Below are 144,179 nucleotides of genomic sequence, written 5' to 3' on the forward strand. Positions count from 1 at the left end.
CACAACCAGTTCTCCACCTTCTTGAATGCAGTGAAAGGTCTGGTTCTCTATCTCCATTTTGCACATAAGTTCAGGAGCTCTTGGAACCCCTGTAGTTCATTCAGTGAATTCCTTGCATTAGAAGTTTGCTCTGAAGAGCAGCCAGCAAATCCCAGACTTTAAATTCTGTAATCAGTACAATCTCCTTGTCTTAAGAAACATGTTGTTGTTGTTGTTGTTGTTGTCATCGTCATTGTTACTATTCATTTCCAATTGGTCATAAAAACTGGATCTTTCTAGTTCATTTTTTGCAAAGATATTTCCTTTTTCACTTACTGTCTGAGCTCTTAACCAAGAACAATGACCCAAATGGCATTTAGGTGCACAAGTTAGGATAAGATCAGCTGCATAACAAATAAAGCCCATAATCTCAAAGGCTTAACCAGAGCCATCTCTACACTGCTTATGTGTCAGTCCAATGCAAGTGTTTCTGGTCAGCAGATGAGGCTTCCAGTGTGATCCAGGAATCCAGGTTCTTTCTAAGTCAACACCCAATGTAACTGTACTCATCTGAAATGATCTAGCATGAAGAGAAAGAGCATGGAGGACTAAATGCAGGCGTGTACATCACTTCTACTTACCTTCTATTGCTAGAACTGTTACAGCCATCCCTAACTTCAAGGGAGGATAGAAATGTCATCCCTGTGCCCAAGAAGAAAAGGAAGATTGTTTGGTGAACAGGTATCCTACCTCTGCCACAGTAAGTGGTGCAGTTCCTCTCAAAGAGCTTGGGGTTCTCCTGTAGCCATTTTTCTTTCTTCCTTTTGTAGATTTGGCCTATAAGGAGTTTTATCACCAAGAAGGCTGTTTTGTTTTAACTTCAGACAGATGAGACTTCAAGTCCAAGCACTACCAATAAAAGTAGTAAATGTGTTCTTGGGAGTTCCTTCCTCTCATTGCCTCAGTTTTCTTATCTGTAAGATGGGCTACAACCATAGCCTCATGACATTGGATTAGGTGAGAAGGTACAAGTACAGCTCTCAGCACAACGGCTGGCAAGTTGTAAACACTTGAATATTAAGATACTAATGCTAACTGCTCATAATGATGGTAAATAATACTATCATCAGTATAGACTAGTCCATATTTTTTAAAAGAAGATTCTAAAAGATAATCACTGAAGGTCCATTAAAATTGAGATAAAATGTGGGAAGGGCCTAGACTGGATGGAGTAAAATGAAAAGTAATACTAGTTAAACAAACACTTTTCCAACCATTATCTTAGGTCTGAAAGAAATCAAGAATAAATAATTTAAGGATTTAATGCTACCTTAGAAAAGGAGAGTCCATTACTTGCAGAGGTATAGTGGCCCAGATTTCTAGTGAAGGTCTTGCAAGGACACCAATATTCCTAGATAAAATTAAGGCCTCCCATTTGTTCTCATCTTCAGGTCTCTGTGCTGCATTTTGGTGGTGAGCACTCCTTCCTTTCTGATTTCCTTCTTGATGCGAGGGTCATTCCAGTTACCCTCTTTTCTCGGATTCACCATGGCCCTCCCTATGTTCTGCTCACCCGCCTACCTTCCTTCCATGTTCTAAGCCCCATCTTCAGCTCAGCTTCCTTCCCTTCCATCCATCTCCATAACTGGGCTGTCCGAGGTCATTCTACTGAGGTCCTGCCATACCTCTTACATGAGTTCCTTTTTGCCAAATGGTCTGCCTGTCTCAACTATCCTGTTTTCACCAACAGACTGCCACAGGAGCCATGTAGTGAAGAAAGAGCCCAAGAGTCCCAGTCTCACTCATCTAACCAGAGAAGACTTCAAGGCAGCACAAAAACAATCTCTACTTCCAAAGTCAAGACAAGTATCATAAAAATGGTTGGTAGGGGCTGGGGAGATAGTGCAGTTGGTAAAGTGCTTGCCTTACAAGCACAGGGTCCTGGGTTCTGATCCCCAGCACCACCAATAAAAAAAAAAAAAAAAAAAAAAATGGTTGGTAGGGCTATAGGGCTATAGGATACCTCTCAGTCCATCTTCCAAAGTTGTAAAGCCTATGCCTTTGCTGGAACAAAGTCAATAACAGAGAATTCCAGCACTGCTTTTTTGGGGGGGAATAATGTAAGTCTGGTCTGCTCAAATAAATCAACATTCCCAGGCATGGGGAAAGGTTGATCGATGGGTACTTAGGAGCAAGCAGTTCTGGTGCACTAGTGCACAGCATAGTGACTACAGATAATTATGCATTGTACATTTCAAAAAGCTAGAGGAATTTGAAAGTTTCACCACCAAGAAATGGTAAATGTTTGAGGAGACAAACATGTTAACCTGATTTAAACAGTACCTGATGTATACATGTGTAGAACATTACATGGTACCCCATTAATATATACACTTTTGTTTTTGTGTACAAGTTAAAAAAGACAAAAAATAATTTTTAAAAATTAACATTCCCTTCTTAGCTGACTCATTAACTGGAACACAAAAAAGCGGCACTAGAATTTTCTGTAGTGACTGCCAATTTGAATAAAGACAGGAGAGAGGACATCAAAAGAAAGGAAGAGATATGCACAATTAAGCTGTGTAACAGCACCTCTTTAAAAAAAAAAAAAAAAGCAGAACACTGCAGAAGATTAATATTCCACTTGTATAGTCTAAGCGTCTTCAGGTTGTGATGTAATAAACCAAATTAATCATCTCCCACATGCCTTTGATATTTGATCACTCAACTTAGAAGGTGCACTTTAAAGTGTAAGAATCTTCAGGTGGAAGTTGCAACACCTTGAGGGCAGCACACTTGGTAAAAATGGCACACTGAAGTTGAGGAGAGGCTGGTTTCATGCCAAGCAGTTCCTTGTCACTATTCTTTGCAATTGTCTTCTACATTTTAAACAGATCTGAAGATGCAGTGATGAATCCAGCTATTTTTACATTACAATTTGTCTCTGCAGCACAAAGTCATAGCTAGGGGTTATAGAGATGAGATCCTAAAAGAAAAACAAGTGCCCATGGAAGGGCAATGTAATGCAGTCTTTTCTTTTGTAAAACTCGCTCTCTCAAACCCATATGTGAAATAATTTCAACAAACCTCAATTAGGGCAAGGGAAGAAAATGGTGAAAGGATATATTTTAATTCAAATATGTGGCATTTCCTTCCATGGGAGTCTTTAAGGGCACACACATCCACAACAGATGGCTTAAGGAGCAAGAAGTTCTGCCTGCTATATAGGAATATGTATAGAGCTATCTTCCTAAAGCCTCTAACTCATAATTTATAAAGCAAATGATATTATGATCATCATCCCTATCCAATCCTTTCTTTCAAAATGTTACAAATTGCTCCACTCCCAATAAAATGACTCATACCAGTTCTGAATATTATCTCAGGGGAAATAAATTCAGAAATTCTTTGAATCTCTAAGTTAGGTGTGCAGTTGGGTTGGTCAAAATCAACTTTCAGAACAGAGCAAATAAGTCAGAAAGTCAGCAGTATGTTTATGTAATACAACACCGCCACCTAGAGGCCAAATGCTAAGAAAATGGACACAGCCAAACTGAAAAGCTAAAGGAGCTACTCACTGCCTTTTCTGTGGAATAACAATGTAGTAGCTATCCTACAAAGTGCTGTGAAGATTATGTGAGGTAATACATATAAACACCTAAAAACTCATGCCCTTCTTGGATGTTATGTCTAGAGTGTCCTAACAGGTGATGCAGCCCAGGGAAACCACTACAAACAGAAATAGATTACAGATATGCCTATCTGCTGCCCACATTCCCTTTAGACCCTATTTTCCTTCCAGGCCCCTGGCAGGAAAGGAACAATATTCAAAAGTTCCTTCACTAACTCAGAAAACAGCAATGGGCACTAATAATCTCCTTTTAAATCACTGAAGAATATTCAGCATTTGCAAAAAAAAAAAGACAGCCTTATGGAAGTCCACAAAATACAGTGCTCTCCCCAGCAAAATTTGCAACAGTCATTTCTCTCTACAAGCACAGAACTCAAGCACAGAAGGTGAATTAACACAAATAACTACAGCATTCTATAGTGGGACATCATTATGTTATATGCATCTACGTGCACACAGGTACGTGTATGTATATGAATGTGTGTGAATGAACAGGTAGTGAAATAGCTAAAATATCTTGCTGCAAAAGTCTTTACATAAAGTTTTTGGGTTTTGCCATCCTTCCTAGCTCTTAGGGGCTGGTACAAACATCCACTGGGATGCAAAACACTTCATCTAAACCCCTTTTAACAAGTTTATATTATTCTCTTTTCTACATTCAATTAAATCTATTTCACCATTCTCAATCACTCCGTGAATTTATAATTTTTAATTGCCATAAGAAAAAGTAACATTTACTGGGCACCTAATGCAACAATTTTTTTGCAGAGGGTCTGTAATGCCCACACTGGTCTTAGCAAGCTCCTGAGTAGCTGGAAGTACAGGCTTACACCACCACACACAGATGTACCATATTCATCTTGAAGTAGTATTTCTATTTAATCAACGAGGATCTTAGGCAGGAAGTAAAGACAGGCAGCGTGGGACTGCCAACCCTGGAGTACAAGCCCTGCTTTGCCACTACTTCGGTGACTAGTTTGGCCACCCTTGGTTTATCTGGGACAGTGCCAGTTTACACCTGTTGTCAGGCCTAATTATGAACAGTATCTCTTCCACTCTCAACAGTGTCTTGGTTTGGGGTTTAAATTATATAACCATCCTATTTATAACCCTCAACAAGGCTCTTTATCCCTCTGGGTCTCAGTTTCCCTCATCTAAAAAATTATGTAGGCTTAGTATTGTAAAAGGTTTTTGCAAACTTTTTGATTTCCATTTCAGCTTTAAAACTTAAGTAGTCCAAATATGAAAGTATGAAAGTAAAAGTTCTTTTAACCTCTATCTCCCTCCTGTTAATAAACTAATATATACTTTTCTCTCATCGGTTTACCTATGTTAAGCTCTAGGTTTATGTAGATAAACAATGACCTAAAAGATGCTTAAAGGTCAATGAGTATCTTTGGAACGGGGGGGGGGGGGGGGGGGGGGGGGCTGAAATTGGTACCATCTTCCTAACAGTATTCTACTTCACTCATCTCGTGACTCCTTAGCTTGGATACAATGCATCCCTGGACATTCCCCACGAGTAACGTTTGCTGATATCAAACACCCAACCAAAACACATTTCACCTGGGCCTACACCAACTACCCTAAAGCAGAAGTGGGTTAGGGAAGATGTCTGCTCACAAGGTCATGGAATTCCCACATCAAGACAGAACTCTAAGTCCTGAAACAGAAGAAACATTAACCATATAAGGCAGCCAAAGAAATGAAAATGAATAATGGATGAGAAGAGGACAGAGCAGGACAACCCAAGGTTCCATCCACCCACCCTCTCATACCTTAGGCAAGTAGGAAAACTGATTTTGGAGTAAATACATTTATTGATACCCATTTTATATATAGTTCAATGAAATCTATAAATATAAAAGCATTTTTCTTCTGGATATCACCATGGTCCATGTAAATACTCAACAGTCAGAATTACCTGCAGGAAGCACTCCAAGTCACACTGTTAGGTTTACAGACCTGAATATATATATTTCATTAAACAGTGGCACTTAAGTACTCAAGTGGTCCAGTGGCTTTGGGACATATGACTACTGGGCATGTGAAGTAAAAATAATGTGTAAATTTAAATCAATAGAAAGGTATCAACCACTGACAAAAAGAAACAATTACAAATTAATATCCTAGGTGAAGAAAGTACCACAGTTGACACTTGGTGTCAGAATACTGGAAACAAGGTATGTTAAACAACACATGTGGCACGGCATGCTCTCTCTGACCCCCAGTGGAGTTCACCCAGTGCCTTAGAGTCATTCGTGATCAACAAACATCAATTCTTAAAGAATCTAGATAGCTTAGAATAAAAGGTTATGGGGAGGCTGATATCAAGATTAAAGAAAAGTGGATTAAATATTTCAGTGACATAATGAGTTTCTCCCCTAGAAGGGAACTGTGGGGAAAAAGGTATTTAAACTCCCTTTGTTACATTGAGCATGATCATTTATCAAACACAGGAGAAAAAACTTATACATCTGGTACTCAAAACACAGGTGTAAAAATTTTCTTCTGCTTCAAAGTTTTTTTCCTCAATACATCCCAGGAAATGGGTGCAGCCACTGTCGAGCCTTGCTCTCCACCTGATGCAGCACAAAATTTTCTCTCATTTCTTCAGTAACAATCATAGGAATGTCTAGCTGCAGTCAGACGATGCGTCCTTGAGTTAGCAAGCGAGTGCATTTCAAAGGTCTTAGAGGTGCAATGTCCAAAACTGAGATCGGAGAGGCAGTGTTAGAACTTAAGCAAAGCAGGGTTTTAGAGACTACTCAAACAAAAGCCTAAAGGAAGCATATAAAAATTCAGTTTTTCTATTATTCTCAGCTGGAACTGATGGCAACATTCCCTGGTATGATGGATAAATGGTGTGATCTCCAGGTCCAAAATATCCCAACTATTTAAAGTAGGACCCAAAAGAGGAGAAAGACACACTTGAGTTCTGTGGTGTCTAGAATTCTTTTTTGCCATGTTTTTAAAAAGAAATAGTAGCTTCAGTTGTATACCGCTGGTTGAAGGGGTTTTCATCCAAATGAGAAACTCTACCCCTCGTCTCTAGTGGGACAGGCACCAGATTCCCACAAAGCAGCAGCTCCCATGTCCTGCAGCGCGTGGCATCTGACCCTGGACTGAAGAGTAAGCTGGCATCGAGCCCCAGTGCTGGAATTCAGACTAGATGGCATTTCGCGGCGTGCCATTGTGTGCCAATGCTTTCAGGCTAGGAGCACTGGTCTGGTGACTACAGCTCCTATGAGAAGTCACACCCACCTCAAAAACCTCATGAATAGCTTTTCGGAAACAGTGGAAGTTGTAGTCTATTAAACCTGCAAGAGAAAAAAGATCACACTTCTTGAATGTCAAGTGTGAAATTATCCACTATGAAACATGCATGACAGAAAAAAAAATGATGTATATTAAAAAACACACACACCAACTGGGGACACATGATAAAGCACAGGTCCAAAAATGATAACAATGGTTACTTCTAGGGCCTAGGAGTAGACATGAGAGCAATTAATCTAGCAATTAAGGAAGGCAAACTTGCTGGAAAAAAATTTTTACAATGAAATCTAAAAGTAAAATACATTTTGAATTACCTAGCTTTTCACAAGTCTTTCATGCAGCCAATGAAAGGCTTAAGGAAACTTCAAATGTGAAAAAATGGTATGGAGGAAAATTGCTCAATGGATTTCTGGAGTCTGGGAAGGGCCCAAGGTCCATCAGGTAGAGCTCCAGGCAGCCTGCACCCCCCTCTGCAGGCAGGGCAGCTTCCTCTATAACCTGTTTCAGGAACTGGGCTTTCACATAGGAGTTTAGTTGAACAAAGGCTTCTATTTTGTGCCTGACGACTAACCATTTTTCCCCTTCTTCCCTTAGAAGAACTCTTCTTCTAAGTCCTCTGTTGTTGAGCTAAAACATCACATTTCCCAGTCTTCTTTGCAATCAGATATGGCTACATAACCAATTCTGGTCACTGAGATAAATGAAGTGTGTGGGACTCTTGTGAACTCTCCTTAAAACAAGGACAATGTATTATTCCTCTATCCTTGCTGTTCCTTCTTAATGTATGGAATATGGATAAGATGGCTAGACTATAAAGCAACCCTGAGAAGAGAAGCAAGACCTAAGAATGGCAGAGCAGGTAAAGAAGCACATAGGAGGTCATCAGGAACTGTCTTAACTGTATAAGACAGTCTACCTTCAAACTTTTTTTAAATGTGAAAGGGACACAAACTTCCATCTTGTGTATCTGGGTTCCATCTGTTATCTGGATTTGCAGCCATGCCTAACCCTGACCCATAAACACTGCTTGAAATTCTTAACCCTCCAAGCCAGAGAGCAACCTCTCAATTTTAAGAACCAGCTGGTCATCGTATGTATTCACTGTCACAAAATTCTCTTGTGAACACAACAAACATGCAATTTGACCATCACCATAGTCAAATTAACATCTTCAGCACCGAAGTTTCAACTCATATTCATGAAAAGTAAAATATTAAAATACACTGTATAAAACCTTTTAATAGTTTATATTTGACTTGATGAAAATCATTAAACACTCACTGAACAGCATCAAAAGCAGCAGAAGATATGGCCCATGTCTTCAAGGAATGCTAGTTGAGGCATAAAGCCAACACCCAAGAAACAGGACAAATCAATTTGATGTCAACTGACTACAAATGTGAAAGAATCCAAGGAAGGCGGAGCTAAAGTGCAGGGCAATGTAGTCAATGAAAGTTTTAGGGCTGAGGCAGAACTTTGGGCAAACGGGAGAGATTTAATTACACAGGAAAGGGGAGAAAAATTAGAAGAAAATTACAGGGAGTTGGCAATGAGAACACAATACAAGTGGAAGACAGGATAGAAACCGGGCTGACTAGAGAGAGGGGCATCAGGGAACTCTTGGCAGAAAGTGCTGAGAATCAGGTCTGAATGAGTAGATTAGAGCCAAATCACTCTTAATTTTTTGTGTTTATTAATGCTAACACTGTTGTTTTTTAAAGTGCACTACCTTCTGAAATCTATGTAGACAAAATTATTTAATATCAGGGATTTGCTTCAAAATAATCCAGTGGTAAAAGAGATATACATATGAAATAAGATGAGCTGATTTTGATAACTGATGAATGTGGGTGATAAGTTTTTGTAAAAGAGCCTTATTATACTATTTTCTTTACTTCTGTATGTTTGATAGTTTCTACAACAAGAGTGAAAAACAATAATAATCAAATGGGGGAGGGGAACATACAGAGGAAACTGGACTGAATACATCTGCATGAATGCTGAAGCAGGGAGCTGAGTGTAGAAAGATGTGTTGTGCTTCTGTACTTTTGTGCACACCTGAAAATTTCCACAAGTTAAAAAAAAAAAAATTAAGAGTAGAATGGGTAGAAATAAAGACTAAGAATCAGTATAAAAAATAACAAAGAAGGGGCAGGGAATACAGTTAGTGGTAGAGTGCTTGCCTAGCTAGCATATACAACGAGGCCCTGGGTTCAATACTCGGCACCACAAAACAAAAAATAATAAAACTTTAAAAATTAAGGTATATGAACTAGAAAGTTACCAAAGAAACCTGAACAGCCATGAAAAGACACTTGCCCTTCCAGTAATTAAGTAAAGGTGAGAACCAAATGAGATACCATTTCATATCTACCAGATTGAAAATAATTACAACAGCCTGACAATACCAAACGTTATCAAGGATAAGAAGTGATGAGAACTCCCACATGGTACTGCCAGCGATGAAAATGTCTAAGTCATTTGGAGAGTAATTTGGTAATGACTAGAAAGTTGAAAATGGATTTGCTCCTCAAATACCCTCCTAAATACATACTGTAGAGAAATTCTCCACATGTACAAAAAGGCAAACCTGTTCATGAGCATTTGTCACAAAACTACTCATAATTTTTAAAATAATCCAAGTGTCCAACAAGAAGATGTGTTGTCTATTCAACCTGTAGAGTGCTAGATGGCAGTGAAAATGAACTAGTGCTATGTGTTGTCAGTATCTGGATAAATTCCAAAAACAAACTTGAATGTGGAGAAAGCAGTTTCAGAAAGCAACTTATATTCAGAAGTCATTTATATAAAGATACACAATATATTGTTTTGGGATCAATATGAAGTAAACGACTAAATCATGAATAGGAAAAATAAAATGCACATAGCATAAAGGGACCTCAATTGAAAGAAATACACAAGACTTCAACTGTGTCACATTTGTCTTAATGAAGCTCAAAAGTGAATACTCATTTTTGCTTTATCGAAAATTTCATGTGTATCTGAAATATTTCTTTAAGAGCTCAGGCAAAAGAGTGGGATTTTGTTGCAGAAAATGATACAGAGCTACTGTAGATCCTTGAGTACTTAACATGACAAAGCATTTTCTGGCTGGTGGTACAGCTCTATGATAGAACACCTACTTAGCAAACTTAGTGCATGAGGTCCTGGGTTTGATTCCTAGTATCAAAAAAAAAAAAAAAAAAAAAATGTAAAAACTAGTCTACCTTTAGATAAAACATGACATGCATGAGACCCTCACAATACATGTCAAATGCTTATTATCCAGTAGAAGGTCACTGTAGTACCACAGGCCTGGAAGGATGAGGACCGTACAATTTGGTGAAAATTCAGTGCAAACGACATAGAAAAATGGAAAAAAGGAGAACATGAAATTCTCTTTGTGAACCAACCTGCAAAGGTCCCTTCAGCAAAACACCACATGATGACTTGACTACAAAATATCTAGGGTTAGATTTATGAAAAATGGCCTAACTGGTGACAGAAGGAAGGCAGCCAAAAGAATCATGAAACACAGGGTAAAATAAACATCAATGGCCAAGAAACCCATCAAATATTCAAGTGATGATACCTTACTAATAGTTCCAAACACAGGATTGGAACATGAGCCTAAGAAGAGTTGGAGATATGAAACTGAATCAGCCACATACAGAAGATCAACCAATGCCATGGACTAGAGGAGTTCATCCGGAGATGAGTGAAGCAGCAAGCAGAAAATTTTGAAGAACACAGAATTGAGAAAAGCAGGCAGAGGAAACAGGATAGGCAGTCAGAGAATACACACACACACACACACACACACAAAATGACCTAAAGCATGAAGCTTATTAGGGAGAAGAAAGTTCCAAAAGAGCAACTGACAGGGTCACATCATTCAGAAGGTTGAAGAGGCTACAGAATGAGAAAATGCCACTGAATGCAGCAAGAAGGTAACCTGTTTAATTTCCAAGGAATAGTTTCAGTAGACTGTTCTGATGGAAGCAAACTGAGGGAAGCTGAACAGATAAAGTATCCAAAGTAAGAGAAGCTGGAATAAAAAACCTGACTTGTAAGATCAGAGGAAGGAAAGCGAGTATGGGTTATGTATAGAAGGGAAGCAACAAGAGTAGTTTGAGCTGATTACACACACACACACACACACACATATTGTTTAAGATAACCGGTTTTCTAACACTCAATACATTTTCTCTTATTTTCAAGAACCTAAAAAATTATGACATGTAACATAAAAACAGCTTTTTAAAATGTCATTACCTTTTCGTTCAAAGCTCTCTTCCCTAAGAATGCAGACCAGTGCCAAAAATTTAGTCACCTCCTTTAAATAAAGGACCGTTGTATTATTCAGCTTGATAATTGCCATAGATTCTTTGTCATAAGCACTTCCACTTCCATCTTCTTTTAACCTATTTTAAAAGAAAGTACTACTCACTACGGTTTTCCAGCTTATTTTATCACAATTAATTTATACAATGACAAGTCTACCCATCCGGGTTCCTGAATGTTTTGATAAAGAGTAACAGTGGTTTAAATATACTGGAACAGAGCTGTCATTTAGGTATAGAGTTCTCAAACATGGAGCTTCAGGGATTCCAATCAACAACAGCAACAAAAAGCTCGATATAGATCCACACTATTACAAATAATCAAGTATTTATTTGGAGGAAGAAGTGAAGATACAGGTAGATCTTAACCAGGGAATGACAACACCTCCACCTCTGTGCTCCAGGAGCTACTTACCTGCTCAGATTGTATACTGCAGGTACACCTAAGAGGTCTCCTCTCCTGACTTCCCTCAGGCCATAGGGCCCCTGTGGGACCTGCCACCACCTCAGCAAACTTCTTCAAGGCACATTCTATATGCCAGGACAATCACATCTTTTCTCAGAAAGCCCTTTTTTTTTTTTTTTGCTTCTCACAAAAACAAGAAAATAAGAACAGTTCCAGCTAAAGACCAGGAAGAATTATGTTGAAAGCGACAACTTTTAGAGATGGGTTCTGTCAGTATTTTGATGTACTTGCTTAGTTGAAATCTAAAGGTTGTCTAGCAATTGCTAGGAATTAAGAGTTTTCAAAATTGCCTTTTTTAAAAAGAACTATTTTTCCTAAAAAAAAAAACTGAAGGAAATGTACTAAATAGAAAATGTTAATAGTTGTCACTGAGAGAACACTGATTTTTTTTCTTTTTCTTGTTTTGGAGAGGAGGTCTCACTATGTTGCCCATGTTCACTTCAAACCTGTGGTCCTAAGTAATCCTCCTGCCTCAGCTATCCGGGAGCTGGGGCTACATGTATCTTCAAGTTTTTCATGAATGAGGCCTTCTTTTTTTAATCTCTTCTGAACCTTACAACTTATCTTCTTATCTGTTAATTTGATCTTCATAACACCCAGAGAACAAGAATTACTATACCTATATTTAATCACACCAAGTCTGTTCTGGAACAAGTCAAAATAAGCTAAACAAATAAAAGTAAGAAGACTGTGCCCATTTTAAAGATGTAGAAACTGAAGTTCATTAAAAGTAAAGTGACCTCTTGGCAATGGCAGGATTCAAACTTAGAGAGTTTTTAACTCAATTCCATGTGATTTCCAGTATCTTTCCTAGCTAGTATAAAGAAAGTTGCTTTGGGAAGGCAGACCAATGAGGAAGTTAAGTGTCCTTTGTAAGAACATAAAAGAAATCTACTTCCTTCTGATGGAAAAGAGGAAGTTATAAAATCTATGTGTTCTCAGCTTATAGTTAAGACACTGCGTAGATCCTTCTCTGTGCTGCACGGAAAATGAGAACAGGAGCTAACTCTGACAACAGGCTCTGATACAGACAACCCTGACAATGACTCCTTAAACCATATGTACCCACAGTCAGCAGCTGAAAGAAGCTACAAAGCTTGTCATGTTCAGCCAGTATACAATCTTGAATTTAATACTACTATGAAAAGAAAAGGCACATTCTGGATTTGGGATGTAGCTCAGTAATGGAGCATTTGCCTATGATATGGAGGCCCCGAGTTCAATTCCTAGCATGGCAAAAAAAGAGGCATATTCTACTCAAAGTCTGGGGATTATTCAGATTTGACTTTGGTAATTAATAAAATTAAGAATAAAAACATGCTAATGACCTTAGACAAAGTTTGCTTTAAAAGAGTGTTTAAAGCACAGTATTTACTTTCTATGTTTTTCTATTTTGATAGTTTTTAAAACCTTTAGGTAAATATAATTACCTGAAGCTTAGTCAGAATTTACCAAAGCAAAAGCTGAAAGGTCATAGCCATGAGGAACAAAACAAAAGCAGCAAACCCAAAGGGCTACAAATGAAAGGGGAGGGAAAAGGAACCTGATTAGTACTCAACCATAAGGTGAGAAGTCTGCAGAAGATATCAAGAAATAAAATGCATACCAAGTGTCAACAACAGACACTTTCCCTTTGTGACCAGCAGTGTTCCATGCATGCATTCACACCTTCCCCTATTCACAGAGGATGCATGGAATACAGCAGGCTTTAAATCTTCCCTTATATTAATCTGTACTGACAACATCTATAAAGAAGATTCTAAAATATGAAAACTGCTATTAGTAAAAAGTGATTAAATATAAAAACTAAAAGAAATATGGTCTATTAAATGTGCTATGGCATGCTGATACTTGCAAAATGAGACCTACAGGGGCTAAAAGTTACTTCATTTTTTAAGCTAGCATTGCCAGAATTATATACATATAGTCTCCCTTCAAAAACTGTAAATCAAGAGTCAAGTAAGAAACAAATTAACTACAATAAAGCACATCAACTTGCATACACGGATCATGTTGAGAATAGCTGAGATAATGAACTTTTTTCTTCTATTTTACAGTTACATTATAACGTCTGTACTTCATTATGTACCTTATAAAAATAAATTTTAAAACTAAATTTGATTTTTAAATTGCAAAATAATTGGTTTATGAAATTTTGATTTGTTTGTCTTAAAGAAAAACCAACCATACTACTCATCCATTTTTAAAATTAGGAGTGGGGAACATATAACTTTACTGAGAAATATAACAGAAAACATAGCTCATTTTTGTTATAGAAATAAAACAAAGGAGAACATGTACTCACAAAAGTGAAAAAGGAATAAGAAATGGAAACAGTAATAGGTCAAGAATGGATAAGACAGGGTTGGAGGTGTATGTAGTTCACACAAGGTCTTGAGTTCTAACCTCAGCACTGGAAAAAAAAAAAAAAGACAAATGCATTCTCCTACCCAGAGGTAGCTAGAGAAAAACACTGACAAATCAGACAGACCAAAAGATGTGGTCAGAGCTGAAGCAGATGAGACACAGGTATTAGAAGATAAAGAGCAGTTGAAATCATCTTGGGAATTCAGATGTTAATATAACTAAGGGATCAGGGCTATCAGAGGATATATAGAATGTTATTGGTTTTTGAAACGCCAATAATTCCCCCAAATTTTCATTCTTCCTGGTACCTATTCAATAAAAATCACTGTTTGCTATCTTTCATAAATTTCTATATGTAGTTTTGTGAATTTACATATGGGAAAAGCTCATATCCTAGAGATTTATTTTGAAAACTCAAATGTGTAGGTTAAATTTTTATATGCATAAGGCCTTCTAACATCCAAAATTCTGATTACCTTATTTCCTTGCTCTAAGATTAAGAATCTATCATTTCAGAAAGCCTGAGGTTAAATTAGGACCAGCACTCTGTCACTCAGAAATTTAAATAAATTAAGTTTTTTGATCCAGCTAAAGTTCCAGTAGTGAGAAAACAGTGCAAATTCCTCAAATGATGGCAGAAGAAACTTTCAGAGATAAGTAAGTCAGCACTCATCAAGTTTTCCAACTGCTCTTTGCTATACTCTCTGAAAGAGAAAGATCCAGCAGCCTGCTTTAAGAGAAGTTTTGCTCCAAGTTGAAGCATTACCATTAAAACAATCTCATTTCATACAGTACTTGCCAGAGGCCTCAGAAATTCCCTCAACAAACAGTTTTGTTAGTTTTTCACCTGTCTGAGGTCTTGCAGAATTATGTATATAACTTACCCATATATACAAGACACATCAATTACAACATCAATCATGTCACAGCAAAGTTCATAAGACTGCATATCCACTGGGGAACTGTCTGTTGCAATGTAGATTTTGCTGACAACATCAAAGAGAAAAGCTTTTTCAATACCTGAATTCTTGGAAAAACAAAATTGGGGAAGTGTTCAGTTTCTTTCAAGAATCACAATTTGCAACTGAACAAAGACCTTAAATTATTAAATAACATACAAGGTCATTTCTAATTCTAACCTAATATCAAAACGCAAATAGTACTTTTTGAGAAACACTTCTATTATCAAAAAATAAGTTGAATTATATCTCTGCTTTGATTTACTGACACAATTATATACATCGAATGTTTTTCTTATTCTTCTTTATTTAAATAAATTATTTTCTAAGAGATCACCAAAAAAATTAACAAAAAAATTCTCTAAAAATCAAGCTATGCTACATTTTCAATAATACTTTCTTATTATTATAATCCACCTCTGATTTGAAATGATCTTGCCACCAGAAAGTCCTTATGTGGGCAATCAGTAAAACACAAAAGAATTATAGTTTGATGTGAACATCTAACATAACCCAAAAGCCCAAGAGGCCACCATACACCGAATCCTTTCAAAATAATGTTTGGAAAATATAAGAGCTAAATGTTAAATTTATTGGGATAGGGGGAGCAATCCTTTTTTTAAAGCTGAATCCTCAAAATAAGAATACAAAAAATGAAACTAAAATTATAGTTGGCAAGCAGAGACAGTGGTGCATGCCTGTATCCCAGTGACTGGAGAGGCTGAGGCAGGAGCATCTCAAGTTCAAAGTCAACCTCAGCAACTTATCAAGGTCCTAAGCAATTCAGTGAGACCCTGTCTCTAAATAAAATTAAAAAAGGGTTGGGGATGTGGCTCAGTGGTTAAGTGTCCCTGGGTTCAATTCCCAGTACCAAAAAAAAAAAAAAAAAAGAAGATTACAGTAGGCAAGAAAATGATCAATTTCTTAATGTGACCTCCAATGAGGTAGAGAATAAAATTAAACTGAGTCACATTCCCAAGGTCCGGTCTTTTCCAGTTATTACTCTTACTTCAGGAAACAAGTATCACAAAGATATTTTTCAGAAAGTATGAAGAGGGGCTGGGATCATGGCTCAGTTGTAGATCACTTGCCCTGCAAGTGTGAGGCACTGGGTTCAATTCTTAGCATCACATAAAATGAGTAAAATAAAATTGTATTGTGTTCATCTACAACTAAAGAAAATAAAATTTTTAATCAAAAATAAAAAAGAATGTATGAAGAGCCAGGCAAGTGTACTTGCCTCTAATACCAGCAACGTGGAGGCTGAGGCAGGACAACTGCAAGTTCAAGGCCAGCCTCAGCAACTTGGTAAGGCCCTGTCTCAAAATAAAAAATAAAAAGCTGGGGACATGGCTCAGGGTAGAGTGTCCCTAGGATCAGTCCCCAATACAAAAAAAAAAAAAAGCAGTTGTTAATATTAAAGACAAAATGGGGAAGAAACTAAGAATTCAGAAAGTAACACCTCAACCCATATTTCTGCTCTTATTTTATATGTTAAGTGTGTCAGTAGTCTTTAAGCTAATTCCAGTTTCAATTTTTAGAGAATCTGAAAACAAATATATTTAACAAAAATGGAATCAGAAACTAAGGAAAATTAAATAGCTCACTTACTGATATAAAGATATTTAATAGGTTTTCCAAGGTCGGCAGTTGTGGAATGAGTTTCTGCACCACCTTACTAAAAGCTTCAAATATTGAGTGATCATAGATACTAGTCAAATAAAAGCTGAAAAACACAACATGATTATGATTAATTTGGAAAAATATCTTAAAATTTATTGACAACTTTCATAATAAAGTTTTAAGTTTCTAAGCATTTGATTTCAATAAGTTGTGTACCATCCAATAAATACCAATAAACTTGTCTATCATCCCCATCATTTCAGATGACAAATGCAGTCTCACCCCTGGGCTGTGGCTATTGCTCCCTTTATTGCATTTACAGAAGGCAACTGAGGAAGCAACCAGGAAAAGAGTTTTCAGATGCAGAAACTTGAATGTTCACCTAAGTCTTTGCAACCTGATTCGTAAAGCTTGGCCTCCTAAGCACATAACTGAAAGCCCAAGATTCAAATCCAAGAGAAAACTAGAAGAGATATGTGACATTTATTAAATAACAATCAAGTTTCTAATACAAAAACAAAAAGTTCTTTCTTTCTTGACCAGCCTACTGAAAACAATAATCCTGTATCTGATGCTTTCTATCCCTTTGCCTTAATTTATCTTCCAAGCATTAGTAAGTACTTAAAATTATACATTATTTATTTATAGGCATTTTTGAGCTGTGTCATTTGTCAGAACGTAAGCTCCATGAGAAGAAAGACAAACTTCCTCATAGCTACAAACCCACTAACTGAACAATATTCAGCAAATACAATTGGTGCTTGGAATTTAGGTAAATAGCACAGTAAGGAGGATGGAAACTGGGGTCATGTAGACGACAGAACAGGGATCTGCAGGCCTAAAGGGATGTAAAGTAGTAACATACTACACAAATTTAGCAAAACATCTAATTGAGAAAGGCCTTTAACAATGTAAACACTTTGGGCGATTCTACTTGCTTTTTCACACGGGAAGTATACTCTTCATTATATAATTGCATCCACATATTGCAGAGTCATTTTAAAGACAAAAAGAGTAAGAAGAAAAGAATTCAGGAAATAACACCTCAAAAGTCATATTTTATGCTCTTATCCTTTACTTTGACTCATGTTAAGTGTGTCAGTAGTTTTTAGGCTAATTCAAATCTTTTTTTTCTTTTAAAGAATCTGAAAACACAAATATATTTAACAAAAACAGAATCAGAAATATAAAATGTGGAGAATTATACAGCTTTAATAATAGTTTACCACTTTATAAATAATGTAAAGCTACTTTCAAGAAGCTGATATAAGAATCTAAGCCCATGTAAGGGACTAGACAGGAGAGCACTGGAGCACCAGAGCAAGTCAAGTCAAATGATCTCACAGACTAGAGGAAGAATGGAATATTTTAGGGTTTCCTCTCAGTAAAAAAAGTTAGCAAATAAGAGGGCCCTCTTTGAGGTGGATGGGAACAGGAGAACCTGCAAGACATATGGCATTTTAGTTAAGTTGAGCAGCTAGAAACTGGAAATCAAACAGAGCCTCATCCATAGATCTGCTAGTACTAAATAAAAGCTTGATGTGGGCTGAGGATGTAGTGCAGTGGTAGAATATTTGCCTAACATGCAAGAGACCCTGGGTTCAATCCCCAGCACCACAAAATAAACAAACAAATAAATAATAAAAACGTGATGCAAAATTCTAGTTAGGTTAACAAGGCCTAGGGCCCTACTAGATACTAGGGAAAGGGACAGTGTTATCATGGGGTGGGATGCCATTAAAAGGGACAAAGACATGGAGTAAAGACAATCAGAAAGATCCCCAGGAACACCTGAGAAGATAGGATAAGAACGTCTTAAAAATCAGGTAAAAATTATTAATAGTGGATTTCTAAAAACTAAGGTTGAGGGATTTTTTTTTTTTTTTTTTTACAGGAAACAGTTTTACTTTCTCTTACAAACACTGCTGAATTTTATATATATATATATATATATATATATATATATATTTTTTTTTTTTTTTTTAGTTGTCAATGGACCTTTTAAATTTTATTTATTTATATGTGGTGCTGAGTATCGAACCCAGTGCCTCACACATGCCAGGCAAGTGCTCTACCACTGAGCCACAACTCTAGCCCGAATTTTATATTTTTTAAGCATGAATAGCCTATAAAATGTTTTAAAATTTTAATCCAGGCAAACTAGAGGTCAATGACACTTTTCCACATGGGTTGCTAGGGGAGTAACTGAAAGATCTTGGACTCTGGGGCCCAGGGAATATTATGGGTAGCAGGAAGGTTGGCTTGAGCCTATGAGGAAATCACCGTAACAGACCTGGGATAGGGAAATTACTACACTTGTGCCTCTCCTCTGCTCCCCCTTTCAGCTGTTTCTATCATTAAGAGAACATTTTCTTGGTATTTTTAAATGTTCATTTCTACCTTATCACAAAAAATAAGATGTACAAAAATATTCCTTATATACTTATAGAATGCAAACACAAAATCATCAATCCTAAATAGTAGGTGTTCTTTAACAGTGGTTTCTTTTTTTTTTTAACAGTAGTTTCTTACTTATAAATCAGCAGTCCTTCAAACTATTTTACAGCAACAGTATGCAAACTTACAAAATAAATTCACCTAACCCAAACTTTAGAGTTTCATAAAAGTATAAAGTGTTTTAAAAACTAAGATACATTAGAGTCCGTCCAGACTTTAAAGCATACCCCATTTATAAAAGACTCTTCCATCCCCGGCGCCTAAGGGGGTGGGGGAAATTTATAGAAGACTCTTCCTACTGCGAAATATACTATGGAAACTCAGGCTAGACTTCGACAACAAATGTGATAAAAGATTCCATTCCCTGCCTGAGGCAACTGGAGGTTGGGGTGGAAACTGAAGAAACCAGGAGTGGGGAAATCCCTAAGCTGAGTCTCTTGAGATGAATTTGCAAAAGGACCAATGAAAACACTTCACATGAATTCAATCATCAGGAAAATGTAAAGAGTAACTTCCCGATAACATCAGGTTCCCAGGATAGCTTGGAATTCAACAAAGAAGAGGCCAAAAGAATTTCAGAACTGGAAATGGGCACACCAGTAACAGAAAGCTATGATGCTTATAATGACAGAGATGGGAATACATCTACAGGGCTCTCATATCAAACACACATGTTTTTTTTTCAGGGCTCTCATATCAAACACACATATTGTTACCTAAGATGGAGTTTTTCTAGCCCAGCATCTGCAAGGTCATCATTGGCCCTCTGATGAATGTCCCTCTGTGTTTCTATTTTGTGATCATCAGACAGACCATCAACTTTGTGAATAAAAACCTCAAAATTCATGTCTGGGTTAACTTTGTAGGCTTTAGAAACAGTAATGTGAAGTCTTGTTAAAGCCTCCATGTAGTCATCCTGTAAGTCAGAACAAAATATTTTTTTAAAAAGAATCTTACAAAAGGCAAGTAATGAGTTAAGAAAGCCTCACACCACCTCTTTCCCCAACACAGAAACTATATAACCCTAATTATTCATAAATATTCAAACATTCAAATATACTTCAATTTCTTAAGATAAAAAATTCAATTCTCAAATTAATGTCTGTAATTTTTAATGCTGAAAATACAAAGGAAAAGGGAAATGGACAATTCTTCCCAATAGTTTTTTAAAGTAATCCCAGCTCTGCCATTTATTAGGTGTGTGACTTTAAGCAAATTGCTCAAACTCTGTGATCTCAGTTTACTCATCTGTAAAACTGGATTTACAACACCAACCTCACAATGTTGTGAATATTAAATTAGATCATGATGTGAAAGCACCCATTATAGGGTCTATCACACAGAACTTGTTCCTAACTAATATTTAATATTATGACAAGTAAGCTTCTTAAGAATAGGGACATGTCCCATTCATCTGAATGACTGCCACACAGTAGGCCCTCAATAAATGCTTGTTGAACTAAATTCAGTTTGGACAATTAAGGAAACTAATCAATCTAATACATACTGACTCAGTTCTCATAGTCCATCTTATATTATGGGCACTGATAGGATCTTTTTGATGAGTTATAGCACTACTATAATAGCTAATAATAATGTGTAGCAAAATTTACTAGAAAGCCAATGTTAACTGCTCATTAACTAGAACTCGGAATGTAAACCATATCTCCTAACCATCTGATTCTTTCAAACTGCAATGACATGCCTGGTCCCAAAGCACCTCTGCAACTGCATCTCATACTGTTATGGAATCTACAGGCAAAGAAATGAACTACAAACAAATAAAAAAGATAAACAACTTTCTGTTGTTTCTACATCTTTTTGCCACCAGGGAAGAGAAGTAAACATCATTCTTTCTAACTACCTGTGCATCAATGACATATATTAATGCTCCTGTTCCCCTGAAGATCATCTCGTAGTCAAAGGTTGGGTCAAAAAAGTCCATTTGCCCAGGAAAATCCCAAATCTGGAAATTCACAAAGGAGCTATTGGAAATGTCGTCTTTATAAATCTTGTTGGTACTCTCCAAAAAGAGGGTCTCATTGGGCGACATCTTATGAAACACCACCTGTTAAGAGAAAGAAGACAATTTTATGGCTGTTCAACTTAAGAATTTAAATTTAAAACTCCATCCTGGATTAACATTTAAAAAAACTGATTTTGTGGCAAAAAAATAAGGTCATAGTAAATGTTAATAAATGCATTGGTACTATCCTTTTAATTATGACTAAAGAAAACACCAAACCAATTTCCATTCCATCTACTTTGAAGCTGAAACTTTTTTTGCTATTTTCTCTGCACCATACTCAGTACTAGCAGTAGCACTCTACTGTGCCTATATTGTTGTGGGGGTCTACTGGGGGGTGTTTTTTGTTTTTGTTTGTTTTTATGGGAATTTAAACTTGCCAAATCTACTTTATGATTATGAAAGTTTTATAGCTAAAATTTAAGAAGTTTTGTTCATTCAAAAATTACTCCAATGCCTACCCCAGAGGTTGAGTAATAATAAAAATGAAACAGAGGAGATCCTGCCCTGAGTTTGCAATCTTGTGGAAGAAATAAAACGGGGAGTAATTATACAGAAAATGTCCAAAAAAGCGAGGTGGGGCTTGTGGGAGGTGACAGGTTATAGGCAGATCCCATAAGAAAAGAAATGGAAATGCAATTAAGAATCACGATATTCACAATTTATACAATCAAAGTAAGTAAAACATAGTAATAAAGCAAATTCAGAAGGCTACTAAAAACATCACATCTACGAAATATCACACAGACATTTTTTTCAGATAGACCTTTGTAACAGAGCGGAAATGGGGAAAGACTAGGTGCGCCCAATTAGAATTTCACTTTGTGTGTACCGTGGATGGAAGAAGTCAATTCTGCCTCTATGTCCCCCTTTATCAAACATTATCAGTCCTCCATTCACTCTTGACAGACCCAAAGTGAAAACAAATGGACTGATGTCTATCCGCAAAACATTTTCAAAGTATCCAAAAGATTTTTCTAACTACACACCTGCAGGGGGAATACCACCAGTAACTACACTCACCAGGTCACAAGTTCTAAAGTAGGTGCAGTGGTAGCACCCAATTCCCAAAAATGTTACAGCCAAGACTCCTGCAGACTAGTAACAAAGTATTTAACTGCCCGATGCCTTAGTCACAACTCTTTTTGACGCTGCTCCCTGGGGCTCGGCTGGGAATCCCTGCACACTCGGGTCACCTGAAGTGAGACGCGGCACGAGAGGGAACCCCACAAGTTCTCCAACTGAGAGCTGGAGAGTACGCCGCGGCTTCGGCAATGCCACAGGGGCTGTGTCCCTGGGGCGGAGGTCTAGGGCGGTGCCACCCGGCACCTGCCTCTCTCCAGTTTCGCCTTCGGCGACCCACTCGACCTCAGCTGACTTGGGCGTGGACGCAGAGGTCGGGGTCCCGCCGCGCCTCCGGCTCCGCGCTCGCTCGCAAGGAGTGCGAGAGAAAGTGCGCTGGGACCGAGCGCTAGGCCAGCGCGGCCGCCGCCCTCCTCCGGGCCTCCACGCCGGCGACCACCTGAGCCCCTGGAGGGGCGCGGAGGTAGGGCGGGAGGACCCGGCGCGGTCCCACTCACCTTCTGGATGGAGGACTTGCCGCTGCGCCGCAGCCCCATGAGCAGAATCCTCGGCTTGGAGCTGTCAGCGCCCCCCGGGCCACAGCCGCCACCGGCCCCCGCCCCAACCCCGCCGCCCGCCGCCGCCGCCTCCTCTTCCTCCTCCTCCACGCCGTAGCCGAAGTCCTTTGGGAACGAATCCGCCGCGCCGTAACTACCGGCGAGGGGCGTCTCCTCCGCCCCGTACTGCAGGGACATGGTGCTGGACCGCCGCCGCCCGCGCCCTGACAGGCCAGGCCAGGCCGCCGCCTCCCCAGGCCGCCGCCGCCGCCGCCGCCGCTGCCGCCGCCCCCGCCCCCGGCTGCCGCCGCCGTCCGGCCCACCCCCCAGAGCCCGGCTCTCATAGGCCCCGATCCGGGGTCCAAGACCTCATTGGCTGCCCCAGCCGCCACTCGGGAGCAGCAAGGTAGGTGGTGCCCGTCACGTGCCCGGAATCACCTGACTCCCAGCAGCGGAGGGGGGAGGAGGAGTCACGAGGAGGACGGCCCGGCCGCGCCTCTCGCCAGGCTCGGTCCCTCTGCCCTGGGCCCAGCCGGCACGCACCTTGGTGCTGCCCTGCACGCACAGTGTTCCTCACAGTTTCTCTACCTTCTTCCGAGCTGTCGAGAGCACCGCATAGGGAGATGCTCTCTAGGCTTTGGGGGAAGAACTGATTGTCCTCCTCCAGTTGTGCTCGCCGAACCTACGCTTACTGATGCCTGTGACGTCCTGAGTATCTAACCACGGGCTTGAAACTGGAACCGACTTGGACCCTGCCTGCCCTCAAAACTGCTTGAAGATTAAGAGAGATCGGATCTCTGCGTAAGTAGCCTTCGCAAGAGATATTGTGCGGAAATGCCATAGGCACAGATGAAATGCTGCAGAATTGGCGTCTGAGCAGGTCTAGATGGATGGATGCAATTGGGGCATGTAGAGGTATGAAGGAGCCAGTTAGAAGGCAAAGTCTCAACCAAGGCAGTCATGGGTGGGTGTGATAGCTTGATTTAGCAGGTAGTTGGACCGTGAAAGGAAAGCAAATGCAACCAAGGTAGACTATCATTCTTCAGCAAATAGCTGATAGTGAATACTGCTACTCAAACTCAGCAGGACTCAAATTCCCTGTCCTTCCCACATGGTCAAACTTTATTTCTCCAGGAATTCCATGACCCTGTAAAATGTTGCATCTTCTCTGATCCCTTCAAATTAGAGACCAAAGGAAAAAATAATGGAAGCACACTAAAGTAAATGTTGGTTACCAAATATGTTTGAGAAAAATACAAGAATTTTTGCTTTTCAGTCTCTAGAAGGAAATTTGACAACAGAATCCTCTTAAAGTACAGCCATATACATTTTATAAACAGGTTAGGGTGGTGGTCCTGATCTTTCAAGGAGACTGATTTTTTTATTATGAAGGCAAAGTACACTTCATACAGGTCTAGGATTTGGTTATGTGTGAACCTAAGTTAAAGGTAGGACATCCTTAGAGGTCATTCTAACCCAACCTTTCACCTAAAAGAATCAACTCTATAGTGTGTCTGACTGATAAACGATGCAGAATGCACCTAACTATAGTCTTCTTTGGTATCCAGGAAGGATTGCTTCCAGCACTGCCCACCACAGGGATTCATGGATGCTCAAGTCCCTTACATAAAATGGCCTAGTTGTATATAACTTTCGCACATCCTCCTTCCATATACTCTGTAGCATCCCTACATACTTATAATACCTAACAATGCAAATACTACCCAAATAGTAGTTGTATTGTTTGGGAATAATGACAAGACACAAAAATGTGTACATATTCAGTACAGAAACCATTTTTTTCCCAAATATTCTCAGTCCACTGTTGGTTGAATCCATGGATGCAGAACCCATGGACTATATTCCAAAGGAGAGCTCACTTTCTCAAAAGGTAGCTATTCCATTATGGTAGAGTTTTGCTTAAAACTTGCTTATTCAAGTCAGTAATCACACCCTGAAGCTTATAATGGAACACAATAGAATCATGTTTTCCTAATAGCCCTTCAGATATTAAACTGTAGTCTTCATTACCCACCAAGAGGGTCTTTTCTATTCCATACTAAAAATCTTAAGTTCCCTCAACTATTCCTTCTATGGAACTGTTCCATAGAACTTTCTGTAATGATAGAAATGTTCTGAATTTGTTCTATATGGTAGCCACTGGCCACATGTGGATTGAGCATTAGAACCATTGCCAGTGACAATGGAACTGAATTATTTTTATTTAATTTTAATCGCCACATGCAGCTAGTAGCTACCATATTGAACAACAGACTCATATTTTCAAATCCCCTTTCCCTATGGTTGTTCTTCCTTTAAATGCATTCAAGCTTATCAACATCCTTCCAATGTCTGGCACCTACAGAGCAGTACTAACCAATACAACCTTCAGGATAACTATTTAGCACCTGGACAATATTCCTAATGCTTTCCAGAATGGAAATTTTTTTTAAAGTATCCGTGGAATATAAAGTCGTTCACACTGACAATCACTGGAACTAGTACTTTGTTAACAATCTTATTTTCTAAACTAGCATAACTGCATTTTTAACCTAAATATAAGACTTGATATTTCAGCTTTTGGTTTAGGTCCAGCAGTTTGGGTACTTCCAGATTGACAATCATTTTAAGATTTGTTCCAGTATTGTCTGCCCAACCAGCCCTTTCAATTCTGTGGCACTTACAGATTTAGCACTACTACCACCTGATCTGTATGTAACCCTTTTGCAGTTTTCAAGGCACTTGTTTTACATCCACAATATTTAATATGATCTTTACAGCAACCTTCTGAGGAAGGCAAGATGTGAAATCTATATTTTATAGATAAGCCAGCTGAAGCATAGCAGGACTGAAGAGATCCATTTTCTGATCCATTAAGTATCTTCTTATACACAGTCTTCACCCAAATCCTTGATAGAAATGTTGAAGAGGCTCTCCAGAAGCCAGGCTGACCCCATATTCTGAAACATCACTGGCTGGTACTGCAGTTTAATCAGGTCATTTCCACCTAAGGTGTGATTATCCAACCTCTATGTTGCCATTCTGTCCAAAGGGATGGTACAAGAGAGTGTCACTGATTTATTGACATAAATATTAATACTAAAAAAAAAAAAAAAATGAGGGTTTACTGCCAGAAGAAAAAAAAAAATTATACTTGTCTATATCCACAAAGGGACTGCCATATCAACTGCTTCAAGAAGCCAAGTCCTCCCTCTCTTCCAAAACCCCCTGGGGCCATGTTTTATTATTCTTACAGTTCTTAGCACATCCTAACCCACCTTGTAATTGTTTCTGTACATGTCTTATAAACTACTTCAAGGCATTCATCTTTATCTCATCCAGCACTTAGCCCACTGCTGTCCACATAGGAGGCACTCCAAATGGAAAAAGAGAAATCTATCCAAGTAAATATTCTTCCAGTAGTATCTGGCATGCCTCCAAAAACAAACTTGTGACTAGAAGAGACAGATCACTGCCACATTGCTGTCAACACGACTGATTAAAATGCCTGTATAATTGGCCTGGTCAGTTTTCAGCAGTTGCCAGTGTCTTTGCTAGTTAAACCAGCTTGCTTTGGATGTGTTTTGAACAAACAATAAAGACAGGTTCTCTAACAATAGGGATGGAATCCATGAAATAGGAACACTTCTTTAAAATGCCAGTCTATCAGTGAGGAAAATAAGCGATCAACAAAACATCTGATTATAAGTCTTCTAAAAGAAAGGGAAGGGGAAAGACAAACAAGAATATAGCAGTTTACCATTTACAAATCTTTCACATACATTCTCATTTGACCCTCACAACAACCCTGTGAGGTAGGCAGCACAGACATTCTTCTCATTTAACAGATGAGGAAAGTGAATCTTGGAGCAGTTAAGTGATGTGCCCAAAGGTTCTATAGTTAGCAAATAGTTTGTAGTAATATCAATCTTTGGCCTAAAAATACAGCGCCCAACCTCTCCTCATACTTGCCCTACCTACTTCACAGGGATAATGAAGATAAAATGAATTCAGAACTAGAAAAATACTTTGAGGGAAAAAAGCACTATATAATTATACCCATCATTGCCCATGATATATGGCTCATTCCTCTTCTCACTCCAGTTTGTACATGAACCGGAATTTTATATTACTTCTGTGCTCAACTAAGCAACTAAGTAAGGCAGGGTAATTGTGTGATCGTGTTTAAAGTTATATAAATTACAATCAGGGTAACTGCATTATTAAGCAAATTGAAAAACAGATGGGCTAAATGTGCAACTAGGACCCAATAAAGCACACAGCAAAGCAAGGCAACATTATCAGATAGGACATGATTGCATAGAAGGAAAACGTGGTGTCAGAGTTCAAACTGGCACACACACAGTTATCTAAGGCAAAGTGGTGGCAAAGAAGAGTTATTTGTTCTGCATTATATAAATGATTCATGGGAACCCATGCAAAAGCATCTTGTCACACAGATCTCTCCAGCTGCCTAAAGAGAATATAAACACTGTCATCTTCATTGTCAAGAATGATTCTATCTATGGTCATATCCTGAACTAAACCAAGGAATACCTGCATGCTAATCTTCCTTGGCTAAAATCCAACTAGTATCATTATTCCTAATCAGACTAATAAATAGATATCTTTTAAGGTAATGAATTAGATGGCTGTATAATTTTTTTTCAGAATTTACTTTGGATTCTTCTGCTTTAAGACCCAAAGCAAGTTATATTGAGTTTTTATTGGTGATTCTAAGTATATATGTGTTTATAACAGTTAAAGTGTGATAGGTGAATTCAACATATTAAAAGAGTTTTATAGCATCTGTTCAGAAAAGATTATATACTATACAAACTATTCAAGTCATACAAAACCATTTTTTCAGTGTCTTTTCAACTGAGAAGAATCCTATTCAGCACGCTTCTCCTCCTGAGGTGGTTCATACTGAGCAAGCTATGGGGCAAAGACAGAGGAGTTTAGGTGAATTTTATTCTAAATTGGGTAAAAACTTAGTAACAAAATAAAACGAGTTTATTATATTCAATTTAGTTTCTGAATCAGTTAAGTTTCTATGCTCTGCTTTCTAAGCCAGTGGTTTAAGATTTAATGCAATCAAACCTAATGAAAGCCCTTTTCACTTAAACATTTAATGTGACTTAGAAACTATAATTTCAGTTCATGACTGAACTGTTCAAATATTTGATATACAATCATCTAAACCTTCATTAAGTTACTATGCCTTATAATAAGGAACTTAATTCCTCTCCACCAAAAGTTTACTGAAATTTCCCCTAAAAACTAGAGGGAGCCAATGTGGTCATGCATGCCTGTAATCCCAGTGACCCAGGAGGCTGAGACAGGAGGATCTCAAGTTCGAGACCAGCCTCAGCAACCTAGCAAGGCACTGTCCCAATATAAAAACGGCTGGGGATGTGGCTTAGTGGTAAAGCATCTATCTCTAGGTTCAATCCCCAGCATCAAAAAAAAAAAAAAAGTAAAAGGGAAAAGGTTATGTAATGAGTATTAATATGGCTAATCAAAAAGTAACTGACTTAAAAGGTGCCAGAGTTTACTAGCACTTGCATATTGTAGAATATTAGGTAATTTAAGATACTGCATTTTCTTTTATACTAAGTTGTGCTTTCTTAACCTGGTTAAGTTTTTTCTTCCGATTCACTGTCATACTTGAAAAGCTAGTTAACTTCACTGTTCTTTAGTCTCCTTGCCTATAAAATGGCTGAAGTACCTGTTTTACTTATCTCAGAGTTGTTGAGATGATAAAACACATTATGAGAAATACCTAGAGTAACATAAACTGTATTATGTGATTCAGAATGTAGTAAAACCTCAAAGCTTAGAGTTGATGATTTGAAGTTTTTGCAAGTTCTTACAGGAGTTGAAACAAAGAAAAAAATATAAGCCTAGATAAAATTAAGTGCAATTTATTTCTGTAAATTTGTTAACACAGGGCCATCACATGATAGTGCAGATTATGCACTGCACAATTCTAGGAAACACCATTCACAAGCAGTGGCCCTAAATTGACTTAAACTAAGAATCTTAGAACTATCCCTTTACTTAAAAGCAGCATTAACCAATGTTTCTTTTTATTGATTCAGGTTCCCAAGAACCTCTTCTTGACCACACTTTGCTTTTTCTATTTACAGTTTGTCTTGTGATTTTTCTAGATGGGCGTAAGTTTGCCTTGCATTTGATTCAGATTGATATTCACCCTCCTCCTTCCCCAGTTGTCCATTTTAGTGAGGTTATGATCATATAATCACTAGAGGAAAACATATGTTTAACATGAATTCTTTTAAAAATTTACCTTTGCTTTCAGTTTTTTATTTTCTTCTACAGTAGCTTCATATTTCTCTTTCATTTCTGCCAATTCTAAGCGGAGCAACTCTATTTCCGGATTTTCTGGGGTAGCAGCTCCTAAGTGATGCTTTAAAAAACTAATATCATGTTAAGAATTTACTTCTTAGAGCTGAATGGAATTAGTGAACTAGACCAGAATAATCAATATCCCTGAGCAGAATCAACCACCCACCAATATTTACCCAGATATCATCATCAAAAAACAGAAAGGAACCTTTTCAATAAACAAAAGTATTTTAAAGGTTATTATGTATGGGAAAAAGTAAGAATTTAAATAATAAGGCCTTTTTCTGACTTCAAAGATGAAAAGGATACTCCAAAGCACTATTAGGTTTCTCTGGTTCTTCATATAAGGCTACCAACACTGCAAATCAAAAAGCAGAAAAAGCAACAATTAAAGTCTTAAATTTGAATGGCAGAAATTGTGTTCCATATCTCAGTAAATACTAAGTGCTAAGCACATTGCTAAGACTGTCCATACAGTGGTGAACAAGACAAAGATCCCTGCTCCCAACTAATTTACTGTTCAGTGCAAAAGGTAAGCAAGGAATTAGACAAGAGTATCAAGCAGCAATGCTGAGTAGTGGGTTTGGTAGCACACTGAAAGAATCAGGCATCAGACAAGGAACGCTCTCTAAGGGAAGGATAGACCTAAGACCTCGCAATGAGTGTTTCAGATAAAATGTGAAGACCCATGGACAAGAAATCAACATATTGAGGAACTGACATTTCAAGTACAGCTGGATGGAGTTACGGGTAATATGGCTGGAAAGGTGGTCAGGGGCTAGACTACATAGGGTCATGTAAGTTTAGTTGGACTTTAGTGACAGAATCCACTTCAGTGGAAGACTGAATAATCGCAGGAAAACAACAGTTAAGAGGCTGATGTGGTAATTCATTTAAAAAAGAGAGTGACCTGCACTAGATAGAAGTATAGGGAAAAAAGAAATGTAAGAAAAACTTAGGAGAGAGTAAGGCTATAGTAATTACTGGAAGAAGCTTTCATTTCAGAATGTTCAAGAATGAAGTATCATACACAACATGCTAATAACCACCAACCAAAAACTGCCAGTAATCAACATGCTCAAATCAGCATTAAAATATATACTACAGTGGTTTCATACCTAATAGCTCACATGAGTACTACCTTGATCATCTTGTATTGCATGAATACCTCCTGGAATTCTGTATTCAGAAAATAATCTCTGTAACCCAGTGGTTAACTGTTTTGTGAATGGAACCCTTTGAAAAATCCGATAAAAGTATAAAACCTAACTACATACAAAAAAAAAAAAAGTGCCTATCTAAACTCCATAAGTCCTGTTCTAAACCAATTTATATATGTCTCTTTTAATTTTTAGAGCCTTATTAATTTAAAATGACAGTATGAAAAATTCAATGTGCCACTACTTTTAACAACACTGAAATACACTCTATTTTTTGAGAAATTAGTATTTTTACACTACTGTCCTCTTGGCTTCTCTCTCTCCTTTCATTGTCTTTTACAATACTCCTAATTCCTCCATTTATTACCTTTTTCTTTAAATTACATGCTCAAACCTGTTTCTTCTTCCATTCATTTCCACTGATCTCTGTTGAATTCCTAATTTTACAAGACATGAATATCAGTGCTCCTACCCTTCCCCATTTCTTCTCTCACCCCATTTCCTTCAGTTTCTAAATTTCTGTCAGTGATATTTACAAGGTTGGTAAGTGCAAAATGTAATGTAAATGCTAAGTTCCCTGTATTTTCTGTGGATGAACACACAGCCTTCTAGTCAGACAAGTCTATACCAAATCATGATCCCCTTTTTGCCTTAGCAGCCAGGATTTTTTTAGAGATGAATATAGTGCTCAAAATATCTAAAATGCCTCTTCTTCTAAATGATTTTCTTATAGTGTTTTAATGTTATAAGCAGTTTCAAAACCTCTTGGAAATAGCTGGATAAAAAATATAAATTTGTGGAAAGCATGTATGTTTAAAGCTGAAAATAAATTTTTACATAAATCTTGTCAATAGATACTGTGTTTTCTGATGTTATGTAGAAGACTGGCTGTCTAAGGAGATTGAGAGGTTACATTTCTGTGGATGTGAACAAGGGAAAAGAAGCCTCCAGGGGTCTCTCTCATGAAGGAAAATCGTTGTATGGTCTAAGGCTGTGCATCTTCTCTCTAGTCGATTATCTTCTACAGCTGTCACTTTTCTGCCTTTTACCATCTGTCTTTCACTCACTTTAGCCACCCTGGCCTCCATGTACAGTTTCAATATTCTTTATCCAAAATGCTTGGGACCAAACATGTGATTTCAGATTTTGGAATATTTTCATATATATAGTAAGCTATTTGGGGGATAGGACCCAAGATTAAACACAAAATTCATTTATACTTCATGCACACCTTGTATACATAGCCTGAAAGTATGTATATACGTATCACATGCAGTCAGGTGTGGAATTTTCCATTTGCAGTATCAAGTCGGTGTTCATATATGTTTAAATCTTGTAACATTTTTAATTTTAGATATTCTGATTAGAGATGCTCCCTGTATTTCCTGGAACTCTTGACAACACACTTATGTCATTCACATCTCTGCTCTAGAGTTACTTCATAAGAAAGACCTTTCCCACACCACCTTGTGTAAAATGGCACACAAATCCTACCCATCACCTTACATCTTCTAACCTTGGTATCAGTTTTAAGTTATAATACCACCACTAGCTGACACTATGTATTTCTTGATTATCTGTCTCCCCAACTAGGATGCAAGCTCGTGAGGGCAGGGACTATTTTTTTTCCCACTGCTGTCTCCCCAGCGTCTAGAACAGATACGTATTGAATGGTTAAATGAAAAAAGGGACTGTATAGGGGTTTCTTGAGGAATGAAATTCCAAGCATCTATGATACAACATTGCACGATGTTTTCCAAGTATTTCCTTAGTATTGCAAGAAAGTAATTTGCAAAGACACAGGGAAACCACTATCTGAACCGAAGCAGGTAGCAATTCAAAACTGCCAACATATCCATGCATGGGAATGAAAAGGCTTGCTTTCTGCCAGACCTAGGAGTTCTCCCAGAATTTTCCCCTAACCTTTATTTCTGTGCAAAGTGCAGAAATTATTACCCAGTCATGTCTTATTTTCACATGAATCCATGCCTGCATCCCTGCCAGCAATTCCATTCAACATCTTTGAAAATCCCAATGAGTTGAGTAGTATATAGCAGGCAATTCAAATTACAGCTGAGCTAATGAAGTAAGCAATACTCTACTACCTTTTGGAATCCTGCGGTTTCAAGCACCTTCCTTGTCTACTTAGATCTTGAACCCAAGGAAGAAAGAGATGTAACAGTGTAACTGTAAACTTCCATTTTTAAAAGTGTAAACAATATAACCATTTATTAAGTGTCCTCAAGTTCTTTAAACTGCATTTCCACTTTAAATATGAAATTTACAGAAAGTAGAAATTGCTATAGACTAGGAAATGGGTTGAAAAACCACAGCCAAATTGTCTTATGAGTCGCTTACTTCGGGAGTAAGGCTCACTCAGCTACTTTATAGCCCACTTTCAAATCTGCTAACGCTTCCTGTTGCCCTTTGCACGGGGTAAAATGTTTCTTAAGATTCTGAGGACTCTGCAAACTCCATAAAGCGGAAGGAATTGAGATCTCAAGGTCTTTAATAAACATGCTCACTGCGGCTGCTCAAGGCAAAGCAACGGAAGTTGGAGAGACTTTGCAACAGCTGCAAGAGTTTCACTCCCGGCGCTGAGAGCGATAGCGTGAACTAGGTTATCCCACCGGGCAGCGTCTGGAAGCCAGCGTGAGCCGGTTCCCCTGATTATCAAGCCCACCTCGCTGGACCCTGGACAGGCCCCACCAGTTCCGCCTCCCTCCCCACCGCATGGCCCGTCAGGGGCGCCGAGGGCACGAGGAACCCTCTCCTAGCCATGCTTACCTTTGGTCAGCGTGTCCAGCACCCCCGACTTCTCCAAGTACCTCCGGAACTGCTCGCGCTTCGAGTCGGCGGCCTAAGGAGACACCGCGGGTCAGTGACCGGAGCCCGGGGGCCAGAGCAGGAAGAAGGCGCTTGGAGTCCGGCAACCCCACCTCCGCCTCGCTGCCTCAGACCCCCAAACCTGCGCGCGCCCCCATCTCCCACCCGGAGCCGACCAGCGGCTGGCTACCTCCCGCACTCCCCCAGCCACGCCGCGCCCCCCTCACTTTGTAATGGGCCATAGTGACAGCGGCCGCGGCGTAGCTGGCGCCGGAGACCGTGGCTGGCGGGCTCGGAGGAGCACTGCTCATGCGCGGAGGGGCGCGCGCGCTTGCGCACTTGCGAATCACGGGCTGGGATCGCCGGGGTGTGGCCTGTTTTCATGGCGACCAGGACGCTGAGCATCTCCAGGCGCCTACTGAACTGAGAGAGACTGCGTACGCCCGCCCCTCTGGCTGTCGAAGCAGCGCCTTTTCTTCCTCTTCCGGTCTCCGGGGCTGTTCGGTTGCTTAGCGAAGAGGCACGGGTTTGGCAACTCCGCGTAAGTGTCCAGGAGGAGTCTGGAGTGGGCGTGGCGTCCGGGGCAGGGCCTGCGTGGTCCAGAAACTTAAGACTCTTGCAGGATAGATGGCCGACTTGTAGTGGGCGCGCCCTTCCCACCTAGGTTATTGAAGCCTAGGTGACCCATGTGTGCTGAACTTTTCGGCTGTCATCTGGAAAAATACGCACGACCGAAGCAGGACGACTCTTGGATTAACAATGGTTTGAGATGAGTATTTCAAATCGTATGTTTTGGCTCCAGCTTTATAAAAGCTTTATAATTTTGGAGTCTCCTTGTTTCGTGGCTGACTTGAAATAGCTCTCTGGAGGATCAGCACTAACGTGTGAATAAAACCTTTTGAGCGCTTACTGTGTGCCAGGTACAGTGCGTTTTAAACGTAGGGTTTTTTTTGTTTTTGTTTTTTTTTAATACAACATCTCTGTAGGTTAAGTATGTTAGTAAAATGACAGGTTACGTGACCAGTGAATAGGAGAGCCAAGAAAGACTCCAATCCAGAATGTGAATCACGATGCTATGAACTGGTGAGAAAAAGTCTTGCGTCTTTTTCAAGATTTTATTTACTAGATAGCAACATTATGGTTATATTCAACGGACATCAGTTTGCAGTTTATACGGAAACGAAGTTAAGTCTCTCGGCAAACGAAATTAACCTAGTATCCAAAATAAAGGATTAGTAACTAAAAGGAGGAATTACATAGATCAAGAACAATTTTCTAAGGCTGTGAGAAAACCTGGTCCCAAACCATTTAGGATGGAATCAGAGCATGTGATTTTCCCCAAATCAGTTTCACACATTTTTAAGGGAGGTTAAAAATTAAATCCTAATTTGACTACCCTACATCTTTGAATTTCTAACTTCCCCTTCACGTTCAGAATTAGAGCTTTTTTCCATTTATGAAATGAGTTTGCAGTTGTCTATCTTAACAGCTGGTCTTTAGAACTACCCTTATCTACTTTCTCCATGTTCCATCACCACTGGGTTACTACTCTAATGGTAAAATATGCAGAATACCTAAAAGCAATAACAGTTCATATCTGAAGGTCTGTTGGAACCCGCCTACCAATGAAGTTGTTTGTCAAGGACAATAAATGATGTGGAGGACAATCTGTGGAATTGTTGCATGTTCTAATAAACTTTGACTCAAAGGACCACTCTCTCAAAGAATCAGAAGTGTTTGGAATGTCAGCTGGTTGGAAGTCTACCTGTGGAGGAGGAAGGTTTCGGATGGTGCCCTCTCTGAACTGGCCCTGGTCACCTATAGGAGGTGACCCTTGGTTTGAATCTTCTGCAGAGTGACCCCAGGTAGTACTAAGCCACCGAGGTTTCCAAGTGCAGGAGCCTGCTGCCAAGGAGAAAGTTGTGTGGGGTGACTGTCCCATGTGGTTGTCTGTATCCATAACAATACCTGGAATAGAACAGTGGTCTCTAGAATAATGGTTCTTTTTGCTATCTTTGCTGTCAACCTCTCTTTTTTCCTGTAAGTGGTTACCATTAACTTCTTTTCCAAATATTTTATGAGCATCTTTGTTATTATTTGAGCTGATGTGTTGAGGGTGACTACAAGTAGTACTAAGTGTGTACATCCCATTCGTTTCCTGTTCATCCAAAATGCTTTTCTCATCATTTATATCATGATTGTCAGGATCTGCCTGAAATACAGAAGATGAATTTAAACTCGGGTATGTTACTCTGTGCGTTTGCTTTTCCACTAACAGATTATAATCAGGCGCAGAAGGGAGTTGCTTCAGTGAGTTTGCTGATGTGCTCTGATATTTGGCTAGACTTTGTTTTGACTTGTTTGCACAGAATTCATTGTGTTCATTCCTCAGTTTATATTGTCCCAAGAGCCCTCTTTTAATCTTTTTAAAACCTAGGTGGAAAATTTCTAGAATGTTTAAGAAAAGTGAAACAGTGGCTATGGATTGCATAAAAAATAGAAATATTGTCTTTTCTGTTGGTCTTGAGACAAAACAATCAATTATATTTGGACATGGATGACCATGGCATTTAAATAGAGGCTCTAAGTGAAATCCATATAGAAGGTACTGTCCAATCATGAACCCAATTTCAACCACAGAGCGAGTGAAAATGTGTATCACATAAGTGAAAAGCAAGGTTCCTCTGAGCGGAGCTTTATTTAGTTTCCTTTGTTCCAGCTGACAGAGCTCTAGCTCCAGTCTCCTCTGATTCGAAGGTATTTCAAACTCTAGCCCATCCAGTTCTCTCCTTAACTGAGCTTTCATCTTCTCCCTCTCTTTCTCTAGAACTCTCAGTCGATATAAAGCATGGCCCATGTAGACCAGAGATGGTGAAGACACAAATATCACCTGCAGAACCCAGTATCTAATGAGGGAGATAGGAAAGGCCTGGTCATAGCATACATTTCTGCAACCCGGTTGTTGTGTATTGCAGATGAAGCCAGACTGCTCATCATTCCAGACATCTTCAGCTGCTACGCCCAGAACAAGCATTCGAAATATGAATAATATGGTGAGCCAGATCTTTCCAATCATGGTGGAGTGAATGTGGACTTCCTCCAGAATACCTCCAAGGAGATTCCAGTCCCCCATGCTTATTTATTCAGCCAACTGAGCTCTGAACCCCATCAAATAGGAGGCAGATAAATTCTTCCATTCTGAAGGGAGCACTGTTTCTTAAAGCAAACCTATGACCAAAATATGAACAAATCGTCACTCTTTCCATGTGCTGATCGTTTTACTTTTTTCCCTAGGTAGCAGTAATAATCTACCACAAAGATCATATTTTAGATTTGAGGAATTTAAAATAGCTTAAGTTTATGTTTAGACATTACAGTGCAAAAAAAAAAGAGATACCTAGAGGAGACATGTATATATTCACTATTATGAATAGAATTGTTAGGCTAGTAATGTAGCTCAGTGGTAGAATGTGTGCCTAACATGCATGAGCCTCTGGGTTCAATCCCCAGCACCAAAAAATAAATAAAAAATAAAAAGAATTCTGAGATTCCCTATTATAAGTCATCTTACTAGGCTGAAGTATACTGTTTAATTTTCTTAAACTGGAAATTCTTGGTCTTACAAACAGACTGATTTGGTCTTACAAACAAACCTATTAAGATTGTTTTATGTAAGAGTTTATAACCAAAGTAAGTGACTTTAAATTTTCATTTATACGCAGGGAAAATGAATGTACTTCATCTGACAATTCAATAAAATACAGCATTTAATAAAACCAGAGAAAATTAATCTGGCTTTTACTATAGGAATTTAGATTAGTGTTTTGTTTTGTTTTGGTTTGGTTTTGTGTTTTGTCCTGTTGTGTTTTGTTTTGTTTTGTTTGTGGTGCAGGGGATTGAACCGAGGGCCTCACCCATGCCAGGCAGACACTCTACCACTGAGTCACATTCCTAGCCCAAATTTAGATTAGTTTTTTTAATCCACATTTGAATATGTAAATTCTGGTTTCTTTCCAGCAGTTGGAAAGCATTTTTAGAACTCAATTTCAGTAATATTTACAAATAAAATTCTTATACTTTGCTATAAAAATGTATAAATTTTTATCATATTAAAATGAACTCTAAAATTTCTCAACTGGTATATGATACTAAAATATTATTAGGAATAGAGTGAAATAAATTGATCAGAGGTGTGGTGATGGAATTATAGAAAATATGGTAACAATATTTTATCTATTTAAGACATAGCTTGGTTTTTTGGAGAGAACAATGGGACAAATTATAATTTAGCTACTTGGATTATTGACCAATAAGTTCTATAATAAGATTGATGAAGGCTATCTCAGGCTTTCCCCAAAGGAAAGACAGAAAGAATGAATGTTTTCATTTCCTTTCATTTAAAATATATAACTGTATGTCCTATGTCCTTTATATGAAGGGAAATGTTACACAATCAAAGAAAATACTAGGATACTACAGTTACAAGATACATTCCTCACAAGAATCCTCAGAGGTGGGTACTTCACCCATTTGTTATTTATCCCATTTTATCTATATGATGCAGAAACTGAGGCATGCCTTAATTTACCCAAAGCCACACAGCTGCAGCTGGCTTTCAAACCCCTCAGTGTGGCTATAGAGTCAGTTCTTAACTATTTTACTCAACTGTTACTTTTCCTCTTTGAACAAACTTGAAATTTGCATGAAAGAAACATTAAGAGGTATATTTTCTCTTAAAGGTTCATTTAAATTTAGGAATATTGAATAGTGATAGTTTTGGCTTTTCAGTTCTAGAGTCCTTAGTTTTTTAAAGATTTTGTACAGTTAATAAGACTTAGAAAAGCATCAGTTGTCTAAAATGTAACCATAGAAATTTCTATTGACTGTTCTATGTTAATAATAGTATACTCTGGCCTTAAAAAAAGGACTTAATGTAAACAAGGATGTTATTGTTATATATGAGTCATAAATTGAAAGCATCCAAAATAATTATCCACCCAAGAAAGATTGGTTAAATAAATTATGGTATATACACAGTGTAATACCAGGCAGCCAGTAGAAATGATACATGTATACTAACATAAAAAGACATTTAACATACCGTTTAGTGCAATTCAGGTTATAAAGTAGAATAGTATAGTCCATTGTTATAAATTTATTTATATGTAGAGATGCATACAAAAAACTCTAGAACGATATCTGTCAAAATATTAATAGATTATCTCTGAGTGATGGGATTACAATTGACTTAATTTTTTATGATTTTGCTTTTTAATTTTTTATCATGAGCCCTTTATTATTATAATCATAAAAAGAAGTATTTTTTTCCTTAAAGGATAAAACATAGTATTTCCTAAAAGAAGGAACAGTATAATTTAGTTTACAAATTAAAATTTTCATGGCAAATGACATGAAAACTAGTATACATACATACAGTTCCACAGAATTCAAAAGCAAAAAAAGATAAAAACATTCCAAACAATTATTTCTTAATTATATAAAACAGAAATTAACACAAACCTTTTTAAGTTTTGGTAAATCTGAGAAGCAAATCATGTTTAGAAATTATACCATGGCTGTCTTCAGCTTCTCTGAAAGCATCCCTTTGAGGTATAGAGCAGATTCTGATCAGTTCAGCACCATGGATGAGTCAGCCAGCAACTAAAATCCATTTCCCTTTCTGCTCATTCTACAACAACACTAGCCAATAGAACTAACTTCTGCAACATTGGAAATATTCTCTATCTGCTCTGTCCAGTAAGGTAGCCACCAGCTACATGCAGCAATTGAATACTTGCAGTCTAGTTTGTGTATGACAGCAACTGAATTTTTAATTTGTTTAATTTTAATAGAAATTTAAAGAGCTACATGTGCCTAGAAGCTACTTTGTTGAACAGCACAGATAAAGAATGCTTCCAGGAAATGAAATTGACTACATTATGTTGTATACATATGTGAATATGTAACAACAAATCCCACTAATTTGTCTATTATGCACTGATGAAAAATTTTTAAAGAATTCCTAATAATACAACACAGTCTAGAAAAGAATTATGAGCTTCAAATTAAGCTGAATAAATGGTTCCTCTGTAATTCAGAGGTGTCGAATTTAAGACATCAGGAGATGTTTGTATGTGTTTTTACTATAATTTTTACCAATAAAACATCCCTGTTTCTAGTAATGTAACCGTGTTTCTAGTACCAAAAAAAACTTTCTTACTAAATAGTAACTTCACCATCAGCCCATAATCAATGGGTCATGTCCGATTTTATAGTTAGATAAATTCTGTTCCTCTGTCTAGTTTTCTATTAACAATTACATTGTACTTCAGGCCATTAAAAAGTTCTCTTCAGAGTTAGTGACCTGGTGCATTGGCCATGGCAGATAAATATTCCTTCCCTGAATAGCTACGTTTCAGAGTAAACATAAACATTTCATCAAGGGAACAATTATACATATATATTCATGTTTACATTATATATATATATTCATATTTATATGCTACACATGATTTTTATATTCTAAATTATATGTACTGTATAATATATAAATTATTGGTAAAATAATTTATATCCTCAGTAGTCAGAGATAAATTCAAATAAAGTATTAAATTCTAACTATCAAAATACAAAAAATTCCAAGATTTCGAATATCTTCTTTTTTCAGAGTGGGGGAAAACTCTTGTATATGGGAAGTGAGAATATAATTGGATACAAATACTCAAAGAGCAATTTTTTTTTTTTTTGGGTGCTGGGGATCGAACTCAGGGCCTTGTGCTTACAAGGCAAGCACTCTACTGACTGCGCTATCTCCCCAGCCCCTCAAAGAGCAATTTAAATCTATCACAATTAACATAACATTTCTACTTCTAGGTACTTGAAATATTCAGCAAACACTCAAAAACATACTGCATATACTAGGATATTCACTCTTGGTAACTGTACAAAACCAGCACAATTTAAAAATCCAATAGAGGAATGGTTAACTATGGTACATCTATATCATTCAGCAATTCAGAAAATAAAGGTCTCTATGAACTGATACTGAAAAATTCCTAGGTCATATTGCAAAGCAAGTTACAGAACAATACATGTATCTCATCTTGTTAAAACTGATACTTTATCTGGGCACAATGACACAGACCTGTAATCCCAGCTACTCTGGAGGCTGAGGCAGGAGGATCACAAGTTCAAGCCCAACCTGGAAAACTTAAAGAGACCCTGTCTCAAAATAAAAAGTACTGGCGATGTAGCTCATACATTTGCCTTGTATGCCCAAGGTCTGGGTCATCCCAGGGTTCAGTTCCCAGTACCAAAAAAAAAAAAAAAGTTTTGAGAATCTAACACAGATATGAAAAGTTTTTATTCTTCACATAGTACAGTATTCATGGATTCTAAAAAAGTCACCAAAATATGTTCTCCAAGGAGAGCCAGTTCTCTTATAGAATATATCCATGCATACCATGTGCCTGGAAAGACTCAATCTCTGGTCTTTATTGCTACTCTTTTTTTTTTTTTTTTTTTTTCCTTTCTTTCTTTCTCTTCCTGCTCTTGGCATTCAGAAAGATCTTCCTTTAATCAGAAGTTCCTTTTGTAAGCAGTCCTTGCTTGCAACTGGTGAACTGAGTGTTGTTTTATCCTCTTTATAAAACTGTTAGCATTTGCTGGAACTTCTCTGTTTCTTCATAGTTTTCCATTTCTCCCCCATATGACTATTTTTATTATTGGGCTTACATTAGGGGCAGGTCAGTTTGCTGGGGATAGGAAAATGTTGAAAAATACAGCAAATAAAACACAAGCTAAATAAGCAGCAATTGCTATCCAAAACCTTGGATCTTTCAGCAGTGCTTTATCAAAGCAGCTAAACACAGTGTAACCAATGGACATTCCAGCAAATCCACCTGCAATATGAGCTGCAAAGGACACCTGTGGAGAAAAGGGAGAAAAATGGAAATAAGTGAAGAAAAGGCTAATTGCATGTGTTGGTTGTATCTCTCTTAGTGAAACACAAATACCATCATAACCAAACAAGAGTCTTAAAAGTCTGGAGAACTATGGATAAGACAGAGGAGACACAAAACCCCATGTACACAGAGAGGAGATGTTCTAAAACATGCGAAGCTAAAAAATGTCATTTTTACCCACATAAATGTCAAAAAATGTCATTTTTACCCTCTGAGTACATAAAACAGAGGCCACTGTTTCTCATTCTTCTTGATCATCATTACATTCAGGAGGGTTCCACATAATGCTAACCAAGAGAATAGGAATTGGGTGGCCATGAGGGATCTCTATGAGAACATCCTATAAAAATGGGATGCAGAATTAAAACAAAAGTAATAGCATAGACACAAATATTCAAATAGAAACTCCAGATTTAAAGATTAATCCCAGCAAAACTGAGTCAGTTTTCTCTGAATTATAATTTCATACGGAGCCAAATTTTCATTACTGTGTTCCAATCTGCTTTTTATTCTCTGTGGACAGGGAAATCATCTCCTATTTTGGAATGGCCACCAACATGGCAGGCGTAGCGATGAGGGAGGTAAGTGAGGGCAATCCTAAAGTCTGGTTCCCTTAGGAATTTTCTAAAACTTCCAAATGGCTGTTTGACTGCCCTAAGTCATGGAGTTGTAGCCCTTATTCAATGACCCTTTTTGATAAAGAAATTTTAATTTAAAAAAAAAAAAAGCAACTCACCGGAGACCCATTTTCAGGGACAAAGAACCTTCTGTAGAGAGCAAACCCCATGTCTGACGCAACTAGAAGGAAAAATACCCCAATGAAGTCCCAGGATCTCCACAATACTGCACCAAATGTTTTTGGCTCCCCTCTAAGAATGATACATAACAATTCCTGAGTATTATTCTGTGCCAGGTTCCATTCTAAGCATTGTACAGGCATTAACTCATGATACCTCTCAACAACCCTATGCAGTAGGTACTGTCATCCCATTTTATGTTTATTCATCCAACAAGGATTTAATGATTATTCTCTATGCGGCAGGCACAATTCTAGTTGGTAGATAAGCAGCAGTGAACAGTTCAGAGACCAGCCCCATAGTGCTGATGATCTAGGGCAGCAAACAAGCACAGTACATCAAACAGTGCTGAGTATTATGGAGGAAATAACCGAGAGAGAGCAAAGTCGAGAATGCCAAGGGTAGGATGTGACTTTTAATAGGAGGGTCAGGGAAGATCTCCTGAGAATACGACACGAGGGAGCAGGCCACACTGATATGTGAAGTAACAATCTGTTCCATGCAAGAGAAAGAGCAAGCACAAAGTCCCTTCAACAGGAATGTGCCTGGTGTGCTTGGAGACTATCAGTGCAGTTGATCTGGCTGGATCAGTGGTTTTCAAAATGTGTTCTCCCAGGACCAGCAACACCAACAACACCAGCCTCACCTGGGAACTTCTTAAAAATGAAAATTCTTGGGCACCACCTAGACCTATGAACCAGAAATAGGATGAGGCTCAGCATTCTGTGTTTTAAGACCTCCAGGTGATTCTGGACTAGAGTTAAGGACAAACTGGCAGATGATGAGATCAAAGAGGTAGCAGAGGATAGATTTCATAAGGGCCTTGTGGGGCACTATAAGAACTCTGAGTAATCAGAAGCCTTTGAAAGCTTCTCATCGTAGGAGTGCATGATCTGACTTGTGTTTTACAAAGATCATTCTGACCACTGTATAGGAAATAGACAATACTGGAGCAAGAACAGGAGCAGGGAAACCAACTAGAGGATTACATGTGCAATCCAAGGGAAAAACAATGGTGCATTTTATACATAAAGAAATCAAGACTCCAAGGCTCTCTTATTCACTACACTAATTGCCTTTATTTTCCCTCAAGAGTACTGAAGGTGGGCCACGAAAGGAAGAGAGTTCACATTCCCCAACAGAACATGAGAGCCAGAGCTAAGACTTTCTTCCTAAGTCAGATCTGTGCTGACAGGAGTTTCTGGGTTGCTTGGCCTGGAAGAACTCTGCCCTACATGAGTTTGGAAACATCTCTTGCAGCTATCACATTCCACACCCATCCCCCAGTTCCCTGTGCTCTATTTAGTGAGCCACCGTGTCCTAGGAGATGGAAAGGCCTAGTCCTTGCCTTTGGGAAAACAGCATCAGGACCATGTGTTCTGGCTAGTTTCCCATTCAATATCATATTGATGTTGAAGTCACGGGACAGAGATTGAGGGTGAAATTAACATTAACTCAATCTACATTCCCAGCCTTTTTTTTTCCCCCCCAGCACTTTTTATTTTTTTATTTTGTGACAGGGTCTCACTAAGTTGCCCAGGCTGGCCTCAAATTTGTGATCCTCCTGCCTCAGCCTTCCTAATCAGTGGGATTACGATGCATGCCACTGTGCCCAGCTTTATGTTCATTTAATTGTAAATGACTGTTACACAAAGTGCTGGATAAATGGGGTTGCCGCATATGCATATTTTCATTCATCATTTGCATTTCCTGATCCAGCATAAATAACACCCAGGGAGGACTATGAAAGAAGAAAGAATCCTCTGCCAGAGACCAGGGCAGACAACAGGAAACATTTACTTTAGTCTAGTCTTCCACAGCAGGGGACAACCTCCCAGCAAAAAAGTCTCTGTGACCATCTCAATTTGTCCATCCCATTTCTCTCTTTATATCTTCCCCTTCCTACATCTCTGCCTGGCTCTTTGTGCCTCCTAGAAGAGTCTGCTTCTGGGTTGCTGCAGCCTTTAAACTGAAACATGTCTTCCCACCTGAAAAGATACTCTTATTCCAATAAACCAAATTGCTGTCCTCATTAAAAAGTTGACACTTTTTTTTTTTTGTACTGGGGGTGGAACCCAGGAACAGTTTACCGCTGAGCTACATCCCTAGCCCTTTATTTTTTATTTTGACAGAGGGTCTCACTAAGTTGCTGAGGTTGAACTCAAACTTGTGATCCTCCTGCCTCAACTCCCAAGTCGCTGGGATCATAGGAATGTATCGTTAGGCCCAGCTATTCACATCTATTTTAAAGGAGTTGACTTTATGTGGATTTTTCTTTTAAGGATGAAAATGTGAGATTTCCTTAACTTTCCCCCAAGGGAAGCTCATTTCTTAATTAAATAACACATCCCACAAATAATACTTGATAGAGCATGGTCCTTAATACCAATTATCCTTCACAATTAAGGGTAATGTTTACCAATTAAAAGAAAACCAAACTATATACACGTTTCCTAAAAATTTGTTTCAAATTAAAATGTATTTATGTTCCTTAATTTGTAATTTTATGAATCTGGTGTGTGTTTTAATTCTCATTTTCAAGATGAAGAACTTTTAAAGAAATGACATGTCAGGATTAGGGAAGGTCGACGTTAGCAGATCAAAGGGAAAGCAGGTCACGCCGTGATTTTAGTATGCACCTCCATAATGACAGAACATCACAGAAGCCACCTTTGGAGATAGCCTGCAGATGAAGCAAGGGTTTTCACTCCAACACTGAAAAGTATTAAAATAATTTCCCCACTAAGGATAGGAGGCTTATTCTACAAAGTCCTTCATGCAGATTGACTAAAGACCCAGGGAACTCGTATGACAACATTTTTTTTTTTTTTTTTTTTTGCCAAATGACTGGTCCATGAGTTCTGCGATGACTCTTAACTTAAGAGCCCCTCCCAGGCCCCAGATATTTGCTTTCCCCTTCTCCGCCAACAATATTCCCTTAGCTTTTTGATTTCTTGTGGAAGGAAAAATTGTCTACAGTATGATATAAACTATAAACGAGTGAACTCTTATGTCAGAATGAAATGTTGATTTTTTTTTACATTTTTTAAAATTTATTTTTATTTTAAACAAATGGGATACATGTTGTTTCTATTTGTACATGGAGTAACAGCACACCATTTGCATATTTATACATTTACATAGAGTAATGATGTTTGATTCATTCCGTTATTTTTTTTTTCCTTTCCCTGATGTTTTTATAGTAAAGTGATTCATAAACTCAATTTAGGATCTTTCCACAGAGATAATTGCCTGTTGCCCTGTGTGGATTATCGAAACCTTGATACCAAAAATCTGAGATTTTATCAAGTGTGATCTCTGCCTTGGCTTTCAAATCTGACCCCAGGGTCTGCCGTGCTCCCCCAACCGCCGCCCCCATGGGTACCTGAAGCAGGTCCCTAAACAAGTTACCACCCACGCCTCTGTCCTTGTTTTCTTCTACCTTGTACGTCCGGCTAGCACCCAAAATCTTTCCTTACTTTCAGACTCAGTTAAAATCCCAGCCCCTCAGGACAGGGGATGTATATGGCTCAGCAGTGAAGCACTTGACTTGCGGGCCCCAGGCCCTGGGTTCCATCCCCAGAACCGCAAAATAAATAAATAAATTAATTAATTAATTAAATTTAAAAATTCCAGCCCCTCTGTAGATTGTATGTTCTTCCAAACCAAAACTCCTCCAGCATATAATTCTAGAATTTATGGAGATTTCAAAAGCCACCTTAGTCACCCTCCTAGCTTCCGAGGCTGGGTTCCTTGACCTCCACTCTCGTCTTCAGTCCTCAGCCACCACTCAGGGTTTATATCCTAGATCAGTTAGGGTGGGTTTTGTTTGTTTGTTTTGTTTTTAATCTGAAAATTTAAAACTTGAGGAAGAAGACGGATTATCTCAGTGGTTTCCTGGCTTTTCCTTTGCAGACAAAAATCATATACAGTCTCCAACATTTGAAAGAGAAAGTCCAGTTTACAAAACATCAAGTGAAGCTTTTATGGTTGAAGTAGAGGGAGCACCTAGGGCTCGGCTTTCTTGGGCTTTCCCCGCTCTAGAAAGAAACAAGCAAAAAAACCGCATCTCAGGCCCCTCTAAGATCCAACCTGAGGGTGGTTCCTGTGAAATTCCTCCCTTCATGCCTAATCCTGTGAAGCCAACAATGCTTTCTGACTCTAGGCAGTATTTGGGAAATGTGAAAAGGCCTTGTGAAAGAGGAACCCATAAAACCGAAGGTATAAAATGTTCCCCAATCTCACTTACCTATAAGAACGATGACCAGTAATCTGAAAATTCCAAAGACAGGAATCATTTCTCGAAAATTCTTGCAAAGAGAGAAGTCATAATAACGTAAGCAATCTGTTGGCAAAGGAAACCTCTACTCTACCCACTCTTCACCTGCTCTTTGATTCAAACCCATGTTTGAGTGTCAGATAGTTGCCAAACAAAACACTGTTGTAACAGCCAAGTTTTCAAATGTATTTAGGAAGTACAATACTAGTGCCCTTTGGACAACAAAATGAAGCATGGCATTTAATTCCATGATATAAAATAGACACAGTTTTGAGGACTGGGGGTGTAGCTAAGTGGTAGAGCACTTGCCTAGCACGTGCAAGGCCCTGGGTTCAATCCCTAGAATGGGGGGGGCGGGGGGGGTAGAATTTTATTAGCTGGAAAATATAGGTAATATAAATATAGGTAATATAAAGTCCACACTGAACATGTCAATAAATGAATATATAGGTAGGTAGATAGATAAGTAAATGCCATTAAACTAAGTCTGATGAAATAGTTCCAAGCTTTTTTGGAAATATTTATTGGCTACTTCTTCACTTTCTTTTTCCATAGTTAGCAAAGACTTAACTAAAATTTGAGTATCACTTCAATTTTTTTTTAGGAAATTTCAAAAGAAAGGAAAACATTGATCCAAAAACATTGCTTGATTTTTAGCTTTGAAAAATGTGCCTGCCTGCAGTAGCCCTGGTGTCACTAGAGAACTGCTGAGTCACACTTTAATTCGTGGGGTTGCTGCTCCCTCCCCATCAAGTCATTAACTCCCTCCCTGGGAAGTGAGGGTGCTGCACCAGGGGTGTTAATTCTAACTCAAGTTATTTTCAAGCTGCTGTGAACATGACCTACAGTAAGAAATAACATAACAACCCAGTGCACACATAAATCAAAGAGTTTTTATTACATGTGACACACACTGATATTTTTGTTTGTTTGTTTAATTTTGGGGCACCGGACCTTAAACTGAGTTCACAACCACTAATGGGTTGCAACCCAAAGTTTGAAAAATAATTTTCTAAGAAGTGACTTCTGTCTCTGGAACAGTTTTAGAATTGCTTGATATTTGTCCTCCTAGAGTGTTTTTAAAGCATACCTAATTGGGTAAAGGGTTGAGGACAAGTCAGAATTTTTTTCCTGTTTTAAAAAATGGCTGGCACTCTCACGTACCATCATGGGAGTGTAAAATTATATGCCAGTTTTGGAGGCATCTGCATATTGAAATTTAAAATTTTCGTCTAGTAATTCCACTTCGAGGAGTTCATCCTATCAAAAAGGAAAATCACAAATGCAAAACATAAATATAGAAGAATGTTTCCTACAGTATTATTTGTAATGTGAAAAGCAAAATTATCCTACTTTTTTTTTTCAATGAGATTCTGTTAAAAAAAAAAAAAATCATGATGCAAATATATAAAGGACGCGAGATAGCCCCTGCAAAGACAGAAGGAGATCTCTGTGTACTGACATGGGTGGATGGCAAGGATACCCCAAGAAGACGCAGAACAATACAGGGAGGCCATTTTTATATAATATTGGTGGAGTTTGAATACATATAGAAAAGTGTTGACACACATCAGACTGTTAAAAGATATTATACTAGGGACCTTGATTTTCTTTTTTTAAACTTAAATTTTTATTTAGTCATTACTTTGTCCCTCCCCCTCCCCCTCATACTGGTCCTGAACCCAGAGGTGTTCTACTACTGAACTACATCCCTGACTCTTTCTATTTTATATTTTGAGATAGAGCCTCAAATAAATTGCTCAAACTGTCCTCAGACTTGCAATCCTCCTGCCTCAGCCTCCTAAGTCACTGGGATTATAGGTATGTGCCACCTTGCCTGACTAGTTCACATTACTTTTGAGATAAGAAGAAAACATAAAATATAAAGGGTAAACTCTAATAGCCATATGATTCTCAGAAAGATGAGTGCTCCATAAGTATTGTTAAATGAAGATTCTTGGAACCAAATAACAGTTATTGTTTTGGAAAAAAAGGGGAAGCAAAGGACATGGTAGAGCACCTGCCTATCATGTCCAAGTCCCTTGGTTCAATTCACAGCACTGCAAAATACTAATCATCATCATCATCATCATCATCATCATCATCATCATCATCCATAGATTCTATTCCCAAAGTTCTTACCACTAGGACATTCATAAAATAACCTCCCATCAGGGCATAGACGCCTCCTGAAGCACCCACAAGAGACCTGAGTGGATCAAAAATGGAACTGGCAAGGGAACCTGAAGAAATAAAACACAGAGGATCAGACACGATAAGAATCATGAAATACAAATCTCTAAAGTAAAAGTTTGGTAAATTTGGGCCATTTTTACATTAACAAGCAACAAATTCATTTTATCACTTGTACACTATATAAGTAGAAATACACAGTTTAACTACCCTAATTTTTCTGAACATTAAATGTTTTTTAGAAAAGTAGTATTACAGAAATAATAGTATAGACTCTCTGGAGCTAGAATTACCAAATATGTGACCTGAAGAAGTTATTTAACCTCTCTATGCTTGGTTTCCCTACCTCCAGAATAAGGATATTAATAAAATTGACTTCAATGAATTATCAGGGAAGTATAATACTTAGAACACTACCTAAAATGTATATATACTTTTGAACTATTATTTCAAAATACTCCATACATTTAGTCAAACTATCAAAATACCTAACATATTCCAGTATCATCTAAGGGCTATGTTTCTCATGGAATCAGGATGTAGGCTTAGAATTCTTATTAACATACCATTTAATCAGATCACCCAAGCAAAATGAAATTTATTTCCTAACCCAATTCTTGGTATCCTGGACTAAACAATGCTTTACAACCCACTTCATGCAAACTCTAATGTTTTGTCTGGGCCAGGCACAGTGGTGCACACCTGTAAACTCAGGGGGCTGAGACAGGAGGATCACAAGTTCAAGGTCAGCCTGGGCAATTTAGCAAGACCCTGTCTCGTAAAAATAAAAAGGACTAGAGATGTAATTCAGTAGTAGAGCATCCCAGGATCCAACCCCAGTACCAAAACTAAGCAATCTGGGCATCAGACAACAAAGATCAGAGAGAAGAAATAATTTAGACAAGGAATCTGATTGCTAAGGTACTACCTTAAGGGAGACTACAGCCTACTGTTCATGAAGAGGAACCCAGACTGATCCCAGCAAATCTGTTAAAATGGAGTTTAGGGTACAGATAGATAGATGGAGGCAATTTGAATTCATAAGACAGTACTAGAGAGAAGACGGCTGCACACAAAGAAAGAAGCATGTGAGGAAATTACCAAAACCAAGGAGAAAACAACCAAAAGCAGGTGAGAACACCACCTGCTACTCACACAGCACCCAACGGGCTAGATAACTTGCTAAACTAAAACTTCATGATTCATGGAGCATTGGGTAGAGTACACAAAAGGATCCTAGCCAGTAGTGAGAGTAATCAGTATTCAGCCTGACTTGAAACAATTTCACATAGCAAATTTTACCAGGAAAGATCAGACTACCTCCAAGTAACTTGAGTTTCAGAACAAATCTAAAGAATATTAATAGGAATATAAAAATATCTGTCATCCAACAAGGTAAAATATACAGCATCCAGTCAAAAATGATCAGACATATGAAGAGGCAGAAATAATGAGACATAAAGAGAGAGAGGTCAACCAAATAAAACCCACCCAGAAATAGCTCAAGTGTTAAATTTAGGATATAAAGTCACTAAACAATTATTCAACTATATCCTCTGTGTCCAAAAGTTAAAGACATGTAAGTCATAAAACACTCAAATTAACTCTCTAAAGATTAAAACTGTAATGTCTGAAATGATAAAAATAAACTAAGTTGGTTTGATGGCAAATTAGACATTGCAGAAGAAAAAAAAATAATTAACTTGACACAGCACTAGAAACTATCCCAAACAAAACACACAGAATATTTTTAAAATAAATATAGCTTTAGTAAGCTATAGGACAACTTCAAGCAATCTAAAAAATATGTAATTGAGGGCTGGGGATACAGCTCAGTCGGTAGAGTGTGTGCCTCATAAGCACAAGATCCTGGGTTCGATCCCCAGCAACACACACACAAAAAAAGTAATTGGAGTTCCGAGTGAAGAAGAGAGAAGACAAATACAGAAAAAATATTTGAAGAAATTATGGTTGAATTTTTTTGCCAAAGTATGATGAAAACTACAAACCCACAGATCCAAAAAGCTCAACAAACCCCAAGCACAAAAAAAGCACAAGAAACATGAAGAAAATTACACCAAAACTTAAAAAAAAAAAAAATCAAATTGCTCAAAACCAGAGAAAATTTTCATATCCAGAGTAAAAACACGTTTCATATTAAGGAACAAAGATAAGGATTATAATAGATTTCCCATTGGAAAACAACACAGCAAGAAGACAGGAAAGCAACATATTTAAAGTACTGAGAGAAAAATAGTGTCAAATTTGTATTCTATATGTCGTAAAAATATCTTTCAGGGGCTGGGGTTGTAGCTCAGTGGTAGAGCGCTTGCCTAGCATGGGTGAGGCACTGGGTTCAATTCTCAGCACCACATAAAAATAAATAAAATAAAGGTCCATCGACAACTAAAAAAATAATTTAAAAAAATCTTCCAAAAATGAAGGTGCAGTGTTGGTGGGGGTGGGGTGGCTTGCAGTGGAAGAGCACTTGCCTAGCATTGTGTGAGGCCCTAGGTTTCAACCCCAGCACCAAGCTCAGAGGTAGAACACGTGCTTAGCATTCTGGAGGCCCTGAATTCAGTCCCTAGCCTCCCCTCCTCCAAAAGAAGAGATAAAGCAAAATATTTTTTCAGATATAGAAAAACTGAAAGAGGGCTGGGGATATAGGTCAGTTGGTAGAATGCTTGCCTTGCAAGCACAAGGCCCTGGTTCAATCCCCAGCACCGCAAAAGAAAAAAAAAAAAAAAAATTGAAAGAATTGACGTACTGACTCATAACATAAGAAATGTTAAGGGACATCTCAGGCACTGAAAATTATAAGAATATGAGCAAACATACAAGTTTTGTTCTTATTATTTAAATCTCTCTAAGAGATTTTAAACAATATTTGTGTAAGCAAAAATAATAATATGGCCAGACATGGTGACACACACCTGTAATCCCAACTATTTGGGAGGCTGAGGCAGGAGGATCACAAGTTTGAGGCAGCCTTAGCAATTTAGCAAGATCCTGTCTCAAAAATTAAAATTAAAAATCATAATAATGTAATGAGAGATTTATAACATGTAAAAGTAAAATGTGTAACAACACCAGGCTATAGGGGAGAAATAAAAGTATATAGTTTGTAAAGTTATCATTATATGTAAAGTGATATACTATCACTTGAAGGTAGATTGTGATAAGCTAAAGACACATACCATAAACCCTAAAGCAAACACTAAAATAACAAAGAATTAAAGTTCATAAACCAACAAGGAAGATAAAACAGAATCATAAAAAATACACAATCCAAAAAAGGCAAAAAAAAGAAAAGAAAAGAAAAATAGAAAAAAGGAACAGAACAAATAGCCATGTATTGAGCTCAACCCTAATAATATCACTAATCACATTAAATGCAAATCTGGATGGTTCAAACACCAAATTAAAAGTCAGGGATTATGAAATTGGATTTAAAAAATAGGATCCAACTATGTGCTGCCTGCCAGAAATGTTTAAAGACAAAGACACAAATTAGGTTAAAAATACAATGATTGACAAGGTATGCTCACATTAATTTTCAAAAAAGGTGTTCTGCATTAAAGTAAATTTTAGAACATACTGTATTATCACAAATAATTTCATTTCATACAGATATAGGGATCAATTCATCAGGAAAACATAACAATCCTAAATGTTTACATACCTCATAAAAGAACTTCAAAATACATGAAGCAAAAAATGATAGAACCACAGGATAAACAGAAAAATTTATCATTATAATCAGAGATTCAACATCCCCTTCTTAAACTATAGAAAAAGTAGACAGAAAATGAGTAAGTCTATAGAATAAAACACAATAAAATTTATATAAATGACATTTACAAAATACTCCATCAAGGAACAACAGAACACACATTCTTTGCAAATACACACAGAATACTTAACAGGCCATATTCTGGACCATAAGACAAATCTTAATATACCTGAAAGGATTCAATTCATATAAAGTTTGTTCTTTAACCACAATTAAACTAGAAATCAACAATAGAACATCTCTAGAAAATCTACAAATATTTGGAAACTAAATAGCACACTGTAAATAACCCATGTGGAAAGAAGAAACCAAAAGAGAAACTAAGAGAGTATTTTAAGCTAAATACAAACAAATCGAACAACATATCAAAATTTGAGGCATATTGCTGTAGTGCAATACTTTGGGAGAAATGTATAGCATTAAACACTAATGATAGAGAAGAAGCAAGTTCCAGTCAGTGGCCTTACCTTCCATCTTAATCAACTAGAAATAGCAAATGAAACACCAAGTAACAGAGGAAAGGAAATAATAAAGAACAGAGTAAAAATCAGTGAAATGAAAAACAAAAAATCAATAGGAAAAAAGTAATGAAACCAAAAACTGTTCTTTTCATTGAGATCAATAAGTACAATAACCTCTAAACAAACTGATCAAGGAACAAACGAAAAAAGATACAAATATTTCATTCCGATATCTGGAATGAAAAAATTATATCACTACAAATTTATCAACTATTAAAAGATAATAGGAACAAGCCATGGTGATACATACCTGTAATCCCAGCAGCTCAGGAGACTGAGGCAGGAGGATCACAAGTTCAAAGCCAGTCTCAGCAAATTAGTGAGGCCCTAAGCAACTTAGTGAGACCTGTCTCAAAAATAAAAGGGACTGGGGACATAGCTCAGTGGCTAAGCATAGCTGGGTTCAATCCCCAGTACCAAAAAAAAAAAAAGATAATAGGGGACCAAGTGTGTTGGCACACACCTATAATTTCAGTAACTCAGGAGCCTGAGGCAGGAGGATTCCAAGTTTGAGACCAGCCTGGGCAATTTAGTAAAACCATCTGTGAAAAAAATTAAAAAGGGCTGGAGATGTAGCTCAGTAATAGAGTACATTGTCCCCAATGCCACAAAAATAGTAGTAGTAATAATAACAGAATATTATAAGCAATTTTATGCCAATAAGGATGACATCTAAAACGAAAAGGACAAATCTCTTGAAAAACACAATCTCCCAAAGCTCAGTCAGAAGAAATAGCCCGATATCTACTAAAGGTATCAAGTTGCAGTTTAAAATCTCCCAACAAAGAAAAAAACTCCAGACCCAGATGGCTTCACTGATGAATTATAACAAACATTTAAGGAAGGAGTAATTGTTCTATACAAACCGTTCCATAAAATTGAAGAGGATAGAATACTTCCTACTTTATTCTACAAGGCAAGGCATTAGCCTGATACCAAAATCAGTCAGACATTACAAGAAAACTACAGTTCAGTATTTCTCATGAACTGATGCAAAATTTCTAAGCAAAATTGTAGCAGGTCAAATCCAACAATATAAAAAAGGGTAATACATCATGATCCCAAAAAGCAAGACTGATTTAACATTTCAAAATTAGTCAATGTAATTCCCCATATTATAAACTAAAGCGGACAAAAAAGAATAGACATGGAAAAGGCATTTGAAAAAATTCCATACCTTTGTGTGATTAAAAACATTGAACAAACTAGAAATGTAAGGAAATTTCCTCAACCTGATGAAGAGTGAGTATAAAAAAACCACAGCTAACATCACCCTTAACAATGAAAAATGGGATCCTTTCCCTTTACAATCAAGAGCAAAGATGTTCAGTGTCCTACTTTAGCATTATCCTGGAGGTTCTAGACAGTACAATAAAACAGAAACAAACATAGCAATCTGTGTCAAAAATCTAATGAAATTAACACCACCAAAAAAAAAAAAAAAAAAAAAAAAAAAAAAACTACAAGAAATAATAGTTGAATCTAGTAAAGTCAGAAGATAAAAGATAATATACACCAAAAAATCAACTATATTTCAGGGTAATAGCAATGAAAAATCAGAAATAGAAATTTTAATAAAAATAGATATGCATGGTGGCACATGCCTATAATCCCAGCTACTCAGGAAGCTGAGGCAGGAGGATTGCAAGTTCAAAAGTTTGAGGTCACCTTGGACAACTTAGCAAGACCCTGTCTCCAAATTAAAAAAAAAAAATGTAAAGGGCTGGGGATGTAGCTCAATAGTAGAGTACTACTGGGTTCAATCCCCAGGATGGATGGATGGATGGATGGATGGATAGATAGATAGATATAAGAAAGAAATGTTTTAAAGAAAATCATTTACAATACATCAAAAATATTTTGAAGCACAAGCTTGCCTAGCATGTGCAAGGCCCTAGGTTCAATCCCCAGCACTGCAAAAGAAAAAGCGAGAAAGCAAGAGATACATAGAGATAAATCTGACCAGAAATGTAAAAGACCTAAACACTGAAAATTTTGAAAAACGCTCAAAGGAATTTTGAAAGACCCACTAAATGGAACGATATATTGTGTTCATTGGTTGAAAGTCTCAAAATTGTTAAACTGTCATTTCTAGCCAAGTGAGTGATATAGGCCCATAATCCCAGAGGCTGAGGCTGGAGGATCACAAGTTCTAGCTAGCCTGGGCCACTTATCAAAACTCTGTCTCAAAATTTTAAAAAGGACTGTGGATATATCTCAGTGGTAAATTGTTCACCTAGCACGTATGAAGCCCCAAGTTTAATCCCCATTCCTGAAAAATAAAATGTCAGTTCTCTCCAAGTAGATCTATAGATTTGATGCAATTGAAATTCAAATCCCAGCAGATTCTTTTTGCAGAAATTGACAAGATGATTAATATGGAAATGCAAAGTACCTACAATAGCCAAAGACTATGAAAAAGAACAATATTGGAGTGTTAGCCCTTCTGATTTCAAGACTTACTAGAAATCCAAAGCAGTGTGATATTGGTGTGAAGATATACAAATATCTAAGTGAAACAGAATAGAAAGTCCACAAATAAACACAAACATACATACAGATGATGAATTTCAACAAAGGTACAAAGGCAATTCAGTGGAAAAAGAATTCTTTTCAATAAATGTTGTGGAACAAGCATCTATGTGCAAAATACTTCAGTTCATACTTTGCAGCATACTTTGTATATAAAAACATCCCAGAGCTGGGTGCGGTGGTGCAGGCCTATAATCCCAGCAGCTCAGGAAGCTGAGGCAGGAGGATCAAGAGTTCAAAGCCAACTTCAGCAAAAGCGAGGCGCTAAGCAACTCAGTGAGACCCTATCTCTAAATAAAATACAAAATAGGGCTGGGGATGTGGCTCAGTGGTCGAGTGCACCTGAGTTCAATACCTGGTACCAAAAAAAAAAAATCACAGACCTAATGTAAAGATAAAATTATGAAACTTCAAGAATAGTGACCTTATATTAGGCAAAATTTCTTTGATATGACAACAAAAAGCATAATCCTTTGAATTAGGAAACTGATAAATCAGACAATCAAAGTTTAAAATTTCTATAAAAGATGCTATTAAGAGAAAGAAAAACAAGACATGGCTCAGGAGAAAATATTTGAACATCATATATTTAATGAAGGACTTATTACATATATTCACATATATTATGTGGGAACACATATATACACACATATATATGCATGTGTGTATGTAAATACACACACACACACACACACACACATTTTACTATTCCTGGCTAACCCAGCTTTTTAAATGACAGATGATTTAAACAGAACTTTAATATACGCATGGCAAATGAGCACATGAAAAGATGCTCACAATCATTAGTCATTAGTAAACGCAAATTAGGGCTAGGGCTATAGCTCAGCAGTAGAGTGCTTGCCTAGCATGCACAAGAGAAGCTTAGAAGAAATGCACATTAAAACCCCCTGAGAAAAATTAATTAAAACCTACCGAGATATAACACATTTAATAGATTGGCTAAACTAAGACCAACCATATCAAATGGTGAGGATGTGGATTAACAGGAACTTCCCATGGGAGTGTAAAATGGCACCACATTGTATTTGCTACAGTATGACCTGACAGTTCCACTCCTAGTTGTATACCCAAGAGAAATGAAATCATATAACCACACAAAGATTGTGCACAAATGTTCACAGCAGTATTTTTATAAGAGCCAAAAAGTGGAAACAACCCAAACATACATGAACTGACAAGTGGATAAGGAAAATATGGTAAACCGTACACTAGAATGTTGTCCTGCAATAAAAAAGAATAAAATGTGATATGTGGTACATGAATGAATATTGAAAATGTTCTGCTGAGTGAAAAAATCCAGTGACAAAAGACCACATATTGTATGATTCCACTTACATGAAATGTCTAGAATGAACAAGCAGTAGTTTGTACCTGGGACAAGGGTGTGGGGCAGAGTGAGGGTTGACTGCTAATGGGTACAGAATTTCTTTGGAGGATAGAAATATTCTAAAATTATGTGATGTGATGTGATGATGGGTACATAACTGTAAATTAACTAACACCCATTTAATTATACACTTTAAATGGGTGAATTGTATCATATGTATGCTGCTAAAAAGTTTGTCTGTTCCTTAAAAAGTTAAAAGATACGCTACCACAGAATCAAGTCATTCCAATCCTAGGTATTTACCTAAGAGAAATGAAAACACTTTTCCACACAAAGACTTGAACACAAATATTCATAGCAGCTTCATTTGTAATAGCCTCAAACTGAAAATGACCCAAATGTCCATCAAGATGGGAATGAATAAATACATTATAGTATATTCCTACAATGAAATGTTATCCAGCCATAAAATGGAATCAAGTATTGATATACACAAAATGGAAAAAATCTCAAAATATTTATTCTGAGTGAAAGAAGCCAGACAATACAGAGGATCCCATTTAAATAAAATTCTAGAAAACACAAACTAATCTATAATTCCAGGAAATATATTGCTGGGGAGGGGAGGTCACAAGATAATGTTCTGGGAGGTGACTGGATTTTGATAATGGTTAATATACACATATCAAACTCATCAGGTTTACAACTTGGACAGAGAGCATGTGGCACATGCAGCCTTTGAATCACCTGTTTAAAAGCCCCCTTGTTTCCCCGGATGGGTGGAATCACAGCCTCTGGGACAGCAGAACTCTGTTTCTCCTTTACTAGAAAAGCAATGAAACTTCTTTTTCCTTTTTCTCAAAATCATGTCCTAGTTATTGGATTGGCACTGAAGACAACTGAGCTTTTGGTAACAAATTTGGTACCCCAAATAAGACCTGAGAGCAGCTCCGCTCCAGCTTTTTTGGGCAGACCTGGCCCCCACCATCCAAGGAACCCCACTTCCATGCTGAGGATGCAAGGGGGCTGGCGAACTTGTTGAAAGTCAACTGCAAGAGAGTTAGGAGATGGGTTGCTCCATCATGGTCCATTTTGAGAAAAAGGAAACTGAATGTGATAAAGTCACAACACCTTTGGCCATCTGCCTCTGCAAAGCGAAGCCTAAAGAAAAGGATGGAAAGGACCTCCTCCATTGAATGTGAATACGCCTAGTCATGATCCCTGCCTTATGCATGCCTTGTCCAGTCACCTACCAACTGCCACCATGAACCTCTGGACTCCCTGATGCTGAATAACCTTAACTGTCCATGCCCCACCTGATAGAGAACAAGGACTTTGGGTCACTTCCCCCACAACTTCGTCCTCTCTCAGCAGGAAGTAGCTTGGAGATGTCTTCGCCCATTTTTCCACAGAAATAGAATGTAGAAATCGGCAGTGGGGAAATGTAACAGTGGTCCACTTTATGCTTTGAATATAGTCCCTGATTCTCTGCCATTGCAATTTATTTTTAAAATGGACACATTTCTTTCTCTTCCTCTTTCCCTTCTCCTTCCTAATTTCTCCCCCTCGCTAATCTCAGGGAAACAGTATTATCTTTCTTCCCCACCCTAGGCAGAGTTATTTGTCCTTGAGCACACATCCACCACAGGAACAAAGTAATTCAGAATTTGGGAATGGCACCAGATCTCAGAAATGATTACCTTCTTAATTTACAAGCAAATTACAACTCCTGCAGAAAACAGGTGAAATGTAGCCTTTGAATTACCCCCTGTTACTCCTGATGTGCAGAATCAGCCTCTGGGACAGGAGAACACTGTTTCTCTTTTGTTAGCACAGGAATAAAAATTCTTTTTCCTTTTTCTCAAAAAAAAAAAAAAAAAAAAAAAAAAAACTCATTAGGTTGTACATTTTAAAGGTATAAAATTTATAGTTATCAGTCTAACTTCACTGAACAAACAAAAACACTACAGATCCCAACCCCAGATCACCAGAGATTCTGATTCAGTCAATCTGGTGGGATCTGGATGGCTTTAGTTGTGACAAGCTCCCCAAGTGATTCTGACCATCTGTCAGCCTGAGGGATACTGTGCTGGACTGCAGACCAGCACTCCTGAATCTTTAATGTGTGTCTGAGTCTCCTGTGAACTTGTTAAAAGGAGGAATCTGACTAGCAGGTCTGCTCTGGGCCCAAGATGCTGCATTTTAACAAGCTCCCAAGCGATGCTGATGCTTCTGATCCACGGACCTGGACACATTTTATCAGGAGCCAAGGATAAGAAAACTAGAATTATATTACATATGAAGAGTTCTGAAAAATAAAAAAGCAAGAAAGGCAATGAAGTCAAGCAGTAGAGGGGAATGAAGAGCATTCTTGGATGTTTTGGCTTTCTATTGGCTACTGTAAATTTTTTAGGAAGGGTATACAACATGACCTGATCATCATTTGAGGAGGATGATCCAAAGAGCAGTGTAAACAGACCAGAATGGCAAAGAGACACCTGCCAAGAAGCTATTACAAAATCAGGCAGAGGATGCGAACAGGTTATTCACGTTCTCCCTTGGCCCTCTGTGACTGGGCTGAGTCCACAGGTTGAAATCAAGCCATGGGGCAAACAGGGATGTAGAAGCTAGAATCAGGCAAGGCCTGACCATCCCAAAGGGCCTTCAAGGGCAGGAAAAAAGAGGTGTGTGCAGGAACAGAAGGAGAAGGTGGAAAAACAGGATCCAAAAAAAAAAAAAGGAGGGAAGTAGGATGAGGAGCTGTGTCACTAAGCCTCGTCAATTATATATATATATATTTCCCCACATTCAATTTTATCTCAATGTGGCTCATGACCGCTTCCTGCTCTCTACCCCACTGCCACTGCACCATGCCCTTTTTGGTCATCACAGGCCCTTACTGGAACCCTTGGCTGTAGGAGGCTGGCAAACTTTTGATCAATTAAAAAAAAATGGTGAGAACTATTAATAGGTTGAATTATGCACTCAAAATAAAAAAAATATTTGTTAGAGTCCTAACCCCCAGTACCTTATTTGGACATAGGTGACCATATTTGGAAATAGGGTTCTTGCTGATGTGACTAGTTGTTAAGTTGAGGTCATTCTGAAGCAGGGTGGGTCCCCAAACCACTATGGCTGGTGTCCTAGAAGAGAAAACTGACTGGGGATGTAGCTCAGGGGTAGAACACTTGCCTAGCATATGCGAGACCCTGGGTTCAATCCCCAGAACCTTCAAAAGGAGGACACCAAGACTCATAGCTACCACCAGAAGCTAGGACAAGGCAAGGATGGATTCGCCTTCAGGTTTCAGAGGGAGCAGAGTCCTATTGATGTCTTAATTTCAGACTTCTAGCCTCCTGAGCTAGGAGACAATATATTCCTGTTTTTCTTTTTTAGCTTTATCTATTTGTTTCCATTTATTTATTCCCTTATTTTATTTATTCACTTTATATATTTATTCACTTATTTTGTGGTACTGAGAATTGAACCCAGGGGCACTCTACCACTATATCCCCAGTCATTTTTATTTTTGGTTTTGAGACAAGGTCTTGCTAAGTTGCTGAGACCGGCCTTGAACTTGTGATCCTCCTTTCTCAGCTTCCCAAGTCACCAGAATTACAGGGGTGTTCCACTGTGCCAGACTCAATCCTGTTGTCTTCAGCCACCCAATTTGTGGTACTTTGTTATAGCAGCTAGGAAACTGACACAACCATTCAATGAAATATATATGTATTTACATATTTATAAATTACATCTATATGTACTACTATAGTGGTACTATACTACAAAATAGAATTTAAAAACAATATTTTTAAATTATTTTTATTTCATTAATGCTATATAAAATCTTTCAATGAGTAGTGTTTTTTAAGTAGGCTTCATTATGTTTGAAAACCTTGGTTAAATATCATGATACAGAAATGCAAAGATGTAATTCTAAATTCAATTATTTTCTATAAAAACGACTATCATGGTCAAATTTTAAAATTAAAAAACGATATGTTTCTTTCAAATAGAATTGTATCACTGACTGTGCTCACTCCAATTATGCAAAAATCTTGTTTCAATTTGGCTAATTCCCACTTTCCCCAGTGTCAGTCATTTGTTCTTGCAAAATAATCAAAGTGCTACATTAAAGTTTAAAGCTCACTAAAACTCTTCACTGAGAAATTTAAAACCAATTAAGGAATTGTTTCCCTGCCTTCTAAGTGTGAATTTATGAGATGTTGCATCATTTTCAGCAGCAAAATCACATAATGATGAAACAACTTCCAATTTTCAAAATGTCCTTTGCATAGCATGAATATTTTAGAAAAGCAGTTATTTTCTCACTCCTTTGAGGGAAAAATGTAATCATGTCCTCAAAGGGACATATCGCATCTTTGTTTTTTCAACATCTGTTAAGTAGCGTACTACTAAAAACCTTTTATTATCACAGAAAAAAATCAGCAAATTGGACACCCATCTTTTTGTAAAAGAAAAACATATAAGCTAATCTAAGCCAACAGCTCTTGTAAGTAATTTACCGTGAAATAATCAGTGAATCTCTGGGAAATAATAAGAGATTCTTATGACAACTCCTTACTCAGGATGTCCTTTACTCTTTGTGAAGATTATCGCATTTATTTAGCCAGACCCACACAGACTGCAACAAATCCTACAACATGAAAGAGAACAAGCCAGGGAGGGCTTTACATTCCTGTGTGCTGTGGAACTCCCACCCTACCCCCAGGAAACTGCATGTACTCTGTAACACATAAAGACTGTGGGGCCCATCTCAACTTGTGTATTACATATTAGTTATACTTGATTTTTTGCTCATTTTTTAGAAATAAGTGTATTGGTAAGCCAGGCGCCTGCACATGCCTGTAATCCCTGTACTCAAGAGGCTAGGATTGAGTCTAGGAGCTTGAGCCCAGCCTGGGCAACATGAGACACTCTTAAGGAAAAGAAAGAAAGAAATGCATTGGCAAAATGTATCTACAAAAAGCCTACAGCCAACAGCTACCATTCTACTTAGCGGTAAAAGACTCATTGCTTTCTATTGAAGAGCAAGAACAAGGCCAGCATAACTGTTCTCCCTACTCTTGCTCAACATAGTGGTGGAAATGCTGGCCACCACAACAAGGCAAGAAAAGATGAAAAAGTCATGCAGATTGAAAATGAAAGAATAAAACTGCCCCTATTCATAGATGGCATGATGATTCGCAGATGACATGAAAACTCCAAGGAATCTAAAAAAAAAAAAATTTAAACCACAAAACTAATAAGCAAGTTAAGTAAGTCACAAGACAAAAGATAAGCATACGAAAATTAGTTGTATTCCTGTGTACCAGCAATGAACACACAGACACTGATTAAAAAATGCAGGAGCACCTAAGAGACCTAAATAAGAGACACACTGTGCTCATGGATTGAAAGACTCAACATGGTAAAGATTTTGGTTCTTCCCCAAATTAATAGGTTTAATGAACTGCTATCTAAATCCCAGAAAGAATTTTCAGTTATATACAGGATTGTTGTAAAAGTATATGGAAAGGCAAAAAAACTAAAATAGCAAAAATATTTTTAAGTAAAGAATAAAATAGAAATCATTCTTAGTGAATTCAAGAGTTCTTATATAGCTACAGTAACTAATGCTATACAGTATTATTTGAGAGACACACAGATCAATGGAATAAAAAGTCGCACAAGCAATTCAGTAAAGGAAAAACAGTTCTTTTAACAAATTGTTCTGGCATAATTGGATATTCATAGGTCAAAGAAACAAACAGATCCTCACATTATAGAAAAATTAACCAACTCAAAAACATATTTAAATGTAAGGCATAAAACTATAACTTTTAAGATCATGTAGGAAAAATTCTTCAGGACCTAGGACTCAATAAAGAGTGTTTAGACATAACTCCAAAAGCATAATTCATAAAAAGAAATCTTGATAAAACTTGATTGGGGACTGGGGATGAAGCTCAGTGGTACAGTGCTTACCTAGCAAGCTTGAGGCCCTGGGTCCAATCCCTAGTACAGGCTGGGGAGGACAAACTTGATTTGACTTCATCAAAATTAAAAACTCATGCCGTGTGACAGACCATGTTAAGATAATGGAAGGACAAGCTATAACTTGGGAGAAAATATTTTATATTTTGAAAGAAAAACTAGTATCCAGAATATATAAATTCAACAGTTAAAAAATTCAATTAGAAAATGGGCAAAAGACATGGAAGTCACTGAAGGTGATTGACAGATGGTAAATAAGCACATAGAAAGATGTTCAACATTATTATCCACTAAGGAAATTAAGACCATGGTAAAACATCACTGCCCTCTTCTCAGCACAAGTAAAATAAAAAATAGTAACAACACCAAACTAAATGCTGTTGAGTATAGGGAGAAATGAAATAGAACTGGGAGAAATATAAAATAGAACAAACATTCTGGAATTTTCTTTTTAAGAATGAAACATGGTACTATCATATATACAAACTGGCAGCTGTACTCTTGGACATTTAACCTAGAAAAATGAAATCTTATGTTCCCAAAACCCTGAGTTTAAGTAAGATTCATAAAAAGAGGTACACAAATGTTTATAACAAACAGTATTATCCAAAATAGCCAAAAAAAACTCTGAACAACCCAGGTGTCCTTCAGTGAGTGAATCATTAAATAAGTAGTTGTACATCCATACTATGGAGTTCTGTCCAGCAATACGGAGGAATGAACTATTAATACATGAAACAAACTAGAAGAATCTGATCCTAGGGGAAAGCCAATCCCAAACATTATATGCTAGATTATTCCATTTATATAATGTTCTTGAAATGACAAAATTATAGAAATGGAGATTAAATTAGTGGTTGCCCAGGGTATAGGAGAGTGGTAGGCTGACAAGGATGAGCACAGAGCTATAAAAGGCATCATGAGGGATCACTGGGCTGTTGGGAATGTTCTGGACCTTGAAGGTATCCACATGAGTGTTCTGGTTATGATACTGTACTAAAGTTTTGCAAGATGGTACCATTGTGGGTAACTGGTTAAATTGTACATGGGATCTCTAGGTCATATTTCCTAATCTCTGCTGGTATGTCTACAATTGTCAAAAATTAAATTTCTAATATTCAAAAAGGTTTATATAAATAAACAGACAGGAATTCTAATATATTCTTCTCACACCATAATGAATCAACTTAGGTATATTCAACTTTAGAAATTACTGTCATATTCTACCAGTTCCTCCTCCTCAGTCTTTATGTCTTTTTTTTTTTTTTTTTTGTAATGGTGATGCTGGGGATCAACCCCATGATCTTGCTCATGCTAGTCGCTCACTCTACCACTGAGCTATATCCCTAGTCTTTCTAAAATGCAAACCTGATCATACTACTTCTGAAAATCATTAGTCTGACACATAAGGGGCTTCATGACCTGGCTTTAAGCCTTTACCCAATTGAGGTATCCTGTACACCAAACTGCTTGTAGTTTCCAATTGTGCAAAACTTCATCTGAGTGTAAGATACCTGAATATAGGTACCAGGATTTATTTTCATGTGCTCATATTATCTCTAATATCTGATCTCTAATTAAATTATCTCTAATGATTAGCGTGTTCCCTAGCACATATTAAGAGCATGATAAACCTTGACTTAAATAAACTATAGCCAGGCATGGTGGTGCACACCTATGCTCCCAGCCTCGTGGAGACTAAGGCAGGAGGATCACAAGTTCAAGGCCAGCCTGGGCAACTTCCAGACCCTGTCTCAAAATAAAATTTATAAAAAGTCTGGGAATGTAGCTTAGTGGTAGGACTACATGAGCAAGGCCCTGGGTTCAATCCCCAGTACTACACAATAAGAACAGAAAGGAAGAAAAGAAAAGAAGGAAGTCCACTATAAATATCTATTACTTTCACTTTTAATCCTAAGGGCCCAGAAGTGTGGATTCTGCTCCCCAAGAACACTGACCTGCAATCACTCCTGCCAGGTATACCAGCCCCACTCGGAGGCCTTTATGGACCATTTCCAAGGGAATACCCAAAACCAGCTGCATTAAAAGATTCCCTACGATGTGCTGAACTCTGCAGAGACAAACACAGTTGTCAAATATTAAAGCAGTTATTTCCTTGGTAGACTTTGATGTGTTGTTTATAGTTAAGGACTTGGACTTGCTAGAATTCCATTTTCAAATTTTTTTAGCAGGCAGGTCATTTTTTTTAATAAAATCTTACAAGGAGCTTCAATATGTAAAACAGATACAATGACATTTTAGAAGTATAAATGTATTTTATAAGTCCATTTTATAATAATTATAACATGAAACATCAGCGAGGCAGGCTTAAGGAAAATAAACTTGAAATTAAGGGTTTGGATGACAAATACAATCATGGCAGTCTCAGCATCTGATTTTGTTTCCATTGCAGTTTTGAAAAAAATCCTGACTTTAAATTTAAATCCTGAGTTTAAATTTCAGCATATTTTTAAACATTCTGTCTTGCAACCTCGGGATATTTAATAAACCAAGAGAAAGAGAAATTTCACTGCTGTTTTACATTTAAAAGTTACCTTTAAGACTTGCTAAAATAACTCCCATGTTCTACAATTTGGAATATAACACATTTGCATGTGGGTGTTTTCTATTACAGTCTTTAAGTAGGTTTATACATACACACACACACACACACACACACACACACACACACACACACTTTTTTTCAAGGCTGGGAATTGAACCCAGGGTTCCTGCACATGGTAGGCAAGTGCTCTACCACTGAGCTACATCCTTAGCCCAGTAAAAATATTTTTAAATAAAGTTCTTATTATCTTGCTTGTTGAACCCCACAAGCATCTCTGGAGAATCTGAACGTAATTTGAAAATTTCCCACATTAGATTACCCCTTAATTTAGTTGCTATGTAGCACAGTGTTTTATATAAATTTTTAACTGAGAATTACATTCTTTTTTTTATTTATATATTTTTAAAGGAGATTTTGGATTGCACCAAAGTTCCAAAACAAACAGGAAGTGTCAATCTTCCACAGTGCAGCCCTTCTCATGTTAGTTTTAGGGACTGTGTTTTTGCATCATCATTTACTTTACACATATCCAACAGGTCACTGAAGAGGTTCTCTGGATACACCCTGCAGAATGGATTACTTACCTTTATGATGACTATGATGCCAGCCACAACTATCAGTGCCCAAGCCATCTTCAAAGACAAACGAGAGGTACATGTCACTCAGCACAGAATAGTCTAGCAAGGACAGTTATACTAGTGTTCTGGAGCCCTCGAGCATAAAGGAGATGAGAAATATCTGCTCCTGAATTTAATGAGAAAGTCAAAGAAAGCCATCCTGTCCTCTGAGAACTCTTCGAGGACAAGGTGACCAATATTATAAAAACTCCAAACCCCATACGAACTCTTTCTGCTGCTCAACAGCAACACTAGAAGTGGCATTAAAATTACCTTCAATAGAAATACTAATTTTTTTCACCCAAATTTTATCTGCCTTCAAGATCCAACTTGAATCTGCCATCCTTGAAGCCATCCCCACCCTGTTCATTCCTTTTCTGAGTTTATCTTAAACTATAACTATTCCAACATCCATTTCTCTTCCCCCCACCCAACCTCCTCCGGTGAAGCTAGATCTAATGCTGATTTTCCCAGCCTCTGCCAGATCAAGTCACATAGTTCTGACCACTGAGCAAGTAAGAGCACTGTTAAAAGAGATCCATCTTGACGTAAGGGCTGGATGCATCCGTACCTGGTGTCCCCCTTCTTTTGGCTTTGAATGCAGAGTTGTAGCAGCCAACTTGCCAGCAAAAAAGGTCAAAAGAATACCAGAGAAAACAGAACCTCGAGCCTTGGTTTTAATAAACTGATGAACCAGTCACCTGCCTTGTACTTTTCAAATTAGAAAAAAATTAGCCTCTTGACCTGGGGTGTAGCTCAGTGGTAGGGCACTTGCTCAGCATGCTTAAGGCCCTGGGTTAAATCCCCAGCACCATATACTCCCCCACCAAAAAGAATCTCTATTTGTTCATTCACATCCCAAAACATGTCTTATACAACCCTATACGGGACATGTCTTACATAGCCTTGCAGATTCTTTCTGAGTGCCTTACTATATTCAAGGGTCTCATTTAATAACAACCACCTTAAAAGGTAAGTACTATCACCCCATTTTAAAGAAGTTAAGTAGCTATAGTATACTCTAATACTATACTGCCAACAGTCTCCTTATAATTGAAATGTTCTTGAAAGTAGAAGTCACATTTGCTCAGAACATATTTGTAAAATGGAAAATGAAAGTGTGGGAGTGTGTACAGAAATTTGGCAATTGGGGATTTTGTCCCTGACTTGTCAAACCTGAGTCCTGCATCGTATAATACTTGCTTACTTAGCCACTGGTCAAAAGAGTCATCTTTCAACTCCAGGGCTGGGTAGGTCACATAAAAAAGATTGGCATCACTGGACACCACAGGAGTCCACCAAAGAGCAGGGACCAGCAGCAAGCTGCTGGCTGGCTACAGCGGGTATGGAGGATAATGGATGCTGAGTGACATTATGAAAGATTATCTGCTTTTAGGAAATGATAAGCACAACTAAAATGTGGCCCAGCACCTCCTATGGCCTGTAACATATCAGACGGCTAACACTGATGAAAATGAATTAAGTTTTTTTAAAGAGTGTCGTTGTGGGATTATTGGGGCGGTGGGAGAGCTGGTGGTAATTTGTTTCTACCATATAATAACCTACATTAGAAAACATTTAACAACATCCATCAACTAGGGGCACCTAACTCTGATTTGATAATTATTTGGTATCTATTTGTTAAAATTCCTATATCAAAATATATTAGGTAGTTATGCAATATAAAGTCCTTTATATATAAAATATTTTATATTGCACTATAACTCAGTCAGCACTAGTGAGCTGAGGTGAGGTCTTGCTCTGGAATCAGTTGTGTGATATGCAGCAAGTGACTACAGCCTCAGATATAAGAGTGGGAGAAATACCCACCTCCTAGGCTGATGTGAAGCTCAAGAAAATGGACACGAATGTACCTTATTTATAATAAAGTTCTAAACACAATTTAGGGGCAGCAGCCAGGCAGGGTGGTGCACACCTGTAATTCCAGCTTAGCTGAAGCAGGAGGATCACAGGTTCAAGGCCAGCTGGGCAACTTAATGAGTCCCTGTCTCAAATTAAAATCTAAAAAGGGCTGGAAGTGTAGCTCAGGGCTACAGTGCTAACCTAGCAGGTGTGAGGCCCTGGGCGGGCTCAATTCCCAATACCACACACACACACACACACACACACACACACACACAAAGTTAGGAGTGACAATTTCTTACATTACTTATAATCACCTCTGACGTCAGTGACTTAACTGTCACTTCTTACCCCGCATGGACCAGCATGTATGAGATAAACCTCCAGGCTTCCTCTCTCTTCTCAGGACTGTAGATTAAGGGACTCTCCAGGATGCCTATGTCCAAGGTGATCCACTGTTTCTGAGGTTTCCACACCGCATAATAAATAAACACTGCCAGCTGACAGGGAGGGGTAGACACAAATGTTAACCACACCTTCTCCAGAGAGTGCCCCATTAAAACCCACGGGCAGTAACTGTTGAAATGATTAGCTCTTGAGTGGGCTCAGAAGATGACAGCAATTATGTTTCCCAACGGTCCCCGCCGTGGTCAACTCCTTCCCATGGTTAGGAGCAGCTGTAGACCAGTTGTTACCAAGAATCCCCTATCCCCTGCTCTTTGACACCCTGCGGTCTAGCACTAGGTTCTCTCCCACCCCCTTAAATGTCTACAGTCCTCACGTTCCCACCCCCACTATTTTATCTTTCATTTACAATTAATATGAAAATAAATCAATGCTGGCTTCCAGGAATGCAGTAAGAAAAGGGAAAAGTAGTAACTTCACAGTGGCAAAATTCATCAAACTCTGCCTCCACCAAATGGTACAGAGCAATGTCCCTGTAACATCATGTGATATCCCCTACTCCCTAATGTGATGGGAAGGGAAGGGCACTTCCCCTTTGTGGTATTCTCTTCCTAAACCCATAACTCTAGTCTAATTATGAGAAAAACATCAAACAAACTCAGACTGGGGGACATTATACAGATACCTGACAGACACCTCAAGACTGCTAAGCACATGGAAAAATAACTGAGAAACCATCAGGGATCAGAGGAGGCTGGGGAGATGTGACTACTAAGTGCAATTTGATTCCCTGGTTTGGAAGGTACCAGCGCACAGAAAGAGGACATTAACGGGAAAACTGGTAAAATCCAAATAAAGTCTGGAATTTCATTAATAGTATGGGTTAGACATTTCTACACCTTTTTTCTTTGCACTACTAGAGATGGAACCCGGGGCCCTGTGCATGCTAAGTAGCTGCTCTACCACTGAGCTACATCCCCAGCTTAGGTTAAGCATCTCTGATCTGAGAATCTGAAATTCAAATTTCTCCAAAATCTGAAAGTTTGTATCCACCAACATAGCTCTCATAAAGTTTTGGATCAGCCAGGTGTGGTGGTGCACACTTATAATCCCAGCATGAGGCAGGAGGATTGCAAGTTCAAAGCCAACCTCAGCAACTTAGAGGCCCTAAGCAATTTAGCAGGACCCTGTCTCAAAATAAAAAGGGCTGGGGATGTGTCTCAGCTGGGATAAGGTTTCAGTCCCCGGTACCAAAACAAAAAACAAAAAAAAATTGGATCTTGAAGCATTTTGAATTTTAGATTTTCTGATTAGGGTTACTCAACCTATAAAGACTATGCAAATATTCCAAAATCAGAAAAACTGAAATCTAATATTTCTGATTCCCAGCATTTCAGATAAGGGATACTCAACCTGCACGGTACCAAACATTAGCTTCTTAGTTTTGACAAATGTACTATGGAATATTAGTACATTTAACATTAAACTTACCGACACAGGAGAAATTAAGTGAGAGGTATAGGGGAACTCTCTGTTCTACCTTTGTACCTTTTCTATAAAGCTAAAATTATTCCAAATAAAAATTATTCCAAAATATAAAGTTTACTTAAGGCCTGGGGGTAGAGCTCAGTGGTAGAACACTTGCTTAGCATGTACAAGGCCCTGGGTTCCCTCCCCAGCACGACCAAAAAAAGAAGAAGAAAAAGTTAAAATAATTCAAAAAGCAGATCTTTCAGATCTTTCCGTAAGAGTCAGAAATCCTAGGGGTACCCCCTGACCCACTGCAGGAAGCTGGGCACTCTATGCACAGTCACGTTTATACCATGTGGCCTTGTCCCATTCATCCTCCAACCTTCCTCCCACCCCCACACACAGTTGATGGGAACATGAAAATCCAGAAATCCACAGAATGAAAGAATAAATGAAGGGAGAAGCAGATAGAACCCACATACACCCCTAATAACTTCTCAGTCATAAGTGAATCCCACAATAAAACCCCATGAGAAAACAGAGAGCTACCTGCCTTCAACCAAAACAGCCTTGACAAAGGGTCTCCTGGGAATTCTTACACATCAGTTTTTTGGGGTTTGTTTTTGTTTTTTGGGGGGTACCAGGGATTGAACTCAGGGGCACTTGACCACTGAGCCACATCCCCAGCCCTATTTTACATTTTATTTGGAGACAGGATCTCACTGAGGTGCTGACTTTGCTGAGGCTGACTTTGAACTCACAATCCTCCTGCCTCAGCCTCCCAGGCCACTGGGATTATAGGAGTGTTTCTGTCATTATGAGTCATAAGAAACTTGGCTGCCATGATGGCTAAATTTATATGTCACCTTCCAAGGTTAATACAGTACCCTGATAGTTTTTCTGAAACTTCTATTAACATTTAAATCAGTAGACTTTAAGTAAAGCAGATTTTCCTCCATAATGTGAGTGAGTCTTGCCCAATCAGTCATTTGAAGGCTAAATAGAAAAGATTGCCCTCCATTAGGAAAAGGGAATTCACCCAGCAGACAGCCCTGGACTCAAACTGCAGCGCTTCCCTGGGTCTCCAGCCTGCCAGCAGCTTGCCTTGAAGATTTTGGACTTGCCAAGCCTTCATAATCATTTGAGCTAATTTCTTAAAATAAATCACAATCTGTGTGTGTGTTTGTGTGTGTGTGTGTGTATGTGTACACATTCACTCCTACCCCATTGATTCTGTTTTTTTCTGGAGATCCCTGATTAATACGATCCCTGATAAGGAAGCTGAGGCATCAGTGGGAATTAAGATTGTGTTAGTTAGGGACGTTCTAATGTCCCTGAAGTCACACCCACATGCAGCCATGCTCTGCCATTTTCTTTCTGAGACAACAAGGATGGGAGGAAAGTTCTCAGGACAAGTCTAGTCCTGGCCCAGTCACTAAGACAAGCCCTTAGGTGAGTCGTCCCACCCCTCTGAGCCTTGCAGTCTTGTGAATGCAAAAGGGCTGACCAGATCAGAGGCTGAGCACACACCCCGCGCCCAGAGGACACATCCTTGGAGGATCCCGCCTTTTTTTCTCTGAAACTCGAGAAAATTGTCCAATTAAACTCCATCCTTGGTGGAGGGATGAAGAGCACAGGAAGCCAAGAAAGGCAGCTCTGGAGAGGGGCCGACTGTGGGGGGCATCCCGGGCCAGTCCCCAGCCTCTTCTCCAGGTCAAGGCCTTGCGGGCGTTGGGTTCGCATCTCCCGCCACGCACGACGCTTACCTCGGCCAGGCTGATGGAGATGATGAACAACGGGGGCGGGAAGCAGTTAGCTCTCTCCAAGTATGTTCTTCGGACTGGCTCAGGAAGCATCCACTTTGAGACGATCCTGTGGACCTTTCTATTCCTGGGGGGGTCTTTTCCTCCCCCATCTACCCAAGTTTTCTCTTCTTCCAGCTCTTCTTTGTTCTCTCTCTCCATATTCAAATTCACACTCCGCATCTCCAAATCATGAGCAGCAGCCATTGTCTGGGGTCCTCCCTTCACCTGAAAGGGACAAGAAGGCCAGGTCACTAAAGGGAACCCTGTGGTCTTCAGGCTGTGGCTCTTTTCCTGGGTTCTCTGGTACAACTGTTGGTTTTCCTATGTGTTGACAGGAGGCAGCTAAAGATGCTCAAAATGATCTAAACCTCCCAAATTAAGTTTTCACTTTACTGTCTTCCACTTGTTTCGAAAAGCATCAAATACTTTGGGGAATCAAACACTCCCATGTCTTAGGCATGTCATAAATGTTGTTTTTCCAATAAGTAAATAAATAAATACTTTAAAATAAAATGATGAGCCATGGAGTCTGACAACTGGGGTTAAAATACAGTTCTACCCCATGTCACCCGTAAGGTTCCCTTAGGTAAGTCACTTAAATTTTCCCAGTCTTTCCTCCCTTACATTTTTTAAAGTCATAATAAGGGGCTGGGGATATAGCTCAGTTGGTAGAGTGCTTGCCTTACAGGCACAAGGCCCTGGGTTCAATTCCCAGCACCAAAAAAAAAAAAAAAAAATCATAATAAAATATACACAACATAAAATTTGCCATTTTAACTGTTTAAAACATACGATTCAGTGCTTGGGTACATTTACAATGTTGTGTGAATACACCACTATCTAGTTCCAAAGTTTTTTCATCACCCCACACAAAAACCCCATACTCTTCTCACCCAGCCCCTGGAAGCCACTAATCTGCTTCCTGTCTCTATGAATTTACCTAGTCTGGATATTTTACTTAAATGGAATCATACAATGTGTGGTCCTTTGTGTCTACCTTCTTTCACCTAGCATATTTTCAAGATTTATCTATGTTGGGCTTGGGGCAGAATTTCCTTTTTCTGGATAACATTGCATTATGTAGATATACCACATTTTTGTTTATCTGTGCATCTATTAATGGACATTGGGTTGTTTCCATCTTTTGGTCATTGTGAATGAACTGCTATGAACATCTCTACAAGTTTTTATTTGAATTATCTATCTTCAATTCTCTGGGACAATTATCTTCTAGTGAAATTGCTGAGTCATATGGTAATTCTCTGCCTCATTTACTGGGAAACACTCAGATTTCATTTTAAATTGGAGACGATAGTTGTCACCCCATAGCATTGTTGGAAGATTATTTGAGATATTGCATGTAAAGCACTTGGAACCATATCTGCCGTGTAGTAAACACTCCAAAATTATTAGTTATTGGCAATGGATGGGTGGGAGGATGGAATGGACAGAACTGAGCCTGGGGCCTGTTTTCACAGGCAAGTTATTGGAAATCAGATCAAATTCAATTTATTTCCAAATGAATCTCATTAGGCAATTTTCCACTTTCCAGTAGGTTATATTCAATAAATCTAGGGAGGAAGCAAATTCTTTTAATTTTCTTTTCTGCAGCAATTTTTCTAAATAAAGACTTTTTTCCTCCCCGGCATCTTACACCTTCCCACTCACCCTCCCTCCCCCACAGCATCAGACATTAAGTCTGTAGACCTACTAGCTGCTTTATTAATTTTTCTTGAACATTGATCATTATTTCTAGTTTTTAACCCCTTCTTACAATTGATGAAACTACAGTGTGCATTTAAGATCAGCAGCTTTTAACTATAAATATTAAGGCATTTAAGAAATAAGTTCAGGTTGGGAATGTGGCTTATTGATAGAGTACTTACTTAGCATTTTGTGAGACCCTGGATTTGATTCCCAGTACTACAAAAAATAAGATAAAGTAAAATATCCAGCACAGTGAATTGGCACACACCTGTATTCCCAGCAACTCAGGAGCTGAGGCAGGATGATGTCAAGTTCAAGGCCAGACTTGGCAATTTAGTGAGACCCTGTCTCAAAATAAAAAATAATAATAAATTATTGGGGATGTGGTTCAGTGGGGGAGAGCCTCTGGGGTCAGTCCCAGTACCACCACCACCACCACCCCTGAAAAAACACAAATAAAATAATAAGCTCAATTAGGAATTATTAACATTGTGTGAATAAGCCATGTTATAAATTTAAATACCACATGATCACTTTATGAGAAAATAAAATTCCACATTGTTAACAATATAACTTTACACTCATAAAAGGGGCTAGAAAAATAAGGATTACATTTTCCTCTAGATTTTTCTTTTCCTTTAGATTTCAAAATTTCCAGAAATATTATGACTTCAAGCTCACCATTTTACATATATAAATACCTAAACATATCTCCTGTGTTGAAAAGGTAACTGACCCACCAGGTCCAGAGAGGAGTCATTGTGTGTCTGCTTTGTCCCTTGGCATAGGCAGTAAAGAGATCTGATGTGTAGTTCCAGCTACTTGGAGCTGGAGTCTAATGGGGAGTTATTTGCAGCTTTGATTTTTATTTCTCTTCAGTCAAGATCACATTCCAACTTCCCTACCTGGCTGTTCCCTTGTTCCCTGAGCACACAGCCTCTCCCTGATTCATCTTATCCCCAACAGCAGGTGCTTCTTCTGACATTCCCCATCCCTCCCACTCCTGTTTCTCTGTCCCACGTCTGAATTTCTGAGTATAGTTAACTATATTACCAATCGGATTGGCAACAGTGAAAAAGACTAATACTGTCCCACACTAACAAAACTGTGTGGAAATGAGTGCAGGGTGTGAGGGACAAATTGACACAGCCTCTTGGAAGACAATCAGGCAGCTTCTACAATACATAAAAAGCATATACCTTTCAACAGAACAGCCAACTTCTAGAATGTTATCCAGCAAATGTATCTGAGCAAGTACACAAAACTATATTCCAAGGATGTTCACTGCAAAACTACTTATGGTAATGAAAAATTGTAAATGACATAAATATACTTCAGTGGTGCTGTTACATTTTCTGGTGGTTCTGATTCTTAGGAAGTACGTCCTTGTACTGCACTGAAACCTGCTCACTAGGACATCTGTTCCTGGGTCCAAGGTTTCCCTCCCTAAGATCTCACAAAGCCAAGTCTAATCTAAGGTCATTAATTTTGTCCTTGTTTGGGTGTGGCCTGCAAATGAACTCCATGAGCTCTCTAGGTCAAAGTGGGACAGTGTCTAGAAGCACACTTCACCAGCAAATTAGGAGGCCCAAGTGAATAGAGCATGACTCTTAAAGCGAGTGGCAATGATCCCACACAGTATAGACTCACCAGGACATGAAAGCATCCACAGCTATCCAATTATTTGGTGACTCTTGGTCATGGTGTCACTCATTAAATGGATATTTACTGTACTGTACTAAGGCTGTCTTTACTGTTGGCGTGATGTTAGGTGGCACCTCCCAACTCTTATCTAAGCAAGTTGCTACTGCCTGCTTTTTGTTGCAATGCCACACACATACAGATCAAAACTGGTTGGCACTGCTGTGAAATCTTCTCACACTGCCACTAGGAGCAACTAGGGTATATTGTTAGAATGCCTCTAGTCTTATGGCTTAAAAAAGGCCATGTCCCTCCTGCACCCCAAGAACCAAAACCCTTGCCTTCATGGTTAGCAAGTTCTCTTAGGAAGAGGCAAGGTGGAAAGAACTCTCCTGTCTCCTGACCTTGCCCGGTATAAGCACTGTATGTGTTATGAATCACAGAGCCAGTATGTTGGCCAAAGACTGGGAAGGGTAGGTCTGTGCTTGTTTACCCAAAATGGTTGTCTACCTTTAAAAAAAAAAAATCAACAGAAAGAGAGTTCCATGAAGGAATTTCCACAGGAAACCCTTGACATTAGCAAGGGATTTTTTTTTTTCAAAGACTTTTAAGATATTCTGATTCACTACATATTACATAGTATCTCCCAAAATTCTGTTGTAAATTGTAATCAGAAAATTGTTGGTTCTATTTCAGTTTCTAAATGTTCTGTAAGCATAGAAGTAAAGTTATTTATAAAAATTCATTGCTTGAGCATATTAACCGTATTCAATACTCAGCACCTGAGATCACAAGGAAGGAAGAAAAAGGAAACTCGTCCAGTCAGTTGTGTCTCTTCAGAGGTCTCATCTCTTTCTTGAAGAGCCATTTCCATGCTGGCTGACACCCACTAAAGCAACTTCCCAAAGCACTTCTTCTGTCTGTGACACATATTCATGGTGGCTCTATTGAAACCCAGACCCTAAATATCACTGAACTTGACATTCCACTCCACTTGACCCAAAACTTGTATTGGTGGCAAAATAATAATAATAAAAAGTCACTTTCTCTGGCCTCTTCACTTTCTCTTCATTTCTCTCACTGGTACTATCAAGTGACTTATTTTATGAGTCTTTTCTACTCCCAAATAAGAAACAAAGATTTCAATCACTACAGTTACATAAAATGCATAACACACAAAGGCTATAACCACTAGAGAATAATGAAGTCATGTGAGCTGTCCAGGCAGAGTAAATGGCTGGCTCGGGCAAAGCCAATCATTCAGTCATTCACAATGGGCCTCAGAGGACAGCTAATAAAACACCCAGATTGTATGTGTTCAATCTGCAAACATCAAGGACTTTCAGTCTTTATGTATTTATTTATTATTTACTTTTGTGGTACTGGAGACTGAACCCAGGGCCTCACATGCTATGCCACTGAGCTACATTACCAGCCCTTTTAGAGGTGGTGGTGGGGAGATAGGGTCTCACTCAGTTGCTGAGGCTGGCCTCGAACTTGCCATCCTTCTGCCTCAGTCTCCCAAGTAGCTGGGGCTGCAGGTGTGTGCCAGCCGGACCAGCTCAGTCTATTCTTCTGATAACACTTATGTAGTCTTGTGGTCAGTTTTCTTAGGAAGTTCCTCATCTGATCTTGGTGGGCAGCAGGGACCACCTCCCACGACAGAAGTTAAACTGCCTGAAACTCACATTTCCAGGTCCCTAGGCAGCTAGGGCTCTGGTTGGTGACCACAGCTTGACCAATCAGTCACATTTGCTTAGGAGGTTCGAGGATGAAGCTGGGAATGGGGAAAATCTTTGGGAGGTAGCGGTGCTGGTAGCAGCCTCCGGTGTCCAGATGCTTGGCCACTGGGGTTGGTGTGGCGTCTGGCGTCCAACACCACTGGACTGTGACGGGCTGCAGCACTGAGCGTGCGGCAGCTCTGCACACCTGTCTCTGAGGAGATCTGGGTACAGTGCTCACGGTCTTGTTGCCCTTTCTTTATTCATGTCCACGCCTTGTTTCGTCCACCTTCCTGGAGTCTCTAACCCACCCAGTGTGCTTCCAATCAAATTCATTTTCCAATTTAATCAGTTGGGATCAGTTTCAGTCCCTTGTGACCAGGAACCTAACTGATTTAACTGAATAATCAAAACATTCTTCTGAACTCCATCCGGAGTCTTTTCTGACAAGTAAAATTCATTTTTTTTCTGTGTTTGGGAGACATAGTATAAGACGCACAGATTCACGAAAGCTGTGGTCTAGTTTCAATTCTGCTACTTCCTGTGACCAGGGGCAAGTTCCTTCTTGTCTCTGAGCCACAGCTCTCTCACCTGCACATTAAATAGTCTTCACTAGACTAGTAGTTCCTTAAAATTCTGGCTATGCTTTAGAATTCTCTATAGCATGTGTTTTCATGCAGAGTCACAGGACCCACTCCCAAAGAATAATGGAATAGATTTAGGAGATCTCTGACGAGTATACCAGATGAAGCAGAGGCAGTGGCCCCTTTAAGAACCAGACTAAGCTGGGTGCAGTGGCACATGCCTGTAGTCCCAGTGACTCAGGAGGCTGAGGCAGGAAGATCTCAAGTTGGAGGCCAGCCTCAGCAACGTAGCAAAGTCCTCAGGAACTTAGCAAGACTCTGTCTCAAAATAAAAAATACAAAGGGGTTGGGATGTGGCTCAGTGGTTAAGCACCCCTGAGTTCAATTCTTGATACCAATAAAAAGAACCAGAATGCGTGTCTCCAAGTCACTCCAGCTCACATACTCATGCTATCCTGGAGGGCAGAGACCTTTTCCCTGCTACATTCTCTGTGCCCAGAACCATTCCTGGGACATGGTAGATATTCAAAAAATTATTTGTGGGAGGGGGATGTGGCTCAAAGGTAGAGCACTTGCTTAGCATGCACGGGGCCCTGGGTTCACTCCCCAGCACCAAAAAAAAAAAAAAAATAATAACCTCATATCTGAGTAAAGGGTGTATAAAAACTCAGCACTACCTTTGCAAATTTTCTGTAAATCCAAAATTACCCCTCCCGAAGAAAGTTTATTTGAAAGAATACTGGTGGAGAGAAGGAAGGAAGAAGGAGAGAAAGAGGGAAGAAAAGAAGAAGGAAAGGCAGGAGGAACCGCATCCACACCACATCGACTAGATCTTGTGTCACTTCATGTTGCAAAGTGCCTTTTCCTCTGGACCCACACATGCCCATGCCATTCTGCCCTCGCTGCGTCCTCAGAGACCAGTAGCGAGCGCCACCTTGTTGCAACGACTGCCTTTAGGAGCACCGCTACTCGTGTGGCATCGTGAACGCCTCCCCTCTACTCCCAGTATACTCATTTCACTGGGCCTCAGTTCCTCTGGCTGCAACAGGGCTCACCCCTACCCTGAGTGTCTCACGGGATCCTAAGAATCAAGCGAAGTGGCATGACTGCCACGGCAGTAAGCACTGTGTGTGGGCTTCCACGCTGAGCACCTGTGAGCTTCCTCTTCATCGTCTTTCACAAGCACCTCGTGAGGCAGGCTGCTAACACCCCCTCTTATAAGGAAACTCAGGCTCCAGAGTAACTGGCTTAAGGCCCTACAAGGGGAGGGCTGGGAGGAGAGCCTGCGCTTGTGACTCCACAACAACCCCTGAGTGTTCTGCTGCCCATTTTGATCATTTCCACACCATCCCTCTCCACCCTCACATTCTCTTCTTCCTCTGGCTGCAAAGACAGACCCAGGTCAAGCCCTGGGAATTCCCAAAGGCAAACTATTGAAGAATTGGCAGGTCACCTGACTGTGTGGGGCTGGAAATGCCTACCACCCCCACCGCTACCACAGGGAGTCCGGATGGAGTCAAGTGCCCAGGACAGGGAAAGGATCTGCCTCTCTGAACCAGAAAGACTAAGTCAGGCTCATCTTACCTCCTTCACCTGTCCCAGGTGGGCAATGGCAAGGCCAATACCATTAGGATAACTCCTCTTTGGTAGAAGACACTCATGGTCATTAGTTTGTGCTGTTTCTTAGCTGCATTCAAATGAGCAGGTTTAAAATATCTGAATTGTTGTTCTAAACAGCTGGCCCCACCCATTCGTTGGTACCAGGCAGGCCTCTTCCCAGGCTGAGTCCAGCCTTGATGTGGCCCGGGAGCCCAGGAGGCGAGCAGCTGGCTGGCTGGGTGTGCCCAGTTGCTGCCTAGTGGGGAGGCTTTTGGTGTGTTGCTAGGCAACCTGGATAACTGGAGAGGTCATGGATTGGGCTTCAGGGCCACAGAGATTAACAGCCTCCCTCATCACATAGCAAACCATCATTATGCCCAGTTCCAGGGTTCCAGCAATCTCTCTGTGGTTACGGACTGAAAGGATGCTTTTTTAGCTACAGAAATTAAGAAACTGGCTTTTCAATATTATGGGCTTGTGGTTGGGGTTGTTTGCCTTTTGCTCCAACTCTGAGGGCACATTTGGAATAAATAGGCAAAAGATTTACAAACAAAAAATGCTTCACAAACCCCCGTTTGCAAAAGTTTTTCTGAGGCAAAGCACACTTACCCTCCACAGCCAGGGCAACTAAGGTAGGGCCCCTCTGCTTCCTGAGGTCTCTCCACAGCTTGCCATGTGTTAAAAGCATCTTCTTGGACCCCCACAGCTCTCTCTGTGGCTCAGGTGAAGGGACTAGAGCTTTGATCATGCACAGAATAGCTTCTTCACGTCCTTCCCGTAAGACCATCATAACGCTCCACCCTTCCCAGTCTATGGACCACTTTCCCCTATTTTATTTTGGTGGCTCCTCCCATCTGCCTTATCTATGAAGAAATCGTTGTTATTCCCATTTTACAGATGAACAACTGAGGCAAAAACAGGCACCCAGGATTACATACCTCATGACAGCGCAGCAGGAGAACAAATCCACTGATCTGAGGCCAGACCCTAGGCCCCTCCACTACAACAGCCTGCCTCCTTACAGAGCTGTTTAAAATATTACATAAATTTATGTACCCTATTATAATATTAATAATAGTAACAACACACATTGCTATAGAAGGCATGGGGAACCACTCCTGTATCTTACACTATCCTCGACCCATTATCATCCTTATGGATTGAGCTTCAGAAGCCACCTCATGTACACTAAGAAATACAGTCTGGAAGACTCCCCCAAATCAGACACACTAAGTAAGCTAAAAGACCTAGCCCACAGGGCTGATGGGAACCTGACCCTGAGATGTTTCCTCCCTGATTCAAGGAGTTGGCTCTGTCCAATAGCATCATGATACTAGTTCAGTCTCTCAAGTAAGGAGATAAAAATCATTACTTTTATTAGAAATTTGTAGGTTTTTTTTTTTTTTCCAAAAAAGACTTTTACTACCTCACTGAAGTGTTTCTTAAACATTGCAGTGATCCATTGACAGTGACCAATCATCCCAGTCTGCACAGGACTGTGAGTTTCCTGGGATACGGAACTCTCAGTGCTAAAATCAGGACACACCTGGGCAAACCAAGGGTGTTTGATCACCCTGTCCTAAATCGTCTGCCTCCGAACCATCCAAGGATGTTAGGCAAAGATGCCTGGTTCTACACCTTAGGCTAAGGTTCTTAACCCTGGCCTCACATCAGAATCCCCCAAAGAGCCTGTTTGTCTGGGCTCACCCCAGATCAATGGAATCAGAGTCTCTGGGGCTGGGGTCTGTGCATTAGGATCTTTTCGGGAGTGGGGGGCACGAAGAGTTGATCTCAGGGGAACTCCACCACTGAGGTACATCCCCAGCCCTTTTTATTATGATCTTGCTAAGTTGCTAACCTCAAACTTGTGATCCTCCTGCCTCAGCTTCCAGAGTTACTGGGATTACAAGCGTGTAACACTGAACTTGGTTCTGGGATTTTTTAATGGGGTCAAAGAATAAAATCCCGCCCTTGGGAGGTGGATTCAGAGATTCTGGGCTTGGGTCTTCTGGAAATCTGCAGGCATTTTTAATAGGTTTCCCAGGGAGTCTTTCATACACCATGTTTTGATAACCACTGAACACTTATGTGATGTGGACATTCATTCAACACACTTCCTCTGAATGCCTTGTATGTGCTAGATTCTGGAAACACATTGGAAACAATAACAACAACAACAACAACAACAAAATAAAACTTCTTTTCTCCAAGCCCTCATATTCAGGAGGGAATAAAGACCTGTAAATTGTTCCAACACAATGTGTTATGATTTAGACTAAAAAGTGGGTCAGCACCATCTGAGTGGTTAGGGTTACTCAGTTTCCAGAAGCCTAGTATGGCAGGCTAAAAATGGAGCCTATTATTTTCTATTCCTCCCTCTGAAAGATGGGGTTTGTTTCCACTCTCCTTCAATCTAGGCCAACCCTGTGACTGGTTTTGACCAGTACTACATGGTAGAGGGAGTGTGTTCCAAGGCCAGGTCGTAAGAAATGCTGCCTCCTTGAAGCCTGACACCACATAAGAAGGTTGACTACTCTGAAGCCACCGTGCTATGAGGAAGCCCAAGCTATTCATGTGAAAAAAGCAACCATATAAAGGGGCACTAAGGCCTCAGGCTGATGAACTTCCCAGCCAAAAATATAGTCAACTGCTTGACCCGAGCCTCCAGGACATGGAGCAGAAATGCTCAGCCGAACCCTGTCCCAGTTCCTGACCCACTGAATCAAGACAAAATAAAATGGAAGTTGTTTTCAGTCACTAAATTTTGGAGAGATTTATTATACAGCAACAGCTACCAATGCCCTTCATCTGAGTCAGAAGACAGAATGACGTTTTATACCACTCTGCCTTCCAATAACAATGGCCACCTTTGGATTCCGGCAGGGAGCAGACTGCAGATATCTTACCGAAATAGCTTCTCAAATCAGCCTCTACCTCCATTTCCACTCCTGCCTACCCTCCAAAAAAACACCATAAATCACAGTATATTAACTCTCCTTTAATACCTTCAATAAGGGCTGTGCCCCATGGTGCACACTTACAATCCCAGCTATTTGGGAGGCTAAGACAGGAGGGTTGCAAGTTCAAGGCCAGCCTGGGCAACTTTGTCTTGAAATAAAATACAAAGGGCTAGAGGTGTAGCTCAGTGATAAACTACTTACCTAGCACATAAAAGGACCTGGGTTCTATTCCTAGCACTGCCAAAGATTTAAAAAAGCCTTCAGTGGTTACCCATTGTCTTCAGGATAAGTACTATGGCTGATAAGGTCCCAGCTTGACCTTAGCTCCTGCCTTCTTTATAGAATTCAGTTTCTCCCACTCTTTCCCAACAACTCTGTGTTTCAGCCACAGGGACTTCTTTCTGTTGGGACTTCCTTCTGTTCCCGGCACACATCAAACTCTGCCCCAGGGTCTTTGCACTTTCCATTCCTCAGTGTAGCCCTTTCTCCCCACTCCTCCCCACTCCAACACACACACACACACACACACACACACACACACACACACACTTCTTCACAACAAATAGCACCTCCCTAGGAAGTCTCCCCCATGCACGCCTTCCCCAACCCCCACATGCTCCAGGACATGTCCCTGCTTATTTGTACCCAACATTTATCATATCTAAAAATATCCAGTTTATTTATTGTCTGACTCTTTACTGGCTCCAGAAAAGTCAGAAATGTTTATTTTTCTATTCCATCTGTACCCTAGCCTAGCACAGAACGGGGCTAAGAGTTTGCTGAACGAACCACCAAATGAAGAAGGAAAGAAGGAAGGAAGGAGGAAATATGGAGGCTGGAAAGAACACTGACTTCACAGGAGCCAGAAAACTCTGGTTCCTGCTACACCTCTGCCCCCCTGCCTTCCTGGGAGCAAGCCACTTGACTTCACCTGATCGGGTCTCATCCCCGCCAAGTGCACAGGGCCAGTGCTGTCTATACATGCTGTGCATCGCAAGTCCTTTACATAATTTTGTTCATGAATCTCCATAAGTATTTTGAAAATGCTATGTCCCGTCTCACACTCTTTTTTTAAAAAACTGGGTATCAAACCCAGGACCTTATGCATGTTAAGCAAGAGATCTACCTCTGAGCAACACCACTAGCCTGCCACATATTTTTAAGTTAATAACTAAAATTATTTTTCGCAAGTTAAAATCGGTGCCAAGATCAAGTTCTCTGGCATAGTCTTTGTTAGAGACATGCTTTAAATATATCTTCACCCAAACCTTGGAGCTACAGATTTAGCTTGTTCAGTTTACAGGAAATGTCTACCATATAATCCAGTTGGCAAAGCCACTCCTTACTGTCAAACCAATCAGCCAAATCAGATGGATTTTCTATCTGTAAGAAAATACACTGCATTTTTTAAAAAGTTTTATAAATGTGTCAATTTGCATTCCCATGACAACAGGCCCATCTCAACTCTAATTTTACAATACGTAAAAAGCTAAATGACTTAAGGTTAATAGAAACATATAATGGTTAAGAGCACCCATTCTAGAGGAGTTCAAAGTGCCTGAGTTCAAATCCTGATTTTATCACTATGACCTTGAGCAACTCACCAAACCTCTCCATGCCTCAGGAACTTCATCTGTGGGAGAAAAAAAAGATCAAAGTATCTATAGACTTGGTATGAATATTAAATTAGTTCCTTTTCTGTAAAACTCTTCAAACAGTGTCTGGCACATAATTAGCATCAAACAAGTATTTTTAAATAAAATAAATACTATGAGCTGGGCATGGTGACACAACCTGTAATCCCAAGGGAGGCTGGGGCAGGAGGATCACAGTTCAAGGGCAGTCTTGGCAATTTAACAACACCCTATCTCCAAATAAAATAACCAGGTCTGGGAATGTAGCTCAGTGATGGAGCACCCCTGGGTTCAGTTACCAGTGCTGCAAACTAAATTAAACTAAACTGAATAAATAAGGACTATGAGTCTGTAGTGAGGCATGACCCCTTACTATTTCATCTTACTCTTTGGCTTGCCCTCTCTCAGGAACAGTGTTCTCCAATTGTCCTTTTGAACCATATGCCACAGAAAGATTGAAGATGGATAGAGGTGTGCCTTTTTTTGTAAAGCCAAGGGAAAGAAACAATGAGAGCAGAGTTGAAAGGAGAATTTAAAAGAATCCAGACAAGCAGATTGCGTGAAGAAACAGTACCTGTGGAGGCTGAGGATCTGGAATCTGGCTCCTTCAAAGCCATCAGTTGCAGAACCACTGGCATTTCCACACACCCTCCCTGAGCACATGCAGAGCTGGCTGGAATTCCTGGCCACCCATCTACACCTCTGTCTCTTACTTAAGAAAGCACATGGGTCTGTAAGTTCGCAAGGAGAATGTCTTTGAATCTGCTCCAAGTTATACAAATGTAAATTATTCATAAATTTCAGTGCTTTTATTAGAAGGAGCAGATTAGCAGTGATCCAGTGTACAACCGAGGACAAAATGCTAATAGATCAGAACATGGGACAACTCAGGAGGCTGTTCATGAACAAACCATCATGAGGTCCTAAAAAGGAAGGTTTATTTCCTCAGTTAGGAGGGGACTCCACCAGCCCCTGGTCATCACCTAGACCCTATGCATTGTTCACACACTTTTGAAATGCAAATCAGGGCCCTTGGTATAAAGTCCAGTTTTATTAACAAGGTTCACAAAGGCCTCGTGACCTGAGGCCTATTTTTGACCCTCATTTCTTGCTATTCCCCCAACACACCCTATATTCCAGTCTACTGAGCCCCAAGCAGTACCAGCTCCCACTTTCCACTAAGGCTCTTCATGAGCTTCTCCCTCTGTGAGGACATCTTCCCTTCCTAATTTGTTCTCCTGGGGAAGTCTAAACACCCCTCTGATCTTTACACCTCCTCTGCAAAGCCTTTAGTGGGCATCCACCACATACCTGGAATTGTGCTAGGCCCGGAGGACACCATGTGGAAGAAAGCAGACACGGTAGAATTAAATGCCCCCCCCCCCCAAGCCACTCAGCAACCTCTGCTCATGTCTAAAGAGTATTCTTTGTATTGTAACTGTCACAAGGTGTGAACATTCCAAGAACAGGACTTTTGTTTTATTTATCTTCAAATCCCTATTACCCAATCAATGGAATCCATCAATAAATATGTGTCAGCTTCATTTATTCACAAAAGATTTGGCCAGCAGTTTTACCTTAGAGACATACAAAGTGCTGTTAATATAACTGAATCAACAGACATGATCCTATCCTCTTGGAACCTTGCAGTCTCATGGGATGAACAGGGCACTTGATTGAATGAATGATGTATGAATGTGTGAATGAATTAATAAATCAGAGAGTGTGCTCCTCTCCACCTGGCTGAAGCAGCCCAAAGCTAGAGATGCACAGGAAGTGAAAAGACTAGTGCCTTAAGTAGTTGAGGGATCATGAGGCCCTCACTTTCAGCCTTTCTAGTACCAAGAAACGTAAAGACAGCAGAGTCAGGCAAAGAGCATGGAATTTAGAACCTGATCTACAAGACTGAATTCTAGATCCATTACTTACTACCCATGTGACCTTAGGTAAATAAATTCCTTAAACACTTTGCAGTCCATTTCTTCATCTGAAAAATGGGGATAATATCATAACAGGTTTATGATTTTGTGAGATAATGCATTTAAAAGCCTTTGCCCTGCAGCCAGGCGGAGTTGGTTTTAAAGATTTAATGTGCAAGTTCAGACACACAGGAGGGTCTGGATGCAGCCCTGGTTCAGTGTTTTTACCTCCAACCAGCAGCTGGCGCTTTCTTCAGTTCCATTTCCATAACTTCTGGTCTCCCTCTTCCTTCACCACCTCCCCGCACTGCCCAGTTCTGTGTTTACAAGTCCACCTAGGTGCTTTCAAGGCCAGGGGTTGTCTTAGGTACCTTTACAAGCCAAGCCTAAGGCAAGGAGGTGCCAGTGAGGGGTGTGGCAGGAAGGGGGTCAAAGAAGAAGAGAGCTCAGATGTTTATCCAGGTTCTGTGATGTGCCTGACACCCAGTCTTAGTACTTGGCATGTGCGGTTTCTTGTCATCTTCCTAAAAATACCATTTTACAGATGAGGAAACCAAGGTTCAGGAAGTAAACAGCAGTTGTAGGATATGGCAAGTCTCCCTGTGACTCCAAAATAATTTTCCACCCTGCCACACTGCCTGCCAGCTTGTAGATGATCATTAAATGTTTATGGATGAATTTCAGTTTTCTTACCCCCAGGAGAAGCAAAAATAGTGCCTTCCCAGTCCCTAGAGATTCCAAGTACACACTCACACAGGAGGAACAAACAAATGAATAATAAGTGAATGGTGAAATCCCTCAGATGCTCATACCAGGAAGGAGGAAACAAATTAGCCTGGGAGAGCTGCCTTGCTGGAAGCAGCACAGCAGACCCGGCTGTGGTCTCCAGTGCCCCAGGCAGGAGCAGAGGTCTGTGGAATAGAAGGCTGGGAATCCACTCGGTTGGAGGTAGAAAAAACTGGGGGTATAACTGGGGGTGTAGCTCAGGGGTAGCCCATTTATCTAGCATGTTTGAGGCCCTGGGTTTGATCCCCAACACTCCCCCGCAAAACTGGAGGTTCGGGGATGCTGTGAAGACCTGATGGAAGGAGAAAAGGCCAGTGATTGAACAGGGCAGGGGAATTACATTACCTGGCCATCTCCCCCATCCTCATGTCTCTGGAAGACAGTCTCCAGACTCCTGGCCCGACGTGCTGCCAACTTTTAAAATGAAAGTTGCAGGACCCCAAGCGGCCACTCCAGGCTGCTCCGGAAGGTTGGTTACGGAGGGAGCACCCAGCCTCCCCGTCTCCCTCCCGCGCCAGACTCGGGCTGTAGAGCTCAGGCGCTTCCCGCGCCGCCTCCTTCTCCGGACACCCGGACTCCCTCCACCGCCCCAGCTGGCACCTTACCTCGGGTGGCCGAGGCAGGGGCGTCTCAAGCAGCACAATCCGGTCCCCGAGTTTGAGGCGACCCGGGCCACCGAGGCTGCCTGCAGCCCCAAGCTCCCGCCCTGCCAGGCGCTCCTAGGTCCCTCCCCTACTACCGTCCGGACAGGTTCCCTAGCGACCCAACCCAGAAGGAGGGAGTCTGAGGAAATCCCCTCCCAGCCTTGTGGCCTGCTGGGCAGTCTCACTCTCAGGCTGGCCCTGGATGAATGAATCCTCCCCCTCCACCCGCTTAGGTCTGTGCCAGGGAACCGGTGACGCCTCCCTGTGCTTTCTCCTGGGCGCTGCAACCTCTCCACGCCTCCTCCAAGTCCCACAGTCCTGCTGTGTGTCTTGGCCCCTTGCCTTGTACTCAGCTCTCTGGGAAAGGCCTCATGGGGTGGTCTTTGTCACTGCTCTGGCCTGAAGCCTGGCCTGGTACTGGGCACTGGACTGGGGTTGACTTGATGACCCCAGGCTTAGTCACAAACCCCCTGAGTTCTGTCCACCAAACTGGTTGTGCCTTGTCCCTAACACTCCAACCCAGTTTGTGGTTATTCATTGAATGCGTTTTGAGACTGGTTTGCCTTGTGACAGGCTCTGAGAATGAAGAGGTGGATTCATGTGTTTCCTGTCCTCCTACTCTATTGGGAAGACAAAGAATGAGGTTCATCATTGAGGCTTGCCCAAGATTCACACAGCAGGGACCAGGGAGGACTCCCCTGTGGGGAAGGGTTCTGGAAAAGCTCTTAGAGTAGGTAACATACAAAAGAAACTACTAAACGTTCAGAATGTGAGTGAGGAGTGTCAGATCCAGAGGGCCTTGTATTTCTTGCTAAAGAGCTCAGACTGTATCATATAGGTACGAGAGAATCACAGAGAGGTTTGAAACACAGGAAACAAATTCTCATTTGCATTTTGTTTTTTTTGTTTTTTTGCTTGTTTGTTTGTTTGTTTGTGGTGATAGGGATCACACCCAAGACTTTGTGGATGCCAGGCAAGTGCTCCATCACTGATCTACATCCCCTCCGTGGAGTGCATTTTAAATGCCACATAAAAAAGGGTTTGAGGGACACAAGACTAAAGCAAGAATACCAATTGGGCTGCTGCAAGAGTTAAAGCAATGATAATGGATAATGTGGACCTAACCCAGGGCACTGGGCAAGAGTGAGAGGAAAGGATGGATTCAAGGAATGCTTATGGGATAGCACTGATGGATTTAAAGAATAAGGAGTTCAGCAGCATGATGTGATGCACACCTGTAATCCTAGTGACTCTGGAGATTAAAACAGGAAGATTCCAAGTTCAAGGCCAGTCTGAGCAATTTGAGCCCTGTCTTAAAATAAAAAATAAAAAATAAAAAAAAAAAAAAATATATATATATATGAATAAGGAGTCTGAGATGAATACCAGGTTTCCAACTTAAATAATTGACTAGGTTGTAGTTGCCCACCAGCACAGTGGGACTGTCAGGGGGGAAAGCAATTTGGAGGAAATGAAATGTGTTCTGGACTTGTTAAGTTGGGAACACCTGTAAGGACGTTCAGGAAGCAGTGGCTCCAGGGGGAGATATGAGTTACATATCAGTCAGGGACCCAACAAGGAGAAGGTATATTCCACTAAATGGAAGAAAATTTAATGAAGTGACTATTTACAGAGATCTGGGAAGGGCAAAGGAAGCCATGAAGAGATGAATATCCGGGAACTAGCAACAGTGGGAAGCCCTCACCTCCCTGGGTCTAAAGGGACAAGAAGACGGAACAGTGTAGATGGAGCCCACTGGGAGTTGGAGCTGCAGACAAGGGTTCTTCCACTGGAGAGGGAAGTGACCACTGGTGAAGCAGAAGGGAGCAGAAAGAAATACCCTGACCACTCTCTTCTCCCACTTTCCTACTCCCAGGCCCAGATGGCACTAAAGTAGATGGGAACTGCAGGGACAGTACTGGGCTGCAGGGGGAGCCCAGGAGATGCCCTGGGGCACTAGAGATGGCCACTGATGGTCTCTTTGCAGAGAGCTTATGCCTACATATGAGGAAGTTGCACTCCACCTCCATTTCTAGCTAAAGTAGGTGGCAAGAAGCCAGGCACAGTGGCACGTGCTTGTAATCTCAGCTACTCAGGAGACTAAGACAGGAGGATTGCAAGTTTGGGGCCAGCCTCAACAATTTAGCAAAACCCTGTCTCAAAATAAAATAAAAAGGGCTGGAGATGTAGCTCAGTGGTTTAGCACTTCTGGGTTCAATCCTGAGTACTACAAAATTAAAATAAAGTAAAATTTAAAGTAAGCAACAAGATTACCTGCTAGGAGTCAGAGGCAGAGAGTCTGGGTAAAAGATTGAAGGCATTTGCCAACTTCGAATAAACAGCTGAGAGGAGAAAGAAAAGGGAACCATTTGAGATATAGGATCACAGAGAGATGCTGAGAACCTAATCAGAGTGGCACAAATCAAGGATGAAAGACTCAGGGACACTCAAGGAGTGAGGGACTCCTGCTATCCTGAGTAATATGTTAGTAAGATGAGTACAGAGTGGGTGAGACCCAAAGTGAATATCACCTACTTGTTCCACTCCCAGGACTACAGACTGTGCTGTTATACAAGGTGAAAAATGTCTATGGAAAGAAGGTATACAGGAAAAAAGAAAGAGAGAGGGGAAAGGACTGCTCAGAAGGGGTAGCAGCAACCATGGACGTGCAAAAAGCATCAGGAGGCAAACATTGGCAGTGTCTGGTTGCAGGACGGTGCAGGGGAAGATGGTCGTGCCGATACCTACTCTAGTATCCAGAAATCTCTGGCTCACAGACATACCACTGGCTACTATTCCAACTCTCCACCAACCTCTCTTGTTAGGATCATGCTCAACAAGCAACTTCCTAATTGTGATTTGGCTTCCTAAGCTGTATGATTTCAGACCGAAAACGTGTCTACCCACACCCAGTGCACACACGATTTAGGGAGCTCTAATTCAGCAAAGTCTACATCTTATTTATCTCTCTGTACCCAGCAGTCAGAACAGGATTTGGTACTTTGTTTGGATTCCAAAAAGGTGTTTGCAAAACAGAGCTGGGAAAAGTTGAAAAGCTTTTAAATATTTGGAAACTAATTTTCATTTAGAATTCGTACATCATTTTCTTCTAAACCTCACTCATGTGAATCAGAGCTTACAAATCGCATTAGTTCTGAGACATTGACACACTTGTGTTACTAGTCTTGCAAAATTCAGAGGCTGACCCTGGACTGCAGTGAATTCAACAAGATCATGTTTCTTTGGAGTAGCGAACCAGTCTTTGCAATGCTACCCCATCCACATCGTCCCTATCCATCCAGCCACACTAAGTGAAGCCCAGAGAGCCTTGAAATTTCCCTTGAAATTTCTGCAGATGGTTGCAAAGCTTTTTCTCCCCACTCCATCAGCTCTTAGTTGCTCAGGCAAAGACCAGAGAAGAAGAGTGGTAGGACTGGTTAAGTTTGGGTGCAAGAGGGGCCAGGGCCAGATATCCTGCCAGCTCATCCAAGCCTCTTTTTCCAAGAACCGCCCCTATCCACACCACCCTTCAGAATTTAGCGGCCAGTGTATTCTGTGGCCACATTGGTCACAGCAATTAATCCAGGAAAGAACATCTGACCCAGGATGGGCCAATTCATTTCTCTTCCTTAAAACCTTGCAACTAGGGCAGAAAGACCCTACTTGGTTTCTTCTAGTAACCAAAACTAAAGATAGGGAGCTGCCCAGTAAAGTCACCCTTAGGACACTCTGAGTTTGTCTCTGTTTTAACACCCACCACAGTATATCTCTTTCTCTGTAAAGGACTTGGCCTGGGATTATGAGGTCCTCAAGAACATACTTGTTACATCTTCATATGCATAAAATCGTGCCTAAAATTTGACACAAGGTATGAAATAACTGTTGAACTCAAACTGGAGAGCATAGAGTTGCAATACCAAGGTTCTTGGTCTAATGGACTTAAGTAGAGCACTATAGCAAATCTTCTGAAGAACGTATTAATATTTCAAAAATCGACTGGCTGAGGTTGTTGCTCAGTGGTAGACAGGTTGCCTGGCATGCACAAAGCCCTGGATTTGATCCCCCTCCCCCAAAAAAGGAGGAAGAGGACAAAGAGAAGGAGAGAAAAGGAAGAGAAGGAAGAAAGAAAAGGAAGAAAAAAGAAATTGACTTGGGTCACATAAATCAAGACATTTCAAAGACATGGTATACTAGAGATCACATTTTCTGACCACAACTTAATTAAGCTAAAAACTGATAACAGAAGGACATACATGCAGGAACAGTGGCACACACCTGTAATCCCAGCCATTTGGGAGGCTGAGGTAGGAGAATCGAAAGTTCAAGGCCAATCATAGCGATTTAGTGAGATTCTGTCTCAAAATAAAAAACAAAAAGAGCTGTGGATGTGGCTTGGTGGTAAAGCACTCCCTGGGTTCAATCCCCAGTACAGAAAGAAAAAAAAAAAAAAAAAAAAAGACATAGACTCATATGAACTATCTAAAAGAAATGTCTAAAATAGGATAGAGACAGAATGCAGATTAGAGGTTACCAAGGTGAAAGGCAAGGGTGGGGAGGGTTACTGATGAATGGTTAGAGTTTTTCTTTAGGGTGATAAAAATACTGAAAATATGTAGTAGTGATGACTGCACAATACTGCAAGTGTAATTAAAGCCACTGAATTATGCACTTATAAATAATTCCAATGGCAAATCGTATGTTATATATGTTTTTACCAGAATAACAAAATTAAGAAAAATACCAAAAAGATAAATTAAAACAAAAAAAAAGGATTCGGAAAGTAAATAACACACTTTTAAATGACCCATGATCAAGGAACAAACCATAATGGAAATTAGGGGAATTTTTTTTTTCAGATGAGGTCTGCTTCTGTGATGCTGGGGATCAAATCTTTGCACATACTAGGCAAGTGCTCTTCCACTGAGCTACAACCACAACCCATAATTAGAAAATACTTAAAACCCACAATGCTGTATGTTGAAATTTGTGCCATGTGGCAAAAACAATGCCTGTAGAGAAATTACATATTCAAATAATTTATTAATTGTCTCTTGTTAATAAATAATTATGCCCAAACTTAATGACTTAACAAATATTCGTCATTGCTTATGCCTCACATGGTTCAGAGATTTAGAAGCAGCTTGGTGGGATGGTTCTGCTTCAGGATCTCTAATAAGCTTGCAGTCACCTGGAGGCTTGACTGGGGCTGGAGGATATGCCTCAGGGGTGCTCACTCTTGTTGCTGGCAAGACAGTGCTGGCTGCTGGCAGAGGCCATCCCTCCGTTCTTGGGCCTCTACTCAGGACTGCCTGAGCCCTTGCAACGTGGTGGGTGGTTTACCCCAGAGTGAGTAAGCAGTGAGTAATCGATCGTAATGTGAAAGCCACAGGGCCCTTTATAATCTGTCCTTAAAGACTCATTCATCCCTCCTGCCATCACTGGGACCAACCTCCATTCCCTGTGGGAGTAAACTATATAATGGAGTGAAGAGCAAATGGTGAGGATCATCGAGGGTCATCTTGGAGGCTTGTTGCCACAAGTGGTGAAATATTAAAAGTATTTTTTTCTTCAGAATTAGAAATCAGAGAGGAATGGCTGTCATCACTATTTCCGTTCAATATTACACTGTAAACCACACACTGTGCACTAAAAGGAAAAGAAAAAGGAAAGGAGGAGTGGGGGTGTAGCTGAGTGGTAGATTGCTTGCCTAGCCTGTGGTAGGCACTGCATTTGATTAAAAGACTTTTTCTTTTTCTTTTTTTTCTAAAGTATTGGAAAGGAAAAACAAACCACTTGCAGATATTATGCTAACCTGTGTAAACTGCCCCCCTCCAAAACTATAAACAATTTTTTTGAATGGAGAAATAATAATTTAGCAAGTTTATCAGATTTAGGATCAACACTTAAAAGCCTATTGAATTTCTATACAACAGCAGTTAACATAACATAAAGATCTTTTTAAAAGAAAGCATTATGGGTGGGGCTGGGGTCGTAGCTCAGTAGTAGAGCACTTGCCTAGCATGTGCGAGGCACTGGATTCGATTCTCAGCACCACATACAAATAAATGAATAAAACAAAGGTCTATCAACAACTAAAAAATATATTTTTATAAAAAAAGCATTGTAACATTTTTAAAAGATATTGTTGACAATATTTTCAAAAATTATGAAGTGTCTAGGATCAACTCTAATAATATTTTACAAAAGCTTTTTGAAAAAAATTAGTTAATTTCTTCACAGGAATATGTCATTTTCTAGGAATAGGTTTCTGATTAATGTTGCTCTTGCTGCTTTGCTATCTAAAGACACTTGCCCTTCCACCATGGGATGATGTAGCATGAAGACCCTCACCAGAATCCAGCACCTTGATTTTGGAACTACTGGCTTCCAGAACAATGAGAAATAGATTTCTTTTCTTTAGTCCGACCCTTATGTACAACTCTAATGCATCAATAAAAAACATGGGAAAAATTATTTTCTTTATAAACTTTCCAGTCTGTGGTATTCTGTAATAGCAATACAGAACAGCCTAAGACAATACTACATACAGAGATGGGAAGCTCAATATCTAAAGATGTCAACTATTAATAGTTTTAACAGGGATTTTTGTGCAGTTTGACAAACTTATACCAAAAATCATATGGAAGAACAAATGACCAAGAATTATTAAGACACTACTAAAGAAGCAGAACCAATCACAGAGATATGCCCCATTAAATTTTAATAGAAAGTCGTAATAATCACAGCAAGCACATATATAATGCTTATCATATGACATTTTTATACGTGTTTATTTTTATCAACTCATTAAGTTATAGTAATTAAACCACATGATTTTGGTGAAATGATAGATAAATAGACCAATGGAATGAAATAGAATGTAGAAGCAAACCCACGCATACATAAAAACTTGATGTACAGCATAATCGGCCTTTCAGATTAGAGTGGGGGAAAGGTGTCTTATAAACATCACAAATTTGGGAGCCAGGATTGTAGTTCAGTGGTAAAGCCTTTGCCTAGCATGTGTGAGGCACTGAGTTGTTCGATCCTCAGCACCACATAACAAAATAAATAAATGAATAAAATAAAGGCATGGTGTCCACAGACAACTAAAAAAAAAGCTTTAAAACAAAAATATCACGAATTTACTTCTCACAGTTCTGGATGGTGGGAAACCAAAGACAAGGCTCCCCCAGATTCGCTCTGGCAAGAGACCACTTCCTGGCTCATGAACAACCATCTTCTCACTGTGTCCTCAAGTGATAGAAGGGGTAAGAGAGCTCTCCAGGGTCTCTTGTAAGGGCACTAATCCCACTTATGAGGGCTCAGCCATCATGACCTAATCACCTACCAAACACTCTACTTCCTAATATCTTCACATTAAGAGTTAAGGTTTACTGACAAAAGAATTTCAGGGCACAAGAGCATTCAATCAATAGCACCCATATTAAAAAGACATGCACACACACACAAAAATTCCAAATAGAACAAGGACTTAAGACAAAAGCTTAAACCTTTTGAAGAAAATATAGGAAAATAACTTTAAAAACTTTGGGTAAGAATAATTTCTTAAAGATATTAATAAATGCATACTGTGATATTGTAAAGTATATATGTGGTCTTTGTCTTATTTGCTGGCACAAAACCCCTAAAACCCTTGGAATCTCTTAAGTGATAAATGCCTTTTTGTTTAATAATGAGATGTCTGGGGGCTTGGGAATCCTAGATAGGTTGAGGATAGGGACTGGTTGTCAAAGGAACCACCCATATGATGAGAATTGAAACTTTCAGTCCCCCATCCCCTTCCCCAACCTCTTTGCCGGGGAAAGGAGCTGAAGTTTGAGTTGGGCACCAATGAATGGTCAGTGATTTAATCAATCATGCCTATGCAATGAAGCTGCCACAAAACCCCAAAAGGCCTAGGTTAGGAAAGCCTGCGGGACGGGCTCACCCAGAAAGGGTGTGGAAACTTTGCTTCCTTTTTCCCCATACCTAACCCTATGCACTCCTTGCATCTGAAGGGTCAGCAACATCCTTTGTAATATCCTTTATAACGAATGGGTAAATGCAACTAAAGTGTTTTCCTGAGTTCTATGAGCTTCTCAAGCAAATTAACCAAACCCAAAGAGGTGGTCACAGGAACCCTGACTTAGTCAATCAGTCAGAAATACAGGTCACAGGGGGGTAGGAGGGGTTAGCGTTAGGGTTAGGGTTAGGTTTAGGGTTAGGGATAAGGAAGGTGGGAAGAATGGAGGAAGGACTGTATAGAGGGGAAAGAGGGGTGGGAGGGGTGGGGGGGAAGGGAAAAAATAACAGAATGAATCAAACAACATTGCCCTATGTAAATTTATGATTTTTAATTAAAAAAAAGAAAAAGAAAAAAGAAATACAGGTCACAGCCTGAGTGTTGGGCCTGACATGTAATCTAGAGGGCAGTCTTATGGGACTGAGCTCCTAACCTATGGAATCTATACCCTGCTGTATCCAGGTAACAACAGAATTGAATTGAATTATAGGACACCCAGCTGGCGTCCACTGCAGAATTGGTCATTGATGGGGAGAAATCTTGTTTTGGTGATTTGAGATGAAACAGCCTGTGCTCTGTTGACCATGTGAAAATAGGAAAAACATGTTTTCCCCTATATCCTAGACATATGTTGACATAAAATAACTACTCTGCTTCAAGGAAATAAGAAAAGCATTCAGGGACTGGGGATGTAGTCCAGTGCCTAGCACATGTGAGGCCCTGAGTTCAATACCCAGCACCTTAAGAAAGAAAGAAAATGGACTGGGGATATAGCTCAGCTGGTAGAGCGCCTGCTGCGCATGAGCAAGGCCCTGGGTTCAATCCCCAGCACCACAAAAAAAAAAAAAAAAAGCTAAGAAAGAAAATAGTTTATTCTGAGGCAAATATGAGTAACCACAACCCTGCAATACAGATTCAACTTACATGGGATGTCATGTTCTGCTGTGGAAGAGGTCACCTGAACTTTTTTGTTTGTTTGTTTTTTGTTTTGTTTTGTTTATTTATTTATTCCTTCTATGCTGGGAATCAAACCCAGGGTCTTGCAAATGTTAGGCAAGTGCTCTACCACTGAGTTATACCTCCAGCCCTGAACTTTTATAGCCGCAGAATGAAGAAGGTCATAAATCAACATATTCAGTAAATACATTGGTGGGGACATCAAGCAGGCAAGAAATCTCTTCCTGAAGTTTCAGATGTTATGGTATTTCTAGCTTTAGGGTTGGTGGAGGCTGGAGTTCAGTTAAGCTTAGTGATACATTCCAAGAGTTTTACCTAATAGTCATGAGGATGTTAGTCAGATACAGAGGTTGAAAGTAAATGGTTATTAAAGGGACTAAGATAGCTCCAGATAATTTTGGCTCTCAACATTCCATCCATCCACAATCACAACATTCTAGAGAGCTAGGGTCAATCTGCGGGATCTTTAATACAGATGAAGCTTCTTCAGAGAACTTCAGTTCACACATACTATTAAGGAAAAGAGTGACAAATTTGACCACATTAAAGTTACATCTTTGGGCAGGGGATATAGTTGGTATGCTTCCCTGGCATGCACAAGGCCCTGGGTTCAATTCCCAGCAACACGGAAACAAAATTTTTTAAGTAAAAAATTAAGATTTTTTTCATCAAAACACATCGAAGAGAAAGAAAACTCAGTTGAAAAGAAAAATCATCAAGGCATTTCATAGCAAAGAAAATACCAATGGTCAATAAGTATACATAAAGATGCCCAACCAAATCATTCCTCAGAAAGATACCAAATGTCTAATGAGATACTATACTTTTGTTTTCTCTTTTTTTCTTTTTCTTTCCTTTCCTTTCTTTCTTTCTTTCTTTTTTAATTTTTGGGACAGGGTCTCACTATGTTCCCCAAGCTGCTCCCAACTTCCTGGGTTCAAGGGATCCTCCTGCCTCAGCCTCCCATGTGCTGAAATAACAGGCACACACCAATGCACCTGGATAATTTTCATTTAATTATTTATTTTTTCATGTATTTTTGCAGTGCTGAGGATTGAACTCAGGGCCTCATGCAATCTAAACAAGGACTCTAACTGAGTTACACTCCCAGCCCTAATTTTTATTTTTTAAATTGACATAAATATTGTACATATCTATTAAGTACCACTTCAACATGTGTATACATTGTGGATTGTTCAGAGATACAATGCATTTCATATTAATTGTACTGAAAACAGTTTAAAAGTCTGACAATATTAAGGGCTAGGGATGATGCGGAACAATGACAATTCTTATCAACTACTTTGAAAAACAGTCAGACATGGATCTCAGCAATTAAATCCTAGGCATAGACCCTAGAGAAATCCGGGCACCCATATACATGGAGACATGTTCAAGAATTTATATGGCAACATCGTTCAAATAGAAAAAACTGGAAACAATCCAAAATGAATAAATTATTGCATATTTATACAATAGACTGCTAAACAACAGTGAAATTGACTGAACTTCAAATGTACATGAATTGTCTCAAAAATACACTGTTGAGCAGGGTGTGGTGGCACAGCCTGTAATCCCAGCAGCTTGGGAGGCTGAGGCAGGAGGATCATAGGTTCAAAGCCAGCCTCAGCAACTTAGCAAGGCCCTAAGCAACTAATGAGACCCTATCTCAATATAAAACATAAAAGGGCTGGGGCTGTGGTTCAGCGTTCCTGGGTTCAATTCCTGGATCCCTGGTGTGTGTGTGTGTGTGTGTGTGTGTATGTATGTGCATATATATATATATATGCACATACATACATACTTAATTTAATACTTAAATATTTATTTATATATGTAAATATATATATAGTTGAACAAACTAAGCAGGTTTTAAATGAATACATATAGTATGATTCCATTTATATTAAATTCAAAATCATGTTAATCTATGTAAAATTATCTTCAGGGATATATGTGTGTGTGTGTGCGAGAGAGAGAGAGAGAGAGAGAGAGAGAGAGAGAGAGAGAGAGAGAGACATTGTATATCTATTACACAAGATATACAATGTATATCTATTACACAAGATTTACAATGTATATATCACATTTTATATACATATAGTTATAATTGTATAATTATGAAGAAAAGTAAGGGAATAATTATACAAAAGTCAGAATCATGGCCATTGTCTGGGAGAGGAAGAAGGGATGGCAAAAGCACAATAGCAGCTACAAAGAGACCATTAAACCTATTACTTATATTTGATGACAATTCATTTCACATATATTTTATCATATGGACTATTTTATGGTAAGATGCTGAAACTTTCCTTACCCCCCAATATATCTATGTTTAAAGATTGAGCCTTGAAATAGGTAATTAAGGTTAAATGAAGTTGCAAGGGTGGGGCCCTAAGACTGATGTCCTCAGAAGAAGAGGAAGTGACACCAGGTATGCCAGGCACAGAGGAAAGGTTACATGAGGACACAGCAAGAAGGTACCATCTGCAAGCCAAAGAATGCATCTCGATCTTCTGACCTCCAGAGTTGTGAGAAAAATAGACTTAAGTCATCCAGCCTGGAATTTTGTTGAGGGAGCCCTAGAAAACAAATATACACCCTTATATGTTTGTCTTTATACATGAATGTTATTTTTTTTTTTTTCTTTTTTGTACTGAGGATTGAACCCAGGGGCATTTTGCCACTGAGCTACAACCTCAGCTCTTCGTTAAATTTTATTTTGAAACAGGTTTTGCTAAGTTGCTAAGGCAGGTCTCTAACTTGGGATCCTCCTGCCTCAGCTTCCCTTTGCCGGGATTACAGGCGTGAGCCACCACACCCAACTAATGATTTTTTTTTATTTTATATATATATAGGACAGATTTCACAGGAGTTGGATCATTGGCTGCATATATTTAATTTTACAAGATGCTGCCAAATGCCAAAGTGCATTCCAAAAAGAGCTGGAATATTTACATTTACATCAGCAACATACAGAGTTCCTTTCCCCCAAGACACCTTTGCAGTAACAGAAGCTATTGACCTTTTTTTTTTTTTTTTCCCCCTTTGGTTTTGGTACTGGGGATTGAACTCAGGGGCACTCAAGCACTGAGCCACAGCTCCAGCCCTATTTGGTATTTTATTTAGAGACAGGGTCTCACTGAGTTGTTTAGTGCCTTGCTTTTGCTGAGGCTGACTTTGAACTCGAGATCCTCCTGCCTCGGCCCCCCAAATCGCTGAGATGATAGGCATGCACCACCACACCCTGTTGCTATTGACCTTTTTATTATCTGCAGGTCTGATGGGGATAAAGTAATATCTCACTGCACTTTACATTTCTCAGACTAACATTGGAGTTTGAACTTCTCTTCAAATGGGTGCAGGCCAGTAGGATATACACCTCTATGACTTGTTTCTTTGTGTCTTTTGTCTTTTTTAAATTAGGTTATTTTCTTCTTTTTCATCAGTTTGAAAAAGGTCACTGCATTATAAATATTCTCTCAAAATTGAAAATATATACTTTTCCTAATAAAGTTCTCATCTATTAAGCCACTCACAATGTTTTCTTTTATTAATTTTTGACACATAATAATTGTAAATATTTGTGAGGTACAATGTAATGATTTGATGTAGATATAACATTCACAATATTTTTAACCATACAAAAGTGTTTCTTTTTAGTCAAATATGTCTTTCTTTTTTTTTAATAGTTTGTGTATTTTCAGTTTTGACTAGGAATGTCTCCCTTAATCCTAGAATGTTCCTAATAGGTATTTTTTGCAAGATTTTTATGATTTTAATTTTGTATTTGTCTTTGACTTACAATTTGGTAACATTTTTACTTCTATTTGTTGTAAGTAATAAGTAGAGAGTATTATCTCTGATAGGACAGACTATGGGGTGCCAGGGAATTGTTTTGCACTGGAAAGATTGTATACCATGGGTCATTTCTCTTTCGTTGGGTGTCCCAAGTATATTCCACAAACTCTATTCTCATGACATAGTTTTTGAAAATAGGGTTTCTTCATTGAATATGTTTAGAAAAGGCTGCATATCATAACCCTCTGTTTTTTGTCTTCTGTTTTTGTTTTTTAGGACTGGGGATTGAACCCAGGGATGCTTTACCACTGAGTCACATCCCCCACCCTTTATTTTTTAGGTTGAAACAGGGTCTCACTAAGTTGCTGAGGCTGGTCTTGAACTTGTGATCCTCCTGCCTCAGCCTCCCAGGTCACTGGGATTACAGGTGCCTGGCCTCAACCCTCTCTTGAAGAATCAGCACAGTTGGTGTCAGGAGAGCTCTAAGAATCCTGCAACAAACAAGTTTGCTCAATTTTGCTTCACCTGGCACTTCCCAAACTGGTCTGACTCCTATAACATTTGAGATCATGCTAGTCAGTCTGATCACCCGACGCTAGCAACGGCCTCTAGCAATAGTTTTGTAGACTAAAGAAAAAGACATTTTTCTGCCAAATTTTCTTACGAAATAAATGTATTATTTAATAAAATCTTACCAGATAAATTTGGAGAAGGTAATTTTGTTATATTAATATGGGCCATATTATAGTTAGCCTTTCCTCGTTTACCACTATTCTTTAGAATTCAGATTATATTAATAATCTATTTGCTGTTTAACAACCCACCCCCAAAATTTAGTGCCTCAAAAGACAATAAACTCTTGCATCCTAGACTTTCTGTGGGTCAGGAATTCAAGAGCTCAGGCTTGGAGTCTCTCGGAGGTTGCAGGTATCAGCCAGGGCTGCAGTCCTCTGACGCCTTGAGTGGGGCTGGGGATCTGCATCCAAGGTGGCGTATTCGCACAGTGGCAGGCTCATGCTGGCTGGTGGCAGGAGACCCGCCGTTCATCTCCAAGTAGGCCCCTCATAGGGCAGCTTAGTATCCTCAAAAGTGATAATTCAAGAGATCAAGGCAAAGAGGCAATGTCTTATGACTTGGTCTTAAGAGTCAGGTGCTGTCACTTCTGGAGGATTCTATTGATCTCGCAAGTCAGTCTTTACTTTATGTGAAATGGGACTGCCCTAGGTCATGAATATCACAAGGTGAAGATCCTGGGCGCCTGGCTGCCACAGAGACCTGGAACTGATCTGAAGACAAATAATATTTGCCTCTTACTTCAGTCTATGACATAGTAACCTGAAAATGAATGTGTATCCACAACTGAATAAGAGAGACTAAACAATTAAGAAGATTGAAATGTAATGACAGCTTTTAATTTTTCTTGGCAATTTACTGTTGTGCAAGAATTTATTTTCTTTTTCTGTTTTCCCTTTTTGTACTGGAGATTGAACTCTGGGACACTCTACCACTGACCTACATCCTCAGTCATTTTATCTTATTTTGAGACAGAGTCTGACTAAGTTGACCAGTCTTTCCTCAAACTTGAAATCCTCCTGCTTCAGCTTCCAGAACAGATGCAATATAGGCATGTACCACTGCATCCAGTTCTGTTTTGATTATACCTTTAATTATACCTCTGCCCTTTGCCTCATCTTCTATCAATAGATTTATAACTAAAGTTATTGCATGTAGTTACATGCAAAAGAGAACATAGAAGCTACCCAAGAACTTAAAACTCATCAGCGCCTTAATATTCTCAAGTAAGTTATGCCTAATAATCCTTCCTTGCAGAGACTCTGGACTTTGTTAAAATAATAATAACAACAATAATAATAAGCATAAGTCAACTTCAATACCAATTTTTGTTAACTTCATTGTCTTAGTCAGTTTTCTATAGCTATAAGAAAACACCTGGCACTGAGTAATGTATAAAAAAAAGAGGTCTAATTAGTGCACAGTTTTAGAGGTTGAAGAGAATGGTACCAGAGTCTTGGTGAGGGTCCCTTGACTGCATCACAGCAAAATGAGTGGCATCATGGTGGAACCATTTGTAAGAAGGAGAGATCCACCTGGTGAGACAAGAAATGAGAGAGATTTAGGGACCAGGTGTGCTCTTTTTATGATTTACTCTCTGATGAACTCTCCAGGATTCTAAGAACTATATTAATACCTTCCAAGGGCAGCACCCCCAATGACCTAACTGACTTCCATTACATTCCACTTTTAAAAATTTCACCATCTCAACACCACCACATTGGGGACCAAGCGTTCAGTGCATACCCAATCTGTAAGAGAGGCATCTGCTGGATTAGGATTGCTGCCTGCACATAGCCAGTGATAATGTCCCTTCAAGGGTGGAAAAAGTGGAGTATAAATGGAGAATAGGAGAAATGGAAGCTGAGGGTAAAGGAATGAACGAATGGGTACATCTACACCTCCAAAGAGGCTCAAGGTAAGAAATAATAATTATGCTAGAGGCCTGGAAGGGCAGGGTTGTATATTTACTGAGACCACTCCTACTTGTGGACCTTGATAGAATGGAAGCCTACAAACATGAGTGGCCTCACCTGGAGAGACACATTTCTACCATATGACAATGGACTGGCCTGAATAGAAGTGAATAAATGGAATTCTGGTATCTTTTGAAAAAAAACTTTTTAACGGTCTCACTGTGTTGCCAGATCAGGGTGGGCTCAAACGATCCTCCTGCCTCAGCCTCCTGAGTACCAAAACTACAGGTATGTACCCCCACACTCTGCTTGAGTTGTATATCTTTTTTTTTTTTTTTTTTTTTTTTTTTGGCGATGCTGGGGATCGAAACCAGGGCTTTGTGATTGCAAGGAAGCACTCTACCGACTGAGCTACCTCCCCAGCCCTAAGCTGTATATCTTTTTGATGTAAGGCATCCATGTTCAAAGATGGGGCAGGGAGAGGGGGTGGACTGGAATGTTGTAAAGTAGATATTTGGTCTTCCTGACATACAACTCCTAAAACCACTGGAATCTCCAGAGTTACAAGTGTCTTTCTGCATGCTAATGAGGTGACTGATTGTTGGCAGCCCCTAGGCAGCTCCAGAACAGGGGCTAGTCACAGGAAAGACCAAGGCATGATCAGAGGATTGGAACTTTTCAGCTCCTCCACCCCAGCTTCTGAGGAAGAGAGAGAGAAGATTAAATGGATCACCAATAGCCAATACCTACATAACAAAGCCTCCATAAAAGCTCAAAAGGACAGGGTTCAAAGAGCTTCCATACAGCAGAGCATGAAGATGTTCCTGGAGAGTGGTGTGCCCAGGGAAAGCGTGAAAGCTCAGTCCTCTCCTCCCCTAACCTCTGCCTTTCCCTATCCATCTCTTCATCTGGTAGACATTAATATCCTTTGTAATATCCTCTGTAATAAACCAGTACACATAAGTGTTTCCCTGAGTTCCATAAACTGCTCTGGCATATTAACTAATTAACCCACAGGAGGGGGTTGTGGGAACCCTGATACACAGCCTGTTTGTCAAAAGCACAAGTTAAATAACCTGGAGTTTTGGTTGGCATCTGTTATAGGGAGTAGGTAGTCTTGGGGACTGCACCCTTAGTCTGTGGAAAATGACACTATCTCGAGGTAGGGAATTGATTAGAGAACACTCAGCTGGTGTCTGCTACAGAACTGATTGCTTGCTTAGTGTGTGCCGGAAATTGCACCCACATATTTGGTTTTCTATGTTGATTTATTGAGTGATGGTATAGGAGAAACTGGGTTTTTATATCCTCAGAGTGCATCAGTTGGAACAGTCTGAATGTTTCACACCTAAATGGCCCTTAGTTCCTTTTTTTTTTTTTTTCTTTTTTCCCTTTTTATAGTACTGGATTGAACCCAGGGGTGCTTTACCACTGAGCTTCATCCTCAGTTCTTTTTATTTTGATGATTTTTTTTCTTTTTTGAGGCAGAATCTTACTAAATTGCCCAGTTTGGCCTTGAACTTTCCATCCTCCTGCTTCAGCCTCCTGAGTCACTGGGATTACAGGTGTGCACCACCACAGTCCACTCGCATTCAGACAGGGTATGTGCAGAATTAGTTGGCCATCTTTACCCCCAGGGAGCATAGCTGTGTTCACTGTTAACCTCAACATAAGTATGTATGTATATATTTTCTCCCTTTCTTTGTTTGTTTCTTTCTTTTTGAGATGAGGGCTCCCTATGTTGCCCTGGCTGTCCCCAAACTCCTGGGCTCAAGTGATTCTCCTGCCTCAGCCTCCAAGTAACTGGGATTACATGCACACACCACCTGAAGTGAGAACCTATCTTTGGAATTTCCAGTCACTTGCATTTCAAGTTGCTGTTCCAACAAGTCATTTTCAACTGCCCACATGGGGCCATAATGAGCATTAGGCCTAAAGGGCCTAGATGAAAACTGAGCGTGGAGCTACAGACGGACAATTCCCACTGCCCTCTCTGTAAATTAAGTGAGAACCTGCCTTTGGATCTTCCCCAGCCAGTTGAATTTTACATTGCTCCTATAAATAAATGTAAGGACGGTTACAGTTTCTTGTTTAGGAATCATCCCTACCTAAAGAACTTGTAGTTGCAGCCCTGCTCCTACAACCACTATAAGAAAAAAATTAGAGTCATTATACAAGCATACTTCTTCCTTGTCAAGAATTGCACTGTCATACCAGCATCCTTCCCCACCCTCTCTTCCCCAGATCCACCAGAAAGAAAAAGAAAAAAAAAAAAAAAAAAAAAGAGGAAAACCTAGTGGGGACTGTTAAATAACATAGGAGGCCATTGTTTTGTTCCTTCACAGGACCCTAGGCTAAAAATCAAAATGGAGTTACTCATGCTAAAGTTCCACATCACTAAACTGGAACCAAGTTGTTTATCTGACTTTCAAAAAAATCAGGACTAGAAAGTCAACAAGGAAATTTACCCACTGGGCCAGTTTTGACATGTTAATGTAGTTTGATTGACATGTTAATGAGATTAATCCTTACGGAAAAAGAAGTAACCCAAAATAATCTGTTGTTTTCCTATTGTCCTGTCTCCCTGTCCCAGATCTGCAACAAGTAATTCTGAAGTGACCAATCTGCTTTTTGTTCCTGTTTTTGGTTTTTGTTGTTGTTGTTGTTGTTGTTGTTGTTGTTGTTTAAGTAACAGGGATTCCCAGAGACTGGATGAATCCCTGCTACCACTGAGCAACATCCCCAGACCTTTTTTATATCTTATTTAGAGACAGGGTCTTGCTAAATTGCTTAGGGCCTCACTAAATCCCTGAGGTTGGCTTTGAAGTTGTGATACTCAGGCCTCAGCTGCTGGGTTTACAGGCATGAGCCACCACATGAGCCTTGTTTCTGCTTTCTTCAGACTTTTTCTATGAAACCAACATTTTCTGCTCAGCCCATAAGAACTTAAATCTGTTTTATGAAATGAACTGTTGCCTGACTCTAGAACAGAAAATAAAGTGTAATTTTCTCCTTGATAGAACACTCCTTTAATACCAGTCATGCTGAGTATGAGCACACACTCATGAAGGCATGTAAGCCAGCCCCTCAAGCCTTTTATCCATTTTAAAGAGGAAAGGCTTCAACCCACTCATTCCAATTTCCTATTAAACTATTACTATGCGAATGGTATGCAACATATCCATTCAATATGCTATTTCTTTGCCCACTGTTGGATACTATGTGAGAAATAGAAAGTCCGATGGTCCATTTTCAGAATATAGTATATAGCCTTAAATGTAAAATTGGCTTGTAAGAGAGGCAACCTGTAGCCTATCTATCTAAATTCCTGGATCTGGTCTCCAGAGGATGGCCTGAATATATCCAATCATAGCCATTTTGAGCTTCTCAGCCTGTATTCAATCTTAGCCATTTTGACTATAGCCCTTCCCATTGCCCACCCCAACTTTAAAATCAGTCAATCATGTAGATTGTAACTCCAAGCTCCTCTTTAAGGGTGCTGTGTTAAAGATAAAAACAGGCAAACTGCCCCCACCCCCACCCCACAAATGTACTTAGTTTGTCAGACTTAGTTTGGTAGCTCGCCCTTCTGCAAAACTAAAATTCGGGGGCTGGGGTTGTAGCTCCCCTGCCAGGGACCTTCCCTATAGCTATCTCCGGGTTCTGATTATCTTGTTGACAGAACAGTTTTTGTTTTTTATTTTCTTTGCAGTGCTGGGGACTGAACCCAGGGCCTTGTGCTTGTGAGCACTCTACCAACTGAGCTATATCCTCAGCCTGACAGAACAGTTCTTGTTGGCATTTTGTGCCTCTGAAGGTGCAAGGCGAATATGTCCATCTAGACTCAGCCCATCTCTGCGTTGCTATGGCTTCCCAACATCCTCTCATTTCATGGACCTTTGTGACCAGTTCAAGGGAGTTTACCAATAGGTCCACTTGATAGTTCCCATAAACTTCTGAAACTGGAGGGTGATTCTTCTGACATGCCCTACTTTTGTGAACCCTTAAATTACCAGTGATTTCCATAGGGTTGTACCGCACACAAGCATTTATCTAATAGTTGCATTTTCTATTGTCCATTTACCTGACTATGTGGCCAGGCCCTTGGCTGGCCAATGCCCATGAGTCAGTAAAAACCCAAGCACAGGGGCTTTTACCAGTACTCAGTTATTCCACCACCACTAGGAAAACAGCATGCAATTCAGCCCACTGAGTGGGTTTATTCTTACACCTTTTTCTATCAAGGTCTTTCTATCTTGGAGCTCAAGTGGCGCAATTGGTTAGCGCACGGTACTTATAAGGTCTTTCCATCTGCTGGGCTTAACAGCAGCATCTTTCCAAACAAGACATTGTCTCTTCATCTTGGAACTGCTGTCAATCAAGAGCTGTTCTTAGCCAGGTGCAGTGGTGCACACCTGTAATCCCAGCAGCTCAGGAGACTGAGGCAGGAGGATCAAGAATTCAAAGCCATCCTCAGCAATATAGCAAGGCCCTAAGCAATTCAGCAAGACCCTGTCTCTAAATATGAAAATGGGCTGGAGATGTGGCTCAGTGATAAAGTGCCCCTGAGTTCAATCCCTGGAACAAAAAAGGGGGGACATTGTCCACATGACCATAGGTTCTGGCAATTCCTCAGAAGCTTCCAAAGTTGGTCCCAGAGGAAAAGCAGCTCCTTGCTTGTGGATATAGTAGGCTGCATGTTCCTGTATAAGCAATTTCCATTTTATTATGGAACATTTCCAGGGGATGCCTTTCTTCCTAGAGTTTTTCTCTGACATCACTCAAGTCTTTATGGATAGGGGCTAGAGATATAGTTCAGTTGATAGAGTGCTTGCCTAACACGTATAAGGCCCTGGGTTCAATCCCTAGCACCGCCAAAAAAATTAAAAAGACATTATGGGCATATTACATTTCATAATCATTTTATGTCCTCAGTCATTGAAGTAGTCTCAACCAATGCCTAATAACAAGTGAGTAGTTATCTCACAAATGGTGTGTATTGGGCACCAGCATCTGAAAATGTTCTGATCCAAAATCCCAATGGCTACCCTGGGAGATGTTTTTGGACTCTTACCTTAATCTGCAGTCTGCCAGAGTGCCAATAGCAGACACTTCTAAGATCACAACTCAGTAGGAATCATATGGGCCCAAAGTCATGGAAGGTTATTACTTTCTGTAAATCAGATACGATCTGGTTTTGTTCAGATCTTCACTCAATATAGTTCTCTTTCAGATAGTCTTGTTGTCAGGAGCTAGCAACATTGCCAGATGTGGGAGGTGTGTTCTGAAAAGTCCAAATAAACCAGCCAAATACTAGGCTTCTTGTTTGGTCCTAGAAGCTGGTAGTGACAGCACTTTGTTTTTAGTGCTTGTGGGATATACCACATGGTTCCTGCCCAAATTTTTCCTAAAATGTTACAATTTGTGCAGGTCCTTGGATCTTTGTGGATTTATTAACCCAGGTTTGGTTGTCATTTGAGTCACCAATGATTCAAATCAGTCCTCTTCTGCTCTTCAGTTTCCAATACTATCATAATGTCATCAGTGTAGTGTAATATTACACTTGAGACCCGCGTCAACTCCAAATCCCTCTTGAACAAATTATGACAGCATGATAATGAATTCGTATAACCTTGCAGCATTAAATGTCAATTGGGATCCTTCCCACATGAAAGGGAACAGCACTTAGCTCTTTTCTGAATTTGAGATAGAGAAGAAAGCATTTGTAAGATCAAACATGAGTACCAGTTTCCTTTGACCTTCACTATGTTTTCTGGTTGAAACGCTCTCCTGCTAAGGCATGTGGTACAACTATTTAATCCTCCGAAACTACTATTAGTCTCCATGAACCATCTGCCTTTTTCACAGTCCACACGGGGTTATACAGAGACTCCATGGTACCAGCTTTCCAGTTTCTAGCCTGTTGTTGATTAAAGTGACAATCTCTTTATGGCCTCCAGGTATTCTGTATTGGTTTTTTGCTTGTGTGTGTTTGTGAGGTAAGGGTCCTGGGGATAGACCCAACAGGTGCTCTACTACTGACCACCCTTTTTACTACTGACCACCCTCTACTACTGCCTAGCCCTTTTTATTTTTTATTTTGGGCAGGATCTTGCTAAGTTGCTGAGGCTGGCCTCAAACTTGCAATTCTCCTGCCTCAGACACCTGAGAAGCTGGGATTACAAGAGTGTGCCACTATGCCTGGCTTCTATATTGCTTCAACTTAACCACCTGTGTGGGTCCAGATGGTTCCAGTGCTTTCCACTCAGCATGTCCAATCGCAGTGGACCAGAAGGTGGACTTTCATGCTTTGTTTTACATATGAGGTTGGAGAGGCAACTTCCTCTCAGACACAAATATCCGTCTTAGCAATACACAGAGGTAAAGGAGATGGAACCACCTCACATAAAATTTGTTCAAAAATCCCCAATTTTCACATTTTACCAGTCTTAACAGTAAGTGCTAAATTTAACAGCAAATCCAATACCAGGTTTAAACAGTGTGGGTCATTTTTTTAAATTCTGATTGTTAATGCTCGCTTCTATTTTGGCAAACTTTTGATTTTTAAAGGCACAACAAAAAAAATTGTATTTCTCCAAAAATAAATTCAGATGAAATAATATCTCCAAAGTCATTGGGAATATAGCTCAGTGGTAAAGTGCATGCATGAGACCCTGGGATCTAACCCTAGTACTGAAAAAAAAAAAAAAAAATGTGTGTGTATGTGTGTGTGTTGCCCAAGTCAAATACTGAATGCCCTAAAGACAAGTTTATATAGCACTTAATGTACATAATATGAATTTGAAGCCCCAGGTTATTTTACGTGTGCTTCTGACTGACCAGCTATAAATTGGGGTTCCCATAATCACCTCCTTATGTTTGATTAAGGAACTGAGAGAAATAAATACTTACATTTGCCACTTTATTACAAACAATATTTTAATGGATTCAAATAAACTGCCAAATGAAGAGATCCAGAGGGCGAGATCTAGAAGGATACTTAGCACAGGAGCTTCTGTCCCCATGACTTGGGAACTGTCATGCTCCCTGAATATGGATGTCTTCTTCTTCACCTTCCTGGATACCTCTGTGTGTTCAGCTACCCAAAAGCTCTCCTGGTGTTGTTCTTTTGGGGGTTTAATAGAAGTTTTTTTTACATAAGCACGATTGATTCAATCATTAGCCATTGGTAATTAGTCTCACCTTCAACCTCTCTCCCCTCCTCAGAGATTTGGGAGGGGCTGAAAGTTCCAACCCTCTGAGCATATGGTTTGTTTCCCTGGCAACTCTCCCATCCCCCCCATCCTGCAATTACTTAGGGACTTTCCAAAAGCGCTTCATTAACAAGTTCACGTTTGATAGGACTTACTATAAATAACAGAAGATTGTCTTTCATCTTTATCACTCTGAAGCTATTGCAGGAATCAAGGACCAAAGACCAAATATTTTTGCTAAAGATACCCTTATTACTCTAGTAGTCACTTAGGAATTTGTAAGAGCTATAGGAGCTGTTAGCCAGGAACCAGGACAAAAACCAAAATATGTAATATCATGGTACCACAACTTGGATTCCCACTCCTCTATTTACTTATTTCTGTGATTCTTATCTGAATGAACTTGAAATTTAATCTATCTCACCTTCAAAAAGAGGAACTTCCTTTTCTGTTTATCTGTTGCATATTCCACATAAAGACTATTTAGTTCTTTCTTAATAACAACAGCAAGCACTCATATAGCACATATTTTGTACCAGACACGGTAACAAGTATTTTACATAAATATCAATTTATAAATCGTAAGGTATAGAGAGATTAAGTCATTTTAGCTGATAGGTGGCAGAGTTTGACATAGGTAATCTGGTACCAGATCTAGCCTCTCCTTAGCCAACTATTGGTCTAGTTTTGTATAAAAACATTGGTTGATATGGTAGATTAAAGATGGAGTGGGATATAACTTAGAGATAAAGTCCTTGCCTAGCATGTGCAGGGTCCTGGGTTCTGTCTCTAGTGCCAGAAAGTTGGGTAGGGGTGGGCAGGTAAGTTACAAACTCTTTGCCACTGTTCCTGTTTCCTATTGAGAGATGAATCTATTTCCTCTCCCCTTGAATCTGGGCTGCCCTGTGACTTACTTTGTCTAAAAGAATGTAAGAAATTTGGGGGTAGACTGGCTTGGGGAGTGACAGGTCTGGAAAGCTATGAGGAACCTCAGATTAAAATTGTCTTTCCTTCTCCTTCCTTTCGGCCTCCTTTCTATTTTTTTACATCTTCTATTCTACCTCAGTATAACTTTGATTCTGTGCCTTAAAACATTTGTAGCATCTGCTTTCATGCACTTGGGCAACTCCCTCTTGGAATCCAACTGCCCTACTATGAGAAGCCCAAGCCATGTGCAGCAGTCACATGAAGAATTACTAAGGTGCTCTAGTCAACAGCCCCGGCTGAGCCCCAGTCAACTGCTAGTCCAGCGAGTGAGCCATCTTTGGATGGTCCAGTTCATTCAAGTCTGAGACACTGAAACTCCAGCCTGAAAGGGGAAAACTGCACAGCCAAGACTTAGACCCAGGCTCACAGCACTCACTGTCCTTCAGACTTCCTCAAATGGGTTCCAGGAAACATGCTCAGTGGGAAAACATGTACCTGGTCAAATTGGGTTGGGAACCCTGCTTCTGGAAAAGCATGACACACACACAGGGCTCTGAGGAACTGTGCAGTCAAGAAATTCCTTTCACTTTATTAACTCATTATTTCCCAAACTTACTTGATCACGGAACCATTTTGTCAGGAAACACATTTTGGGAACTATTACTGTAATGTAACCAGCTTTACACTACAGTTAGCTCATAGATTAAGGTTCAGAGGTATAACTCAGTGACAGAGTGTGTCTTAGCATATACAAGGCCTTGGGTTTCAACCCCAGGACCCCAAAAATTCCAAAACAAAAACACAGAATTGTCAGAGATAATAAATATATATGATTGTTTTAAGTCACTAGGTTCTAGGAGGATTGGTTATGCAACAAAATATAACCAAGTGAGTATGATGCCACATACCTGTAATCCCAGCAACTGGGGAGGCTGAGGCAAGAGGATTACAAGTTTGAGGTCAGCCTGGGTAATTTAGCAAGATCCTGTCTCAAAAAACAAAACAAAACAAAACACAAGAGGCTGGGGTTGAGTCAGTGGTAGAGTACCCCTAGATTCAATTCCCAATAACAAAACCAAATTGTTAATAGAAATCTCCAAAATGAAGTTGAAAGGCAGCCAACTAAGGTTTAAGGAAATTGTACTGCCAGGAATCAAAACAACAGGGCCAATGAAATTATGCAAACTCCAAGGTATTCTAAGGCCTTCTACCTTAGCAGTAGAAGGACAAAGACTGGGGAATGGTCCCCTAAAGAGGAATCCTCCCCTATACCCCTGCAAGAATACTTCTAGGTCTGGGACTGGGACTCAGTGTTAGATGACTTGCTTCACATGCAGGAAACCCTGGATTCAAACCCCAGCACCTCATGTGTGCACACGCACACACGCGCGCACACACACACACACACACACACACACACACACACACACCATAAGAGTAGCTGTAAGAGACTTTGGACAAGGGAAATCTTCTAGTGGTCATAACCCAAGATAACTTGTTTCTCTAACCAAGCATTTCTGCTACTATTACATGAGGATGCAGAGGTTATTCAGTGTATGACAGCAGGATGCACCATTCTCAAATACTATCATATGAACTGTAACCTCCCAAGTTGCAAGTGTGGTGACCCTGGTCAAGAAAATGGGGTAATGAACGATGCGGGTGAAATCTGCTGGCCACATTGCCCTCTCTCTAACCAGCAGGGTATGGAGTATACCTCATATCTGCGCATTATATCTTATTTCCATGCTTATTTAAATGAGGGGTTTTTGTTCTGTTTTGTTCAAGATGGGGTATCACTGCCTTGCCCAGGCTGGTGCCAAACTGCTGGGGTCAAGCCATCCTCCTGCCTCAGCCTCCCAACTAGTTGGGGCTACAGGCACACACCACAGTATCTGAATTAAATGAGAGTTTTCATCAAGATCTTTATTAGAAATGTGAGTGGGGGAATCCTTACTAGTTTGCTAGGGCTGTCATAACAAAGTTCCACAGATTAGGTAATTTAGAAAGACTGCTGGTTAGAAAGACCAGCAAATTTCACTGACATCATTCATGAATCCATTTTTTTGACCAGGTTCGCCCCACTTGCAACTCCAGAGGATGCAGTTCACATGACAGTTCTGGAGTCTAGAAGTTCACGATCAAGGTGTTGGTGGGGTTGCGTGCTTCTGTGGCCTGGCACCTTGGCTTCTAGATGACCATCTTCTGTCTGTGTTTTCCTTCCATACAAGTCTGTGTACAACTTTTCTCCTTGTAGGAACACCAGTCTTCCAATCAGGACCCACTCTAATGACCTCATCTTAACTTAATTGATTCTTTAAAGATCCTATTTCCCAATATAGTCACATGCTGAGGCACTGCGTATTAGTGTTTTAGTATGAATTCAGGGGAAGATACAAGAAGAGCATCCTAAAGCCCAACCGTCATGCTCGTCTCTCCTCAATCAAGTTTCTGTGACTTATAATAATCTTTCCCCTTTTGCCTAACATGGTTTGAACTGGCTTTTTGTTTTTGTTTTTACAACTAAATGAATGCTTATTAATAGAGTAGAAGATGGCACCAGTGAAACCGTGTTATCACCATCCTTTTTAACATAACGTGTTCCTTCAGCGGCATCTATTGCTGGCAAAAGTCCTACCCAAGTGGGAAGATTTGTATTTGCTGAGTTCATCAGAATTCTTCTTTAAGTTTAAATACTTTTGATTTTATTAAAGAAAGCATAAACTATTGAATTTTTTTTTTTTTTTTTTTGCCGCAGCACTGCGGATTTGAATTCTACATTTTTTTGCAGGCGGGTGGTGCTGGGGATTGAACTCAGGGGCACTTGATCACTGAGCCACATCCCCAGCCCTGTTATGTATTTTATTTACAGACAGGGTCTCACTGAGTTGCTTAGGGCCTCTCTAAGTTGCTGAGGCTGGCTTTGAACTGGAGATCCTCCTGCCTTAGCCTCCTGAGCGTCTGGGATTACAGGCATGCCACTGTGCCTGACTTGAATTCTACATTTTTAAATTCTATTATTTTAAGATTCAGCCAAGGGCTGGGGATATAGCTCAGTTGGTAGAGTGCTTGCCTTGCAAGCACAAGGCCCTGGGTTCAATCCCCAGCAGCACTAAAAAAAAAAAAAAAGATTTAACCAAGTCTCTTCATATTACCAGTATATTGCAATAATTCCATCTTGAAAAATGTGGAATGCTTCATGAATTTGCAAATTGTTATAGTTTGCTATGTGGTATCCACCCAAAGCTCATGTGTGAGACAAAGCAAGAACGTTCAGAGGTGAAATGATTATGAGAGTTGTGACCTAATCAGTGGATTGATATGTTGATATAGATTAAGTGGGTGGTAACTATAGACAGATAGGGTGTAGCTGGAGGAAGGTCACTGGGGACATTCCTTTGGGGTTTATGCTTTGTCCCTGGTGAGTGGAGCTCTCTCTCTCTCTGCTTGTTGCTATGTCCTGAGCTGCTTTCCTCCACCAAGCACATGAGCCATAATGTTCTGCCTCATAAAGGCCCAGAGCTATGGAGTCAGCTGACCATGGACTGAAACTCTGAAACAGTGAGCCAAAATATACTTTTCCTCCTCTATGTTATTCTTGTCAGGTTTTTTGGTCATGGCAATGAAAAACCAGACTAAAACAGAAATCATCCTTGTGCAGAGGCCCTGCTAATCTTTTCTGTATGGTTCCCATTTTAGTATGGGTGCTGCTGAACTATGCACTACCTCAGGATTCTTAATTATAAGCAATTAAAACCAATTTAAATCAAAAGGATATTAAGTAGTTCATTGAATAAAGGGAAATTGTTCAATATTCTGAGCCACATAAAGAGAAAGCGAAAACCATGTTGCAGACCCACTCTGGTGATAAGGTCACCACTGCTTGGCTGCTGAGCTCTGGACATGCAGCCTGTGCCAGTGATACCCCGGTATGGGATACTGGACCAATCACTATCCATCCTATAGCCGCTACTTTTCCAGGAAATGAACTTCCTGAAACTAGCTTTTCCAGCAAGCCCTTTGAGGCAAGTGTGCCTAACAGGCAGAACCTCTTTGTAATGCTCTAGCTGCAGGATTGTGAGAAAAGAAGTACCTACTACTTTCAATTCCTGTAGGGGATAATAGGCCCTATATCTCTGATTTATAACCTGAGAAATTCCCTAAATGCAGGAAAGGGAGTTCCAATGCTGGGGGCCCAGTATAAACGTCAAGTGTGCACTATACCCTTAACATTCAAGACCCCTTCCCCTCTGCCAAGGATGTCAACTTTGTATTGGTGCCAACATTCTTCACAGGGCATGCTGCAAACAAGGCTTACAAGTTTTACCAACCTATACTTAGAGCTAGTTATGAATGACAGTAGATCTGGGTCAGGCACAAACTTTTACCAGGAAAACTGTTACCCCTGCCACATCAGAAAACCAGGAAATTAGAAAGTCACTGTTCCAACTATTGACTCCAGGAATATAATATACTACCTTAGCCACATTCTGTGTAACAGGAAATCACCCCTTAGAGGTTTGGTATACTAAATCCTCAGTGATACTTTATTTTCTCCCCCTCTTTAACTCAGCTTCATATTCAAATTCCTTAGATATGTATTTGATTGGGGAATTTAAAGCATCCAGAGACTTATCTGCTTCAAGGAGGTTTAGAAAGGGTAGTTTTAGTTCTTCAGTTTCTGTTAGCTTTTCAGCTTCTGTACCACAGGGAAGCTCATAGCAGGGGTTTGGAATAGATGTTCAGCCGGCATCTACCCGATCTTCCTTACCCATTCCACCTTTATTTAATCTCTGAACGCTACTTTTTTACCAGGGGGGTTACCAGGGATGGAACCCAGGGAAACTCTATCCCTGAGCTGCAGCCCAGCCTTTTTTATTTTTTATTTATACTCAGGGTCTCACTAAGTTGCTTAGGGCCTTGCTAAATTACTGAGGTTGCTTTGAACCTGTGATCCTCCTGCCTCAGCCTCCCAAGCTGCTAGGATTACAGGTGTGGGCCAACCCACCTGGCTAAAAACTAAATATTTTTAAGAGGCTGCTATGGTTTGGATCTTGACTATTCCCCAAAAGCTCATGTGTTTAAGGCTTGGTTACCACCTCGATGCTACTGGAAGGTGGTGGAAACTAAGAGGTTGGGGCTTAGTGGGAGGTTTTAGGTTACTGAAAACATACCCTGGAAGAGGTTTGTGAGACTCTGGTCTTTCCTTCTTTCTCTTTTTGATTCCCAGCCACCAAATGAGTGGTTTTGTTCCACCATGTCCTCCCACCATAATGCTCCATAGGCCCAAAGACAATGAGGCCAACAGATCATGGATGGAAACCTCCAAAACTGTGAGCCAAAATAAGTCTTTGTTCTCTCTTTCTCTCTGACAGTGCTTGGAATCACACCCAGGGTCATATGCTAGGCAAGTGCTCTACCACTGAGCTCCATCCCCAGCACTTTTTATTCATTTTATTTTATTTTGAGACAAGGTCTCATTGAGTTGCCAAGGTTGAACTCAAACTTGTGAGCCTCCTGCCTCAGCCTCCAGAATCACTGGGATTACAGGTGTACACCACCATCCCCAGCTCAACTCCATTTCATTATTTGTATATATACATTTGTGGGTATATATGTATGTACATAGTTTTTGTAGTTTTGAGTTCTTTCCTCTGCAAGTTCTGAGAACTTTGATGACCAGAGTACTGGGTCCAAACTTGTCTTAGCCCTGTAAGATTTAAGCCTAAGCTCACAGCCTTAATTCCTTAAATCTTGTGTCTTTGATTCCCCAAAGTAAACAAACATGCCTGATCAACTGTGTATTTGCTGCTCCTTGGAGATGGACTCTTAAATTCAAATTCCTATATTACTTCTTAAATACTGCCAAAATTCTCTAAGCAATTTCTGCAATTTTCTCTGCGTGTGTTCCATTATACAATGGGATTCTTTGTTTTTTATCTTCCTAGAATCCCTCTCTCTTCTGATCACAGAACTATGATCCTCTGGGCCACAGAGCAAAACCCAAGACTCGTTACTCAGCATTTTCCCTGAGATTTTTTTCAAAGCAGAGTTGAGAAAAAGATGCTTCATTTTTACTGGTTAAAACAAATCACGATTGTGTGAGTCTGGAACTGGTGACCACAGACCCATCTTCATGGGGAAGTCAGATTTGTCCTCTATATATTCAAAAATATCCTTTATATTTCATATTGTTGTTGTTGTTGTTTTCTGAGTGCCAGGGATGGAACCCAGTGCCTCATCCATGCTAAGCAAGCACTCTACCACTGAGCTGCATCCCATTCTTAATAAATATGCTAACAGCTTGTTGACATAATTTACATACTAAGGACAAAGATTAGTCAAATTCTTTATTGTCCCACAGATGACATTCACCCTTTTGCAATAGGATAATGTTTGTAGGCTTCAGAATTAGCAAGTAGATTTGGAGGGTCATTATTTAGTCTATCACTCAGGATAATAATGGAGCATACCTCATAGAGCTATGGTAAGTATTGGATCAATACATGTAAAACCTGTATGTAGATAGCCCTCAAAAATGTTGGTTGTTATTTTTATTATTCATTTCCACAATGTACCTTTTTCGGTTTTTGGCCATCTCATGTCTGAACATTCTTGTTTTGAGATAAGCTCTTCTTTTATGGGTCTCAATAAGATGTGGAAACCCAACTTGTATTACAGAAGTTGAAGGATTTCCCTTCCCTGTCCCTTATTGCCTAGCCCATGAACCAATAACCAGGCTTGGCCATTTAATGCTCATACCTGTCACAGGGCATCTATAAATACTCAATTTAAGATTATCAGGGGTCAACAGCCAAAGCAACCCTTAGCAAGAAAAGCAAAGCAGGAGGCATCACAATATCAGACATTAAACCATATTACAGAGCTATAGTAACAAAAACGGCATGGTATTGTCACCAAAACAGACACATAGACCAATGGTACTGTAGAAGACACAGAGACACACCCACAGAAATACAGTTATCTCATATTAGACAAAGACACTAAAAACATACATTGGAGAAAAGATAGCCTTTTCAACAAATACTGCTAGGAAAACTGGAAATCCATATGTAGCAAAATGAAATTAAATCCCTATCTCCACTCTGTACAAAACTCAACTCAAAGTGGATCCAGGACTTAGGCATTAGACCAGAGACCCTGTGCCTAACAGAAGAGAAAGTAGGCCAAATTTCCATCATGTCAGCTTAGGCACTGACTTCTTAACAAGACTCCTAAAGCGCAAGAAGTAAAATTAAAAATCAATAAATGGCATGGAATCAAACTAAAAAGTTTCTTCACAGCAAAGGAAACAATCAAAAATGTGAAGAGAGAGCCCACAGAATGTGAGAAAGTCTTTGCCACCTGTACCTCAGATAAAGCATTAATCTCCAGGATGTATAAAGAACTCAAAAAACTTAACACCAAAAATAAAATCAAATAATTCAATTAATAAATGGTCAAAGGAACTGAACAGACATTTCACAGAAGAGATGAGATCAGTCAACAAATATATGAAAAAATGTTCAACATTTCTAGCAGTTAGAAAAATGCAAATGAAAACCACACCGAGGGCTGGGTTGTGGCTCAGTGGTAGAACACTTGCCTCACACGTGTGAGGCACTGGTTTGATCCTCAGCACCACATAAAATAAATAAAGGTATTGTGTCCATCTACAACTAAAAATTTAAAAAAGAAAACAAATAACAATACATGTTGGCAAGAATGTGGGGAAAATGGTATACTCATACATTGCTGGTGGAACTGCAAATTGGTGCAACCACTCTGGAAAGCATTATGGAGATTCCTCAGAAAACTTGAAAATGAACCACCATTTGACCCAGTTACCCTACTCCTTGGTTTATACCCAAAGGACTTAAAATCTGCATACTACAGTGATGCAGCCACATCAATGTTTATAGCAACTCGATTCACAATAGCTAAACTATGGAACCAAACTGGGTGCCCTTCAACAGATACATGGATAAAGAAAATGTGGTATGTAGACACCATGGAGTATTACTCAGCCATGAAGAAGAATGAAATTATGGCATTTGCCAGTAAATGGATGGAACTGGAGAATATCATGCTAAGTGAAATAAGCCAATCCCAAAACACCAAAGGCTGAATGTTTTCTCTGATATGTGGATACTAACTCACTATAAGGGGCAGTAGGGAAGAATAGAAGTACTTTGGATTAGACAACAGGGAATGAAGGAAAGGGAGAGGGAATGGGAATAGGAAAGATAGTAGAATGAATCAGACATTACTATGCTATTTGCATATATGATTACAAGACCAATGTAATTCTACATCATGTACAACCAGAAGAAGAACTTATATTCCATATATGTATAACATGTCAAAATGCATTCTCTCATGTATAACAAATGAGAACAAAATTTTTAAAAGATTATTGGGGGCTGTAAAATGGTGTCAGTTACAAGTTTCCAGTGGTGGTGTTATGGTCATACTTTTGGCGGGGGTGGGTGAAGTTTAACCAAAGCTGTTTAGTTTCTTTTGGTCAGACAAATGGATTTCTATTCATTTTTGAATTCTGCTTCTATTTGTCCTGTCTTTCTAAGAGCTACATAAATCTCCTTCTAATAATTCTTTTTCCACTTTAGTTATCCAAATTTCTTCCCTGGTTGGCATTCCGTTGGAATTCTAGTGGTCTGCTGTATGTAGCACTTAATTAGCCATGAGTTTCTTCTGGATGATGTACCCCCAAAGGTGAGATGTTGAAGATTTCACTAGAACAATTTCATAGGGTTGAAAAATGTAAGGAAGATAGAGTTCATCAATTATGCCACCAACTGCAAGGAAGGGAAAACTCTGTTTTCCCAGTTAAAAGCAACTTTTAAAATTGTAAAAATGTGGCAAGAATTCCTTTAACCTGTACCCAGCACTCTGGAACTATTGAACTCTTGGTTCAAAAATGTACTGATTTTCATCAAATGGTGAGGGGACAAGTGGATATCCACATGCAAAGAGTGAAGTTGGACCCCCCCTACCTCACTCCATACACAAAAGTTTAGTAAAAATGGATCATAGACTTGAAGGTAAGAATTAAAAGTATAAAACTCCTAGATGGAAACATAAAGGTAAATTCATACGTTTGGCACAGTGACATGTGTCTGTAGTCGCAGCTAGTTTGGAGCCTGAGGCAAGAGAATCACTTGGGGCAGGTTGGGAATCAGCCTAGACAACAGAGTGAGACCTCATCTCAGAAAAGGAAAAAAAAACCAAAAAGGATGTATTCATGACCTTGGGTTAAAAAATGGTTTCATAGATGTATTGAACATATAAGTGAGGACTGGGGATGTAGCTTAGTGATAGGGCACTTATCCAGAATGTGCAAGGCCCTGGGTTTAATCTCCAATACTTCCAAAAAATCTGTCTGTGTGTGTGTGTGTGTGTGTGTGTGTGTGTGTGTGTGTGAAAATAGGTACATTGGGCTACCTCAAAAGTAAAACATTTGTGTGGTAAACTATACCTTAAGAAAGCAAAAAAACGACCCACTAAATAGGATAAAATATTTGAAAAGATTTATCTTATAATAGCTTTGTTCAAATATATAAACAGTTTTTAAAAAAAAACATATAGCCTGATTAAAAATTGGACAAAAGAGTTAAATAGGCATTTCTCCAAAGAAGATCTATGAATGGCCAATAACCATATTTAAAAATACTCAACATCATTTGGTATTGGCTATTATAGAAATGCAAATCGAAATCACAATGAGATCTATCTACCACTTTACAACCATGTGACACTGCTTTTATTGTTGTTGCCAGTAACCCTGATTGGCATTCTGTTGCAATTTTAGGGGTCTGCTGTTGCAGTTAAATAACCATGATTGTCTTGAATTAACCATGATTTAGAAGTCAAACAATCAAGATTAGTTAATTGCCACAAACAGCAGACCACAAGAATTTTCGTAATCTGACATTTTTAGTCTGATGAAATTATTCTAATAAATCCTCTGTGTCTTACCTTCAGTGGGCACATTATCCAGAAGTCAAGCCTGAACCTGGAGAAAGGAAGGGAGGAAAAGACATTGAATTCAACCAATGATTGATAGCCAACCAATGACCAAATGAGTCAGTCAATCATGCTTACACAATGAAGCCCCAATAAATACTCTGGCTTAGTGAACTCTGCCTGACTGCTGCCATACCACCCTCATGGACAAGAACCATGTGCAGCCCATCGAGTTGGCCAGGGTCACTGAAATGCTGAAAGGACCAGCTTGCAGCAAAAATACACACAAGTGCTTGTGGAATTTATGGACGACACACGCTGCTCAATCATCCACAATGTGAAAGGCCTCAAGCTCAAGGGTATTCACCCTATTGAAGTCAGAGTGAGAGGTTCAAAGGCTATGCTGAACTTGAACTTGGGTCCTGTATGTTGACCACTTGATCTATGGGATGATCTGTGACTGTTAAATAAAGTGTTTGTGCTATTAAAAATATTACATAAATAAAGCTTAGTGAAACGTTATGATTGGTGAATACATTGATGTGTCAGGAGGTTGATATGCCCTGATTCCAAAGGGAGAGAGCATTTCTAGAAGCTCTGCATTTGGAACCCTCTGAGACCTCACTCTACCTGTCTCTTCATTTTATGGTCCTGACTTGTATCCTTAATATAATTGTAGTATATCACTTTCCCAAATTCTGGGAATCATTTAAGGAAATCATCAAACCTCGAGGGAACTGTGGGAACCCCCAAATTGGTAGCCAGTTGGCCAGAAGTGCAGGTAGCTTATGGATGCCTGAGTGTGACTGACATCTGAAGTGAGGTCAGTCTTGTTGGGGATCATGACCTATAATTTGTGGGTTCTGTGATAACTTCAGGTGGGTAGTGCCAGAATTTTATTACTGGTTGGTATAAAAATATTACCCTATATGGCAGTATTAGTCAGCTTTCTGTCACTGTGACCAAAATACCTGATAATAACAACTTAGCATAGAAAAAGTGTATTTAGGTTCATGATTTCAGAGATTTCAGTCCATGGTCAGCAGGCTCCATTACTCTGGGCCTGAGGTGAGGCAGAACATCATGGCAGAAGGGTGTGGCAAAGGAAGTTGCTCAGTTCCCCGTAGATGGGAAGGAGAATAGGGAGCAAGGAGCCAGGGACAAATAAAATGATTCCCAAGGCATGCCCCCAGGTGACCCACTTCCTCTGGTCACACCCCACCTGTCTACAGTTACCACCCAGTAATCTACTCAAATTATTAAACTATCACACGGATTAATCTACTGATTAGGTTAGTTTTCTTGATCTGATCATGTCACCTCCTGCATTGACACAGGAGTTTTTGAGGGGAACCCCTCATATTCGAACCACAACAATGGCAAAAGGTGCAATTAAATTAAGGATCTTGAGCTGAAGTGTTTTTCCTGGTATCACTGTAAGAGGGAGGCAGAGGGAAATTTGACACAGAAAAGGACAAGGCGATATGACCAGAGAAACAGACCAGAATGATACAGCTACAAGCTGACAAATGTTGCCAGGGACCAAAAGTTAGAGGAGGCAAGGAACAGATTCTGCCCAGAAATTCCAGATGGTTCATGACCCTGATAACATCTTGATTTTGGCCCAATGAGACTGATTTCAGACATCTGGGCTCCAGAACTATGAAAGAACACACTGCTGTCGTTTAAGTCATCAAGTTGTAGCAGGCCGGGAGCCGTGGCACATGACTGTATGACCAGCAATTTAGGAGGCTGAAGCAGGAGGCTGGAAAGTTTTCAGCCAGCCTGGGCAACTTAGTGAGACCCTGTGTTGAAATATAAAAAGGACAGCGGATGTAATTCAATGTTAAAGCTTCCCTAGGTTCAATCCCAGTACAAAACAAAACAAAACAAAACCCTGCCGTATAATAAGCTACCTCCCATGAAGTATGGTAGAAGTGAAGTATAAATGTGCCTAGAGAGGTGAAGAAATTTCCCCAACGTCCTGCCACAAAACCAAGGTACACATCCAGTCTATCTGGCTCCAGATCCTGTGCTTCTGAGGGCTACACTATTCTGGAACTAATGGAAAGAAGATCCTTGCTGCTCACCATGTTGCTGTGAACTCCACATTCACCTCCTCACAACCTTCAAACTTCTGCTCCTTGCAACCCCACACCTGGTGCTGGTTTCTGCATTAGAAGTTCTTTCAGACTAAAGGAAGAAAAGGCATCCCCAGCTTCCCTCAGGAAAGGGAATTTTCTTGTAAAGACTCATAAAATAGGGGTCACAAAAACATCTCTGGTTGAATGACCAAGCTTTGTGGAAATAAACTCTTGTTTTATGACACTCGGGATCAGTAATAGCTGTAGTGTCTAGCAACTGAAATCATCATTCCCCACCTCCCCTCCAGGTTGTCATCCATTACTTCCAGCCCAATTCATTCTTTTTTGGGGGGTGGGGTAACCAGGGATTGAACTCAGAGGCACTCAAAAACTGAGACACATTCCCAGCCCTATTTTGTATTTAGAGACAGGGTCTCACTGAGTTGCTTAATGCCTCACTGTTGCTGAGGCTGGCTTTGAACTCGAGATCCTGAACCTCCCAAGCCACTGGGATTACAGGTGTGCACCACCATGCCTGGCCTAATTCAATCTTCCATTATCCTGACACAGATCATCTCTGTCCTCGTCTCAACTTCTTCCTATTGCACCTATGGATGACTTTCTTTCTCCAGTCTCCCTCTAAATCCCTCTTGATCTCTTCGTTCTCCTACATAATCATGGTTTCTGCTTGCTGCTTTTTCTTTCTATGTCTTTATTACTGCTTTACTCCTAGTCAAATGCCTCCAAAAGGCTATGTTTAGGTCAGACTTTTTTGGGTGGTCCAGCTCTCATTTTAGACCCTCTTTATGGTATTTAGAGTCCATTCAATGAATTCAAAGAATTACATGATAGTTTACTTTTCAATGTTGATACTTGCAATATGTTGGAAATCTTATTCTTTGCAATATTTAATTTCAGGATGAAAAATTTAAATGTCAACTTAAAAATATGCAATGGGGTACACAATTTTTCAAAATTGTTTTAGAGGATGTGCAAGCAAAATAGCTGGCCCTTTGCCCAACTTCTTCTTTGGTCAGAATTCCATAACAACGAGAAGAAAGTCTGTGAGCTAAAAAGTAAAGAAAGACTAACTGAAAATAAGTTCCATCAACTGGGCAAGCATTCAGACTTACAATACAAGCTATGCTAAGCATTGGAGATATATTATCTCAGTTATCCTGACAAATAACCAGTGATGAAGGTTCATTATATAGGTGAGGAAACTGAGGCTCAAAAAGGTTGTGATAGGCCCACCAATGGAATGTAGTCCATAACAGAGCTTGATTTTGAACCCACACCTGCCTGATTCACACATCTGAGTTTTAGCCTCTTCACTCTGCTATTTAGCAGAGTACCGGGCCTTCCGTAGCTCCTGGCCCTGAGAATAGGAGTAACTGGCCCAGCAGGAGCCGGCAGCAGTGGCATCAAGAGCCACACCAGCAGAAAGGAGGCAAAGGAACAACTCAGGGAGCAATGGCAAGAAGACCCAAGGCACTCTGGTACTGGTTCCAATACTGGACAGCTTCTGACACCTGTAACAAAGGAAGACAGAGTGACCTCTGGTGGCCTAAGGGCCACCCCTCCCCTGCCATATTGAGAGATAGAAAGGGAGGACTCTGCCGTCCTGCCCTATCTTACTGGTTACAACTGTGGGTGATAAGGAAGGGGTAAGAAGGGGACACCTCAGACACTTGCTACCAGATCATTCCTCTGCCTTTGCTCCACATTTCTTGAACATCCATGGCATTTAGTTATACCTCTTTTTTCCTCCCTTTTATCTGTCATACTCTATCAACTTTCTATTAACTCCTTCCCAAAAGTAACATAGAGGCCTGCAATTAATTTCCATCAATTTGTCTTATAGTTGTTGTTTCATATAAAAAAAGCTGCCATGTTGTCTAGCTTGTCTAGAATTAAAACTTCTTAAATTATGCCTTTTATTATTATATCATATTATGCAGTCTTTTTACTTTAGATTCCTCCTGATATGAACATTGCTTCTCCTGCCTTCCCTTTATTGCATTTGCCAGGTATGTCTTGCCCACTTGTATTTTCAACTCTAACACTGTATGTATGTATATATGTATGTATTGTACTGAGGATTGAACCCAGAGCCACTCTAACACTGAGGCACACCCCCCAGGCCCCACACCTGGTTTTTGTTTTTTGTTTTTGAGGCAGAGTCTAAGTTGCCCAGGTTGGCTTTGAACTTTCTATCCTCCTGCCTCAGCCTCCTGAGTAGCTGTGATCACAGGTGTGCACCACTGCACCCAGCTCTATCACTGTGTTAAACTTGCTTCTTATACACAGCACATAGTTTGTTTTTAACTCAATCTGACAGTTTCTTTCAATCGGTAATTCTATTTATTTACATTTAGTTGCAATTGTTAACACTTAAGTTCTGATCATTTATATTACGATTATTATTTATTTTAGTTTGCTGATATCTCATCCTTTTCCTTGCTTATGTCAGTCTGATAAAATTACCATCTGATCCCCTTTTTGCTTGTTGATTTTTTAAAAATTATTTTAGTTGTTGATGAACCTTTAATTTTTTATTTATTTATATGTAGTGCTGAGAATCAAACCCAGTGCCTTACACATGCCAGGCAAGTGCTCTGCCACTGAGTCACAACCCCAACCCTTTAAATTTTGAGTTCTGCTATACTCTTCCATTTTACTTATGATTTCTTTTCTTTTTCCTATGCTTATTATTGACATATTTTTCTGTTACATGTATCTTAAAAATCTACTATTTGCCCTATAGAGATGCTTTGTCCCCTCACTTCCTTCTTCCCTTTCCCCAAAAAGATCTTTCAGAAGAATCTTATTTCCCCATTCTCCTTCAACTGTTCATATCCATGAAATCTGTGAATGGATTTTACCACTCCCATAGGTTCATTTCCACACTAGTCTCTAGGTTTTGCACAGATAATCTGGTGCTCTTTCTTTCAGGCCACTATTGGAGGTTCTTTTGAAGTAGTCTCTTCCATTTCATTAATCATTTTAGCCTTCATATTATATATTTCCAGAGAGTCAGTCAGCATCCAATGGATATATATTATATGCTTCCATGATCTATCAATATCTAATGGATATCCAATGGATATTGACAGATTATCTAGACTATCATATAATTTCATGTTATATATAAACAATCAAAACACAAATATATAGAAGTTATATAGTTACATTAATATAGCATGTATAAATATATCACTTATATTTTATTATAACTGATTTCCTTTGTAAGCATATGTATTGTATTTTACATGCCTAAAAATACTCAGAGAAGGGGTTTATTGCAGGTAAGAAAAGGCTAATTTGTAGCTGGGGGTGTAGCTCAGTGGTAAAGCACTGGCCAAGCTTTGCACGAAGACCTGGATTCTATTCCAGCACTACAAAAAAAAATCACAAACAAAAACAAAATTAAAAAGAAAAAAACCAAAAACAGAGAGAGAAAAGGCTAATCCAAGGCTAGAGGTGTCACTCAGTGGTAGGGTTGCTTGTCCAGCATATACAAGGCCCTGAATTTGATCCTAGCACCTAAAAGGAAGGAGGGAAGGAAGGAAGGGAGGGAGGGAGGAATTGATTGATTCAGCTAGCCCTACAATTTCACTTACCATTTCTACACCAATGACTTGCCCAATTATTTTTCTCTAGTCCAAACTACTCTTTTTTTGTTTTTGGTGCTGAGGATTGAACTCAGGGCCTTGTACATGCGAGGCAGGCACTCTACCAACTGAGCTATATCCCCACCTCCCCAAATTACTCTTAAATTCTAGACTCACATATTTACAAATATACCCACTTAAGAATTATATGCGATGTTTTAAAGCAACCTCTAACTCAATATGTCCAAAACCTGATCATCTTCCTCCCCTACTTGATCCTTTTCCAATGAAAACTTTCTCAGAAAATAACTCTTGAGAAAGCCAGAAACCTAGGAGTCATGCTTGAGTCCTTCATCTCCCTCATCTCCATACTGAGTTTTTACCAAGATCTGTTGAATTTCATCTCCTAAAATTTGTTCATGTCTGTCTACTTTTCTCCGTAGCTTGAAGGTCATTGGAGACCTTACCTGTTTGAGTGGAATGGGATGGGGGCACAGGTCAGATAGGTGTTGGTTGATAGGTAGTGGATGAGAGGTAATAAAAGGAAACTGTAAACACAGCTCCTTTGGAGCCTCTGGGGAAAGAATACTGGCAGATTTTGGAAGATGCTATCCTTTCTCCTTTCATTCCCTCTCTGTCTTTTTAGTCCAACCACACCCCTAGGTTGTATAACAGTGAAAAGGCAGAGCCTCAGACCTTTTGGTGAGCTTTCAAAAGGTAAACCCCCAAGTGAAAACATTAAAGACCATGTGTGTGCTGGCAAGTGAGAGTTTCCTTGCAATATTATAAAACTAATAATACAATGCATAATCTAAATGGATGCAATAATCTCTTTCCAGATCACCTTCATCCATCCCTGATCGCCTCTGATCTGTTCTCCATATTGCAGCCAGGAATCCTTTTAAATGTAAATGTGTTCATGACCTGCCAGTCTTTCCTGACTTCATTCATGTTCTGTACCACAATCACTTGAGACTTTTTTTAATTCCTCAAACACACTGTGGTCTCTTCTATCACAGGTCTTTCTATATGCTATCCTCTCTGCCCAGAATGTCTCTACCCTCTCTTGGTTTTGTTAACTCCTACTATTCCTCAGCTCTTAGCTCAAATGCTACCTCTTCAGAAAAATCTTTATTGCAATCCAAGACAGGTTCGGATTCCTGGTTTGGATGCTCTCATGTCATCCTGTCCTTTTCCTTCCTAGTACTTGTCACAGACTGTAATTATATGTTGTTGTGATTCCTTGATTAATATGTCATCTCTAACAGACTAGAAACCCTATGGAGGATAGGAAGCAAGCCTCTTTTCATGCTGAAGTATCCTCAACCACAATACTTTGATGGTATAATGCCTACCAAATAGACATACTCAATTATGTGTGGGGTGGGGGGATGATGCATGCATATGACTGATCAGGTGCCTGTATATGTAAAGCAAAGCAAACATGGACTGTGGTGACCTCATAAAGAGACACCACACTGAGCAGCCCTTTCAGAGTAGCCCATTTGCCTCCCTCAAAGACATTTATTTCTCGTTGCATCACTCATCTGTGCAACATAGAATATACCACCTACTTGTTTAGTTTCTGAATCATCTGAATCCACCCTCATTCAGCAATGTGGTCTATCAGCTTTCAGAGATAGAGAAAACAATAATTGCCATTTATTCATTTGACCAATAGTTATTCTGTGCCCACCCCTGCTGTATTCAAACACTGCTGGATTCAGATGGGGAAATACAGATAAACAATGACAGGTTATCCTTCTCAAAGAATGTATGGTTTTGAAGCACAGTCAGATATATAAACAAACTATAACTTCCTCTTTTAAAACACTAATATTAGAAGCCACGCTCAAAGTTTTAAAGGATCACAGAGAAGAGTGACTATCAAAGCACTTAGCAAAAGCCTACCTAAAGGAAGTGCTATGTAGAATGACTATGGGACATATGTTCAAACTTTCTAAGCTTTAACTTTGGACCTGTTCATACCACAAGAAAGCAATTTACTTGGACCACATTAAACAAACCCCCTTAAAAAATAACCATCACTAGGTTGCTTTTTATGTTCTTGGTTTTTATTGGCCTAAGAAACATCCACATGGGAAAAAAAGAAATATCATGTAAATTTTGCTTTTGCATTTGTTGTTCAAATAGTCTTAATTGTTTTATTACATCACTGTTTCCTAAAGTCAGATAAGAAATTACCTTTAGAATTTAGTGATACAAAAACAAGACAAAACATAACTGTGGTTTGTCTCCTCTGATGAAATTATTCTTTTCAGATGACAAATCTGTTCATTTTTGCTCTGGCATCCAGAAAGCACAGAACTAAATTTCAAATGTAGTTAGTCATGTTTAACTCCAGGATAATTGTAATCTTTTTAACCTCTGGTTCTAATATTCTATTTCTCGTTTTCTCGCCAATTGTGAACCTTCTTTTTTTTTTTTTTAGTTGTAGATGGACACAGTACCTTTGTTCTATTTATTTTTATGTGGTGCTGAGGATCGAACTCAGTGCCTCACACGAGCTAGGTAAGCACCCTAACACTGAGCTACAGTCCCAGCCCCAATTGTAAACCTTCTTTATATTCTTATGGACGACAGATGGACTAAAATAAACTTAATGTGAACTGAGAATGTAGCATCTCACTGGCAGAGTGTGTGCCCAGTGTTAGCAAGACCCTGGGTTTGATATCCAGAACTAAAAAAAAAAAAGAAAGAAAGAAAAGAAAAAGAAAAAGCCTTAACATGCTCAGTTACAGTCACTTTAGAACTACTTCTCCTAGTTTGCAAGAATAAATGCAAAAATACATGACTTATGATAGTTAAAGAATCCGGAGAAACTGGAGGACTCACAGAGAAAAAAAAAAAAGGAACTAGATGTATGCTGTATGCCCACATTCTCCAACTCAAATGTTGGGGCACACTGATCTGGCATATGAACTATTAGAAAAAGAGATGTTGGAGCCCAGGAGACATGATCATTATTTAATATATATAGATATATTTTTTATATTATATATATTTATATATGTAGAGTTACAGAAAGGCTTTAAGTTTTTTGAGATCACAGATCCCTCCAATGACTCGCTGAAAGCACTAGAGCGCCCCTGGAAAATACAAGCACAGTTCCTAAAAGTAGAACCTTCCTGTGTTCTATTCATTTTTCCAGAATATCAAAAGCACTTTTCAGCAGGCACCGCCGTAGAGTATTCAGAGAAACCCGAGGAAGAACCTGCCTGAGTTGCCAGGTCAGATGGGGAGACTGGTAAATCAGCTATCAGGCGAAGTTCCTAAAGCTCAGGTACCATGCTTAGATAGGTTTAAGCCAGTGAGTTGTTTTGTTTGTTTTTAACTTTTTGTGTGTGTCATAAACCCATTTGATGAGTTAAGGTACAGGTCATCTATCCCCAAAATTCATCCACAAACACACCTCTCCACAATTTTGCCCGTAATGTCCTAGGGTTCTTGTACTTCCTAAAACCCATCCTCAGATCATCCGTCATGTTTAAATGCAGATTCCCCCGGACGAGGCGGAATGCCCTCGATGACCTTTTAGAATCGCTGCTCTTTCATCCCGCGGACAAGAGCGGCCTAGGAGATTACCGGGCCCCGAGTCCCCGGGACCCTCACGGTCTCCCCAGGCCCTTCCAGCTCTCCCCTCCCCCACGCCCGTGCCGCGCAGGTGCGAAAAGCTCAGGGGCCACCCGGGCGCGACGGCCCGGGAGCAGGGGGATGGGACCCCCGGAGGGGCGGAGGCGGGGGTGGGGGCCTTCCCGGTGTTGCCTGGCGACCGCGCTCTCCGCCCAGGCTGTTCCACTTCCTCGGCAGGGGCGCCGCGGGCCGCTCAGTCGGTGACCGACCTCCCGGAGCGGCCCTCTTCCGGCTTGCCCCCCTCCTCCGGGCGGTGGCGAGCTCCCGTGACGTCACAGGAGGCGGGGCCAGCGCCGCTGCCGGGTGCTGGAGGCGCCATTGGAGCCGGCTTGGCTTGCGAGCCCCGCTGAGGAGCTGGAACTTGGGCCGCAGCCGCCGCCGCGTCCGCCCCTGGTCCCTGGCCCCTCAGCGGCATGGCGTGCGGGGCGACGCTGAAGCGACCCATGGAGTTCGAGGCGGCGCTGCTGAGCCCCGGTTCCCCGAAGCGGCGGCGCTGCGCCCCTCTGCCCGGCCCCACTCCGGGCCTCAGGCCCCCGGACGCGGAGCCGCCGCCACCGCTTCAGACGCAGACCCCGCCGCCGACTCTCCAGCAGCCCGCCCCGCCCGGCAGCGAGCGGCGCCTTCCAACTCCGGGTAACCTGCGCTGCTGCGGGCTTGGCAGGAAGCCAGGCCCAGGCATTGGGGGCGGGGGTGTGGGAAGGGGTCGAGAACGTCGGGCGAATTCACCCACGGACCCCCTCTTTGCTTTAAGAAAAGGGAACTGGGGTGCTGCTGGGCCTGGCTGCTTCCGGGCATGGGAGACATCCGGGAGGGGTAGTGGCCCCACGGTGTCGGTTTTCGGTTTTCCTGGAGCTGGAGAACCTGGAGGAGTGGGCACCTAAAGGCAGACGGGAATACCGGAGCCGCTCTGAGCCCTCCGGGTCCCTGAAACCCCTCTTATCTCCGCTGCAGCCCGCCGCCCTGCAGATCCAGTGGGCCATGGGAAATTGGATTCTGCTCACGAACCCGGCCTTGAGGGTGGCGGGTGGGGGCGGGTTACTCGGAAGGGGCGTTGAGTATGTGCAGCTCAGCACCGTAATATAGATTGTAGGAAGACCTGATTTCCAGACGTCTTTAGGGACTAGAGGCCGTCTCAGGAGTCATGGAATCCGATTTCAATCTATTTCTAAAAGGGACTGGCCAAGTTTTATTCTATGGCTATTGTCTTGTACCATATATGACTTGAAAGCGGTAGGTCATTGGCCGGAATTTGAGGATCTTTCAACATACAGAGGTTCTCGTAGTAGGAATTCAACTGCCTAACGCAGGGACACTTCCTTCAATAAGGCATTCCACTTTGGCATAGGGGAGGACTGGTGTGACAGTAAAGATACATATCATATTGCATTAGTAGAGGAGAAGGTGCATCGACATTAATAATCAGCTATTTTAAAGAACATCCAGAAATGAGGGGCTCCTAAAAGTGGATTTGGGCAGGTTATTTCTTTGTGTGTTTTTCTGTTCCTCAAGCTTAAAGCAATCCCCTTTAAACCATTCTTTCCTTACCACTTTTCAGTTACCAGTGCCTTTAGTTTCATTTCCTCCTTCCTCTATGTCTCTACATATCCACAGTGCAGATTTAGGCCCTCATTTCCACACCAAGATTCTTGCAGCTAGGAGAGTCCTCCGGACTTTTTTTTTTTTTTTTCTCCTTCCCCATTCTGGGAGTGGAACCCAGGACCTCCAGCACTGCTGGGCAAGTGCTGCACCACTGAGATACCTGCCTAGCTCTCATCCAGACTTTAGATCCTTACTGTGTTCACTTCTTTGGTCCTTGAAATTCAAAGGATTTATCAACTATAACTATATCTTACCTAGTCAGTTTTGAGGGTTGGAGTGTTTGTTTTTCTTTGGCTTGGTACTAGGGATAGAACCACTGAGCTTTATGTCCCTAACACTTTTTAAATTTTGACACAGGGTCTCAGTTTCCGAGCCTAGCCTGGAACTTGTGATCCTCTTGCCACAGCCTCCCAAGTTAATGGGATTACAGGCGTGCCCTAGTCAGTTTTTTAAACATTTTCTTAAAAGTCCGCCTCTACTCTTTCCCCCAGATCCGTGCTGCTGTGCCTGTATCATGTCGTTTCCCCCTTGTTTGCTAATTCCACTGCAGTGATTTCTTCAAGTAACGTCCAATACCCAACCTGCCCCTTATGGAACTCTATTCTGCTTTAAATTCCCTGATCATTTAATGTTGTACAGCTTTATGCACAGGATGAGATATTTGTAAAAGTTTTTTTCTGAAGGACTCTCAAAGCAAGGGGCAGGACTGGTGAGGTAGTACACACCTGTAGTCCCAGCTACTGGGGAGGCTGAGACAGGAGGATCACTTGAGGCCTAAAGTTTCACTGAATTTGTAATGTGTGTGTGTGTGTGTGTATGTGGTATTTTTTTTTTTCCCCTTCCACTGATCATGGATACTCATATAATCTTTTGGGGTCTCTCTTCTACAAAATGGAATTAATACTTGCTCCGTCTATATTTTGTTGAGGAACCACCTAGATAGCTACAAAAGCTACTTTAAAAAGGACAGTGATGGATTTTATGTAAATATTGTATTTCTTCAGTATTATTCTAGACTAGTAGTGTTGTCATCCACATTACAATAAATGCTTAATAAATGGTTGTTGAATGTATTTGGGAGCCTGAATATGGCAGTATAGTAATGAGGTACTTTCATTCTTTTTTGTGTATGTGTGTGTGTGTGTGTGTGTGTGTGTGTGTGTGTGTATGCGTGTATGCACGCACTGGGACTCACACAGACAGGGACTACTGCTTTTTAAATCTTAAAAACCTAGTGTTTGCAAATATCATGCCCAAAAAAAAAATCATGCAAACTAGTTTCTTGGTCATTTATGTTAAATTTTATTTGAAATGAAATATTTAGTTTTTAAAAGATGAGTAGTTTCTTTTGGGCGGGGAGATAATGGGGATCGAACCCAAGGCACACTTAGCTTGTGTTCTAGCTCTGGCACTGAACTATATCCTCAGCTCCTCTTGTGTGTGATGCTTGGGATCAAACCCAGGGCCTCACCCTTGCTAGGCAAGCACCCTATTATTGAGCTATACCCCCAGCCCCATGTTTCTTAATGCTTATTTGGTTTTATCAGGAGAGATATAGAAAGTATTACTGATTCATAATTTGATGCTTTCGTTTAAGTGAAAGGTGCCTTGTGGATTAGAAAGGAAAAATGGGGAAAGGGATGTTAGTTGCTATACTAACAATAAAGTAAACTAATGGAAAAGTAAGTTTAATAATCAGTGACTTCATTTTATAATATCGCAGTTATCTCAGTTGTAAACTTCTGTCAGAAATCGTCAAGAAACTTTACTTTACATTTAAAAAAGGATATGTATAATATGAGCACTTTGTGGAATGACCTAAGCCTTTTATTGCTTAAATTTTGGGTAACAAGTGGATGCCAGGCATTAAAGGGGATTGCTGACCTCAGGGAGATGTGGAGATGTTTATAAACATGGAGTGAGTCTGTATGCAAAACTTTTTTTTTTTTTTAAAGTACTGAGGATTGAACCCAAGGACGCTGTACCACTGAGTTGCATACCTAGACTTTTTATTTTATATTTTGAGACAGGGTCTCACTAAATCTCTGAGACTGGCCTCGAATTTGCAGTCCTCCTTCCTTAGCCTCCTGTATTGCTGGGATTATAGGCCTGCATCACCACTCCTGGCAGAAAGCAATTAATTGATCATGACTTGTGAGTTGGAGAATACATTCTGGTTTGAGATAGCATTTTAGCTAGCTGGGTCTACAGTAACATTTGGAGGAATGGTACAACCCCTTGTCAAGCAAATGGAAATTGCTAGAGCAAGGGCCCCAAACACTGCCAATTGAATAACTAATAGTTTAATGCAACTAGCTTATAGTGGGAGAGGGAACTGGGAAAATATATTGGGACTGTGTGTTTAAGGCATATTTAAGAATCTGAATTTTGATCTAGCAATTAGGAACCATGGTACAGTTTTGAGGGTGGGTTTAGCCTGATAGAAACTGGCAGCACTACCTCAAATAATGAGAATCAAGGATTAAAATTAGCATCCACTATTAAAGAACTTTGCATTTTTCTTTTTTAAAAAAAATACTGTTTCCTGTTTTATGAGTTCTTCAGAAGAAAATCACACCTACTTCCTTATTTTTCTGCTTTGGATGTGCATATTCTTAGAATTAATAGTCTTTTCACTAACCTCAAAGTTGTATCTTTCCATTTGTACACTTACCATACAGGAGACCATTATAGAGGTTTGTTTATCAAAGAGCTTCTGTTCTCTTGAGCATTGTCCTCATACTTGTCCTTTCTTGTTTAAAGACATTGCAGTTCCTTACATCCTTGTATTAAATCTGGCAAGTATGTGCTTGAGGAATAGTACATCTTAAAAATGAAGACCTTGTAAATTCAAGGATCTAAAATAGGAACTTCATAGCACTCTTATAAAGGAAAGCAATGCTCACCCTACATTGTTCCAGCATTTAGGTGGAGAGTTAAGGAGTTTACCTATGTATGGAGCTACTTGGAGTTCATATCACTTCCTAGAGAGTACCATCACTGTTTATGGCATTATTAATTAATCTTTGATTTTGATTCTCACTACCTAATCAAATGGGCATTTGACATTTATACTGAAGAACTAAAGATCTTGAATGACTTCCCAAGATATAGTCACATAGGTATTAATAGCACTAACATCTCCCACCATTAAAAAATAGGATACCCAGCGTAGACACAAAAATAATTTGAATGGAGACAAGGATGATACCATTTTCTGGGTTTTTATGTTTTGTGGTTTTTTAGTTTTCTTTTTTTTTTTTTGGCATTACTGGGGGTTGAACCCAATGGCTGTTTACCACTGTGTTATATCCCTAGCCCTCTCTGTCTGTGTATTTATTTATTTATTTTTAAGACAGCATCTCACTATGTTGCCAAGGCTATCCATGAACTTGGAATCCTCCTACCCCTCAGCCACCTGAGTACCTGGGATTACAGGTGTGAACCATGGTGCTCCAGCTTTTTGTTGTTTTGTTTTTAGGAGACCTTATAATGTCTGGCAGGTGAATGTAGTATTATACCACAAAAATGAGAAACTTGAAAACTATATCCTTCCAGATTCTTTGTTGTTTTTAGGAATATACTTTCAAGGTAGTTATTGGTGTTTCCTGAACTCCCTTTAATAGCCTTAGCAAATTTGGTTTGTGATTTTTCTTGACTCAGAATAGCAATCTGAATCCTACCAAATGTTGCCTCTTGTAGGATCAGAAAATTCTTGTCGCAACTCTGAGTATAACTCTAAGCAATAAATCTCAGCTTCCGCCTTAGTGTCTAGGCTGTAAACATAGTTTTTGTATTCTTCCTCAAAGATCTTAAGTCTCACCTTGGGACAGAAACTTCATTGTTAGAAGGCACTGGATGATAAGAGACTCACCCCTTAATACTGTAGCCTCTGAAAATGTAACAAATAACGATCAAAAATAACTTCTGCTAGGCGCAGTGGTGCCCACTTATAATCCTGGTAACTCAGGAGTTTGAGGCAGGAGGATCACAAGTTAGAAGCCAACCTGGGCAACTTAGTGAAACCTTGGCTCAAAGTTTTTTTTAAAAAGGGGATTGGAGATGTAGCTTGGTGGTAGAGCACCCCCCCCCCATTCAATCCCTAGTACCACTAAAATAAAATAAAACCCAAACAACTTCCTATTAGATAAAGGGAGGTTCCTTTTACTATAAATTGTACTAGTTAATCATCCAGCAAACAGCCATTCTGATCTTCATTGCCATGGGAAAACAAGTGCGCAGAACTGTCTGGGATAGCTTATGCCAAAATAGCTGCTGTTCTACACATTGTTGAAATAGCAGCAATAAGAGCACACTATCTGGGGCTATAGGAGGAGTGTTTTACACAGTATCAGTGTTTATTTTTTAATACAAATAACATTTGGGGAAGATAGGAGATTGAGAACTGCATGCTAAAGGGAATATTTAAAGTCTATAGTCAAAAGACCTACTTTCTGAAGAATGTTTAAAGAAATGACACAGTGCTTGTTTCTTTTTTGTTAGAGCAAATTTTTCAGAACATAAAGCAAGAATATAGTCGTTATCAGAGGTGGAGACATTTAGAAGTTGTTCTCAATCAGAGTGAAGCTTGTACTTCAGAAAACCAGCCTCACTCCTCAGCACTCACAGCACCTAGTTCTCCAGGTAAGCATGCCTTCATATGCAAAATGGATATATTTAAAAGTTTATAAATTGTACTTAAAATGGTAGCTTCCTGATCCCGAATTGAGCTCTTCTAAAGTAATTAAATTTGTAGTTGCAAAAAGTAGTTACTACTTACACTTTTAAAACCATAGTCACAATTGAAAAGACCTTATATTGTTTGGTGTTTATCCACCCAGTATAAAAGCATGCTCCTTTATAACTGGAATGTTGGCTACATGTGGCTATTTGATTTTAACTTATTTAAAGATAAGTAAAATTTAAGAGTTCAGTTTCTCGGATGTAGCGATTATATTTCAAGTGCACATAGTAGCCATATGTGGCTGTTATATTGGGCAGCAAACTATAGGTCATTTCTATTCCTTAGAATGTTCTGTTGAACAGTGCTGCTGTATAACATCATTTACAGGTGGCCAGTGGAATGTGCTCAAGAGTATAATCTCAGGCTGGGCATGGTGGTGCACACCTGTAATCCCAGCAGTTCAGGAGGCTAAGGCAGGAGGATCTCGAGTTCAAAGTCAGCCTCAATAACTTAGCCTGGCCATAAGCAATTCAGTGAGACCCTGTCTCTAAATTAAATATATAAAAGGGCTGGGGTTGTGGCTCAGCAGTTAAGTGCCTTGGTTCAAACTCCAGTACCAAAAAAAAAAATAGAATCTCAGTGTTGGAGGGAATCTTCTTGGTCATTTTGTGAATAAAACTTTCCTACCATTTCCCTGCAAATAGTCAGCAGGCCTGTATTTGAACATCTACAGTGGTGGTAGGCTGTCTCCTTTAACAGTAGAGGAGTTTGTTTCCTCACAGAGGATCCTACTTAACAGTTCTAAAGGTTAAAAAATTACCTTGGTCTGGGGGTGTAAGCTCAGTGGTAGAGCACTTGTCTTACATGTGTAAAGGACTGGGTTCGATCCTCAGCACCACGTAAAAATAAATAAAGATATTGAGTCCATCTACAACTGAAAAAAATATATAATTTTTTTTTTTTTTTTTTTTTTAACCTTGCATTGAGTGCAGTGGTGCATACCTGCAATCCAGTTTGGGAGGCTAAGGCAGGAGGATCGCAAGTTTGAGGCAAGCTCAGCAATTTAATGAGACCCCATCTCAAAATCAAAAATTTTTTCAAGGGCTGGGGCTGTAGCTCAGTACCAGTTAAATAAATATATAAAAAAGTTGCCTTGATTAAGAATTATCTTCTAATAGAAGTTGTTTACCCGGAAGTGAGGCGAGGGGAGAATGGGGAGAAACTGCTTAACAGGTAAGGAGTTTTTACACTTTGGAGTAGAGTAATGGAAATGTTTTAGAACTAGGAAGAGATGGTTGTTGAACAACATTGTGCCTATATTAAATGCCACTGAATTGTTCACTTTAAAATGGCTTATTCTCTGTTATGTGAATTTTAGTTTAATATACTGCTATTATTTGCAGTGCTGGGGATCACACCCAGGACTTCATGTATGCTAAGCAGGTATTCAACCACTGAGCTACACTACCAGTCCAAGAAAAGAATCCCCCTACCCCCTCGCCTCCCTTGGTACTGGGAATTGAACCCAGAGGCACTTTACCACTGGGCTACATCCCCAGCCATTTTTTATTTTGAGACTGGGTCTCCCTGAGTTGGGCCTCAGCCTCTCAAGTCACTGGGATTACAGATGTGAGCCACCATGCCTAGCAAGTTATTTTTAAAATTTGCTTATAATCCAAATCTCAGGGACAGTAAATACCTTTCTAATTGCCTTTGCATGTACATAAATGTAGACCTTTCAATGATTAGAGCTAGCAAGTCTCTGCTAATAGTTTTTTTTGAGACTTTAGTAATATAATTTTAAAGTAATAAAATATGTTACGGGTAGAGAATTTATTACAAATGATGTTTGTGAACTTAGTGAACCAGCAGGCAAGGCTAGTACGCAGGGCTGGTTCACTAAGTGACCAAAGAAGGGGCTTCAGTCAGGTTTCATTTGTAGAGCAAGATAAATGCTTTTTAGTTTAAGCAAAAATGATTTGTTTCTGGGTATTAAATGGCTTGAACCATCTGTTTTTCTGTGTTAAATGGCTTAAAGACTAATAGGAATGAAGAAAAACAGATCCTAGTGTGATCTCTGAAAAACACCTCCGAAACTGGGCCACCACTGAGGCCGCTGCTTTATCTTGATCAGGAAACCACCTTTGGGATCTGTTGCTCCAGTTGCCACTCCAAAACCAGGCTGTTTGTCCTTTAGCCTTACCACTGAAATAGGTGCCTGATTTAAGCTTATCCCCTACACTTATTTCAGTAATGAATTTAGATCTTTTTTGAGTGAATCTGATTGGCAAAACCTAATGACATATTAATCTTAGCTACCAAGGAGCTGAAAAAATGCAGTTTTAAATTTCACAGCCTCTGCTCGGAAAGGGACAGAAAGGACACCGAAAAAGGTTATAATAGATATTAATAGACATTTAAGCAAGGTAATCCATAGTGTTTACCATGGAAGTTCTTATTCTCATGATAAATTTCCATGTGTTTTTTTGTTGTTGTTTTGCAGTGCTGGGGATTGAACCCAGGCCCTTGCACATGTTAGGCAAGTGCTGTACCACTGAGCTACAGCCCCAACCTTTTTTTCTTTATTTTTTAAATTTTTATTTTGAAACAGTGTCTTGATAAGTTGTCTGAGCTGGTCTTGAGCTTGTGATCCTCCTGCCTTAGCCTCCCAAGTAGCTGGAATTATAGGCGAGCACCACCAGCTTGTCTCCTTTAGTTATAATTTAGAAAGGAATTTTTTGTGAATATGTTTGAACTTGTTAAGAACATGATTCAGTGACCTTAAAGGTTAATGACTTTAACAGGTTTGTTTTTTTTTTTATATTGGGCAAGTCATTTGGTCTCCTGAACTTCAGATTGCCCATACCAACCTGTGGAATCACCTGTGGAGCTTAAAAATAAAAGCTACTAAACCCTGCCACAGAATTAAATCAGAATGTATGTCTTGTTAATTTTACAGACCTTGTAACTAGTTGGTTAAACGTAGGTCTAGATGACCTCCAAATCTAGTAGCTCTTATGTTCTGAGTCTAGTTCCCTAATCTGGACTGGAGATTTTACATTCACTTTAAACTTTTCGTTTTTGTCCTGAACATTGAGTATGAACAGATTTTTATGGCATCATAACTTTTTCTGAATGAAGATCAGTTATCACACCTGAATACATGTTCTTCCTACATTAATTTACCTTTTCCTTTGCTTTATGAAATAAAGGCAGAAGCAGAATTGTTACTTACAAACCTTAGAACCTTAATGTATTATGTAAACTAGACTTATCTTTTGGCCAGGTTCCTCCTGGATGAAGAAGGACCAGCCCACCTTTACCCTTCGACAAGTTGGAATAATATGTGAGAGGCTCTTAAAAGACTATGAAGATAAAATTCGGGAGGAGTATGAGCAAATCCTCAATACCAAACTAGCAGGTAGGCCCAGGCAATAATTATGCTATCATTGTTAATAGGATTCAGTAAAAATTAACCCTCAGTTAAGTGACAAAAAAAGAACAGGACTTCATGCAAAAAAGGTCATTGATTTGAGCTACCCAGTTGGTTAACAGGTGGTAGGATGTGGTACTAACCTCCCACCAGGCATTTGGGAGGAGTGCAGTATTATTAATACATTTAAAGTTCTGAATGGAATCACTTTGTGAATATAGGAAGTTAGGCATCTTGTAATTTGATACACCTATAATTTCACTTTTGGAAGGCTGAGACAGGAGGATCACAAGTTCAGGCCATTCTGGGCAACTTAGATCCTGTTTGAAAATAAAATTTTTAAAAAGGACTAGGGATGTAGCTTAGTGGTGGAGCACTTGCCTAGCATTCACAAGGCCCTGGGTCCAATCCCTTGGTACCAGGGTAGGGTAGAGTGGCACAATGTTGGGATCAGAGTGGTTTTAGGTCACCACTTCTGTCTGTAATAATATCATTTTTTAATCTGGTGACCCATATAGCATGGTTCATTAGACTATTAATTGATCAGCTTTATTTAATTATGTGTGCGTGTGCAGCACTGGGGGGTTGAACCCAGGGTGCTTTATCACTGAGCTATATCCCCATCCCTTTCCTTATTTTTGAGACAGGATCTCACTGAGTTGCCCATGCTGGCCTCTAAATTTGGGATCCTCCTGTCTCAGCCACCTGAATTACTGGAATTACTGGTGTGCAACCACTATGCCTAGCAAGAGGTCTGCTTTAAATTGAGAACTGTTGTGTTAAGCAAAGTTAAATAGGTTTCCTTTTAGAACTTCGGATCCTTTAATATACTTACAGTTTATATTTTAAGAAAATATTTTAGAGACTAGGAGTAGAGCTTGATTATAGAGTGTGCCTAGCATGTGCAAGGCCTTGGGTTCAGTTCCTTTGTCAGTTGACTCTAAGTTACTTCTATTTTCACAGATGTCATGCTACTTCTTCCTTAAAATGAATTTCCTTTAGAGAATGGTATTTTTGAAGAACTATCTACAATTACATAGTATAGGATTTTATTTTAGGTTTCTGCCATCCTCCTCTTCCATTCATGTTTTTTTCAATGTGTATGTTAAAATTTATAGCAAAAAGAGGACTTAGGGGAAAAAAAAAAAAATCCCCAGAGGCTGGGGATGTGGCTCAGTGGTGGAATGTTTACCTAGCATGCAGAAGACCTTGGGTACAAAACAAAACATAGAAGATTTGCTAAAATTTGCTGGTCTGTTGTATTGAGCACATATCTCTTTCTTGGAAGCGGGTAGGTGATGGGAGCTTATATAAGGGAAGAGGTTTTTAGGAAAATATTACCATAAATGATCAGTAACCAAATCTAGGAAGCAAAAATTGGGATCTGGGATCTTAAGGGAAGGATCTCAGAATGACCTTTATAAGGAAGTGTTAAGAAGGCAGAGAATTCAAACTGGGAAGATAAATGTGATCCTGATACTTGATTCTTGAAAAATTGGGATTGGGGGCAGTTTCTGGGATACATATATGCTGTTTTTTCCTTCACAGAACAGTATGAATCTTTTGTGAAATTCACACATGATCAGATTATGCGGCGATATGGGACAAGACCAACAAGCTGTAAGTGTGCCATATTTTTCTTTGGATTTTCCAAGTACTGAGAACAAGGTGTTGACACAGAATATCTTGTCCCCGAGAGCAAAAAGCCCCTGTTAAGTACAATAATGCCCAGCACTGTTAAGCCTTTTAAATATTCAGTAAATCTTAACATGTTCCTCACAATAACACTATGAGGTAGGAGCCATTAGCCTCATTTTATAGTAAGGATAGCACTTAAGAGAGCTTAAGTAATTTGCCTGAGTTCATATAGCTACTGGTTCAAGCCAGGATTAAAACCTAAGGTATTCTGGCTGCAGCACCAATTTATTTTTCTCCAAAAAAGTGGTTCCAGTTGTTCATTTATGAAAGTTGTTTCCTTAAGCTAACTTATTAGGTTTATGGTCAAGATTTCTTAATTCTAAATATTTTGTAACTACCAGTTACTCAAAGCATAAATTATAAATATATCTAACTGAACTTCAGCCAGGTTTCTTATAAAGTTTAGTACTTTATAAGTGGTGACACATATGCTGTTAATGAATGTTAGAAAAGCATGATAGTACATTTTTTAGTATTCTTACCCTCTTTTGCTTTTAATTCCTAATTTGCAGATGTATCCTGAAGCTTTCTTGCATTATCTGGGTACCAGGTTTGACCTCAAGAGATGGCTGCTGTACACTTTTTGCAACTGGTTTGATATCACATTTCAGCTCCAAACTTTGCATCCTGAGAACACTTAAACGTTTCTGCAGGTCCATTTTATACAACTTGAAAGACCTTAAAACTTTCTGGTTGCCACAAGCATATCTTTCTTTTCTGCTCATCCAATAAACAGCTGTGCCCTACTGTGATAGATTTTTCCAAACAAAAATACCTGGAGCAGCAGTTTAGCAAAATATGCCTTCAGTGGCACTCAACAAATGGAGTTTCCCCAAGCACAGTTCTGTAAGAAGTGTGTGTGAGAGTGTGTGTATGTGTGTGTATGTATATTTTAAGTTATTATTTGTATTGTGCAGATTTTTTTTGATCTTGGGGATTCTGGCTGTGAATTTGATGCACGACAATTATGGTTAAAAACATTTGCTTGGTCTACAGAAGATCATTAATGTTTTGTGACCATATAAGTTGTAACAGTGGATTGTTTTATGTGTAGGTATTATTGTTAAATACAGGGACTGTTTCCAGGCACAGAATATGAATCATAAGTTAGGATGGACATTAGATGTGATTATGAGGATATAGCAAAGGTCTGCGGTCCTAGATCTACAAATGTGTGGTGAGAAATTAGAACAAACTGGAGACAGGCCATTGACACATGGACTCTACCTAGTCGTGTTAGGAAAAAAAAAAAAATCTTTTGACTCCAAGCCTTAAAATACCCCGTGGAGTCGGCGCTCACCTCATTCATACAATCAAAGAGCTCCCTGGATACTGAACCTCTAAAAGGAAACAGTCTCTCCTGGAGCAGAAGCATGAGGGTTTGCTCGGGAGCATAGCATAGGTGAGCAAGGGACTGGGCCAGGCCCCAGCAGCACTGCTACTTGGGAGGAACCACTTCACCTTTGTATCAGTTATTAAAAATATTCAGATTTTTTTGGTCAGGTTCCCCCAAATTCTAATGTGTCCATGTTCAACTGCTTGAGCTTTGTTTTGGCAACCCCCTACCTGAAGTTGCTTATAGGCTGTTCTTCACCTTGTTTCCAAGGCTGCAGAGCAGAAAGTAGCCTCTGTTTTGAGGAGGTGGAGTTAAGTATACATTTATTTTTTACTGTGACTTGTTCAGGACCACATTTTACAAAATGCCTTGTTTCCTTTATTATTGTTTCTGGAAAGGAAAGTTCTATTAAAATTGTTTTAGTTTGAATATAGAATAGTTTTTTTAATTATGGCTTATTTTGAAAATTTGAGTTTAATTCAAATGTACACCAATACCTTCCAAAGTAAGGTAATATTCAGAGACAATTGTTCTGATCAGATGGCTTAAAAAAATTTCTGGAATATTCACATTTGAAGATTCCTTATTAATGAATGTCTTTGACTTAAATCTAACCAAAAACTGCAACATTATTCTTTGTACATTTTCATTATATAGTGTTAACAAGCTTAGTTGCAAATAAAATACTTAAGCTATTTGTTTACCTTGTCTTCTTAATACTGTGATAATGTTTATTAATCCAAATAACCTACAGAGGCTGCTATACCCATTTCCCCAGTTCATCATTGCTTTAAAGATTTACAGACTTTAAAAATCCAGCATTGATCTTTTAATAATTAAAGAATGATTTTACTTCATACTTGGAGGGCAATTTGTTTCATCTTTTTTTTCCTAGGGTAGTTAACCTGTTCCTGGAAGAAGAGCATAACAGTAGCTAATGGGAGTGGCCCAGCAATGGAATAGTCACACCAAAATGAGAAAGGAGAGCTGGGGATTTAGCTCAGTTGGTAGAGTGCTTGCCTTGCATGCACAAGGTCCTGGGTTCAATCTCCAGCACCGCAAAAAAAAATTAAAAAATAAAACAAGGGGTGTTTGTGGGGCCATAAAAAGTTGTGAAGGCTGCTAGGAGCAGTGGCACACACCTGTAACCCCAGCTACTTGAGGCTGAAAAAAAAAGGATTGCAAGTCTGAGGCAACCTAGACAACTTAGCAAGACTCCCTGTCTAAAATTAAAAAATATAAGGGCTGGTAATGTAGCTCAGTGATAGACCACCCCTGGGTTCAATCTCCATTGTCAGTGGAGAAAAAATCAAGGCTGGACTGGGAATGAGAACACTGACTCAGTGAAGACTTCTTATAGATCAATGTGATGTGCTTCCTTTCTGTTGCAAATGTCAATCCCCATTCCTTCTAAATTGCTTCTGGCTAGGAAGTAAAATATGTTTCTATAAGGAAGATGACACTGTCATGTCCCCCCTCTCATCACCACCTGTGTTGTTGGCTATTGTGTTACGATAAGGTTACCCTCTGGGGCCACATAAGATATCACCATGGCTGTTTTTTGGGATCCCCTGTAAAGCACCTACATATAGAATTGTTTCAGACTGGCAAAAAATTGAATTCCCCTATACTTTCTAGGACTTGAACTAAGGACACTTCCCTTAACTTAGAAATTCTGGCCCAAGAAATAAGAAAACCTACAAAAATCTGAAAGATGCACTGGGACAGGTGGTTTCAGAAAAGTTATGTCTAGTGAGCTACTGAAAAAGTTTCTCACTATTTTGGGGGGGGTGGGAGGGGTACCGGGGATTGAACTCAGGGACACTTGACCACTGAGCCACAGCCCTATTTTGTATTTTATCTAGAGACTGAGTTGCTTAGTGCTTCACTTTTGTTGAGGCTGGCTTTGAACTTTCAATCCTCCTGTCTCAGCCCCACAGCTGCTGGGATTACAGCATGCACCACCACAAAGGACCGAGTTTCACTATTTTGGGTTTTTTTGTTTGGGTTTTTGTTTTGTTTCTTTTGCAGTGCTAGGGATTGAACCCAGCACCTTGTGCTTGTGAGGCAAGCACTCTGCCAACCGAGCTATATCCCCAGCCCTCACTATTTTAATTGCAATTGTTACCCTATTTTTTAGTAACATCTTTTTTTTTTTTTTTTTTTAATGGACCTTTATTTTATTTACTTAGATGTGCTAAGAATCGAACCTAATGCCTCACACATG

The 144,179-nt window shown here is 39.7% G+C and overlaps 5 protein-coding genes and 1 long non-coding RNA gene across 12 annotated transcripts; 2 read left to right on the forward strand and 4 right to left on the reverse strand.

Annotated features, from left to right (window-relative positions):
- Window positions 1-5,630: 5,630 nt before the first annotated feature.
- On the reverse strand, window positions 5,631-23,039 carry RRAGC (Ras related GTP binding C). Its single transcript, XM_079113631.1, has 7 exons — window positions 22,711-23,039; window positions 20,969-21,172; window positions 19,821-20,020; window positions 16,636-16,750; window positions 14,950-15,092; window positions 11,165-11,313; window positions 5,631-6,930 (listed from the first exon to the last, which is right to left on the reverse strand). Exons 1-7 carry the CDS (start codon window positions 22,945-22,947, stop codon window positions 6,779-6,781), a joined length of 1,200 nt encoding a protein of 399 aa, XP_078969757.1. The 5' UTR covers window positions 22,948-23,039; the 3' UTR covers window positions 5,631-6,778.
- Window positions 23,040-23,104: 65 nt separating this feature from the next.
- On the forward strand, window positions 23,105-64,655 carry LOC306645857. The gene is made up of 2 exons (XR_013759746.1): window positions 23,105-23,550; window positions 64,451-64,655. It is a non-coding gene; the product is annotated as an uncharacterized lncRNA (long non-coding RNA).
- Window positions 23,544-33,490, reverse strand: MYCBP (MYC binding protein). Of its 2 annotated transcripts, none has more exons than XM_079113885.1 (5): window positions 33,335-33,490; window positions 33,069-33,141; window positions 29,431-29,479; window positions 29,063-29,192; window positions 23,544-25,791 (listed from the first exon to the last, which is right to left on the reverse strand). In XM_079113885.1, exons 1-5 carry the CDS (start codon window positions 33,416-33,418, stop codon window positions 25,768-25,770), a joined length of 360 nt encoding a protein of 119 aa, XP_078970011.1. In that variant the 5' UTR covers window positions 33,419-33,490; the 3' UTR covers window positions 23,544-25,767. The 2 variants fall into 2 exon arrangements, with proteins under 2 accessions (XP_078970011.1, XP_078970010.1); XM_079113884.1 differs by lacking the exon at window positions 23,544-25,791 and adding an exon at window positions 26,431-27,687 and having other exon boundaries at window positions 33,335-33,479.
- Window positions 34,052-37,147, reverse strand: GJA9 (gap junction protein alpha 9). Its single transcript, XM_079113395.1, has one exon. It carries the CDS (start codon window positions 36,238-36,240, stop codon window positions 34,699-34,701), a length of 1,542 nt encoding a protein of 513 aa, XP_078969521.1. The 5' UTR covers window positions 36,241-37,147; the 3' UTR covers window positions 34,052-34,698.
- Window positions 40,579-86,556, reverse strand: RHBDL2 (rhomboid like 2). 5 transcript variants are annotated; one of them, XM_079113761.1, is made up of 10 exons: window positions 86,414-86,517; window positions 79,119-79,372; window positions 73,233-73,308; window positions 71,219-71,482; window positions 67,929-68,077; window positions 64,490-64,602; window positions 48,290-48,390; window positions 46,118-46,178; window positions 41,808-41,869; window positions 40,579-41,033 (listed from the first exon to the last, which is right to left on the reverse strand). In XM_079113761.1, exons 4-10 carry the CDS (start codon window positions 71,459-71,461, stop codon window positions 40,854-40,856), a joined length of 909 nt encoding a protein of 302 aa, XP_078969887.1. In that variant the 5' UTR covers window positions 71,462-71,482; window positions 73,233-73,308; window positions 79,119-79,372; window positions 86,414-86,517; the 3' UTR covers window positions 40,579-40,853. The 5 variants fall into 5 exon arrangements, with proteins under 5 accessions (XP_078969887.1, XP_078969891.1, XP_078969889.1 ...); XM_079113764.1 differs by lacking the exon at window positions 40,579-41,033 and adding an exon at window positions 41,281-41,411 and having other exon boundaries at window positions 86,414-86,556; XM_079113765.1 differs by lacking the exon at window positions 41,808-41,869.
- Window positions 86,557-129,472: 42,916 nt separating this feature from the next.
- Window positions 129,473-141,934, forward strand: AKIRIN1 (akirin 1). 2 transcript variants are annotated; one of them, XM_079113849.1, is made up of 5 exons: window positions 129,482-129,835; window positions 135,305-135,445; window positions 138,772-138,906; window positions 140,467-140,538; window positions 141,129-141,934. In XM_079113849.1, exons 1-5 carry the CDS (start codon window positions 129,616-129,618, stop codon window positions 141,137-141,139), a joined length of 579 nt encoding a protein of 192 aa, XP_078969975.1. In that variant the 5' UTR covers window positions 129,482-129,615; the 3' UTR covers window positions 141,140-141,934. The 2 variants fall into 2 exon arrangements, with proteins under 2 accessions (XP_078969976.1, XP_078969975.1); XM_079113850.1 differs by lacking the exon at window positions 138,772-138,906 and having other exon boundaries at window positions 129,473-129,835.
- The last annotated feature ends 2,245 nt before the right edge of the window (window positions 141,935-144,179 follow it).

The sequence above is a fragment of the Sciurus vulgaris genome (genome assembly GCF_902686455.1).
Source record: "Sciurus vulgaris genome assembly, chromosome: 1".
Classification (NCBI taxonomy): domain Eukaryota; kingdom Metazoa; phylum Chordata; class Mammalia; order Rodentia; family Sciuridae; genus Sciurus; species Sciurus vulgaris.

Excerpts from the sequence above, each read along its gene's own strand:
- RRAGC (XM_079113631.1), bottom strand. The coding sequence starts at position 22,947 with ATGTCCCTGCAGTACGGGGCGGAGGAGACGCCCCTCGCCGGTAGTTAC. Across the intron at positions 21,173-22,710 it reads GCAAGTCCTCCATCCAGAAG|GTGGTGTTTCATAAGATGTC; the intron begins GTGAGTGGGACC and ends TTCTCTTAACAG. Across the intron at positions 16,751-19,820 it reads CTAGAAAAACTCCATCTTAG|CTTTTATTTGACTAGTATCT; the intron begins GTAACAATATGT and ends TGTGTTTTTCAG.
- MYCBP (XM_079113884.1), bottom strand. The coding sequence starts at position 33,418 with ATGAGCAGTGCTCCTCCGAGCCCGCCAGCCACGGTCTCCGGCGCCAGC. Across the intron at positions 29,480-33,068 it reads GCTGGACACGCTGACCAAAG|TGTTGGTAGCCTTATATGAA; the intron begins GTAAGCATGGCT and ends TTTGATTTGCAG. Across the intron at positions 27,688-29,062 it reads ATAAAAAACTGAAAGCAAAG|CTTGCTCAGTATGAACCACC; the intron begins GTAAATTTTTAA and ends TTTGCCCCATAG.
- GJA9 (XM_079113395.1), bottom strand. The coding sequence starts at position 36,240 with ATGGGGGACTGGAATCTCCTTGGAGGTATTCTGGAGGAAGTCCACATT.
- RHBDL2 (XM_079113762.1), bottom strand. The coding sequence starts at position 71,461 with ATGGCTGCTGCTCATGATTTGGAGATGCGGAGTGTGAATTTGAATATG. Across the intron at positions 48,391-64,489 it reads CCTGGCAGGAGTGATTGCAG|GTTCCCTTGCCAGTTCCATT; the intron begins GTCAGTGTTCTT and ends TTATTTCTTCAG. Across the intron at positions 46,179-48,289 it reads ATTTTATGAATGTCCTAGTG|AATTTTCGAGAAATGATTCC; the intron begins GTAAGAACTTTG and ends TCTCTTTGCAAG.
- AKIRIN1 (XM_079113849.1), top strand. The coding sequence starts at position 129,616 with ATGGCGTGCGGGGCGACGCTGAAGCGACCCATGGAGTTCGAGGCGGCG. Across the intron at positions 129,836-135,304 it reads GCGGCGCCTTCCAACTCCGG|AGCAAATTTTTCAGAACATA; the intron begins GTAACCTGCGCT and ends CTTTTTTGTTAG. Across the intron at positions 138,907-140,466 it reads CCTCAATACCAAACTAGCAG|AACAGTATGAATCTTTTGTG; the intron begins GTAGGCCCAGGC and ends TTTCCTTCACAG.